This window comes from Primulina eburnea, chromosome 1, assembly GCF_022965805.1.
Source record: "Primulina eburnea isolate SZY01 chromosome 1, ASM2296580v1, whole genome shotgun sequence".
Lineage (NCBI taxonomy): Eukaryota > Viridiplantae > Streptophyta > Magnoliopsida > Lamiales > Gesneriaceae > Primulina > Primulina eburnea.
Genome location: NC_133101.1, coordinates 52,148,477 through 52,275,339, shown reverse-complemented (window position 1 = coordinate 52,275,339; position 126,863 = coordinate 52,148,477). Strand labels below are relative to the sequence as shown.

The 126,863-nt window shown below is 39.4% G+C and overlaps 3 protein-coding genes, 1 long non-coding RNA gene and 1 other non-coding gene across 10 annotated transcripts; 1 reads left to right on the top strand and 4 right to left on the bottom strand.

Moving 5' to 3' along the window:
- Positions 1–21,614: 21,614 nt before the first annotated feature.
- On the bottom strand, positions 21,615–22,665 carry LOC140807932 (zinc finger BED domain-containing protein RICESLEEPER 2-like). Its single transcript, XM_073164894.1, has 2 exons — positions 22,354–22,665; positions 21,615–22,241 (listed from the first exon to the last, which is right to left on the bottom strand). Exons 1-2 carry the CDS (start codon positions 22,663–22,665, stop codon positions 21,615–21,617), a joined length of 939 nt encoding a protein of 312 aa, XP_073020995.1.
- A 146-nt stretch (positions 22,666–22,811) lies between these two features.
- On the top strand, positions 22,812–122,556 carry LOC140830757 (uncharacterized). Its single transcript, XR_012117669.1, has 3 exons — positions 22,812–24,002; positions 24,075–24,124; positions 122,384–122,556. It is a non-coding gene; the product is annotated as an uncharacterized lncRNA (long non-coding RNA).
- On the bottom strand, positions 24,646–44,455 carry LOC140830727 (histone-lysine N-methyltransferase ASHH3-like). 6 transcript variants are annotated; one of them, XM_073194193.1, is made up of 7 exons: positions 44,331–44,405; positions 43,153–43,207; positions 42,651–42,734; positions 42,373–42,499; positions 42,054–42,159; positions 41,445–41,544; positions 24,646–24,797 (listed from the first exon to the last, which is right to left on the bottom strand). In XM_073194193.1, the coding sequence occupies exons 3-7, from the start codon at positions 42,663–42,665 to the stop codon at positions 24,753–24,755; spliced, it is 393 nt and encodes a 130-aa protein (XP_073050294.1). In that variant the 5' UTR covers positions 42,666–42,734; positions 43,153–43,207; positions 44,331–44,405; the 3' UTR covers positions 24,646–24,752. The 6 variants fall into 6 exon arrangements, with proteins under 6 accessions (XP_073050294.1, XP_073050303.1, XP_073050286.1 ...); XM_073194202.1 differs by having other exon boundaries at positions 42,651–42,700; positions 44,331–44,366; XM_073194185.1 differs by lacking the exons at positions 42,651–42,734; positions 44,331–44,405 and adding an exon at positions 44,042–44,289 and having other exon boundaries at positions 24,650–24,797.
- Positions 72,615–72,720, bottom strand: LOC140815099 (small nucleolar RNA R71). The gene has a single exon (XR_012114257.1). It is a non-coding gene; the product is annotated as a small nucleolar RNA R71 (small nucleolar RNA).
- On the bottom strand, positions 93,355–94,252 carry LOC140814335 (uncharacterized). The gene is made up of 4 exons (XM_073173287.1): positions 94,050–94,252; positions 93,743–93,990; positions 93,605–93,654; positions 93,355–93,522 (listed from the first exon to the last, which is right to left on the bottom strand). The coding sequence occupies exons 1-4, from the start codon at positions 94,250–94,252 to the stop codon at positions 93,475–93,477; spliced, it is 549 nt and encodes a 182-aa protein (XP_073029388.1). The 3' UTR covers positions 93,355–93,474.
- Positions 122,557–126,863: the final 4,307 nt, after the last annotated feature.

The following is a 126,863-nucleotide window of genomic DNA, read 5'->3' as shown; positions in this document are numbered from 1 at the left end:
GTGAAAGACTCCATGAAAAAGGGTGGACACGGACCCCGTGCCAGGGTCCGTTCAGACTCTGGAAAAAGGTCACTCCGGAAGAACAAAGGCACGGACCCCGTGCCAGGGTCCGTGTAAGGGTCCGTGCAGGCTCTGTGATCGCGAACTTACGAAAATTCTTGTACATGCTTTGCTTAACTTTCTAGACCCGGTTGCACGAACTATGAACCGACACCCCGAGACCCATCCTAGCATACCATAACATAAAACCAATTTCGTACAACATCTCAAGCAACGACGTTCATCTTACGACGCATACAATTTCAAGAACGTGACAATCGACACTAATTTCTTTCCTACGACTTCTAATGCATTCGAGTGCCTATCGACACTAAACGACGTACCACATATCGACCCAACAACATAATAATCATACCTAGGTGCAACAACGATCGTCCGTCGATCTCCAACGAAGCCTGCAACAAATAAACTTCGAGAACACAATTATCGTAAAAGTCGCAGTTTGAGCAGTCCCACGAAAAACGCCACATCTCACTCAATTTTCATCCAAAAATCTCGAATTTTATATCAAAACGAAGGTATCGAAAGGTTCTACAATTTTTTAGTTGAAAGTTTTCTCAAAATCCCGACAGAAAAATCGCAGTTTTCAACAGAACAGCAAGTTACGAGATTTCAGATCTAAAAAGTATTTCAAACGCATTCAAATCATTTTCCGTTCAAACGACGAACGTCACACATGAATTTTCACGCATAAAAATAACACAACGCATACTATGACAAGATCGATGCAGAAAGAACAGAATATACGTGCCTTTTGATGGTAAATTTTACCGAAACGGCGATATCGAAGCGGAGACGGCGCGAGGCTTGATCCGGGACGACGGTGGCTCGATTTTCTTTGAAAGAAACCAACGAAAATTTGCTGGAATTTGAAAGAGAAGGGGCGGCTGCTCTATGGACTAAGAACCCTAATATTTCTCTCCTCAAAGATATAAAAATCTGAAACGTAAAGTGAGTGTGTGTGTTTAGTGTGTGTAAAAACGTGTAAGTGTGTGTGAGTGTGTGTAACGTGTGTGTGTGTTTTAATTAGGAGAAACTCTAGCTAAATAAACTATTTAAAATACTAATAAAAAGTTAACACACACTAATTTAATCAAACTCTACACTTAAAATATCTACACACTAATTTTAAAAGTTTTAAACTCTTAAATCACTCAATGCATAATTAAGGCTTTAAAAATACTAACAACTTAATAAATTATTTAAAACGCCTCATTCTCAACTTAAAAATAAAATACCCCATTTTAATTTGCCAAAATCGTCACCGGTCTTTTCCTCGATCCCGCATCGAATAATCGCCTGAAACATGAAACTTGGAAAACGTTTTAACGTGCATCGCATAAACATAAATAATTTAAAATAATGCATTTAAATAAATCATGCATCGTTAAAACTCATTTAAAATTAATTTAAATGATTTAATAATTAAATAAATGCATGGGTTTATACGTGTATTAAATTTGGGCACTACAACAAGCCCTTGTGTGAGGATACACTTGAGATACACATCGTAAATGATAAATTCCTCACACACAATCACTCACACATATACAAGAGAGTTGAAGTTCAAAAATTAGTTGAGTGAGTCTTGCACAAAGACGTAAAACTTGTGTATGTAGTCTTTGCATATAAGACATTAAACAATATGCTGATTGTGAGGTGCTGCCTACAATCGTGAGTGCTAGGAGTTCAGTTTAGGCAGTGGGTAAGTCCTAGCTGAATGATTTTGTACAAGATGTTGTATAAATCAAAGTCTTCTAGTGGATCCTTCCCAAGGGGAAGAAGGGGTGACATAGGAGTGTTTGAAATCTCCGAACATCCATAAACAAATTCGTGTCTATTTGTTTATTGCATTTATTTATCATTTCCATAGTTTTAAAGATGCATTGTTGAAGCATTTTTTTGTGTTATTCAAATACCAAAATATTGCATACCAAGTGTTTGATAAAATGCTTCAACCGAAAATCTTTTTACTCATTCAACTTGCATATATCTTAAATTGTTTACAAAAGATTTAATCGGTTTCTACGAAGGATTATTTCGAGTATCTTCCGCTTGGTTTTTAACCAAACTCGATTTAATTCATCGGTGTTCAATATTTCAAGAACCGACCTATTGTAGCTCAACGATTATCCCCCTAATCGATCCTAACATGGTTTAAGTGCTATACATGTGTCTTATGCTAGAACGAGTCGAACCAGGATCTCGACTGATTTCTGAGGGCCGAGTCTAAGGATTGGTTCGAGTTGGAATCGGTAGGAAGTCATACGGAATGTGTAAGTGTCATAATATCACTCTCTGGGGAAGTATGTGTTCTATACAATTTGTCTTGTGGCCAATTATGTTAGGTTTGGAAGCCGGTGAACGTGTCTGGGGACCTCTCCAGCCTTCTCGGGGGAATTATGTTATGTTTAGGAGTGGATATCCAATCTAATGGCTGTGGTGATCCATGTGGGCCTAGTACTGTGGTTAGTTTGATCAAATGATTTATTTTATGAGCCACTTGTATTGAATAGAACTCTACGCAAATGATTTATGATTTCGATTATATATGACGAGTAGGAAAATATGATTTTATGAAAATGTTTATGCAGGAAAGTCGTGTTATACATTTTTATGCTCATATTATGCTATTACGAGCTACGTTTAAATTGCATTAATTTTTATTATGTATTACTTGTTATTCACGGTTTATACATGTTGAATCTTTAGACTCACTATACTGGATCAATGCAGATGATGTTGTTGAGGAGACAAGAGGTGGTTACTAGTGACCAGACTCGGACTAGTGGCATTATGTGGGGACCCGAACCTAATTCATCTTCTTAAATCGTCTTTGTGATTAATTGGATCAATTAATTAATATGGATCTAATTTTTTTTTTTAAAAAAATACATAAGTGCGCAACATATGATAATTAATCTTATTTCATTTACAACTCAAGTGTAATATCTACACATGATCCAAAGTACAAGTTTTATACAAAATAAAATCATAACCAGCTAGTGTCCAACCACTACATCAAGTGTTGAAAATCCAATCTACTTCTAAGTCCGGATCTCCACTCTAATCTTGATCTCTCATCCTTTTCTTGACTCTGATCATGTCCCACATGTTGTCATGCACACATGCAAACACAACAATAGCCGGATAACTACGGTGAGAATATAATTCTCAGTATAAACAACGTATACATGCATTTCATATAAACATATACAAAAGCATGTAACAGTTAACAATAACATGTATCAAATCTGAAAACATGAAACAATATAAAATTGTAAGTCAAACTCTTTGATTCTTAAATCTCTAACTCCCGGACGTTGGTACATTATATTGAATCTCTGCAATAGGAGTCTATCTACTCCTAAGCACATCAATATAATCCAAACATCCAGTGTCTTGGCACCTCTACCAAAGACTCGTTCTCGATATCTATCTTCTATTCTCTGCTTTTCTATAAATCAATAGAAATAACATTCACATTCAAAGAATACAAAGGTATTAAAACAATAACAAGCAAGTATGTGGTTTTGGTAAACTCAAGTCGAATCTAACTCGAGTCGTATTTCCCGGTTTAACATTGATTTATACATTTCTTTTGTCAATCTGACGAAGTCGAAGTCTTGAATTCGAAATTGTCAACACTCAATCTGGCAATGACATTCGAGAAATACAATATCAATATCAAGACATGATTGATCAATCTCAATCTAATTCTGTTTCGACGGTATAACGGCGCAGTCTCAATATACCGGTAATGCCAACAACAAGAAACCAATTTCAACAGCTCATAATCAATCAATAAACATCATTCCAATACCAAATCTGTATAATCTCAATCAAATATAATCTACAAATGATAACAATTCCATACAGTATCCGTTCTTCGATCCGGTTTCGATTATATTCTTATCAGAATCTCAAGAACACCATATATTAATCATATCATGATTTTCCCAACATCAGGTTTTCAAACCATATGAGAAGGTAGTAAAAATTGCGTCCTTTTGAAGCTGTTGAAAAGAGAAACACAGTACTGAACTCGGATCAAAAATCAGACGGACGGATCTTGCACAAAGTTCAAATTTCTAAAATGAAAAGCTTGAAAATTTCTTCAGGCTCTCGGCTCTTTCTTCTCTGAAATCTGAAGGAATAAAGATGAGTTTTCATATATATTTGCATGGCAAGGACATGTGTATCATATTTCCATTCAGCATATCTCACGCATATGCGCGACTTTCTTGGGCGCATATGCGCGAGACCTACTGGTCTCTGCGCATCACAATCTTCTGCTCGCGCAAATGCGCGCTCTGGCCTCGCGCATATGCGCGAGACCTACTGTCTCGTCACTTAGGAATTTTTACATGCTCGTGCATATGCGCGCCCTATCTCGGTCTTCTGCCATGTCTCCTGCCTCAAATACCAACGATCATCGTCGAACATTGGCATATTTGGCATGTCTATCTTGTGCTGTCTTCATTCTTTGCTGAATCAGTTTCACTTTCTCAGTCATATCTCGAATCATATCAGGCCCAATCTCAGGTACCTCAGAGATATCGTCCCAATAAAGAGGGGATCTGCACTTCTTGCCATACAACGCTTCAATGGGAGTCATCTCTATACTCGTCTGATAGTTGTTGTTGTAGGAGAATTCACAAAGTGGTAGAGAATCTTTCCAACTAGTGCCAAAATCTATCACTACAGCTCTAAGCATATCCTGTAATGTCTGGATAGTCCGCTCTGACTGTGCCAAAAGTGCGAAGTAAACCGAGGATCACGGTCTGATACAATAGACTTCGGCACTTCATGAATCTGACCACTTCTCTGACATAAATCTCTACCATCTGGTCATGTCTGTACGTCATCTTGTACGGAATAAAGCATGCTGATTTGGTCAATCTGTCAATAACGACCCAAATCGCATCACAAACTCTAGAGGAACGTGGTAGCTTCGTCACAAAATCCATGGAAATGTTATCTCATTTCCATTCAGGAATAGATAAACTATACAACAGACCCCCTGATTTCTTTCTTTCGGCTTTCACCTGTTGGCAATTCAAACATCTGGAAACAAACTCTGCAATATCTGATTTCATCTGTTTCCACCAAAACAGTTTCTTCAAATCGTTATACATCTTTTTGCCACCAGGATGAATACTAAATCGACTGTTGTGTGCTTCTGACAAAATCTGTTGTTTCAAATCTGAAACATCTGGCACAACAAGACGATTATTCACATATAACACATCATTACGAACCTGATACTCTGATCGATGCCCTGATCTGACCATCGCAATCGAATTCTGAACATTCTGATCCACTTTCTGAGCGTCTTTAATTCTCAAAAGCAGCTCTGGTTCAACTTGAATGGTATAGAGTTTCAGCGGTTTACAATCTGTTTCAGATACTAATCCAGACAGACAGCAATATTTAATCAAATTTGAAACACCAATCTTCGATAAGGATAGAAAACATACATTTCGACTCAGTGCATCAGCTGATGCATTTGATTTTCTCGGATAATATTTTATTTCACAATCAAAATCTGTCAATAAATCAAGCCATCTTCGTTGTCTCATATTCATTTCTGACTATGAAAATAGATATTTTAGACTCTTGTGATCAGAATATATCTCAAATTTCTCACTGTATAGGTAGTGTCGCCAAATCTTCAAAGCAAATACAATGGCCGCCAATTCAAGATCATGAATTGGATAGCGAGTCTCATGTGACTTCAACTGTCTCGAGGCATAAGTAATGACATGTCCTCGCTGCATCAAAACACAACCTAGTCATCTGTGAGAAGCATCGCAATAAACAATAAAATCACCAGTACCTGACGGGATAGTCAACACCGTAGCACTGGTTAATCTTTTCTTCAACTCAAGAAAACTGGATTCAAACTCTTCTGACCAAACAAATGGTGCATTCTTCTGAGTCAGATGAGTAATCGGTTTAGTAATACTGGAAAAATCTTTGATGAATCACCGATAATAGCCCGCTAAACCCATAAAACTGCGTGTCTCTGGCACTGATGTTGGTCTAGGCCAGTTGATCACGGCCTCAAATTTTCTAGGATCGACAGAAATACTGTTTCCAGATATAATGTGCCCCAAAAATACAACATGTCTCAGCCAAAACTCACATTTCGATAATTTGGAATACAGTTTCTCAGCTCTCAGAGTATTCAATACAATTCTCAGTTGTTCAGCATGATCATTCAAATTCTTTGAATAAATCAGAATATCATCAATAAAAATAATCACAAAATCATCGAGATACTTCTAAAATACACGGTTCATCATACCCATAAACACAGCTGGAGCATTCGTTAAACCAAACGTCATCACTATAAACTCATAATGGCCATACCTGGTTCCGAACGTTGTCTTCGATATATCAGAATCTCTGACTCTCAGCTGATGATATCCAGATCTCAGATCGATCTTGGAATAAACAGAAGAACCCTGCAACTGATCAAATAAATTATCGATACGAGACAAAGTGTATTAATTCTTTACCGTAGCCTTGTTCAGTTGCCGGTAATCAATGCAGAGCTCATTGAATCGTCTTTCTTTCTAACAAACAATACTGGAACACCCCAAGGATAAACTCTCAGTCTGATGTAACCCTTGGCTAGTAAATCTTCTAAATGATCTTTCAACTCTTTCAATTTAATCGGTGTCATTTTGTATGGAGTTTTAGAAATAGGAACAGTACCTGTTATCAGTTCAATGCTGAAGTCTATCTCCCGGACTGGAGGCAAACCCTGATTCTCATCTGAGAAGACGTCAGCAAACTCACATACCACTGGCAAATCTGCCAATGATGGGCTCGATTTCAGTACATCTAATGAAAATACACAAGGAATCCCTCTACTCCTTTCTGTAATAATTGAGTCATAGATAATGCAGATATCAAAGGAATTCACGATCTGGAACCCTTACCGTAAAATTTCCACTCTTCATGTAAAGGCCCGTATTTCATATTCATAATTTTCAAGATTTATTAAAAATTTTCTAAATAAATAATTATCTTGTCTCATTTAATTAAAATAAACCTGTAAATAATTTTTAACTTTAAAATAACAGCGGAAGCAAATATTGTTTTCAACCAACAATTTAAAAATAATCAAACGTAAACATCAATTTAAAAAAAAATCCAACGTATTAAAACTGAGTTTGAATAATAAAAGGTGCATAAACTAAATCATGAGGTCCTCGGGTTTACTACTGCTGTCCCAAGATCGCTCACTGGTCTCCGTCCGCGGTCTCGACCTCATCAATACCTACAACAATCAAGTCTAGTGAGTCTAAAGACTCAACATGTATATATCGTGAATAACAAGTATATATATCATAAAATCACATGCAACGTAAAAATACGTATCGTAAAGCGTATGGTGAAAAGCGTATCATGAATAATTATATCTACGTGCATATCTGAAAATCATACGTAAAAGCTTTGCTCAATAGAGCTCTGTCATAACATATCATAATTTTTTGGTAGAGATATGTTTCTAAGCAAGTGGTCCATAACATAGCGTAAGCGCCTGATCAGACAAAACCACAGTATACTGGGCGGTAGAGATCAATCACAGCCCTTGGACTGGATGTCCGTACCCATACATAATCATAACTGGTCGTAAGTCACCAGGCGGAGAGGTCCTCGGTTGTTCCTACCGACTTCCAAACCCATAAGCATAAGGTGGCCACAAAACATATAGCATATATCTCAAAAATAAACATTTTATATTTTTATGCACGTAATATAATTATAACCTTATTTTTACCGGATGAGTTGGATCGCTCCCAGGCTTGCTGCGACTTACTTCTAATATGTGACACATGTAATAAATCTGAACTTGACAAAAACTTAACAATAGAACCAAAAAAACGAGACGATTAGAACTAATAACTTGATTTTTAACCATGGCTTCGTACCAACCCGAACCAACATTAAACCAACGTTTAACCATGATTAAAATACCCCAAACATACTGAAAAATATGCATTATAAATGTAAAACACGAAAATAGGTGAAAGGAATCCAAAAACATAAAACACTCTTTCAAGAGTCATTTTGGCACCTTTCACCGTAAATTTTCGTACGACCTCTAAACTCGACCAAATCATGAACGGCCAAAAACACGACTTTTCTAACTCATTAAGGTATTGTCCAATCCAAGGGCATGGGCTAAAAGCCAACCAAGAACTCAAACAAACCTCAAAACCGAAGATGAAAGTTGCTATAAAAAAAACCAGCAGTGGTAACTTGTGCGTTTGTGGTGTAAACTCTGAAATTTATTGACCAAGGGCTTGAACCACCTCCCAAGAACTCTTACCAACATCCTAAGGCATGGCTTGTACCATGGCTAAGGGCTAAAATCCAACCACAATCCAAACCACACCCCAAAACCGAATACACACTAATACATGAAATGGAAAATTCGAACTATGCACTTGTGTTGTTGTTTTAAAAGTTTTGAAGGAACCTTGAACCAAACCTTGAAAGGACACCTTGGTCACGTCCTAGACATGGTAAGTGAGGGTTCTAACCATGGCTACGGTCCCTTGGACAGCCAAGATTCGAATACTCCCCTTAACCACCCAAGAACCGAAAACGAAGCTCAAATCTGTAGTTTTGAAAAAGTTTGCTGTCATTCCTTTATTTGTGAGTGTATGGATGCAAACCAATGGACCAATGACACCCTAACACATTCTAATTCATGCCTAACAGCAGCCGTGTGAGCCTAGAACCGAGCAACTACCTGTAATCCAGAAAAGCAACCAAACCGTGAAGTTGAACCAAAGAGCATAGAAAAATCTGTGCAGTTTTTTTTTTTTGAAATTGTTGCTGCCACAAATTCTTTTTGCCTCATGAATCTTGAACTTATAAAGTTTAAAAATATTTATAGGACTTGATTGAAGAGAAAAGAAACAACATATACATGCCTGGAATATGTTTTCACACAAAACAAATCAATACGACGAATACGAGCGGCGGCGGCGGAGTTGGATTTCCTTTCTTGTTCTTGTGCTGTTCTTAAACAATTTAAGCTGCTGTTTTCTGATGTTTTTCGAAGGTAATAGTGTGGATTTGCTAGACACTGAATATGAGTGTTATAGGAGATGTTAAAGGTGCCATAATATACATTAAGTTGGGGGTTACAAGTCAAGAAGTTAAATGAGTTTTGAATTGCTTCTTGCTCCCTTAGGTTGGCCGATTCATCTTCTTATTTTTCTGCTGCATGTTCACGATTTTAGCAGCCAATTCTTTCTGATATTTTCGAGCCTATGGTGTAGGATATGTGGGTAATGAAGATGAATGTTATAAGTGGTGTTAAATGGGTCATAACATACATTAAAATGGGAGTTACAAGTGAAGGAGGTGAATAATTTTTGTATGTCTTCTCATTCCTTGTTGCCTTGGTTTCTTTCTTATTCCTACTGCATGTGTACATTAGTTTTGCTTAGAAAATGGTTTGAGGAGAATGATGTGGGTTCTAGTATTTAATTTACTAATATTTAGTGAATTACAAAAATGGGAAATGAATACACCATGAAGTGCAATTAGAGATGGTTTGACTTGAGAGTTACCAACTTTTGAAATATTTTAAATGTTGGACCCAAAATTATTATTACTAATTTGCATAATATTTTATTGTTTAACTCTTCTATTTTTAATTACTTAAAGTTTAGCACTCTCATTATATATTTTAGTGAATTTACACATTAAATTTAGGATAGATTATTGCATGGCATACTTAACCTAAAATTTAAGTATTCAAATGCTATGATTAATTTCTTGAATATATTACACTTAGATTAATTCATCCCCATATGTTTACATATTTTAATTTAAGCTTTAATTAAATATTAAACTAAAGAACTTATTTACCAACTTACCTCTAATTAATTTATTAAATCCCAAGGACATTTTTTTTCTTTAAATTAAATTATTCTTTGACTTAAATTAAATTTAGGAATATTTTTCTTATTATTAATCTTATCTCTAATCTCCAAACTCCGGTCCGGCCTCGCGTATTTATCCTGGAAAGCTAAATCTAAACATCTACTTTTAAAATAAATGATAATGATTTAAAATTATTAAAATAATTCAAACACTTCATATATTTATAAAAATTCATTTTTTTTATTAAATAGTAGCAATTATTCATGGCTTATACGTAATCTGATTTTTCGGGTTCTACACTTCAACCATTTCAGGTCTGAATCTTACAATTTTCTCGAAACAATCTACGCTGGCTCTGTACTTGGTCAGCATATCAATACCAATAATGCAGTCAAAATCAGACAACCCAAGTACAGTACAATTTAACTCAATCTCATGTCCGTCATACAAAAGCATACAATGTTTAACAAAATTCACTGATATAAGACATCTCCCCAAATGTGAAGAGACAGATACTACAGCAGATAAAGACTCAACAGGCAAGGCATGTATCAATGCAAATCGCTCAGAAATAAAAGTATGCGATGCACCCATATCAATCAATACATAAACAGGATAACCACAAAGAGAACAATTACCTGCAACAACATCATCTAGTGCTTCTTGTGCTTGTTCCTCAGTCAATGCAAACACTCTGGCCTGCTGTCTCGGAGGCTGGCTTACAGTCTGACTTCCTCCTGGCCTTGGCTGTGACTGCAGGTGCTGGCTGGAACGAATGAACAGCAGATGATCGTCTATCAGGCTGAGCCACTGATCCAGATGACTTTGCTCCCTGGGACCGTTGAGAAATTCGCTGTGGAGAGATTCTAGCAAAGTGTCCTTGCTGTATGCAGATGTTGCAACTACCAAACACTCCTTGGCATTACTTGGTGAGATGTCTTCCTCCACAATTTCTACAATAAGCCTCGGTATAACTCTGGCTCTGTCGTGAACCATTGGATCTAGTTGAACTGCTTCCAGACTTCTTAAACTGTTTTCCTCTGGTTTTCAAATAATCTTCCTTCCCGCTGCTACTACTGTCACTCTCAAATATAGGAGGGGGTTGGTGAAACTGAGTAGGAGGTGGTTGCTGTTTCGGTGTTGGTGCAACATACGAAGCTCCTTTCTGCCTAATCAGGCCCGCTTCTGCTCCTTTGGCTCTGTTCAAAGCATCAACAAAATTATTCGGTCTCCCTGTGTTTACCAGTGTAAATTTCTCATGATTCAACCCATTGATGAACTGATCAGCTACAGCTTCATCATTCTCGGCAACGTGCGGAGCAAATCGTAACAAGGTAGAAAACTTGGCCACATATTCTTCAATGTTCAATTGACCATGTCTCAAATTAGCAAATTCTGCTCCCTTGTCCTTTCTGTACGATACTGGAAAAAATCTTTGATAGAATTCAGTTTTAAAGATTTTCCAAGTAATAATCGTACCTCGATGCTCCCATGCTTTCTTGGTCGTAAGCCACCAATTCTTCGCAACGTACGTCATGCAATTGGTGTCCAATCAATCCGACTCTTCGCTCATCTGTATAATCCAATAAATCAAACAGGACGTCTCAGTTACTTTCAAAGTCGGTGGTTTAAACGACTGAAATCTCTTTAGTAGTGTTTCCATCAGTGTTGTTGTGACATCCATCGGATTAGCTGAAGTACTACTCTGTTCTGTGATTCTTCGAGGAGGCATATCTGATTATCAAAAGGGTTAGTAATCAAATCTGACAAATCTGTCTCAGTCCTCCTCTGATCATCTTACCCCTGATCAAAAATCGGTTCGGATTCATTCTCAATAATACACGTTACCAATCAAATCAAATAATCAAGTAAACATGTATTAAAGCAGTAAAACATAACATGATGTTAGCATATAACATATGTAACTCAACATCATAATCAATCGCATGCTAGCATCCCAAATGCAAGGAATAAAACTCAATCTACCCAGCTCACTTTCGTCTATTCCAGTCTAAGGAACCTACTGCTCTGATACCACCTGCTGTGGGGACCCGAACCTAATTCATCTTCTTAAATCGTCTTTGTGATTAATTGGATCAATTAATTAATCTGGGTCTAATTTTTTTTTAAAATACATAAGTGCACAACGTATGATAATTAATCTTATTTCATTTACAACTCAAGTGTAATATCTACACATGATTCAAACTACAAGTCTTATACAAAATAAAATCATAACCAGCTAGTGTCCAACCACTACATCAAGTGTTGAAAATCCAATCTACTTCTAAGTCTGGATCTCCACTCTAGTCTTGATCTCTCATCCTCTTCTTGACCCTGATCATGTCCCACCTGTTGTCATGCACACATACAAACACAACAACAGCCGGATAACTCCGATGAGAATATAAATTCCAGTATAAACGACGTATACATGCATTACATAAAAACATATACAAACGCATGTAACAGTTATCAATAACATGTATCAAATCTGAAAACATGAAACAATATAAAACTGTAAGTCAAACTCTTTGATTCTTAAATCTCTAACTCGACTCTTCTCTGGTCTAGGGATCTCGGTTCCCGGATGTTGGCACATTATATCGAATCTCTGCAATAGGAGTCGATCTACTCCTAATCACATCAATATAAACCAAACATCCAGTGTCTTGGCACCTCTGCCAAAGACTTGGCACCTCTGCCAAAGATTCGTTCTCGATATCTATTTTCTATTCTCTACTTTTCTATAAATATATAGAAATAGCATTCACATTCAAAGAATACAAATGTATTAAAACAATAACAAGCAAGTATGTGGTTTTGGGAAACTCAAGTCGAATCTAACTCGAGTCGTATCTCCCGGTTTAACATTGATTTATACCTTTCTTTTGTCAATCTGACGAATTCGAAGTCTTGAATTCGAAGTAACATTGATTTATACCTTTTTTTATCAATCTGACGAATTCGAAGTCTTGAATTCGAAGCTGTCAACACTCAATCTGGCAATGACATTCGAGAAATACAATATCAATATCAAGACATGATTGATCGATCTCAATCTAATTCTGTTTCGACGACATAACGACGCAGTCTCAATATACCGGTAATGTCAACAAAAAGAAAACAATTTCAACAGCTCATAATCAATCAATAAACATCATTCCAATACCAAATCTGTATAATCTCAATCAAATATAATCTAAAACTGATAACAATTCTATACGGTATCCGTTCTTCGATCCGGTTTTAATTATAATCTTATCAAAATCTCAAGAACACCATATATCAATCATATCATGATATTCCCAACATCAGGTTTTCAAACCATATGAGAAAGTAGTAAAACTTACGTCCTTTTGAAGCTGTTGACATGAGAAACACAGTACTGAACTCGGATCGAAAATCAGATGGACGGATCTTGCACAAAGTTCAAATTTTTCTAAAATGAAAAGCTTGAAAATTTCTCCAGGCTCTCGGCTCTTCCTTCTCTGAAATCTGAAGGAATAAAGATGAGTTTGCATATATATTTGCATGGCAAGGACATGTCTCATATTTCTATTCAGCACGTCTCGTGCATATGCGTGATGCATATATATTTGCATGGCAAGGACGTGTCTCATATTTCTATTCAGCACGTCTCGCGCATATGCGCGACCTTCTCAGGCGCATATGCGCGAGACCTACTGGTCTCTGCGCATCACAATCTTCTGCTCGCGCATATGCGCGAGACCTACTGTCTCGACACTTAGGAATTTTACATGCTCGCGCATATGCGCGAGGTTTTCTGCCCTCGCACATATCACATGCTTTCTCAACTATTGTCTCGGCGTTGTCCTTCTAATCGCAACAATTCATAAGTCAATAATCCCGGATTAACAAAATAAAATCTCGGGCATTACACATTGCAAACCCGAGAACCTTGTAGTTCACGATATTTTATTAAACACGTTTTAAAACTATTTACTCTTATTTTTATTCATTACTGTCGGTGGAAAGCTCGGTGAACTTTTTATATTATGATAGATTTTTAATTATGGTGGTCGTTTTGACTTGGGATTTTATGGTTGTGGTATTCAAACATTGAATTTTTAATAGTAACTTTATTTTGAAGACGCGAGGTGATTGTCATTTTATTTTACGAGTTATGTTTATATTAAATTGTTTAGTTAAAAAAATTAATTTTTTTCCGCAAATATTAAAGTAGTACTATTTTAAGTAACGGGTTGTCACAGTTTGTATCAGAGCGCAAAGTTCCTGATATAGATTGTGCATATTTCCGTTGCGAAAAGATTAGGAAGTGACGCCTCAAGTCTGTAAGTTTTTGCGGTCTTATATGTATTAAGTGTTAAGTACAAGTTTCTTTGACTGCACGTTTAAGTTTTGAATCATTTTAGCATGTTATATGAATAGTTCTGTTATGCATGTTAGTTACGTGTTGGGTTAAATTGTGGTCTAGTATACCTGATAGACGTGTGATCGACCGCGAGGCTAGTGAAAAGGGGAGAGCTTCCCCTCCACGTCCACCACTAGACCTTTAGGCTCGGATGCCTGCTGGCATTACCTAGTTCTTTGCGCAGTTTGCTAGGAACAATGCCGAGAGAGATTCCCCTCCCAAAAAGCCAAAGACCCTTCTTGTTAAAAAATCCAAAAAACCAAAGACGGACCCCCAACCTTTAGCCCTTCCCAGCCCGATGTCTCGAGTACTCCTTGGTTCTCTTCCTTAGGGAGTACTCTGCGTCCTAGGGCCGATGAGGAACTTAGGGTTCTAGTATCCATCCCTTCCTCCTTCCAAATCCAAAATCCTGGTCCCTTCGATCAGGCTGACCAGCCCCCGGAGAGTTTCTTTACTTTCTTTAGAGACCAAGTTCGTAGTGGTCTTAGATTTCCCCTCCTCACCTTCTTCATTGAAGTGTCTCATTTATTCAAGGTCTCCATAAACCAACTTCACCTCAATTCTTTCCGAATAATGGCCGCTACCTATGTTCTCTTTAAAATGCTCAACCTCCTCATTATTCCCCTTGTCCTTCATTACTTCTTTGTATGTCGGTTTGGGACAACGCCTTTTATTTATATGCTCGTTTGAAGAGCCGATTTCTTGATGATATTCATTCTTCTCTGAAGTGAAGGAAAGGCAGGTTCTTATATATCACCCTTCCTTCTCCCCCTCAGTGTCTGACTGGCTTTATGCCCAACCTTCCCACTCAACCTGATCTTCCCCAGGCTTATAAATTTGAGGAGCCCTTCATTTGAAGCCAAGAGCTCGTGGAGGGGAAGAAATTTTCCTCTTCTCTCCTCTTGTCTGAAGAAAACTTGGTGGCTTACGAGTTGAGTGCCTGGGTAGAAGACCTTAAAGACAAGGTGATTGATGCGATGACTCGCTCGGGCACTCGACCCAATGAATTCCTTATCTACACTGCTCTTACCTGTCTTACTATCACTTTACATTTATTATAACACTTTTGTTTTCTCTTCCCTTTGTTCTCTTACAGATAACTCGTAAAATGCAAGAAGCCTTTGTGAGAAGAAGGGAAGCTGAGAAGGCAGCTGAGGAGAAGAAGCGTGCTGCCCAGAGAGCTGCCAGCAAGAAGAAAGTCCTGGCCCAACGAGCAGCTGCTGAGGCTCAGGCATCTGCAGCGGCAGAGGCGGACACACTAGGAGGTTCTGTTCGGGCAGACGATCTAAAAGAGGGAGAGATTGCTCACCCCGATCAACAGGTGATTCTGTGGATCACATCCCTCTTATCCAGAGGAAAATAAAATCTGCTTCCAGCTCGGAGCTGATCCTCCTAAGTGATGCTGAGAAAGGGTTCAAGGCATTTCTCGAGTGGTCCAATCTATTCCTTCCTCCTCCACCCAGATTCCTACCGAGCCCTACCAGTCCATCCCTCAAAGAATCCGAGGCAACCTCTTCCTGGATGGGTTTCTTCAGTGGGGGTGAAGCTCGTCAAGAGTTTACTCTCTCCTGCTGAATAGATTCATCTGCGGGGTTTGTCCCCCAACAAAATTTTATTCAAGGAGACTTTTCGGACCCTCTCGGTAAGCTTTTCTGAAAACTTTTTCTACCTTCCTCCCTTTTTTTTATTTTTTTTATTAAATATTGTTTCTTGTAGGGCCTTCAAATGCTAGTTGCCCTTTTCAAGTCTCTTCCCTAGCTAAGAAGGAGGCCAATCGAGCCCGGGCTGCAACCGAGCTTCATCAGAAAGTGCAAAGGGAGTTGGAGCAAGCCCCGCGCTTACATGGATAGTAGTCGGTCTAAGGACCGTCTCGGAGGTGAAATTGTATGTACTCCTAGCCTTCGGGATTTCATTAATGAAATTGATTTGCCCGTCTCTATTTTTGTCAATATATCGACCAATCCAGGCTAATAAAATACCTTGAAAGTTTTGCAAGAATCTAAAAAATTTTCTTATTGTTGAAAGATAACCGGGTTACTTTTAAAGAACACTTACTCCAGGTAAACTTCAAGGCCTTGAGTTTAAATATAGTATCGGGCCCTTATCCCTCTCGTTTTTAAATAAGTTAACGGGGCCTCATGCCTCCCGAGTGTAGATAATTTACCAAGGCCTCATGCCTCCCGGGCTTAATAAAACACTTCGTACACTTTTGTTGAAGAACAAACCTTCATTAATATTTCAGATAATAAGTACACTTTCAAGCATAATATATCTTCAAATGCAAAAGCATTCCAGGGTCTTTACAAAGATCGTCCTTGGTTATCCTCTAAATACAATGCTCCTGAACAGAGTTTTTTTATGACTTTGTAAGATCCTTCCCATCGGCCTTCTAACTTTCCTTTCTCTCCAGCTAGGTTTGCTTTCTTTAGAACCAAATCACCAATTTGAAATTCTCGGGTCTACCTTTTTGATTATAAGCTCGTGTGACCCGTCTGCGATAACCTTCCATTCGAATGGCTGCCCTTTATCTTTTTTCTTATACTAAGTCCAATTTCTGGGCCCGAGCTTCATCATTTCTCTCCAGATAACTTTGAATCATGTCCGAGGTCTGCCCGATCTCTACTGGCAATACTGATTCATATCCATAAATCAGGCTATAAGGAGTTTTTTAGTAGCAGTCTGGGGAGTGGTTCGATAGGCCCAGAGAACATTGGGTATCTCTTCCACCCAATCTTTTCCCGTGTCTTGCAATCTAGCTTGCACTATTACTCGGTTAGTGATTTCTGTCTGCCCATTAGCTTATGGATAGGATACTGAGGTGAATGACTGAATAATCTTCATTTCTTTGCATCAGGACATAATTCTTCACCTTTGGAATTGTAGGCCATTGTCTGATATCAACTTCCTACGTAGCCCAAATTTGCAAACTATGTTTTTCCATAAAAATTTTAATACCTCCTCTTCAGTAATTTTGACCAGGGGCTCAGCTTTCACCCATTTAGAAAAGTAGTCAACGGCTACTAGCAAGAATTTTTTCTGAGCTCGGGGTACTCGGAAAGGCCCCACAATATCCAAGCCCCATTGACTGAAAAGGCAGGATGCTCGAACTTGTTGTAAAGGTGAAGCTGTGATGCAACAAAAATTACCATGATGTTGACATCATTCGTAAGACTGGACCATTTCATGGGCATCTGTAATCATAGTAGGCCACCATAATCCGGCTAATAGCGCTTTCTGAGTAAGTGCTATAGTCCCGAGATGATCCCCGCAGCACCCTTCATTAATTGTTTTGAACACATACTTAACTTCTTCTCCGGCCAAACATTTTGAGCAAAAGGCAATGGAATGATCGCCGGTATAACTCTCCGCTAAGGACACCGAATCGATAACATTGCTTCTTAATTTTCTGGGCTTGTTGAATGTTTCCTAGCAATTGGCCCTTTGATATGAACTCGAGCAGGGGTGTTTTCTACGAACTTTCCTGGAAATTCACTGGACTGGTATCTATGGTCGATACTAGCTTGGTATGATGAATGACTTCCCTATCACCTTATCCTGTTGGGGATGACGCCATTTTTGCTAGCGCATCAGCTTCCACATTTTATTCCCTCGGGATTTGTTCTGCACTACAATTAGTAAAACTTTCCGACAGTTCTTGAATGGATTTCTCATATTCCTTCAGCCTTTTTTCTCGGACTTCATAAGAGCCTTTGAGCTACTGAATAACTAGTTGAGAATCTGAGTATCGTATGATTCGGGTGGCTTCAACTTCCCGGGCGGCTGTAATCGCGATCACTACTGATTCATACTCAGCTTCATTATTCGAAGCCTGGAAATCCAATCTTACTGCCATTTTTCACTTTCTCTCCCGTGGGGGAAACTAGAACGACTCCTACCCCACTACCTTCTTTACTGGCGGCATCGTCAACAAACATTCTCCAGACTTCTTTTTGTCTGGGCTGTATCATTTCAATTAGAAAATCTTACAAGGCCTGAGCTTTTATGGCGTTCTCGGTCGGTAAGTGATATCATATTTCCCGAGCTCTATTGTCCATTTTATCAATCTCCCCAAGATATCCGAGTTGGTCATAATTTTTCTCAGTGAGTTATTGATCGAGCAAAACTTGCACTGTAAAATTCTCGGTAAAAATCAATTAAATTCAAGCTCGATATAATCGCAAGTGCACGATGTCAAGTAATAATATAGTGTACAAGAGTACGTGTATCGTTCCTCCAGAGACTATATTTTACCATTATTATTTCTAATTATCAAACTTTTAGCAACGATAATTTGAATGATTACTTACTATTAAATGATTAAATAACAATTATTAAATGTTTTCAGGATTAAATGATGAATTTAACAAACTCAAATATTTAATCAAAAATTCAATGAAGAATGAATTTGTTGGGAATCTCGGTTCACATACACCCCGTTCATTTACTTAATTCATTTGATAATGATCAATGCTTACGATAGGATTTCCTAAACAATTGAACATGTCCTCTCGAGCAATGCCAAACTAATTCAATTTAGTAAAATAATTAAATTTTTTATTTATTTATCAACGGTTAATTGCATGTTGTTCTATGAAATCCCCTAGTTTTCGACCTACTGGACTATGATAATCGACGTGTATCCAACTTCATATCTCTATGCAAATTGTAAATTCACGAACTGTGCTACTCGTTTTTATCACAAGATATTCTCTCAAACTCACTCGCAATATGATATTGTTATTAAAGTTATCTTAATAATTCAATGAAAATAATATCACAATCAAGAATAAATCAAAAGTCGATAAATAAATTAACTAAACACGGTTTCGGGGGAGGATCCCCTTAAACCAAACAAATATCAAAGGTAGCTATTAGAATTCATGATAAAAATAAATAAAACAATATTCAAATAAGAAGTTTTAAGCTAGAAATACTAGACGTGACGAAAACGAGAAGAACGGTGCTCGGAAATCTTCAATTTCTTCACTCCAAGCTTTCTTTTCTCTCTTCCAAACTTTTTGGCTGTTGTAAAGTGTGTTTTTCGTGCCCTCTCCTTCCATTATGCCAACTTTCCGCCCCACTTGGTAAACTTCACCCAGAAGTAAAGAAATCTTCGCCCATAACTTTTTCCAAAATTGAGTCCCGCTCGGGCGGTAATATCTGTCTTTTTTCTTGCAAAGTGCAGCACTCGCGCTCGGGCGGTAGAGCGAGCGGTAAGATTCTACCGCCCCAGCGCCGACCTTTCTGCTTTCCACTCTTCAAAGTACACCACTCGTGCCCGTAAAATCCTACCGTCCGGGAGCCAAATCTTCTGCCAAATTCACTCCCTTTTCTTGTGGCATCCTTCTCCCCCGATTTCAATTTTCTGGCCATTTCATATTCAAATTCATCAAGTACGAGTGATCCATGATCAAATGCATATGTTAATTATAAAACTAATAAAATGTAGATGAAATGCACACACACAATGCAAACACACACAAAACTAATGCAATAAAACACGTAAAAACGACACATATCAGATGATGGTGAGGACATCGATAGAATGAAACAAGAAATAGGGTCTCAATTTTCTAGCGGTTATGACCAATGTAAAAGCTATTTTTTCCAACTCTTTGTACCTCAACTCGAGGACTCTGAGGGCATGAATTACATTATACACCATGCACTCAGCGGTCGATAGATATACTAGTAATTTTTCAGTCTGAGCTTAATCAAGATAGGCAACCCGGCTAGATGAGTTTTTAGATCTTGAAAGGCTTGTTCTGTTTTATCATCCCATCTGAATCTTTGGGCCTTCCGAAATATCTGAAAGAAAAGACAGCTCTGACGTGCTGACCTTGATATGAAGCGGGACAGAGCTGCAATCCGGCATGTCAGCTTTTTGTATATCCTTGATAGTTCTAGGGGAAACCATTTCTAAAATAGTCTTTACCTTTTCTAGATTAACTTCAATTCCCCTCTCTGTCACTATGAAACCCAAGAACTTGTCAATTCTGACCCCGAAATTGCACTTTATCGTATTTATCTTGGCCTCATACTTTGTGAGGGTGGATAAAGTTTCTGTCAGCTCTGATATGAAACCTGACTTCTCCTTGGATTTGAGCAAATGTCATCCACATAGACCTCGACATTCCTCCCGACTTGTTTTTCAAAAATCTTGTCCATCAATCATTGGTAAGTAGCCTCCGCATTCTTCAGAACAAAAAGCATTACTGGATAACAAAATGTTCCACCAGAGGTTGTGAAACTAACCTTGTCTTGATCTTCTTGGGTCAGGGTATCTAGAGGTGCCCCTGATAAGTATCCATTAAACACAGTAGTTCATACCCAAACGTGGAATACTAGCTGGTCAATCCGAGGTAAGGGATAATAGTCTTTGGGACAAGCTATCTTCAAGTCCCGGAAATCCACACATCCTCCACTTCCCTGTAACTTTCTGGACTAGAACCACATTTGACAACCAAGTTGGGAATTGGACTTCCTTGACTTAGCCAGCTCTCAACAACTCTCCCACTTGTTCTGGTATCACCTTGTCCTTTGAAACGTCTGTTGTTTAAAATACTACTAGAAAATTTTTTTTGTAACCTAAATCTCAAAATACATTTAAATGCATACATGAAATAACAGTTGCCAATAGGGATGGCAATGGGTCAGGGCGGGTTTGCTATCCCCGCCCCAGATTTATATCCCCAGTCCCATCCCAGATTCTACCAAATCGGGGAACCCCCATCCCCGACCCCGCGGGGATCACCGCTTGAATTTTTTTATGAAACTTTAAGTATTTATTGACTTGACTCAATTTTTTTTTAAATTTGGCTTAAAAAGTATTGATACAATAATTCAATGACATACATAACATTAATAATCCATAGTTCAATATTCTCAAAAAAAAAATCCATAGTTCCAATAAATATAAAAGATCAAACTCGTTACATCATCATATTACTTTATTCTCCAGTATATCACATCACATCACTCCATGCTGTAATCAGTGTTATTGTTAGTGCATAACTCCGGCTCCTAAAAAATAAAAAACATAGAGAAAAAACATATAAATTTAAAAAACTTAATACAATAAAAAAAAAATCAACTTATTACTTACCTCGATATCAGAATCGTTGTCAAACATTTGATCCTTCAAAGCTATAGAATCTAAAAAGACAAATATAAATAAAGTATCATAAACAATTTAATATCTGAAACTATTTAATACCTCGAGTTTCACTCCATACCAATCTCAAGCACACATCAAAGTCTCCACAGTTTTAGGATGAAGTCGATTACGGTGAGCACATAAAACTCTCCCACTAGTACTGAATGTTGATTCAGAAGCAACAGTCGTCACAGGAATGGCCAACACATTCTTTGCAATATCATGCAAAATGGGATATTTGATCACATTCATCTTCCACGAACATAAGATATCAAAGTAATTTGTATTTCTTGGCAACAAAGACTTTTCTAAATAATAATTCAACTTCGACTTCTCAAGTTCAGTATTAGTATTGGAATCCATGAACATATCAAATTTATCAGCATAACTACCACACTTAGGAAGTGGAGGCATTAAATATGAAGATCGTGAATCTTTCACTTCCTGATATTGTTTGGATTTCTTCTTGTACACTTCAACAATTTCATACAACTTTTTCCTTATTTTTTCAATATCAAATGAAGACATATCACCATAAACAAGAGGATAATAAAATTGAATTGTCTTCATCTTGTACCTCGGATCTAAAATGCTCCCAATTGCCAATAAATAATTCATCATCTCCCAATACTTTTCAAACATTAATTTAATATTTGTTTCCATTGTATTCACCATATTATCATCCAAAAGAAGCCAAAGATCAATTGCCAACTTAATATCACAAATAGTTGAGAAGCAAAAATATTTATAATGGGATACTTGGTCCCCGAAAGCAATCTGTGGCGTCATAAAAAATCTTTAATTTAGAAGAAATCTCTCTCACTTTTGACCTATCATCTTCTGTGGGAACTCTTTTATACAAACTCTCACGGTGTTTCAAACGAGCAAACACATCTTTGTATTCCAATGCAGTGTTAAGCATTAAATATGTAGAGTTCCAACGTGTTTTGCAATCAAGTTTCAATTTTTTAATGCTTGGAACCTTCAACTGTCGAGCTGTTTCAATAAATTTTTCATCTCTTTTCGATGTTGCTGTCCAAAATCCGACACTATATTGAATTGTTTCAATACTACCACTGATTAATTGTAGTCCATCCCTCACAACCAAATTCAAAATATGGGCACAACACCGCATGTGAAATAATTTACCTTCTAAAATAAGTGAACTAATAAATTCTAACAACGATAGTAATATTATTAATGGTAAATAAAAGTACAAATTTTAAGAGAGAAGAAAAAATTTACCTCAAAAGCCGACTTTATGATTTCCATGAAGCATCGATGAAGTGTGAAGTGATTGCCATGAATCCTCTTTTTGATTATTTGACGTCCATATATCAGTAGTCAATGTAATCCGACTAGCATTTGAATCCAATAATAGAAGGTAAATTATTTCACATGCGGTGTTGTGCCCATATTTTGAATTTGGTTGTGAGGGATGGACTACAATTAGTCAGTGGTAGTATTGAAACAATTCAATATAATGTCGGATTTTGGACAGCAACATCGAAAAGAGATGAAAAATTTATTGAAACAGCTCGACAGTTGAAGGTTCCGAGCACTAAAAATTTGGAACTTGCTTGCAAAACACGTTGGAACTCTACATATTTAATGCTTAACACTGTATTGGAATATAAACGTGTTTGCTCGTTTGAAACACCGTGAGAGTTTGTATAAAAGAGTTCCCACAGAAGATGTTTGGTCAAAAGTGAGAAAGATTTCTTCTAAATTGGAGATTTTTTATGATGCCACAGAGTTGCTTTCGGGGACCAAGTATCCCACTATAAATATTTTTGCTTCTCAACTATTTGTGATATTAAGTTGGCAATTGATAATTGGCTTCTTTTGGATGATAATGTGGTGAATACAATGGCAACACATATGAAATTAAAGTTTGAAAAGTATTGGGAGATGATGAATTGTATATTGGCAATTGGGAGCATTCTAGATCTGATGTACAAGATGAAGACAACTCAATTTTATTATCCTCTTGTTTATGGTGATATATCTTCATTTGAAATTGAAAAAATAAAGAAAAAGTTATATGAAATTGTTGAAGAGTACAAGAAGAAATCCAAATAATCTCAGGAAGTGAAAGATTCACGATCTTGATATTTAATGCCTCCACTTCCTAAGTGTGGTAGTTATGCTGATAAATTTGATATGTTCATGGATTCCAATACTAATACTGAACTTGAGAAGTCGGAGTTGGATTATTATTTAGAAGAGTCTTTGTGCCAAGAAATACAAGTTACTTTGATATCTTATGTTCGTAGAAGACGAATGGAATCAAATATCCCATTTTGCATGATATTGCAAAGAATGTGTTGGCCATTCATGTGACGACTGTTGCTTCTGAATCAACATTCCGTATTAGTGGGAGAGTTTTAAGTGCTCACCGTAATTGACTCCATCCTAAAACTGTGGAGGCTTTGATGTGTGATCGAGATTAGTTATGGAGTGAAACTCGAGGTATTAAATAGTTTCAAATAAAATTGTTTATGATACTTTATTTATATTTTTTAATTTTATTTGTCTTTTTAGATTCTATAGCTTTGAAGGATCAAATGTTTGACAACGATTCTGATATAGAGGTGAGTAATAAGTTGATTTTTTATTGTATTAAAGTTTTTTAAATTTATATGTTTTTTCTCTATGTCTTATTATTTTTTAGGAGCCGAAGTCAGGCACTTACAGTAACATTGATTACAACATGGAGTGATGTGATGTGATATACTGGAGAAGAAAGTAATCTGATGATGCTAACGAGTTTGATTTTTTATATTTATTGGAACTATGGATTTTTTTTTTTGAGAATATTGAACTATGGATTATTAATGTTATGTATGTCATTGAATTATTGTATCAATACTTATTAAGCCAAATTAAAAAAAATTTGTGTCAATTCAATAAATACTTAAAGTTTCATAAAAAAAAAAGAAATTCAAGCAGGGACGAGGATGGGGGCGAGGATCCCCATCCCTGCGGGGTCGGGGATGGGGATTCCCCCATTTGGTAGAATCGGGGATGGGGCCGGGGATGGAGGCGGGGATACAAATTAGCCCCATCCCGCTCCGGTCCATTTCCATCCCTAATCCTTGCAAAACATCGACATGTAAAAACGATAGTGTATGAAAATATTCATGTTCTCTCCTAACTCGTAATCATAAATGCGTGGAAAAAGTATGGTCATCGGGTTAGCGTGCGCACATCCAGCTCCGCCTACTCAGTTTCTGGCACCTCCAGTTTTCTCGTCAATATGCTCACCTGTATCATTCCCGCCTACTGAGTCTAAAGATAACACATCTCAATCGTTATAACAAGTACATATACATGACATGCAATAGAGAAAAGTATTGTACTTAAAATAAACTTCATGATCTTAAAAGTATGAACTTAAACATATCGTGTCAAAGCATAACGTGTCCAAAACATGACTCATCATATCAACGTATACGTGTTCATTTTCTCTATTTGAATTCAGATCATAGTTGTGACTTTCGTATCATCGTATTAGTCGATGGATCTATCTATATAACTAGGGGTGAGCATTCGGTCCGTTCGGTTACCGACCAAACCGAATTAACCGTAACTGAACCGAAATATTTAGCTATAACCGAACCGACCGAATTATTTTTCATAACCGATGAAAATGAACCGAATTAAAATCGGTTAATTTGTTAGTTTTTTTTAAAAAAATTGTGATTTAACTTTAAATATATATGTAATTTTTCTTGAATGCTACAATCTACACAAATGCATAAAAAAAAACATAAAAACATAAAATCACAAATGTATAAGTTTTGTTTAAACACAATTAATACATATTATATCGATTTTAAAATTAATAATTTAAATATATATAAAAATTGATAAATAATAAAAATTATTAAATAATAGTATTGTTTATATCGGTTAATTCGGTTAACCAATTTTAAAATTTTGAAAACCGTAACTGAACCAAATTAACCGATATAACCGAATTTTTTTAATTTGAAAATCGAATTTCCGAAATAACCAAACCTAATTTCCGAATTGGTTCGGTTCGATAGGTTAGTTTGGTTTAACCGAAATCTTGCTCACCCCTATATATAACTGCGGTACCCGACGGCGGGGACATCGGCGAAACTATTACATATCTACTGAGTCTTGGGCTTAAATGTCGTCATATTATTGTATCATCATATTAGTCACAACTAACTCTCTTCCTCCAAAAACATGTCATCGAATTCATCACTTATAAAAAATCATGTAGATACGTAAATTTTCTTAAAATCAAGCATGCAACGTATTTTTCATATTTCCATAAAAAGTCATGTTTGTGATAACATAAACATTTAAAACATGTCAAAATGTGATCAGGACGCTGCCAGGGCTACTAACTCGACCCAGGTGCAAAATGATCATTTTGCCCCTGGAAACCCTAATTGACCATTTTACCACTGGACCTCAAAATTTTGAACCGAAACCAACAAAACACCTGCAAACATATTTATAATCATTTCTTAGACGTAAACTCGACCCTGTTTCATAACTGATACGACTTGTTTTAAAACTTGGATGGTGGTCCCGGTTTTAACCCGAATTAACCCGAAACTCAACCAATTTTTCTCAACTTAAACCATGACTCGAACTTACATGACCAGCACTTAAACCATGCATTTCAGATCGACTAGGACCCTCGGGAAAGACCGACCAACTGCTGGAAATTTTTTCAGCGCACAAGCACGGAAAACCCTAGAGCACTAAACCTTCAAATTATCGATCCTAGACCTAAGCAACCCGAACCAACCCTGAACCAACGTCATCTAGCACCAAGATCAGACCATGGACACCCTACTGGACCAGCCCTAACCATGCGTACAGCACCAAGCTCGAACAAGGCTCGATCTTGCCAAGGAGTGCCACACCTAGCCTTGTTCCCTTCCCGACACCTCTACCCTCACGACCAGTTGTTCATGGCCCCTTCCCAGCCTTGTCACGGACCCATTAGGGTCTGGTCCACTGCTAGAGTCAGGCCACGCACAAACCAACCATATCTCCCAATCTAGCCACGGAAACACTAGGCTCTCGAATCCAACCTGATCGGCTCTCACACAAACCGATCAAGTCTCGACTTCAGCACCTTGTCACCTTCACTCTCGACATAAGCAGTTCCCTAACGCCACGATTCGGCAGCCCCTTACACAAATAGCAACAAAAATCGTGAGTTACATGTAAGAATATTTCATGACAAAACGATGCATTCCTCATGCAAACACACACACATCAGCATACAATAGTGTGAATGACGAGAAAAGGGATTTATGGCGTGACTTTGCGAATATACGCTCGAAATATTTGCATAGAACGTGCACCGGAGAAACAGTGAGGAGTCTATTTGAAAGCTTTGAGAGAATCTCGTAGGAGGAGCTGGTGAATAAATTCGAAAATCTGCTGCTGCTGCTGCTGCCGAGGGGAGGGGCGGCCGTGAGAAGTGAGGGAGTGTAGGTAGGTTTAAGTTTTTAAAATGTAGTGTTTAAGTTGCATAATTATGCACTAATGGGCCCTTAAGCAATAAAATATTTTAGGCCCATTAAGCAATAAAATAATCTCATCAAGCCCAATAACACTCCCGAAAAATATTTCGTTTCGGTAAGTTTTAGAAAATATTGCCCGAACCCTCAAAAAAGCCTCTGACTAGCTAAAATTTGCGTAACGGTTAAAAATATGACCCGACGAGTAAAAATATCAAACCAAAGCCCATTTTTTAAAATCACACTTAATTACACCATATATTAAATAATTAGAAATAATTAATTATTTAATAAAAATATTTTTCCTAAATATCACTAGTCTTCGTTTCTCGTTCGAGCGCGAAATACAACTTCAAGCCCTAATGCATGAAAATTTAAATAAACCATGACCTAAACCACATATTCATGCAATAATCTGCAATAAAATTACTAAAAACACATATTTTAGTAAAACCCTATATTGCTCGAATTTCTTTGACCTCACACCTTTTCTAGTCCAAAGTGTCTTCTTCCACTTCACTGGCCGGGATTTTGGACATGTGTTTAATTTGTGTTCCACTACTCGGGCCGAGATCCCAGTTAACTTGGTGGGGGACCAGGAGAATATATCCACATTTTTCCGCAGACAAATTATTAATTGAGCTCGGGTGGATGACTCTAGATCCTAGGCAATTTTGGTGCGTTCCTGGGGATTTCCGAGATTAAGGTAAATTTTTCTTGCCGTCTTCACTTCTACGAAATGCACTTCTCCTCCACTTCCTACCATGTCTCCATTCTCACCCCTTCTCGCCCTCTTCTTCTCCACTTTAACAGTTTCAGCGAAACATCTTCTTGAAGAGAGCTGATCTCTCCGGACTTCTCCAACTTTTCCTTTTACAGGAAACTTGATTTTTTTTATGGTAAGTGGAGGCAACAGCCTTAAAAGCATTCATGGCCGACCTTCCCAATATGATGATGTATGAGGAGGGTGCGCTGACCACCTTGAAGGAGGTCATTACTAATTTCCTCAAATCTCCTGACCCTATTGTCAAGGGGAGCACAATCTCTCTCGAGGATGGACTGTATGTCCTGCAAATCCAAATAGAGCAGTCTCCACAGGCTCGAGTTGATAATCTTTCAAATCCATTTGGTTCACATTGACGGAACTGTCCGAGTCCACAAACACTAGCTATATCTCATAATTGGAAATCTTGTTTTAGATGACCAAGGCGTCATTGTGAGGTAGGATGACTCATTATAAATCTTGGGGCCCGAAATTGATAGTTGACTCTTCTTCTCCGGACTATTCACATTCAAAACTTTCCGCTGACTCCAAGCTTTCTGGATCCAGTTGGAATCTCCATCAGTAGACCTTCCAGAGATCATTTTAATTATTTCCAAGGTGGGGGATTTTCCTCGGGTTTACCCTTCCCGGGCTCTTTCTGATGTGGTGGATCTGGAGTGACTTTCCCAGCATTAGTTCAACATTTGAAGCTCTTGCAGATGGTGTTGGCCACGATTTCTGGGGATCCATTGGAGTCTTCTTGCTCTCTTCTCTGTTGGATCATCCTCAATAGTATCCATCTGGGGGAGATTTTTCATCAACGGTTTGCACTCGCTTATATCATAATAACACTTTTGATGAAGTTTACAAAACTTCAGAGCTGGCCTCGGGCTTGGAGAAGGACGGTTGGAGCTAGTTGCCCTATTCTCACAAAGGTTCACAGCTTGATCTTTTGATTTCTTCAAGAGGACAAAACTAGAGAAACGCCCCAGAGGATTCTCCACCAGGACCCGTTCCTCTACTCTCCCTAGCTGATTACTTCTTTCTTTCCTAACAACCTCTCTTTTGTTTCTGAGCTTCCTCCATATTGATGTATTTATCTGCCCAAGACAGTAAATCTTCGAAAGCTCTTGGTAGCTTTTTTACTAAGGACCGAAAGATGTCCCCTCCTGAAGCTCCTGGGTGAACGTCGTTGTCTTAGTTTCCAAGGCACATGAAGGTACCTCCGACGTGGTTTATTGAACTTAAGGATGTAAGCTCTCAATGACTCTTCTATGCTTTGCTTGATCTCGAACAGGCTAAAAGATGTCTTCTTGTACCTTTTGCTGCTACTGAAATGATGTAAAAAGACACTTTTGAAGTCTTCGAAAGTTTGTAAACACCGAGGATCTAGCTTCTCGAACCACCGTTGAGCTAAATCGACCAACGTAGTTAAGAAAGTTTTACATTTTATTTCATCGCCATAACAATGTAACATGGCTGATACCCCGGGATGTTCCGGGACATGGATGATGCCCGGATGTCCCGGGCCATGGAGCCGAGCCATTGGTAGTGCCCGGGTCAGGAAGATGGATTGTTCCCGGGTCATTGATGGCCCTGGTCAACAAGACGATCATCTGCGCAGCAAGTCCGGATCTCAGATTGTTTGGCACATTGAGAGTACAGCTTGGTAAGGGAGAATCTGTGAAGATGCCAATCAAAAGGCCGAGCCGTTGAACACCCGAAACGTAACCTTCCAGGGACGTACCTTCCCCAAGTCATTGGATGCCCGGGCTCTCATGTAATTTCCCGAGAGGCATTCTACCCGGGCCAATTCGATATGAGTGCTACATTTAATTACGCCGACAGAATAGGGTGTGTGCGGCCGACCTATCTCTGACACCAACACAAGTGATTGACAAAATCAGGTAGGCTAGATGTGACTAGTATTAGATTTGACATGTCACAATAATAGGGTATAATCAGCCGTCCTACTATAATTAATGATCGGCACAAAGAACGAGGTCATCATTACATCCTCTATTATAAATATCAGGTTCTCTCCTTGCATTTATTTCTCTATTCAGATATTAATACTTGCATTCATTGCTCTTTTATTGCTCACACTCATATCAATATCACAGTCATCATTTGGTTACATTGATTCTTTTTCTTAAATCATCCACTGACTTAAGCATCGGAGTGGCAACGCTGGACACTCCTCCGGCGCCCATTCACGCGGTTATCTCCTTGAGTGCAGGGCATCTTATTCGTCCAGGAAAGCAACTTCTGGTTGGGATACGCCTTGCTCAGTTTCTTTCATTATCTTGATAGCAGATCTGGTAGAGCACCCGACCCGGCTCATCCCTTTCACTCAGATTGCATCATTGGCGCCGTCTGTGAGAAATTTTGAGTTATAAGGCGTTGATATGGCTCCTACTAGGAAGGCAAACCAAGACACTTCTCGGATCCAAGAAGAGAATAACACCCGTCTTTCTGGTGCATGTGGCCTGCCACCTAATGGTCCTCAGCCTGCCATCAATTTAACACCTGAGGAATTGACCCAGATTGTAGCTGATGTTGTTAAGGCAGCCATGGGGAAGAAAACCTCTACTCATCATTCCACCCATCTCGAGCAGGAGCGTGAACAGCCCCGCATGGGGAAGAGAGAAGGGAGGAGGAGAGGGAGTCAAGTGCAGGTTCTAAGTCTGCTGCTGTGGCAGAGGGGTTAGAAGAATTGAGGAAGAAGGTGAGGGTATGAAAAGGGCAATTCGGCTCTAGAAGCAGCACGCAAGTTGTTAAAGGATGCTCATTCTCTGATGCCATTGTCCGGGAACTACTTCCTGGCCATTTCAAATCGGCCAAGGTCAAGGATTATGATAGGAGTTCTGGCCCCAAAGAGCATCTTGCTCAATTTGAAAATATAGCTATGTTACATTGCTACGGAGATCAAATCAAATGCAAAGTATTTCTGACCACCCTGGTCGACTCGGCCCAAAGATGGTTCAAAGGGCTAGCACCTCGAAGCATTCATTCTTTTGAAAATTTTCAAAAAATATTCTTGCATCAGTTCAGTAGCAGTAAGAAATACAAGAAGACTACTTTCAGTCTGTTCGAAGTGAAGCAAGGCCGAGATGAAACTTTAAGGGCATACATCAAGAGATTTAATTGAGTAGCTTTGGATATTCCCGCCTGTGCTCCCGAGACGAAAACCACGGCTTTTATGTATGGATTGTGGGAGGGAGATTTCTTTCGATCTCTGACCAAAAAATTGCCCGGGGTTTTGAAGATCTCCTGTCTCGAGCAGAGAAATACATCAACATAGAGGAGGCGCAGAACAAAAAAAAACGATGCCTTGAAAAGAGCTAGAGGAGACCGGGCTGTCAGACCCGAGGAGAGAATTCAAAGAAAAGTGGTTCAGGGCAGTTTTCTCATGTACCCTTGAGAATTGCCTGGGATCGAGAAATTTGAGAATGCAGTTCAGACAGATCCCCGCCTCCAAGTTCGATGGTGCGGTTACCAAAACCAGAGAAGAAGGGGTTCCTTCACCCTTCACAAAGAATGTTCTCATTATACAAGTGAATACCAAACTCTGAGGAAGAAGTCTGGTATGCGCTCTATGCTGGAATCTCATACCTCCCGAGATAGGTCCAGAAAACCACCTTGGTTATCTCGGCATCCCGGACCTAATGCTCTTAGAAGAACGGCTGATATCCCGAGTGGAAGTAGGAGAGAGGAGGGGAGGCCCCAGGAAAAGAGAAGTAAGCAGACAGAAAGGAAAGATCCTTCCCTGACTCGAGGAGTGATAAAAATGATTTCGGAAGAGTCCACGGACAGTGACTCCAACCGGGCTCGGAAAGCAAGAAGTAGAAGGGAGTGCCTGAAAATTGATGGGAAGGGAATAAATGAACCAATCATAAGTTTTGGCCCAGAAGACTTCAGGGGAGTCAGTCTACCCCATAATGATGCTCTCGTTATTCAAGATCGAGTGGCTAATTACGATGTATTAAGAGTATTTGTTGACAATGGCAGCTATGTCAATGTCATCTTCAAGGAAGCATTGATTCAAATGGATTTGTATGAGTATCAGTTAGAGGCGGTTGAGACTGTCCTATTTGGCTTTGCGGGTCACGCTGTATATCCAGAAGGGGAAATAACGTTGCCATTAACCCTGGGGACCAGAGATTTGCGAAAAAAAGTCATGAAGGTCTTTACAGTGGTGGATGCCCCGTCCTCATACAACATTATCCTTGGGATGCCAGGTATGAATGAAATGAGAGCTGTGGCATCCACTTATCATCAGAAAATTAAATTTCCAATACGAGGACGAGTCGGGGAGGTCAAGGGAGACCAGCCTTCTTCTCGGAAGTGTTATAGGGAGACTATCTGAGTGGATCAGAAGAAGGCGAGGAGGGAGGACAAGGGGAAAAGGGTAACTCAAAGGGAGGAAATGGCAGAGGAGAGGGAGTTGCATTTTGTTGCGGATGAGGAACAAGAAGCGGTAGAAATTGAGCCAGGGAAACACATCCGGGTGACCCGAGACAATGCGCCCACCCGGGTAAATCTCTTAAACTGTTTAAAAACTAACATTAATGTTTTCGTCTGGTCTCAACAGGAACTGAGCATAAATTAAATATTCTCCCGAGATCCCGGCCCGTGAAACAAAATAAAAGGCACTTCGGCCCCGAGAAAGATAAAGTCATTGATGAACATGTGGAAGAGCTGTTGCGGGTCGGCCACATTCGGGAGGTCCAATTCCCTACTTGGCTCTCAAATGTGGTCCTTGTTCCCAAAGCTACCGAAAAATAGAGGATGTGCGTAGACTTCCGGGACCTAAATAAAGCTTGCCCCAAAGATTGTACCCACTTCCTGGGATTGATCAACTGGTGGACTCAACATCCGGGTTTGAATTATTAAGCTTTATGAATACTTATCAGGGGTACCATCAAATCCCCTTAGCCCGGAAAGATCAAGATAAAGCCAGTTTTATCACTTCTGGAGGCACTTTCTGCTACATGGTTATGCCCTTTGGATTGAAATATATCGGAGCCACATACCAACGTCTGATGAATAATGTTTTTCAGAAACAGATAGGCAGGTACATCGAAGTCTATGTGGATGATATCCTGATCAAAACCCGGGAAGTTTCTTGTTTTGTTGATAATCTGACCGAGACCTTCGCTACCCTGAAGCAATATGGAATAAAGCTCAACCATAGCCAAATGTGTGTTCGGGGTCAGAAGTGGAAAATTTCTGGGTTTCTTGGTAACCGATCGGGGAATTGAAGTAAATCCAGAAAAGATCAAAGCAGTGATTGACATGCCTTCCCCCCAATCTGTCCGGGAAGTACAAAAACTGACTGGGAGAATCGCTGCCTTATCTCGATTCATTTCCCGGTCTGTCCATAGAAGCTATCCATTCTTTCAAGTCCTGAGGAAAGCGCAAAAATTTGGATGGGATGAAAAGTGTGAACAGGCTTTTCAAGATCTGAAGAAAAATTTATCTGAGCTACCCGTCCTTGTCAAGCCTGAGCCCGGGGAAAAGCTGTGGGTCTATTTGTCTACCACGGAATATGTTGTTAGCTTTGTACTTATCCGAGAAGAGGAGACCGATCAAAAGCCAGTATATTATGTCAGTCATGCCCTCAAAAGAGCAGAGTTGAATTACAGTGAAGTAGAGAAAATAGCCATGGCCCTGGTAATTACTGCCCGGAAGCTACGGCCCTATTTTCTCTCACATCCTATCGTGGTTCTCACCAATTCCCCGCTGGGAAGAATCATGACACATGCTGAAGTATCGGACATAATGGTTAAATGGACAATAGAGCTCGGGAAATATGACATCGAATATAAACCTCGAGTTGCTATAAAAGCCCAAGCTTGGACAGACTTCCTGATAGAGATGGTCCAACTGGGAGAAGAAGAAATATGGAGATTTTTGTTGATGGTGCATCGAATTTATCAGGATGTGGAGTTGGGGTGGTTTTGATCGCTCCCTCAGGAGAGAAGATTAAATTGACCCTGAGAATCGATTCTCGGTTCACCAATAATGAAGCTGAGAATGAAGTCGTTCTGGCCGGACTACAAGCCGCCCGGAAAGTCGGCGCTTCCCGGATCATTTTTTACTCTGATTCTCAACTGGTCGCCCAACAGATAAAAGGAACGTACGAGGCCAAGAATGAAAAAATGCTCAAATATTTGGAGCTCATCACAGCCCGAGCTGCATCTTTAACTGATTGGAGCATTGAACAAACCATAAAGAAGAAAATAGAGAGGCTGATACCTTAGCCAAATTAGCCACCTCTATGTCAGACATAAGCACCCGAGAAGTCATGTGTTTACCCGGCTGGTGCTCTCTATTGATGAAGAGGTGCCACCTACCCGGAAAAATTCATGGATGACTCCTTTAATCGATCCATGCTAAGCTCCCGGAAGATAGAGCTCAAGCTCTAAAAATCAAAAAGCAAGCACTCAGGTTCGTCTTTTTAAATGATGTTTTGTACAGGAGATCATACCATGGTCCTCTACTCAAATGTTTAATGAAAAATGCAGTAGAATATATTCTTCGAGAAATACATGAAGGGTGCTGCGGTGAACACCTCGATGGAACCGCCCTGGCTCGGAAAGCAATATTAGCCGGATTTTGGTGGCCTCGAATGAATCAAGATGCTGCTCAAATTGTCCAGTCATGTAAGGGTTGCCAATATCATGCTAATTTTCAATACAATCCGACTACTGGTATGCAACCTATCTCAGTGTCATGTCCCTTTGATCAGTGGAGCATGGATATTGAGGGCTCTTTCCCCATAGCCCGGGCACAGAAAAAATTCCTTCTTGTGGATGTAGATTATTTTTCTAAATGGGTGGAGGCTGTGAACCCTCGGCCAAAATTACTGAGGAAGAGGTGATGAAATTCCTCTGGAAGAATATTGTTTGCAGATTTGGTATCCCAAGGAGATTAATTTCAGATAATGGGAGGCAATTACAGGGAAAGAAAATCACATCTTGGTGTCAAGAAATGAAGATCACTCAATCTTTCACCTCAGTGGCCTACCCCCAAACCAATGGCCAAACTGAGGTAACCAACATAATCATTGTACAAGCATTAAAAGCCCGACTTCATGGGAAAGGAAAGGACTGAGTTGAAGAATTACCGAGTATATTGTGGGCATATCGAACTACACCTCGAACAACTACTCGGGAAACTCCTTACAGCTTAGTCTACGGTTCAGAAGCAGTCTTACCTGTGGAGATCGGACAATCTTCTACTCGAATAGAATCTTATCCGAGTGACAATGATCAGACCCGGGTCATTGAGCTTGATTTGGTTGAAGAAAAAAGAGATCGGGCAGCTATGCGAATGGAAGCCTACCGAAGCTGGGTAATGAAATCACATAATGAGCACGAGGTTTCCAGGTCGGAGATCTAGTTATGAAAAAGGTGAAACCAGTGGGTGATGTTGGAAAATTAGAAGCACGGTGGGAGGACCTTTCAAAGTGATTCGGAGAGTTAGCTCGGGAGCAGCTTATTATTTAGAAGACTCTCAGGGACATACCCTTAAAAAACCGTGGAATACTTTTCATTTAAAGAAAATTTTATGTGTAAAGATTCGGTCCTTGTATTTGTTATTTATGCATCAAATAAAGGAAATAATCAAGGAAATGTCTACTAAGTACAGGGACCCGTACCATGGCCCGGGGACCCGCACCTCGGTCATCTACTAAGTCTAGGGACCCGCACCCTGGTCATCTCCTAAGTCCAGGGACTCGTACCCTGGCCCGGGGACCTGCACCCCGGTTATCTCCCAAGTCCAGGGACCTTTACCCTGGCTCGGAGACCCACACTTCGGTCATCTCCCAAGTCCAGGGACCCGCACCCTGGCCCGGGGACCTACACCCCGGTTATCTCCCAAGTCCAGGGACCCGTACCCTGGCCCGGAGACCCGCACCCTAGTCATCTCCTAAGTCCAGGGACCCGTACCCTGGCCCGAGGACCCGCACCCCGATCATCTCCTAAGTCCAGGGATCCGTACCCTGACCCGGGGACCCGCACCCCGGCCAACTTCTAAGTCCAGGGACCCGCACCCGGCTCGGAGACCCGCACCCCGGTTACCTCCCTAGGGACCCGTACCCTGGCTCGAGGGCCCGCACCCCGGTCATCTATTAAGTACAGAGACCCGCACCCCGGTCATATACTGATTCCAGGAACATATACTCCTGTTATTTACCAAGATTGATTACCCAAGGAATTATACCCTGATTATTAAAATGCTAGGTGAAGGTTGGTTAAAATTCACAAGGATATTGGAAGAAAGTTCAAGTCATACAACACTTGGCAATATTTTAAAGAACGATTAAAAGGCAAGAATTGGCAGAGAACACACTTCATTAAAGTAAAAAGATATTTAAAAGGTGCCCAGAAGCCCGGGAATAAAAAAAATCTATTCTACTGGATCTGTTTTCTCATCTTCCTCCTCGTCCTCTAAGAGAGAAGCGGCCGCCTTCATCAAGTCAGGAAAGTCATCCCGATCAGTAGGAACAAGGCCTGCTTCTTGGAATTACTCCCAGCATTTGTTGAAGCCCAAGTCAAAATAAATAAAGGCCCCTGTCGGCCACCATCTTTTTGAACTCCTTGGACTTCAAAAATTGAGCCATCCTCTCCTCGTGGGAAGATTTCTGAAGCTCTAGAGCAGTTGCTGCCTCTTCAGCTCGGGCCCGAGAGGATTCTGCTTCTTCTTTAGCCGCCTGCACCTCTAGCTTAGCAGCAGCTGAGTGGTCAGTCAGGGCTTTCCGGGTCAACTCCAATTCTGACCGGACCTCAGCCAGTTCTGCTTGAACCAGATCTACCTGCTATTTCCAGCCAGCTTTCTCCCGGGCCAAGACATGCTCATGGATTTCTGTCAGCTGGCCCACTTCTTCCTGGAGATTATGATGCATCTCCCGAGCAATGGTAGCTTGGATGTAGGCATTCTTGGCTGCACTGGCCACTTGCTCGTAGGCAGATATCAACATCTGCAAGTCCTGCCAATCAAAGGAAGGGTCAGATTGGCAACAATGATAAAACCAACAAGAGGAAACAAGATAAATTGAATTTACAGAGAAAGACCGGGAAACCCCCTCGTACAGTTTTTGATTGGGGTGGACGCCCCTGAGATGATCCACCTCCTCACGACGGAGTAAGCCCCACACCATCTTGGTCAGGTCTGAGCTTACATCATCGCCAAAAAGGTTTGGCAAACTTAAGGATGCTTCGCCCTGCTGGAAGGGACTAGTAGACGAGCCGGGGATGGGATGGGATCGGGGGGTCATCACAGGTCCCTCCTCCACGGTGATAACGTCTGTGTCCGGCTCCATCACCGCTTTTCTTTTACGATGATTGAGAGGAGTCGGGTCCTCTTCATTGGCCTGAGAAAGGGATTCTTCCTGGGCCTCTGCCTCTGCTCGGACCCGCCGATCTTCATCTTCCTATGCTGCCCGGGCCTCAGCCTCTTCCCGGGCTCGGCGTTCTTCTGCTTCTTGAGCTTCCTGGGTCTCTTCTCTGCCCGGACCTGCTTCTGCTCAGCCTTCTTCTTGGTTGCCGCTTCCAGAGACTTGCTTCAATCATCTCTTCTTCGGCTGTATAAAAAAAAAGAGTCAAAAAAAATGGAACAAGAGGGAAATTCTAAAAGTTAAGAGGGAAATAATTTACCAGCCTGTGGCCGGTCTGGCCGAACTCGTCTATAATCTGGTCCACAGGATCTTGAGGGCGGGGCCCTATCCCATTGTGAACCAGATTGCCCCCCTCCCCCAAATCAAGACTGATGATAAAAAAGATTGGTTTTCCAAAGCATCTCGAGCATGAAAAGGGAAGAAGTTTAAAGTCTCGGGGAAGCTCCGGTTGCTCGGGAATTGAAGATAAGAAGCCTGACGCACATGTCAAGGGAGTCGGGAGTTGCAAAAAGAAAAATTTTGTTTTCTACCCCTTCAGTGACGAAGGGATGTCAGTCAAAAATCGGTAATGCATCCGGACCATGAAAGAGAAGACCCCATCATTAAACTGACAAGAGTAAAAGAAATGAAAAATGGAGGAGTTAATTGGGATATTTTTCATACGAAATAAAATAAAGGTGGTTGCCATAATCCTAAAGGCATTAGGATGAAGATGACTAATCGGGAGCCCGAAGAATCGGGCAATCCCTTCAAATAAGTGATGAACAGGGAACCGAAGCCCACTTCTGAGTTGTTCTAAGAAAAAAGTGTGGAAACCAGAAGGAGGGGTATCCGGGTGGTCAGTAGGCCCGGGTAGTTTAATTTCATAAGAAGAGGGAATTGATCCTAAGGATCTAATTTCCTCAAGAGCCCCGGGACGAAGAGTGGAAATTATAGTAGAGAACAACAAGGGCCCAGTAACTTTCTCTTTTCCCCGGGAAACAGTGGGTTGGGAGGAAGAAGCTTTGGTTTGTTTTTTAGAAAGAAGTCGGGAGGAAGGAATAGGGATTCCTATGGGAATATGCGCAGAAGCTTCAGATGGGGTCGGAGAGTTCTCCTCCGATAAACCTCTAGCATTCCGGCCAGAGGTAGAGAAAGTAGAGTTTGACATGATTGGGAAAAGGGGAAATAGAGTTGGCAGGAAAGAAGACTTACTGGAGAGTGAAATGAAGGTGGTGACTGGTGGCTGGTAAGCGCAGAGATCGCCGGAGTTAGGATTTGTGCGCCGGAGGGCTTGAGGAAAAAATTCACAAGAGCTTGGCTACTAATTTGAATTTGCAAATGATTTTTGAAAAATCAGTTAACAGGAGTAGGGAATTGATCTGCATCGTTGATCGAAATGAATCGGACGGATTGGATTGACCTAGGAAATCACGCGGGATATTTGAAAAGACAGGCACGGGATTCGAGACGCCATGATGATTTATCTTCTCGGAAAACAAAAATTCTCTTACAAGATTTAAGTTTTAGGGCTTACGTCAGCACCGATAGTGTAACATCACTCCTATCATCTCGGGGAAACTAGACAACAAATCATTTCTCCTGACCGGGCACACAAAAATGATCGGGACAGCGAGTACGACTCTAGCCCGACTATTTAAGGAGGGAGTGATGATATCCCAGGATGTTCTGGGTCATGGATGATGCCCGGATGTCCGGGGCCACGGAGCCGGGCCATGGGTAGTGCCCGGGTCAGGAAGATGGATTGTTCTCGGGTCATTGATGACCCTGGTCAACTAGACGATCATCTGCGCAGTAAGTCCGGATCTCAGGCTGTCCGGGACATTGAGAGTACAGCTTGGTAGGGAGAATCTGTGAAGATGCCAATCAAAAGGCCGGGCCGTTGAACACCCGGAACGTAACCTTCCAGGGACGTACCTTCCCCAGGTCATTGGATGCCCGAGCTCTCATGTAATTTTCCGAGAGGCATTCTACCCAGGCCACTTCGATATGAGTGCTGCATTTAATTACGCCGATAGAGTAGGGTGTGTGCGGCCGACCTATCTCTGACACCAACACAAGTGGTTGACAAAATCAGGTAGGCTAGATGTGACTAGTATTAGATTTGATATGTCAGAATAATAGGGTATAATTACCCGTCCTACTATAATTAATGATCGGCTTAAAGAACGAGGTCATCATTATATCTTCTATTATAAATATAATGTTCTCTCCTTGCATTTATTTCTCTATTCAGATATTAATACTTGCATTCATTGCTCTTTTATTGCTCACACTCATACCAATGTCATCATTTGGTTACATTGGTTCTTTTGCTTAAATCATCCACTGACTTAAGCATCGGAATGGCAACTGCGGACAACCCTCACGCAGTTATCTCGAGGTTATCTCCTTGAGTGCAGGTCATCTTATTCGTCCAGGAAAGCAACTTCCGGTTGGGATACACCTTGCTCAGTTTCCTTCATTATCTTGATAGCAGATCCGGTAGAACACGCGACCCGGCTCATCCCTTTCACCTGGATCGCATCAATGGCCATGTTTTCAAAACGAGTTAAGTGCTCTTCAGGGTTCGAATTCTCGTCATACTCTCTGATGTTTGCTGATTTATAGTGGGCTGGCAAGGGCTCATTGACTATACGAGTGGAGAAAGGACACCCTCTTGGTTGAAATTGGGAAGTCCGAGGATACACTGCCTGTCTTTCCAGCTTCTTCACATTTTGGCTTAAGTCTTCTAGTTCTTCAAACACAGTAATAGCCTTGGAGCCTTCCTAAGAACTTTCTTTTTTTTCATCCTTCGCTCCGTCCCGAGAAGCAGATTCTTATCGGGGCATTTCCTCACGAGGTGCCCGACTACTGCTAGGAGGTATCTTTTCTACCATGACCTTCTTAACAGCCACTGCTATCCATTGAGTTAATTGTTATGGATTGATCATAAAATTTTGCTGGGTGGATTTCATTTGGTTCACTTCTAGAAGTGTCTCTCCGGGATCAGTTTCAAGTGGAAACCATATCTTCGTCTTAGATCTAATATCCCACATACGGTGCCAATGATGCGACGGGACGAATTGAGTGTGAGATAGGTGGGTAATTTCATCGGGTCAGATTATTTTCTTTCAGGAAGGGATTCTCCCTAACTTTTGAAATATATGAGCACTTAAAAATAATAGAGATCGTTAGTGGAGTGTCGAAGATTTTTCCGACGTAGCCACTTTGACGCTCAAGTCAGCCAGGTGCCTTTCTGAGAGAGTGAATATTTCTTAGCAAGAGAACATATATCTGAATGCATTAATATCAAGCAAACCTGATATTTATAGGAGGAAAGTCAACGAGAATTTTGTATTCAGTGTCCAACTGCTACTCATGGTGGACGGCTACCCATTCCCTGCTCACTAACATTATTAAATGTGACAATCCATGCTTACTCCGATCGAGTCACATCACTCTTACATGCGCCAAAAGATCTTCTAATGATGACCAAGTCATGGTGCCCCACACCTATGAGCTCAAACATGACACCTGTATCAGAATGCCCGGGCTCTAACCTCTCGGGATCACAGATGAACTCATTTCCTGCTGGTCATGGGGCAAGGCTGCTCCACTCTCCTGGCTTCTCGGGTTTTAATTCCCCGGGATAACAGATGAACTCAGCCCCTGCTGGTCATGGGGTAAGGTTGATCCACTCTCCTGGTTGCCCGGGTTCTAAACCCGGGTTCTAAGATATTTCTCGGGGTATCATGATGCAACTGCAAGTAAATTGGCCTATAAGAATTAGAAAATTAGAGTTGCAGTAAAGAGAGAAGATCAAATGCAAGATCTCTAATTAGACCTTTTTCATTGCAGGCATGGCCTTGACCACTGACTTAATAGCATATGATTATTCACTGCAAAAGTTAGAAATGACGTCCATGTCAAAGGGAAAACAAAAATTATCATAATCACACATCAAGCAAAAGTTAGAAATGACGTCCATTGTTAGGTCCTCCCAAAGTAGTTATTCATGAAAGTATCAAGAATTTTGAGAACGATATTGAGCTCCAAAAGTTATAAACATTTTTAGCTCAATGGTATTAGCACATATTCTTGGTTTTATTAAACTCTACAACTGCAAAGCTAGCGAGTCACTGAAAATTGTGATGAGAAAATGAATAAATAATGAAGTAGGATTCACAATTTCTCTAAAACGTTTCTATGCATCAGGTTCTCTAGTTATAATCAAAGAGAAGCATGACCTGAACACTTTTCATCCTCTTCACAGGCCTTTGATGAAAGGGCTTATTAAGACACGAGCTCCCACAATTACATCCTGAAGAGCAGCTAGACCTTAGCATTCTGTGAAAGAAAATATACTGATCATGACACACATACTCCTTGATACCATGTGAGAACTTGCAAACTCTATGCACCAATCAAAACACAAACAACTTACCAAGAATATTAAATCACGCAGCAAGGAGAATAATTAAAAACTTCCTAAAACAGAGGACTCACATTCACTGGGCATAAACAGGAATTATTAGGGAAATCCCTTGAATGAAAAAATGTTATAAAAACAAAAATATCCGTCAAAATAAATCCAAATTTTTTTTTCAAAGCATGAGACATTCTTGAGTTCGGCAAAAAATGCATGAAAAGAGAGCACATGCAATTAAAGACTGATCCTTCACAAATAATAAACATATAACAATATCAAAAAAAGGAAATGGACGGACAACTACTCGAGGGAAGGTGCGAGTGTAGTATTCTCGGAATCGATTGAGTCATAGATCTCACACCCCTTGCTAAAACACATTTCACCATCTTAAATTGAAAGAGACTACTTCCCATTTCCCAGTACTTACCCGCAGAGGCAATCTCTACCACAAACACCAGAAGATCCAGGAGTTGAGCTGCATGAGCAAAAGATGCCATCATCCCGCCTTTTTATCTTCTTAGTCAGGTAAACATCTAAATGTAGTTAAGAGCAACAAAAATGGCAGCCATGATAGCAGAAGGGGATCATATTAAAAACAATGAAATGCAGGTTTTAGCAAACCACAGAAAATGAAAGGCACCAACTTTATAGGTGAATAAAAATACCAACCTATGCAAGAACTCTTAATATCAAATATTATGGCAAACACGAACTAAGAAAATAAAATAGAAACTTCTCGTGGATACTACGCCTGATAAAGGAGAATGTTGGTTTCCGTTTATTTAACCATTCAGGAAGTTCAAAATCAACTGGACCTCCAATCTCCTCCACCAATTTACTGAATACTTGCTCAAATCCGACGCATTCAGCATTCTGATTACAGAAATTAAAAAGTAAGAAAATAAGAATGAATACAAGCACACACAAACAATCACATAGAGAGAGTGTGTACGAGATAGGAAAAATTTGTACTCTAAATATATAATATCTCTAAATCACAAGTATACAAAAAAATAAATCACACCTGCATGAGTTCCATGGATAAAAATAATGAATATGGGAGGAAAACACAGCCTGGTGCAAATCAAATGTACTGAGTATAACTTCACTGAAAGACAATAGATGAGTTCGAAATGTGACGTGAAAGGGGAATAACAATTCAAGCACATAAAAAAACAGCGCAGATTAAATGGTTGTTCCTTATCACAGTACGTATTATTATTGAAGTAATACAGCCACACCAAATAATGACTAATAGTAATGGTACAGAAAATGTGAGAAAAAATTCTGAGTAAAATCTTAAATAGTCAGAGGCAAAAATAAGTTCTCCTAATAATCAAACTCGTTTCTGCCCCACTATCTTGATTCTACAGTATTAGTTACACCGTCGATGCCCATATAGCAGCCTAAGAAAACTACAAAACTAATACAACATGATGCAACTGCAAGTAAATCGACCTATAAAAATTCGAAAAATTAGAGTTGCAGTAAAGAGAGAAGAACAAATGCAAGATCTCTTGTCAGACCTTTTTCATTGCAGGCATGGCCTTGACCACTGACTTAATAGCAGATGATTATTCTCTGCAAAAGTTAGAAATGGTGTTCATGTCAAAGGGAAAACAAAAGGTGTCATAATGGCACATCAAGCAAAAGAGTGTCCCTCTTAACATAACAACAAACAATTAGCATTTTCATTACAAAAGCGTCGCAATCATAGCATTTGACTTACATAGCTTTTGAATTAAGTTTTATAAGCTGCTTAACAAAAATAACCAGATACATTTTATCTCAAGAAAATATAAATTTACATTAAATTTCACTCAGAATACACAATTATTGTGCATTGGGATTTAAGGTACAGTATAATGTGTGCTTTATGCCCAAGGTGCAGCACCTTTGTCATGTTTCTTGGCCCAAAGGTTAAGCCTTGTTCTGCCTTTAGCCTAGGCACATACCTTGTAGGCTTTTAATAACTATATTTAGGATCAAGTAGATAGAGTGTTTAACAAATATTCTAATAGATCAATAGATTCGCATACCATCTTGACAGTGAACAACACAAGAAGCAATCCCACAAACTGAGGGAAGAATCATCCAGATGAATCCTTTAACCATGTACAAAGAATGACTAGTGTCCTACTAATTATGGCACAAATTACCATAAAACCCCATCGTTGATAAAACAAAAGTTTCTTTCATCTCTATCTACACAGACCAGAGACCCTAAAAGTTACGAGGAACAAGATCAAATATCAAGAACCGAATAGAAGAAAACACTATTTTCCATCACATTTCGAATTAACACACTCTAAAAGGGATAATTACCCGCTAAAAAATATGGGAAAAAATTAATCAAATTCTGAATTTACGCCAAATCATTAAAATATCGAAATAAACTTGAAAGTCTCCACATACAATTTAGGGGCTGGACTCTGGAGGTTTAAATCTTTAGCCAATGCCATTGAAGAAAATGCGGAAAGAGAACCCAGAAAATAAGAATGGACTGAAACAATTTTGACAAAGAAACCTTCTCGATCTCATTCAAAAATAGTCCATTGAGGCTTCGGCAGAAACTCTAGGGTTTAGGGTTTAAACTTGGGTGAAAGTCGCAACAGCAAGTGAATTAAGAAACCCAAATAAGTAGAAAAAAGAGAGAATAAAATCAAATACGATAAGTAGGAAGAAAGTAAAATTTCTGACTCACGGTGGCGAGGCGAGATGACGGCGGCGAGTTTTCGAAACTTACTGGGTGTGGGAGAGAGGTGGGAGGATGCAGAGAGTGAACGGTTATTTGAATTTGGTAATGGGAGATGTAGAATTAACGGTCTCTTGTTATAGCATGGAGAATTTGTTATAAATATCATAAAAATAAAAATTAATAAAATCTATACTTGATGCACGCATAGCGGAAAAAAAAAAGTTGTGTAAAAAAATAAAATATTTATTTAAAATAAAATATTTGTATAGATTACTTTTTATAAGATTTTTGCTTTTTATTATCGTGTGTTGATAAATTTACGATAATCGATTTTTTAACAAAAATTAATATTAAATCAAATAAGAATAAAATTGTCATTCATTAAACAAAGTGATGGACCATGACTAGAAGTCGGAAGAAATACCGAAATATCGAAAAATCGTACCGAAAAAAATATCGAATTTACCGAAAAAATCGGTATACTGAACATTTCGGTACGGTATAATTTTCGGTATCGGTATGGAATATTTTTTTTCGGTATTTAGGTATATACCGAAATACCGAAAATAATTTTTTATTATTATTTTTTTAAAATTTAAGTTCGATATACCGACAAAATTTTCGGTGTCGGTACAGTACCGGTATGAACTTTTTCCATACCGAATGTGCGGTATACCGAATTTCCGGTATCGGTATGAAAAAATTCCATACCGATATTTTCGGTATGGTATACGGTACCGTAGTTCGGTACGATATACCGTACCGTACCCAACCTTAACCATGACACTAAAATTTGTTAATATATGGATTTTAAGTTTAATAATAAAGTACGGACACGTAGTAAGTATACATAAAATTATTGACACAACAAATTTGATGTTGATGAAAAAAATCTAATTACCCAAATTACAAAACTAGTTGTAATGTTGAAAAATCAGTACACGTAACCTAATATGTGATTGAAATATTTTATTTATTTAATTAATAATATAGGTGATGCATGCTATATGTTAATTTATTTAAATGTATATATTTATGTGCATGAAATTTAAAATATTTTCTCCAGTTTTAGTTTTTCAAGTGAATATTCGATTTCGAACCGGGAAAGGAGAACGGAGATGATTGATGTGTTAAAATTTAATGTTATATTTTATTTTAAGCTGAGAAATTAGGTATTTTAAATAATTTTTGATTTTTTTCCCATTTAAGGGTCAAATTTAATTTATCGAGTGAAATAAACATTAAGCATTTTAGTTAATAAATTTCGAATAGTAGTGGGATTTAAATCTTTTAACTCGAGATACAATATTTTTAATAATTATGTTATGTCTTAATTAAGTAAATTGATTAGTATTTAAATTTATGTGTAGAATTTAGGATTTTAAGTATTCTTAAATTGTCAATTTTTAAAAGTTGGGGAACTTAATTATTATTGTTAGTATTTAAAACTTTGGGTAATTAAACTAAAACACTTAATAAATATTTTTAAGTATATGAGAGAGTCCTTACCCTAAATTCATACACATCACACGTCTCACACAACACACACCTAGAACACACACTAAACACACACGCACTCGGCCGAAATCTCCAACCTAGGGCTTGGATTTTTGTCTTCTCTTCTCCTGGCAGCAGCCATAGCCGATTATCACCCTTCATTTCTAGATTATTTTAGTCCTTTTTGAAGCAAGAAAACGCAGCAATCCGTTCTCCTTTCGGCCTTCGTTTCCCCCGCATTGGTATTCGATATTTCATGCGTTTAAAACACAAAGACATGTCTAAACCCTTCTTTAACGCATCGATCATCTTACTTATTATATTTTGATGCAAAATTATGTATGAAAACTCATTAGTTTGATTTTATGAATGCTAAACTATTACCGAAATTGTTTTCGATATATAATAAGTAAGAATTTCTCTGTTTTCTCAATTTTTTAATTTCGGCTTTGCTGGACCGATCCGTAGGCTTGCTGCTACATAAGGTCATGTTAAGGAGTGTAATTAGATGTTATTAGGTGGTCTGAGATAGGTCGATAAGCTTCTGGTACAGCAAGAAGCCGAGGGCTGCGCGAGCATGTGTGTTGGGTTGTCGAGGGTTCGGCCATCATGTTTGGTTGCATGGCTGGATCAGGGCTCATGCTTGGATCTAGGCAAGGTCTTAGGATCCCTGGGTAAGCCTGGTATAGGTTAGGGCCTGGTTTGACGGCAAACCGCCTGGAGTCGCATACGCTGCATGCATTCGTTAGGGCTCATGTAGGGGTTGCTAGCGAGTTGTGTGGTTTAAGTGCTATACATGTGTCTTATGCTAGAACGAGTCGAACCAGGATCTCGACTGATTTCTGAGGGTCGAGTCTAAGGATTGGTTCGAGTTGGAATCGGTAGGAAGTCATACGGAATGTGTAAGTGTCATAATATTACTCTCTGGGGAAGTATGTGTTCTATACAATTTGTATTGTGGCCAATTGTGTTAGGTTTGGAAGTCGGTGAACGTGTCTGGGGACCTCTCCAGCCTTCTCAAGGGAATTATGTTATGTTTAGGAGTGGATATCCAATCCAATGGTTGTGGTGATCCATGTCGGCCTAATACTGTGATTAGTTTGATCAAATGATTTATGTTATGAGCCACTTGCATTGAATAGAACTCTACGCAAATGATTTACGATTTCAATTATATATGACGAGTAGGAAAATATGATTTTATGAAAATATTTATGCAGGAAAGTCGTGTTATACATTTTTATGCTCATATTATGTTTTATACGAGATATGTTTAAATTTCATTATTTTTTATTATGTATTACTTGTTATTCACGGTTTATGCATATTGAATCTTTAGAATCCCTATACTGGATCAATGCAGATGATGTTGTTAAGGAGACTAGAGGTGGTTACTAGTGACCAGACTCGGACTAGTGGCATTGTGTGGGGACCCGAACCTAATTCATCTTCTTAAATCGTCTTTGTGACTAATTGGATCAATTAATTAATATGGATCTAAATTTTTTTTTAAAAAAATACATAAGTGCGCAACATATGATAATTAATCTTATTTCATTTACAACTCAAGTGTAATATCTACACATGATCCAAAGTACAAGTTTTATACAAAATAAAATCATAACCAGCTAGTGTCCAACCACTACATAAAGTGTTGAAAATCCAATCTACTTCTAAGTCCGGATCTCTACTCTAATCTTGATCTCTCATCCTTTTCTTGACTCTGATCATGTCCCACATGTTGTCATGCACACATACAAACACAACAATAGCCGGATAACTCCGGTGAGAATATAATTCTCAGTATAAACAACGTATACATGCATTTCATATAAACATATACAAAAGCATGTAACAGTTATCAATAACATGTATCAAATCTGAAAACATGAAACAATATAAAACTGTAAGTCAAACTCTTTGATTCTTAAATCTCTAACTCGACTCTTCTCTAATCTAGGGATCCCGGTTCCCGGACGTTGGCACATTATATTGAATCTCTGCAATATGAGTCTATCTACTCCTAAGCACATCAATATAAACCAAACATCCAGTGTCTTGGCACTTCTACCAAAGACTTGTTCTCGATATCTATCTTCTATTCTCTGCTTTTCTATAAATCAATAGAAATAGCATTCACATTCAAAGAATACAAAGGTATTAAAACAATAACAAGCAAGTATGTGGTTTTGGTAAACTCAAGTCGAATCTAACTCGAGTCGTATTTCCCGGTTTAACATTGATTTATACATTTCTTTTGTCAATCTGACGAAGTCGAAGTCTTGAATTCGAAATTGTCAACACTCAATCTGGCAATGACATTCGAGAAATACAATATCAATATCAAGACATGATTGATCAATTTCAATCTAATTCTGTTTCGACGGCATAACGGCGCAGTCTCAATATACCGGTAATGCCAACAACAAGAAACCAATTTCAACAGCTCATAATCAATCAATAAACATCATTCCAATACCAAATCTGTATAATCTCAATCAAATATAATCTACAAATGATAAAAATTCCATACAGTATCCGTTCTTCGATCCGGTTTCGATTATATTCTTATCAGAATCTCAAGAACACAATATATTAATCGTATCATGATTTTCCCAACATCATGTTTTCAAACCATATGAGAAGGTAGTAAAACTTGCGTCCTTTTGAAGCTGTTGAAAAGAGAAACACAGTACTGAACTCGGATCAAAAATCAGACGGACGGATCTTGCACAAAGTTCAAATTTCTAAAATGAAAATCCTGAAAATTTCTTCAGGCTCTCGGCTCTTTCTTCTATGAAATCTGAAGGAATAAAGATGAGTTTGCATATATATTTGCATGGCAAGGACATGTGTATCATATTTCCATTCAGCACATCTCACGCATATGCGTGACTTTCTCGGGCGCATATGCGCGAGACCTACTGGTCTCTGCGCATCACAATCTTCTGCTCGCACAAATGCTCGCTCTGGCCTCGCGCACATGCGCGAGACCTACTGTCTCGTCACTTAGGAATTTTTACATGCTCGTGCATATGCGCGCCCTATCTCGGTCTTCTGCCATGTCTCCTGCCTCAAATACCAACGATCATCGTCGAACATTGGCATATTTGGCATGTCTATCTTGTGTTGTCTTCATTCTTTGCTAAATCAGTTTCACTTTCTCAGTCATATCTCGAATCATATCAGGCCCAATCTCAGGTACCTCAGAGATATCGTCCCAATAAAGAGGGGATCTGCATTTCTTGCCGTACAACGCTTCAAATAGAGTCATCTCTATACTCGTCTGATAGTCGTTGTTGTAGCAAAATTCACAAAGTGGTAGAGAATCTTTCCAACTAGTGCCAAAATCTATGACTACAGCTCTAAGCATATCCTGTAATGTCTAGATAGTCTGCTCTGACTGTCCGTCTGTCTGAGGATGATATGCGGTACTCAAATGCAATTTCGTACCTAGAGCTTGCTGCAAATTATGCCAAAAGTGCGAAGTAAACCGAGGATCACGGTCTGATACAATAGACTTCGGCACTCCATGCAATCTGACCACTTCTCTGACATAAATCTCTACCATCTGGTCATGTCTGTACGTCATCTTGTACGGAATAAAGCATGCTGATTTGGTCAATCTCTTAATAATGACCCAAATCGTATCACAACCTCTAGAGGAACGTGGTAGCTTCGTCACAAAAACCATGGAAATGTTATCTCATTTCCATTCAGGAATAGATAAACTATGCAACAGACCCCCTGATTTCTTTCTTTCGGCTTTCACCTGTTGGCAATTCAAACATCTAAAAACAAACTCTGCAATATCTGATTTCATCTGTTTCCACCAAAACTGTTTCTTCAAATCGTTATACATCTTTTTTCCACCAGGATGAATACTAAATCGACTGCTGTGTGCTTCTGACAAAATCTGTTGTTTCAAATCTGAAACATCTGGCACAACAAGACGATTATTCACATATAACACATCATTACGAACCTGATACTCTGATCGATGCCCTGATCTGACCATCGCAATCTAATTCTGAACATTCTGATCCACTTTCTGAGCGTCTTTAATTCTCAAAAGCAGCTCTGGTTCAACTTGAAGGTATAGAGTTTCAGCGGTTTACCATCTGTTTCAGATACTAATCCAGACAGACCACAATCTTTAATCAAATTTGAAACACCAATCTTCGATAAGGATAGAAAACATACATTTCGACTCAGTGCATCAGCTGCTGCATTTGATTTTCTCGGATAATATTTTATTTCACAATCAAAATCTGTCAATAAATCAAGCCATCTTCGTTGTCTCATATTCAGTTCTGACTGTAAAAATAGATATTTCAGACTCTTGTGATCAGAATATATCTCAAATTTCTCACTGTATATGTAGTGTCGCCAAATCTTCAAAACAAATACAATGGCCGCCAATTCAAGATCATGAATTGGATAGCGAGTCTCATGTGACTTCAACTGTTTCGAGACATAAGTAATGACATGTCCTCGTTGCATCAAAACACAACATAGTCATCTGTGAGAAGCATCACAATAAACAATAAAATATATACTTGATGCACGCATAGGGGAAAAAAAGTTGTGTAAAAAATTAAAATATTTATTTAAAAAAATATTTGTATAGATTTCTTTTTATTAGATTTTTCGTTTTTTTATTATCGTGTGTTGATAAATTTACGATAATCGATTTTTTAATAAATAAATAATATTAAATCAAATAAGAATTAAATTGTTAATATATGGATTTTAAGTTTAATAATAAAGTATAGATATGTAGTAAGTATATATAATATAGATTAACACAACAAATTTGATATTGATGAAAAAAATCTAATTACCCAAATTACAGAAATAGTTGTAATGTTTAAAAATCAGTACATGTAACACAATGTGTGATTAAAATATTTTATTTATTTAATTAATAATATAGGTGATGCATGCTATATGTTAATTTATTTATATATATATATATATATATATATATATATATATATATATATATATATATATATTTATTTGCATGAAATTTAAAATGTTTCCTCGGGTTTTAGTTTTTCAATTGAATATTCGATGTCGAACTGGGAAAGGAGATCGGAGACGATTGATGTGTTAAAATTTAATGTTGTATTTTTATTTTAAGCCGAGAAATTAGGTATTTTAAAGGATTTATGAATTTTTTTCATTTAAGGGTCAAATATAATTTATCGAGTGAAATAAAGACATTAAGCATTTTAGTTAACAAATTTCGAATAGTAGTGGGATTTAAATCCTTTAACTCGAGATATAATATTTTTAATAATTATGTTATGTCTTAATTAAGTAAATTTATTAGTATTTAAATTTATGTGTAGAATTTAGGATTTTAAGTATTCTTCAATTGTCAAATTTTAAAAGTTGGAGAACGGGTAATTAAACTAAAACACTTAATAAATATTTTTAAGTATATGGGATAGTCCTTACCCTAAATTCATACACAACACACGTCTCACACAACACACACCTAGAACACACACTCGGCCAAAATCTCCAACTTAGGGCTTGGATTTTTGGCTTCTATTCTCCTGGCAGCAGCCATAGCCGATTATCACCCTTCATTTCTAATTATTTTAGTCCTTTTTGAAGCAAGAAAACGCAGCAATCCGTTCTCTTTTCGACCTTCGTTTCCCTTGCATCAGTATTCGATATTTCGTGCGTTTAAAATGCAAAGACATGTCTAAACCCTTCTTTGATGCATCGATCATCTTACTTATTATATTTTGATACAAAATATGTATGAAAACTCCTTGGTTTGATTTTATGAATGCTAAAACGTTACCGAAATTGTTTTCGATATATAATAAGTAAGAACTTCTCTGTTTTCTCAATTTTTTTATCGTCGGCTTCGCTGGACCGATCGAAGGCTTGCTGCTGCATAAGGTCATGTTAGGGAGTGTAATGAGATGTTAATAGGTGGTCTGAGATAGGTCGATAAGCTTCTGTTATAGCAAGAAGCCGAGGGCTGCGCGAGCATGTGTGTTGGGCTGTCGAGGGTTCGGAAATCATGTTTGGTTGCATGGCTGGATCAGGGCTCATGGTTGGGTCTAGGCAAGGTCTTAGGATCCCGGGGTAAGCCTGGTTGGATGGCAAACCGGCTGGAGTCGCATACGCTACATGCGTTCGTTAGGGCTCATGTAGGGGTTGCTCGCGAGTTGTGTGGTTAAGTGATATACATGTGTCTTATGCTAGAACAATTCGAACCAGGGTCACGACTGACTTCTAAGGGTCGAGACTAAGGCTTGGTTCGAGTTGGAATCGGTATGAAGTCATACGGAATGCGTAAGTGTCATAGTATCACTCTCTAGGGAAGGTTGTGTTCTATGCAATTTGTCTTGTGGCCAATTATGTTAGGTTTGGAAGTCGAAGAACGTGTCTAAGGACCTTTCCAACCTCCTCAAGGGAATTATGTTATGTTTAGGAGTGGATATCCAATCCAATGGCTGTGGTGATCCATGTCGGCCTAATACTGTGATTAGTTTGATCAAATGATTTATGTTATAAGCCACTTGCATTGAATAGAACTCTACGCAAATGATTTACGATTTCGATTATATATGACGAGTAGGAAAATATGATTTTATGAAAATATTTATGCAGGAAAGTCATGTTATACATTTTTATGCTCATATTATGTTATATACGAGATATATTTAAATTTCATTATTTTTTATTATGTATTACTTGTTATTCACGGTTTATGCATATTGAATCTTTAGACTCCCTATACTGGATCAATGCAGATAATGTTGTTGAGGAGACAGGTAGGGATGGCAATGGGCCGGAGCGGGGGCATGTTTGCCATCCCCATCCCCGAATTCCATCCTCATCCCCATCCCCGTCCCCATCCCCGCTTTTTCGGGTTTGAGGAATCCCCAAACCCGAAACTTCGGGGATCAACTTCCCATCCCCGTTTCAAAAATATTAATATGACAAGACGATGATGAATTCGGAGATTTTCTCAAACCAAAATTTATTATTATCTATTATTTTTAGAGATGATATTAATATTAATAACAATATCAATATTAATAATAATAATAATACTACTAATATTTTAAAAAATATTATTATTATTATTATTATATTATTAATACTAATAATATTATTATTTTATTATTGATATTATTTTCGAGGCGGTTTCGGGGATTTCGGGGATGGGGATAATAATCCCATACCCGCCCCGAACTACATCGGGGATTTTAAAAAATCCCCGAACCCGAACCCAAACCCGAAAAAATCGGGGAACTCCATCCCCGTTTCGGGTTTTCCCCGCGGGGCCCCAAACCCGTGGGGAAAATTGCCATCCCTAGAGACGGGAGGTGGTGACTAGTGAGCAGGCTCAGACTAGTGGCAGTGCAAACCCGAGAACCTTGTAGTTCACGATATTTTATTAAACACGTTTTAAAACTATTTACTCTTATTTTTATTCATTAGTGTCGGTGGCAAGATCGGTGAAACTTTTTATATTATGATAGATTTTTAATTACAGTGGTCGTTTTGACTTGGGAAATTGTGGTTGTGGTATTCAAACATTGAATTTTTTATATTAACTTTATTTTAAAGACGTGAGGTGATCGTCATTTTATTTTACGAGTTATGTTTATATTAAATTATTTAGTTAAAAAAAATTAATTTTTTTCCGCAAATAATAAAGTATTACTATTTTAAGTAACGGGCTGTCACAGTTTGTATCAGAGCACAAGGTTCCTGATATAGGATTGTGCCTATTGCCGTTGCGAGAAGCTTAGGAAGTGACGCCTCAAGTCTGTTGCAGTCTTAAATGTATTAAGTGTTAAGTACAATTTTCTTTGACTGCACGTTTAAGTTTTGAATCATTTTAGCATGTTATATAAATAGTTTTGTTATGCATGTTAGTTACGTGTTGGGTTAAATTGTGGTATAGTATACCTGATATACGTGTGATCGAACGCGAGGCTAGTGAGAAAGATAGAGCTTCCCCTCCACGTCCACCACCAGACCTTCAGGCTCAGATGTTTGCTGGCATGACCTAGTTCTTTGCGCAATTTGCTAGGAACAAAGCCGAGAGTGCTTCCCTTCCCAAAAACCCAAAGACCCTTCCTGTTAAAAATCCAAAAAACCAAAGAGGAACCCCCAACCTTTAGCCCTTCCCAGCCCGATGTTTCGAGTACTCCTTGGTTCTCTTCTTTACGGAGCTTTCTTCGTCCTGGGGCCAATGAGGAACTTAGGGTTCTAGGATCCATCCCTTCCTCCTTCCAAATCCAAAATCCCAGTCCCTTCGATCAAGCTGACCAGCCCCCGAAGGGTTTCTTTACTTTCTTTAGAGACCAAGTCCGTAGTGGTCTTATATTTTCCCTCCTCACCTTCTTCATTGAAGTGTCTCATTTCTTCAAGGTCCCCATAAACCAACTTCACCTCAATTCCTTCCGAATAATGGCAGCTACCTATGTTCTCTTTAAAATGCTCAACCTCCTCATTAATCCCCTTGTCCTTCATTACTTCTTTGTATGTCGGTTTTGGGACAACACCTTTTCTTTATCTGCTTGTTTGAAGAGCCGATTTCTTGATGATATTCCTTCTTCTCTGAAGGGAAGGAAAGGCAGGTTCTTCTATATCATCCTTTCTTCTCCCCTCAGTGTCTAACTGGCTTTATGCCCAACCTTCCCACTCAACCTGATCTTCCCCGGGCTTATAAATTTGAGGACCCCTTCATTCGAAGCCAAGAGCTCGTGGAGGGGAAGAAATTTTCCTCTTCTCTCCTCTTGTCTGAAGAAAACTTGGTGGCTTACGAGTTGAGTGCCCGGATTGAAGACCCTATAAACAGGGTGATTGATGCGATGACTCGCTTGAGCACTAAACCCAGTGACTTCCTTATCTGCACTGCTCTTACATGTCTTACTTTCACTTTACATTTATTATAACACTTTTGTTTTCTCTTCCTTTTGTTCTCTTACAGATAACTCGTAAAATGCAAGAAGCTTTTGTGAGAAGAAGGGCAGCTGAGAAGGCAGCTGAGGAGAAGAAGCGTGCTGTCCAGAGAGCTGCCAGCAAGAAGAAAGTCCTGGCCCAACGAGCAGCTACTGAGGCTCAGGCATCTGCAGCGGCAGAGGCGGCCACACTAGGAGGTTCTGTTCGGGCAGACGGCCAAAAAGAGGGAGAGATTGCTCACCCCGATCCCCAGGTGATTATGTGGATCACATCCCTATTATCCAGAGGAAAAGAAAAGATGCTTCCAGCCCAGAGCTGATCCTCCTAAGTGATGCTGAGGAAGGGTTCAAGGCAGTTCCCAGGTGGTCCAATCTATTCCTTCCTCCTCCACCTAGATTCGTAGCGAGCCCTACCACTCCAGCCCACAAAGAATCCGGGGCAACCTTTTCCTGGATGAGTTTCTTCAGTGGGGTGAAGCTCGTTAAGAGTTTACTCTCTCCTACTGAATAGATTCATCTGCAGGGTTTGTCCCCCAACAAATTTTATTCGAGGGGACTTTTCGGACCCTCTGGGTAAGATTTTCTGAAAAAAAATTCTACTATCCTCCCCCTTTTCTATTTTTTTATTAAATATTGTTTCTTGTAGGGCCTTCAAATGCTAGTTGCCGCTTTCAAGTGTCTTCCCTAGCCAAGAAGGAGGCCAATCGAGCCTGGGCTGCTACCGAGCTTCATCAAAAAGTGCAAAGGGAGTTGGAGCAAGCCCCGCGCTTACATGGATAGTAGTCGGTATGAGGACCGTCTCGGAGGTGAAATTGTATGTACTCCTAGCCTTCGGGCTTTCATTAATGAAATTGATTTTGCCCATCTCTATTTTTGTCAATGTATCGACCAATCCAGGCTAATAAATACCTTGAAAGTTTTGCAAGAATCTAAAAAATTTTCTTGGTGTTGAAAGATAACCTGGTTACTTTTAAAGAACACTTACTCCAGGTAAACTTCAAGGCCCTGAGTTTAAATATAGTATCGGGGCCTTATCCCTCCCGTTTTTAAATAAGTTATCGGGGCCTCATGCCTCCCGGATTTAGATAAATTGCCGAGACCTCATGCTTTCCGGGTTTAATAAAACACTTCGTACACTTTTGAGAAGAACAAACCTTCATTAATATTTCAGATAATAAGTACACTTTCAAGCATAATATTTCTTCAAATGCAAAAGCATTCCAGGGTCTTTTCAAAGATCGTCTTTGGTTATCCTCTAAATACAATTGATACGAATCCACGTACGAATAAAAAGCAAACACGATTAAATATGAATCGCGCCCTCAATTTAATATCGAACAAGGATCGATGTGTTGTCTCGATCTTTTGAATCAAGTGTGTGTTGTGATTTTCACCTCTAAACGATGAAAAGTTTAGCAACAAATAATCATGAAATAAACAATCGAAACTATAACGAACCTTAAAAGAACGAGTCTAAGACAATCCGCACAAGCACGATCGACAAACGCCACAAAGTTAAAAACTTTGATAAGTTTGATTTTTGGTTACAAAGCGAAGCTTTGAAAAAGTTTGAGAGAAAACTCTAAACTTGATAAAAAAATATCAATAATAGGTCAATTGTGTCTCAAATTTCGTCCAAACACTTTTTAATAATGAAAAGATATCACAAATCTAGTTACCCAAAAAGTTAAAACTCTAAAGAAGGAAAATATTCTCGCTCAGCCGCCTCAGACACGGACCCCGTGTAGGCCTCCGTGTACGGGTCCGTGTACTCTCGGGAAATCACCTTCAGCTGGAAACAAGGGGCACGGACACCGTGTCCACCTCCGTGTACGGATCCGTGTACACTCGGTCTTCGCAAATATCATAGGACACGGACCTCGTGTACTGGTCCGTGCTCGGGTCCGTGTAGACACTGTAATTCTTCATCCTTGACTGTAAAGGGCACGGACCCCCCGTGCAGGTCCGTGTGCACATCCGTGTAGGCTCGGCCGTCTTCAACAATGCTTGAATAATATTCCTTTGGCCTACGAACGTACTCCCATGCGTCACGACCCCTTCATGCTTGCTCATGACTCCTTGTAGTGCCTCCTTGAATTTCTTTAGTCATCCTCTCGTGACTGGTCCCTTCGGCAACTGTAAAGGATCTCATGCCTTCCTTGGAGCTTGACCACCCGTGGTCGTATCATCCTCCCCTTCTTGAAAAGGATTTGTCCTCAAATTTTGTTCGTCACCTACATCAAAAAACGACAAGTCGCTAAAATTAAAAGTAGAACTCACGTTACACTCACCTGGTAAATCGAGTCTGTAGGCGTTGTCATTAATCCTTTCAAGGACTTGCAATGGTCCATCGCCTCTTGGTAATAGCTTGGAACGTCTCTTCTCAGGGAACCTTTCCTTCCTCAGGTGTAGCCACACTCAATCTCCATTCTCAAATATCACCTTCTTCTTCCCTTTGTTGGCTTGCTTGGCATATTGCTCATTTCTCTTCTCAATGTGTCCCTTGACCTTTGCATGCAAGTTCCTAACAAATTCAGCCTTCTTTTTCCCATCCATGTTTAACCTTTCACTCACAGGTAAAGACATCAAATCCAACGGAGTCAAAGGATTAAAACCATAAACAATCTCAAATGGCGAAAAATTTGTAGTAGAATGCACACTACGATTATAAGCAAACTCAACAAATGGCAAACAATTTTCTCAATTCTTTAAGTTCTTCTTAAGTACAGCACACAAAAGTGTTCCTAATGTTCTATTAACAACTTCAGTTTTTCCGTCCGTTTGAGGATGACAAGTAGTAGAGAACAACAATTTTGTGACAAGTTTAGCCCATAACGTTTTCCAAAAGTAACTCAAGAATTTAACATCGCGATCAGAAATAATAGTCCTAGGCATTCCATGCAACCTAACGACTTCTCTAAAGAATAGATCAGCAATGTGAGACGCATCATCAGTTTTGTGACAAGCAATAAAATGTGCCATCTTAGAAAATCTATCCACAATAACAAATATAGAATCCCTCCCCTTCTTTGTCCTAGGCAACCCCAAAACAAAGTCCATAGAAATATCAACCCAAGGTTCACTAGGGGCAGGAAGTGGTGTATACAAGCCATGTGGTTGTGTTTTAGATTTAGCTTGCCTACAAGTAATGCACTTATCACAAATACGCTCAACGTCACGTTTCATGTGTGGCGAATAGAAATGTTCATGCAATGCACTTAAAGTTTTAGCCACACCAAAATGCCCCATTAAACCACCCCCATGTGCCTCCCTAACAAGCAATTCACGAATGGATGATCTAGGGATGCACAACCTATCTTCTTCAAACAAGAAACCATTATGCAAATAGAATTTTTCATGTGGACCATGCATACAAGTTTCAAACTCATTCTTAAAATCATCATCTAGCACGTACAACTCTTTCACATGCTCAAACCCCAAAATTTTAGATTCCAAGGCAAAGATCAGTACGTATCTCCGGGATAGTGCGTCGGCCACTACATTTTCCTTACCTTGTTTGTACTTGATGATGTAGGGGAATGTCTCAATGAATGCCACCCACTTGGCGTGCCGCTTATTCAACTTCTGCTGCCCCTTAAGGTGCTTAAGAGACTCATGATCCGTGTGAATCACAAACTCCTTAGGCCTCAAGTAGTGCTGCCACGTCTCTAGAGTCCTCACAAGTGCATAGAACTCCTTATCATACGTGGGATAGTTCAAGGACGCTCCATTGAGCTTCTCGCTAAAGTACGCCATTGGCCGTCCTCCTTGCATCAAAACTCCGCCAATACCTACACCTGACACATCACATTCAATTTCAAAAGTGTTAGAAAAATCAGGCAAAACAAGTAAAGGCGCATTAATTAATTTTTGCTTGATAATATTAAAGGACTTCTCTTGCTCCTCGCCCCAATGGAAGGGAACGTTCTTCTTTATCACCGTCGTCATCGGTGCTGCCAATGTGCTAAAATCTTTTACAAAGCTCATATAGAAGCTTACAAGTCCATGAAAACTTCGAACTTGACCAACAGTAGTAGGCGTTGGTCAATCTCGAATAGCACTTACCTTGCCTTCATCAACTTGTATCTCCTGTGAGCTTACCACAAAACCAAGAAAGACAAGTTTGCTTGTACAAAAATCACATTTCTTTAGGTTAGCATACAAATTTTCAGCCCTTAATGTGATTAGTACAAATCTCAAGTGATTAACGTGCTCGGCCAAGTTCTTGCTATACACTAGAATATCATCAAAGCAAACCACAACAAATTTTCCAATGTGCGCACGCAAGACATGGTTCATTAACCTCATAAAGGTGCTAGGAGCGTTAGTTAAGCCAAAAGACATGACCATCCACTCATACAACCCATATTTGGTTTTAAATACAGTTTTCCACTCATCACCTTCCCTCATCCTAATTTGGTGATACCCACTCTTCAAGTCAATTTTGCTAAAGATACAAGCACCATGCAATTCATCTAACATATCATCTAGTCTAGGTATGGGATGCATATACTTAATGGTAATGTTATTAATTGCCCTACAATCTACACACATACGCCATGAGCCATCTTTCTTAGGAACTGGTAAAACAGGCACAACACAAGGAGACATGGATTCACGCACAAAATCCCTATCTAACAACTCACTTACCTGCCGTTAAAGCTCCTTAGTCTCCTCCGGATTGCTCCTATAGGCTGGACGATTTGGCAATGCACTCCCAGGCACGAAATCGATTTGGTGCTCGATTCCCCTCAATGGTGGCAATCCTTGAGGCAACTCCTCTAAAAATACATCCTCAAATTCCTGAAAAAGTGAAACCACAATGCTCGGAAGGGCCCCGGCTATATCACTTGTGTTAAGGAGGATCTCCTTGTAAAGAATCAACACAAGTGGTTCATGTGTGTGCATCAACTGCTTCAACTCACTTTTTTGGGACATATATGATTTCTTTTTGGCCTCGTTCCTCTCATTTTCTTTCCTCTCAATTTTTTTCTCTCATTTTGATTTTGTATGGCTATCTCACTCTTTTGATCACTCTTTTTTTCATCCATTTCATTCTTCTTAAATATAAATGAATACCTATTCTTGTATCCATCATGTGTCACCCTCCTATCATATTGCCAAGGTCTACCCAACAAGATATGACATGCATGGATGGGTACTACATCACACAAAACCTCATCCACATACTTCCCAATAGAAAAAGACACCAACACTTGTTTGTTCACCTTCACCTTCGCACAATCATTCAACCATTGAAGCCTATATGGTTGAGGATGCTTTAGTGTAGGTAAACCCAACTTTTCTACCATCTCACTACTAGCCACATTGGTGCAACTTTCCCCATCTATGATAAGATTGCAAACTTTTTGATTCACAAAACATCTAGTATGAAACAAGTTTTCCCTTTGGTTAGTCTCCTCCCCCTTGACTTGGACACTCATGATACGCCTAGTCACTAGTGCTTCACATACCACCGCCTCATATCCCTAGTCAGGATCCTCTAACACATGCATCTCATCATCATCATCACCCTCACTATGAGTCTCATACTCACCATAGTCATTTAAGATCATTATCCTCTTATTAGGAAACTCACTCGAAATATGACCCAACCCTTGACACCTAAAACATTTAACATCTCTAGATCGATTAAGAGGAGTTTCAGATTTACCTTGCACTCCTTGCTTAGACGCCTCTTGTTTGGTCTCAATTTTGGGCTTGCTCACCACCTTGTTCTCCTCACGTTTCACCACATTTGACCGCCATGAAGTTGATGAACCCCCAATTTGATTGGTGCGGCCAACTCCACGCCTTTTGAGTTGTTGCTCCACTTTTATAGCCATCTGCAACATCTCATCTAGATCCAAGTAGGGTCGAAGCTCCACTTGATCTTGAATTTCCCTGTTCAAACCACAAAAAAAACGAGCCATGGTCGCCTCACTATCTTCCTCCACATTGGCCCTAACCATGACTACTTCCATCTCCTTATAGTAGTCATCAACACTCTTTACCTCTTGCCTCAAAGTTTGTAGCCTCTTAAACATCTCCCTATAATAATGATTGGGCACAAACCTCTTCCTCATGACCCTCTTCATCTCATCCCAAGATTCAATGGGCCTCTCATTATACCTCCTCCTAGTGGTCACTAGTTGATCCCACCAAATGAGAGCATAGTCTAATAATTCAACCACCGCCAACCTAACCTTCTTTTGTTCGGAATAGTGGTGACACTCAAACACAAACTCTACCCTCTTTTCCCACTCTAAGTACACCTCCGGGTCAGATTTCCTATGGAATGAAGGAATTTTCATCTTAATACTACCCATGTTACCATCTTCCCTATCCCCATCATATCTAACCCGTACAGCCTCTCCTTTTCCTCTCCCAAATCCTCTACCTCTTCCATTCCTTCCCCAATTCTCATTTTGACTCTCATCGTCTCCTCCCAAATCATATTCCTCATCATCTCTACCCAAATCATTAGGCTTAGATTTACTCCCACTAGCACTACCTTCAAGCTTGTCCAACCTCTCATGCAAGGGCTCTAATTCATTCCTCATCAACCTACTAAAATGCCCAAATAAGGCCTCCATTTGGAACTTAGACACCCCTGGTTTGAATCATCTCCTACCTCCCTCTCCATTTAATTTTTGGAATTGTACCTGCAAGAAAACGTTAGTAGAAAAAAATATTCCTCACCCAAAAGCTCACGATCACTCCAAAGAAAGTCGCTCGCCACTCCTCTCTAAATTTTTTTTCGCTCACAACAAGTACTCACTAGTCACTCCAAAGAAAATAACACTCACACTCAAATGTTTCCACTCAAATTTTGATTTTTTTTCTCGAAGTGTGCTCAAGCTTTGTATTTGGGTTTATCAAACAACCAAGTTTCGACTTGTGAACAAATGTGATCGACTCACTTAGACTGCGTAGACAAGCAATTTGAAGATCAATATTTTTTTTTTTGACTGTGTGAGGCAAGTGTATATGACTCACAAAAAGGAATAGAACAAAATATCAAAAAGAAATAATGGTGAATTTTCGGATTTTTGGTATTTTTTTTTTTACTCTAAGGCTGAGTAAAAACTCGAAAATCCCAACAAGAAAAATATCAAAAAATTTCAGAAACTGATGAAGAACGGTAGAACAAGAACAGGTCTGACAAGGACGAAGAAATATCACAGATATGAAAGTTTAAGAACAAGATAAACTTACTTGAATTCAATGAACCTAAGCTATGATACCAAATGATACGAATCCACGTACGAAGAAAAAGCAAATACGATTAAATATGAATCGCGCCCTCAATTTAATATCGAACAAGGATCGATGTGTTGTCCCGATCTTTTGAATCAAGTGTGTGTTGTGATTTTCACCTCTAAACTATGAAAAGTTTAGCAACAAATAATCACTAAATAAACAATCGAAACTATAACGAACCTTCAAAGAACGAGTCTAAGACAATCCGCACAAGCACGATCGACAAACGCCACAAAGTTAAAAACTTTGATAAGTTTGATTTTGGTTACAAAGCGAAGCTTTGAAAAAGTTTGAGAGAAAACTCTAAACTTGATTAAAAAAAATATCAATAATAGGTCAATTGTGTCTCAAATTTCGTCCAAACACTTTTTAATAATGAAAAGATATCACAAATCTAGTTACCCAAAAAGTTAAAACTCTAAAGAAGGAAAATATTCTCGCTCAGCCGCCTCAGACACGGACCCCGTGTAGGCCTCCGTGTACGGGTCCGTGTACTCTCGGGAAATCACCTTCAGCTGGAAACAAGGGGCACGAACACCGTGTCCACCTCCGTGTACGGGTCCGTGTACACTCGGTCTTCGCAAATATCATAGGACACGGACCCCGTGTACTGATCCGTTTTCGGGTCCGTGTAGACACTGGAATTCTTCATCCTTGACTGTAAAGGGCACGAACCCCGTGTGCAGGTCCGTGTGCACATCCATGTAGGCTCGGCCGTCTTCAACAATGCTTGAATAATATTCCTTTGGACTCCGAACGTACTCTCATGCGTCACGACCCCTTCATGCTTGCTCATGACTCCTTTTAGTGCCTCCTTGAATTTCTTTAGTCGTCCTCTCGTGACTGGTCCCTCCGGCAACTGTAAAAGATCCCATGCCTTCCTTGGAGCTGACCACCCGGGGTCGTATCAACAATGCTCTTGAACTGAGTTTTTTTTATGACTTTGTAAGGTCCTTCCCACCGGCCTTCTAACTTTCCTTTCTCTCCGGCTGGGTTTGCTTTCTTTAGAACCAGATCACCAATTTGAAATTCTAGGGTCTAACATTTTGATTATAATCTCGTATGACCCGTCTGCGATAACCTTCCATTCGAATGGCTGCCCTTTATCTTTTTTCTTATACTAAGTCCAATTTATGGGCCCGAGCTTCATCATTTCTCTCCGGATAACTATGAATCATGTCCGAGGTCTTCTCGATCTCTACTGGCAATACTGCTACAAGGAGTTTTTTAGTAGCAGTTTGGGGAGTGATTCGATAGGCCCAGAGAACATTGGGTATCTCTTCCACCCAATCTTTTCCTGCGCCTTGCAATCTAGCTTTCAGAGCTTGCACTACTACTCGTGATTTCTGTCTGCCCATTAGCTTGTGGATAGGCTAGTGAGGTGAATGACTGAATAATTTTCATTTCTTTGCATCAGGCCATAATTATTCGCCCTTGGAATTGTAGGTCATTGTCTGATATCAACTTCCTGGGTAGCCCAAATTTGCAAACTATGTTTTTCAATAAAAATTTTAATACCTCATCTTCAGTAATTTTTGACGAGGGGCTCATCTTTCACCCATTAGAAAAGTAGTCAACGGCTACTATCAAGAATTTTTTATGAGCTCGGGCTACTGGGAAAGGCCCCACAATATCCAAGCCCCATTGACTGAAAAGGTAGGATGCTCGAACTGGTTGTAAAGGTGAAGCTGTGATGCAACAAAAATTACCATGACGTTGACATTCTTCGTAAGACTGGACCATTTCATGGGCATCTGTAATCATAGTAGGCCACCATAATCCGGCTAATAGCGCTTTCTGAGTAAGTGCTATAGTCCTGAGATTATCCCTGCAGCACCATTTATGAATTTCTTTGAACACACTTAACTTCTTCCCCGGCCAAACATTTTGAGCAAAAGGCAATGGAATGATCGCTAGTATAACTCTCCGCTAAGGACACCGAATCGATAACATTGCTTCTTAATTTCTGGGCTTGTTGAATGTTTCCTAGTAATTTGCCCTTTGATATGAACTCGAGCAGGGGAGTTTTCCACGAACTTTCCTGAAAAGTCACTGGACTGGTATATATGGTCGATACTAGCTTGGTATGATGAATGACTTCCCTGTCACCTTATCCTGTTAGGGATGACGCCATTTTGGCTAGCGCATCAGCTTCAACATTTTCTTCTCTCGGGATTTGTTCTCCACTAAAATCAGTAAAACTTTCCGACAGTTCTTGAATAGCTTTCAAATATTCCTTCAGCCTTCCTTCTCGGACTTCATAAGAGCCTTTGAGCTGCTGAATAACTAGTTGATAATCTGAGTATCGTATGATTCAGGTGGCTTCAGCTTCTCGGGCGGCTGTCATCGCGTTCACTACTAATTCATACTCAGCTTCATTATTCGAAGCCTGGAAATCCAATCTTACTGCCATTTTTTACTTTCTCTCCCATGGGGAAACTAGAACGACTCCTACCCCACTACCTTCTTTTTTGGCGGCACCGTCAACAAACACTCTCCAGACATCTTTTTGTCCGAGCTGTATCATTTCAATTAGAAAATATGACAAGGCCTGAGCTTTTATTACGTTCTCGGTCGGTAAGTGATATCATATTTCCCGAGCTCTATTGTCCATTTTATCACTCTCCCCAAGATATCCAAGTTGGTCATAATTTTTCTCAGTGAGCTATTGATCGAACAAAACTTGCACTGTAAAATCCTCGGTAAAAAATCAATTAAATTCAAGCTCCATATAATCGCAAGTGCACGATGTCAAGTAATAATATAGTGTACAAGAGTACGTGTATCGTTCTTCCAGAGACTATATTTCACCACTATTATTTCTAATTATTAAACTTTTAGCAACGATAATTTGAATGATTACTTACTACTAAATGATTAAATAAACAATTATTAAATGTTTTCAGGATTAAATGATGACTTTAAAAAACTCAAATATTTAATCAAAAATTCAATGAAGAATGAATTTGTTGGGAATCTCGGTTCACATGCACCTCGTTCATTTACTTAATTCATTCGACAATGATCAATGCTTTCGACAGGATTTCCTAAACAATTGAACATGTCCTCTCGAGCAATGCCAAACTAATTTAACTTAGTAAAAAAAATAAATTTTTTTATTTATTTATCAACAGTTAATTGCATGTCGTTCTATGAAATCCCCTAGTTTTCGACCTACTGGACTATGATAATCGACGAGTATCCAACTTCATATCTCTATGCAAATTGTAAATTCACGAACTATGCTACTCGTTTTTATCACAAGTTATTCTCTCGAACTCACTCGCAATATGAAATTGTTATTAATGTTATCTTAATAATTCAATGAAATAATAGCACGATCAAGAATAAATCAAAAGTCGTTAAATAAATTAACTAAACACGGTTTTGGGGTAGGATCCCCTTAAACCCAACAAATATTAAAAGTAGCTACTAGAATTCATGATAAAAATAAGTAAAACAATATTCAAACAAGAAGTTTTAAGCTAGAAATACTAGACGTGACGAAAACGAGAGGAACGGTGCTCGGAAATCTTCAATTTCTTCCCTCCAAGCTTTCTTTTCTCTCTTCCAAACTTTTTGGTTGTTGTAAAGTTAGTTTTTCGTGCCCTATCCCTTCCATTATGTAAAGAAATCTTCGCGCGTAACTTTTTCCAAAATTGAGTCCCACTCAGGCGGTAATATCTATCTTTTTTTCTTGCAAAGTGCAGCACTCGTGCTCGGGCGGTAGAGCGAGCGGTAAGATTCTACCTGTAGAACCCGGTAAATTAGATTACGTCAAGCCATACATAATTACTATTATTTAAATTAAAAATGAGTTCTTTTATATTTATGGAGTGTTTAAGGCATTTTAAAATTTTTTAAGTCATGATCATTTATTTTAAATCGTAGAAGTTTAGTGTTATCTTTTCAGTTAAATACGCGAAGCCGGACTGCAGTTGGAGTATTGAGATAAAATTTAATAATAAGAAAATATTCCTAAATTTAATTTAAGTCAAAGAATAATTTATTTTAAGGTAAAAGAATGTTTAAAGATTTTTTTAATTAATTGGAGTTAAGTAGTAAATAAGTTCTTTTATGTCCAATAATTAATTAAAAGCCTAAATTAAAATGTGTAATCAATTGGGATAAATTAATCTAGGCCTATTTTATTTAAGAAATTGTAACTTAATATGTTAGTAATTTATTTTAGGACTTAGCTATGCATGCAAGACAAATTACTATCCTAAATTAAATTATTAATTCACTAAAATACATAATAAGCGTATAAAACTTTAAGAAATTAAAATTTATGATTTAAGCAATATTCTTCCTTGCTTTTGATCATCAAATCTCGGCCATCACCTCCCTCAAATCTCCCTCAATCCCATAATATCATATCATTCCATATCTCTCAAACAACTAGGATGGAAAGATTTTTATTTGCCATTCAAAATCCCCATTTAATTAGTAAACTTCCCCTTCATTACCTAGCCTTCCTTCCCCTCCTCTCATTCGAAAATTCAGAGAATATCAGCAAAAAAATTCGTGAGTTGCATCAAGAAAAATAAGAGAGAAAAGTAAGAAAAGAAAACTCCGTCTCCGCCGTGCCGTGTTCGTCGTAGCGTTTTTTTTCTCCTCAAACAATTTCCAGGCATGTATATCTTGTTCCTTTCTCTTCAATCAAGTCATATAAATACTTTAAGACATTACATGTAACCGAAATATGACAGCAACCTTACACGAAACCTGCACAGATTTTTCTCGGCCACTTCCTTGTGCTTCACGGGTTGTGTTGTGTTTGTGATTTCAGGGATTGACTCGGTTCCAGCGCTCAAGGCTGCATCTAGGCATGTACTAGGGCGTGTTGGAGTCATGATGGTCCATCGGTTCAAGGCCATGCACTCAAGAATCAAGACTTGACAACAACTTTCCCATAGTTGCAAGTTGAGGCTCGATTTTTGTTTTTGGGTTGTCTAAGGTGTGTGTTCGAACCATGGTTGTCCTAGGGACTGTAGCCATGGTTAGAACCCTTCCTTAGCATGTGTAGGACGTGACCAAAATGGCCTTTCAAGGCTTGGTTCATGGTCCCATCGAAATTTTAAACAAACAACACAAGTGCCCCTTCGGTTTTCATTTCTGATTTTTGTGTGAGTGGTTTCGGCTTTTGAGGTTTGGGTGGATCTTGTTTGGCTCTTAGCCCTTAGCCATGGTTTACACAATACCTCATGATGTCTAGATTATGCCATGGTCGATAATATGGCCACTGGAATGAAAACGACAGCAAAACAAAACAACACACCCCACGCGCACAGCATGGTTCTCGGGTGGGAGTTTTGCAATGTCTTAGGTGTTTGCTAGGATTGTGGTTGGCCTAGGGCCCTTAGCCATGGTTCAAGCCACAACTTAGGATGTTGGGAGAGGCTCTGGTTGGTGGTTCAAGCCCCAATCGCCATTAGCCTTGTAAACGTAGCGAAGCAAGCACAGCTGCTGCCACTGAAATTGGATAGCAGTAGTGTTGTGGTTCAGGAAGCTTGTGCGAGTTCTTGGTTGGCTTTTAGCCTATGACCTTGGACTGGACAATACCACAATGAGATAGGCAGATCATTTTTTTGGCCGTTCGTGATTTGGATAAGTTTAGAAGTCGTACGAGAATTTACGGTGCAATATGTCAAAATGACTCTCGAAAGAGCGTTTCACGATTTTGGCCTCCATTCACAATTTTCGTCTATTACAGCCCTAAGGATGTATTTTCCATCATTTTAGGTGTATTTTAATCATGGCTAAATGATGGTTCAATGTTGGTTCGGTTTGGTACGAAGCCATGGTTGGATACTAAGTTTGTGGGCGTAATTGTCTCGTTTTTGGTCCGGTTATGAAGTGTTGGTCAAGTTGAGTTTATTTGCATGTTCCTCATGTTAGAATTAGGTCGGAGTGAGCCTGGGAATGATCTAACTCATTCGGTAAAAAAAATGGTTATAATTATATAACGTGCATAAAATATAAAATGTTTATTTTTGAGATATATGCGATATGTCTTGTGGCCACATTACGCTTATGTGATTGCTTCACCCGGTGAGTTACAACCGGTTTACGATTATGTATGGGAACGGATATGCAGTCCAAGGGCTGTGATGATCTTTACCGCCCATTATACTGTGGTTTAGCCTGATCAGACGTGCATGTTATGTTATGGACCACTTGCGTAGAAACATTATCTCTACCAGAAAAATTACGATATGATATTTTATGACAGGGCTCTATTGAGCAAAGCTTTTACGTATGATTTTCAGATATGCACGTATTTATAATTACTCATGAAATGATTTTTACTTTACGCCTTACGATACGATATTTCTACGTTACACGAAATTTTATGCTATATTTACTTGCTATTCAAGATATATGTATGTTGAGTTTTTAGACTCACTAGACTTGACTGTTGTAGGTACTGATGAAGTCGAGACCGAGGGCGGGGACCAGTGAGCTAGCTTGGGTCAGCAGTAGTAGGAACCCGAGGACCTCATGTTTCAGTTTATTCACTATTTTATGTTCAAACTCAGTTTTAATATGTAGAATCATTTTTAAGTTGTTGTTTTGAAACATAATATTTACTTCCGCTGTTATTTTAAGTTAAATACATTTATCAATTTATTTTATGTATGATCGATGTTATTTATTTAAAGAGAAAATTTTTAAATAATTCCGTAAATTTACAAATACGAAATACGGGCCTCTACAGTTGGTGTCAGAGCATGTGTTCTTGTAAAGGGTTATACTACTACTGACCTCGAGAAGCTCATGAAGTCACATCTTCGGTCTGTAAGCTTTACGTTTACGCATTTTGTTTAAAGCATGAAATATTTTAACAGCATGTTTTCATGAAATGTTTTATGTCAAGATTATGATTATGGAGCATTTATTTAAATTTAAGGAAATAATAGAATTATGCATGTTGGTTACGTGGGTTATATGTATGGAAGAGTATGCCTCCTAGACACATTTCTGAGCGCACGAGAGATTATGAGCATCGTCATGAGGACGGTGAGGATCATAGGCAAGAGAGGATTTACCACCACCCCCTCCACTGGACATGAACGCCCAGATGTTAGCCGGAATGACTCAGTTCTTCGCACAGTTTGCGGGGAACAATGCTGGGGTAGCCAGGCAGACGGGGCCTGAGGCTACCTATGAGCGGTTCATGAAGATGAGACCGAAGGATTTCTCAGGGATGACCGATACTATGATTGTCGAGGACTGGATTAAGTCCCTTGAGGTTATCTTCGAATTCATGGGGCTTGGAGATGAGGATAGGGTTCGTTATGCGACCTATCTGTTTGGAGGAGACGCTCGCTTGTGGTGGGAAGGAGATCTGTAGCCTTGAATTTGGCCAATCTGAGCCGGACGCGCTTTACAGAGGTATTCTACTCTAAATATTTTATGGACGAGGTGCGTTCCAGGTTGACCAGGGAGTTTATGGCCCTGAGGCAGGGAGAAATGACTGTTACGGAGTTTATCCGTAAGTTTGATAGGGATTGCCATTTTGTGCCCTGATTGCCAATGATGTTGGTGCCAGGTTGAGACATCTTCTGGATAGTCTACGGCTGATCTTGCGCCGTGATGTTAGGGTGGCTGGCCCTACTACCTATGACGTCGCTGTCTCCATAGCTCTAGCTGCAGAGCAGGATCAGAATGAAATCGAGAGAGACCGCCAGGACAAGCGACCAGTTCAAGTGCCGCACCGCCCTCCTCATCAGCAACATCAGAGTAAGAAGCCTTTCCACGGCCCACCCAGGAACAGAGGACAGCAGCAGCAGGGACGTGTAGTCCCGAGAGCCCCAGAGTATTCAGTATGTTCCAAGTGCTCACGCCGTCATACTGGGGTTTGTAGATATGGTTCGGAGAAGTGTTACAAGTGTGGTAGTCCTGACCACTTACTGAAAGAGTGCCCTCATATGAGTCTGCCTACCCAAGGCAGAGTTTTTGCCCTCCATGCAGCGGAGACGAACCCGGAGATGATGCTCTTGACAGGTATCTTAAAGCTTTAAGTTTATATTTGGTTTGGGTTGAGATTCTGAACTTAGAATTGGTAATAGGATTGCATGTTCTAATCAGTGTGGCTTTCAGAGCTTAGATTAGAAGAACTTTGACCTTCGCATGTCTATAAGTTTAGTTCCTGTAATTATTGGGTTCAGCTTGATGTTCCAACCTTTCAAGGAGAATTTTTATAGCTGGTTAAGCTACGAATGCCTTGATAGATTCAGGGGCTACTCATTCGATCATTTCGGAGATCTTTGTGAATTTCCTCAAGGTCAAGACCATCGGGCTAGACATAGCATATTCAGTAGTATAGCTTTCTGGAGAGGAGCTGGCAGCTACTAATGTGGTCTGAGACATAGACCTCGAACTTCATGGTATCTTGTCTATGAGGATCTGATCGTACTGTCGATGCCTGATATGTGTGATTTTTACGTGTTTTATTGCATTAATTTGTGTGTGTTTGCATTGTGCATGCGTACATTTCGTTTACATTTTGTTCATTTTAGAGTAAACATTTCGTGTCTCACTTGGATGTGACGAAATTGCAGGAAAAATGACCGGAAAAACAAAAATCAGAGCCAAGTGCTAAGTCATGGAAATAAGGTGCAGAAGAGTTGGCGCTCGGGCGGTGAAATTGTACCGCTCGAGCGCGAGAGGTTAAAGGCCAAAGAGAATTCCAGAGAGGTCGGCGCTCGAGCGGTTGTTTTCTACCGCTCGAGCGCGAACCAGGGGCCGAGAAGAGAAAAGTTACAGAAGAATTGGCGCTCGAGCGGTAATTCCCTACCGCCCGAGCGCGAGAAGCCGCATACCCCAAGTGTTTTACAGAGAGTGTGGCGCTCGAGCAAAAATTCTTTACCGCCCGAGCGCCACCTAATTTTGGCAAGATTTCTTGTCCGATATTTTACCTTATTTTGGAGAGGGGAAGATATGGAAAGGAAGGAGGCACGAATTGGGAGAGGATTGAGACTTCATTGAAAAGACGGCTCGGAGCTTGGGAGAGACTTTTGCACTTGGATTCAAGATTCGAGGATTTCCGGACACCGTTCTTCGCGTTTTTCGACAAATCTCATATTTCTAATTTAGTTTTCATCTTTTAATCATTGTTTTGCTTAGTTTAATTATGAATTCTAGCAGTTAACTCTTTAATATTTGTTGGGATTTAAGGGGATCCTACCCCAAACTTTGATATAATTAATTTGCATCTCGATTTCTGATTCGTTCTTGATTATACTATTGTTTTCTTCGGGTTTTTAGATCGTAGCTAACTTTAACCACGTTTTTATATTGCGAGTGAGTTCGAGAGAATAACTTGTGATAGGAATGAGTAGTATAATCCGTGGATCTACAATTTACATAGACATATGAAATTGGATACGCGCCGATAATCATAGTCCTTAGGGTCGAAAACTAGGGGATTTCATATATCGAAATGCGATTCACTCTTGATAAATAATTAAAGACATTTAATTACTTCATTGAGTAGAATTAGTTTGACATAACTCGAGAGTGTGTGTTCAATTGAATAGGAAATCATGTCGGAAGCATATGTTCATTATCGAATAAATTAATTAATTAACGAGGGGTAGGTGAACCGATATTCCCAACAAATCCATTTCTTATTGAATTTTATTCAACCATTTTGGATACTATCTCTTATTATTAATTTAGTTTTGAATCCTTTATTATCTGTTTAATTATTAAAGAATAGTAGTGTTAAAACAATCAAATCAATTTTCGTTGCTAAATGTTCAATAACTGAAAATAATAATTGTTAAATACAGTCTCCAGTAGAACGATACTCGTACTCACGTACATTATACTATTACTTGACATCGTGCACTTGCGATTAATTTTGAGCATAAAATCATATTTTTTATTGAGGATTCAATAGTGCAAGTTTTGCACGATCAAGTTTTTGGCGCCGTTGCTGGGGATTGTTAATCTACAATTTTATTTTTAGTTATTTTATTTAGCATTATTTTATTTTTCTTGAGCTAAAACTCCATATTTTATTCCAGATATCTTGTCTAGTGCATGCCAAAGTCACTTGACGTGGAGCTTGAATTCGATCCTGAAATTGAAAGAACTTTCCGCAGGAGAAAACAACAACAGAGACTTAAAGAACTGATGGAGAGACACGAGCAAGAACGTGAGGAGGAACATCGTGAAAATAGACAAATTGAGATGCCACGTCGCATACCGATGCTAGAGTATGCCCAGCCTTCTTTGGAGGGTGCACGCCCTAGCGTTGTGAGGCCTATCGTGCGGGCAAATCACTTTGAAATCAAGCCAGCTATAATCCAGATGATTCAGAACACAGTCCAATTTGGAGGAACTGCAGTGGATGACCCAAACACGCACATCGCGGATTTTCTTGAAATTTGCGATACTTTTAAATTCAATGGAGTTTCTGATGATGCTGTTAGATTGCGGTTGTTTCCTTTCTCTTTGCGTGATAAAGCTAAAGCATGGTTAAATTGTTTGCTTGTAGGTTCGATCACTACATGGGAAGACATCGCGAAAGCATTTCTCATTAAATACTTTCCTCCATCAAAGACCATGAAGCTGCGGGCAGACATTACCACATTTGCTCAATTCGATCAGGAGTCTTTATATGAGGCATGGGAACGCTTTAAAGATCTACTACGAAGATGCCCACATCACGAATTACCACTTGGGTTAGTCGTTCAAACATTTTATTATGGTTTGCTTACTCCTAACCGCACTATGATAGATGCTGCTGCGTGTGAGAACTTATTGAGAAAAACTGCGGAAGAAGGATATGAGTTGTTGGAGGAAATGGCTGCGAGCAGTTATCATCCTCAATTTGAAAGGAACAACCCGTGGAAAAGAGCAAGAGTTCACCAGGTAACTGACCTTTCTGCTATTACTGCACAACTTGATGTTTTGAACAGGAAACTAGACAGCTTGAATGTGGGTGGCACGGCTATGCATCTTCAAGAGATATTTTGTGAAAAGTGTGGAGGAGAACACTATGTGAAGGACTGTCAAGATGAAAATCCATTTTATGTGCAAGAAAGGGCACCAATAAATCAAGTAGGGGTCCAAAACCGCCCAAGGAATGACCCTTATTCGAACACATACAATCCGGGGTGGAGGCAACACCCAAACTTATCATGGGGTGGTCAAAACAGCCAGAATAGACCACAAGGAGGACAATCATATGGGAAACAAACCGATGTACAGATCTGATCCTCCTAGAGAAAAGAAGTCCAATTTGGAGCAGATGAAGTCTAAGTATATTTCATCCACTGAAACTAGACTTCAAAATCAGGATGCATCGATAAAGGGGCTTGAAAATCAGATTGGTCAGTTAGCGAAGATGATAGCAAGTAGAGAGCCAGGCACCTTGCCAAGTAACACCGAGACTAATCCAAAAGAGCAAGTGAAGGCCATTGAGTTGAAGAGTGGGAAAGTTTTGGAGTCAAGAGAGAAAGAGAAAACTCAAACATTGGATGAGCCGACTGTGACATCTAAAGGTAAGTCTTCTAACTCTACACTAGCACCCACTGCACAACCTAAAATTGTTATTCCTCCACCTTTCCCTGCAGCATTGAAAAAAGCAAAACTAGATGCACAATTCGGTAAGTTTCTTGAGGTATTTAAAAAATTGCATATCAATATTCCCTTCGCCGATGCTTTAATGCAAATGCCTAGTTATGCAAAATTTTTTAAGGATATATTGGCCAATAAGAGGAAGTCCCACCGAAACTAAAAGACCCAGGGAGTTTCTTTATTCCTTGCATGATTGGTGATGTAGTTTTTCACAAAGCTTTGTGTGATCTTGGTGCAAATATTAATCTTATACATTTGTCTGTGTTCAGGAAACTTGGGTTGGGGGAACCTAAGCCAACGAGGATGTCTTTACAGCTGGCAGACAGATCTGTCAAGTATCCGCGGGGAGTTATTGAGGATGTGCTAGTGAAAGTAGATAAGTTTATTTTTCCTGCTGATTTCGTGGTGCTAGACATGGAGGAGGATATGGAGATGCCTTTGATTTTGGGGAGACCATTCCTTGCGACTGGCAATGCCCTGATTGATGTTCAAGAGGGGAAGTTGAGATTGAGAGTGGGGGAGGAAGAGATTACTTTTGATGTTTTTAAGGCACTTAAGCACACTTTGCATTCTGATAGTTGTTTTAGAATTGATGCTTTTGATCCCCTTGTGTCTAACTATGTGCAGGATGCTCTTAGGGATCTTTTGGAGGCCACTATCACTACTGAATTGGGAGAAGAGGAATTGGACGAAGAAAAAGCTGAAATAGTGGCATACTTTAATGCCAACCATCCATGGAGAAAGCCAATGAGGATGAGGTTAGAGGATTTGGGAAAAAGACTTGATCCCACAGAAGTCAAGTCTGGAGGAGCCCCCGACACTCGAGCTCAAACCACTGCCTCCACACCTAAAGTACGTATACCTAGGTGAGCACAACACTTTACCGGTCATTATTTTTGTTGCTTTGACAGATGTGATGGAGGACAAACTGTTGAAAGTCTTGAAAGCGCACAAGAGTGCTTTTGCGTGGAAGGTGGCGGATATCAAAGGAATCAATCCATCAGTCTGCATGCACAAGATCTTGATGGAAGATGAGTACTCACCTCTTGTGCAACCTCAAAGAAGATTAAATCCAAAGATGCAAGAGGTAGTAAAAGCAAGGACTATCAAACTCCTTGATGCAGGTATTATCTATCATATATATGATAGTTCATGGGTAAGTCCTGTTCAGTGTGTGCCGAAAAAAGGTGGGATTACTATGATCACAAATGAACAAGATGAGTTAATACCCACTAGGACAATTACGGGATGGCGTGTGTGCATTGATTATAGAAAATTAAATGATGCTACCCGTAAAGATCACTTTCCACTGTCCTTCATTGATCAAATGCTTGAGAGGTTAGCGGGGTCATGAGTTTTATTGTTTTTTGGATGGGTATTCAGGGTATAAACAAATTATGATTGCGCCTGAGGACCAAGAGAAAACCACTTTCACTTGTCCTTATGGCACCTTTGCTTATAGACGGATGCCTTTTGGTTTGTGTAATGCCCCTGCCACGTTTCAACTATGCATGACCGCTATATTTCATGATATAAACCTTTCTTGAGATTTTTATGGATGACTTCTCGCTTTTTGGCTTTTCTTTTGATGACTGTTTGAAAAATTTGAAGGTGGTTTTGATGAGATGTGAGGAGAAGAATTTGGTGCTGAATTGGGAAAAATGCCATTTCATGGTACAAGAAGGAATAGTATTGGGGCATAAGATATCAGGGAATAGAATGGAGGTGGATAAGGCGAAAGTTGAAGTTATCAAGAACTTACCACCTCCGGCATCCATAAAAAGAGTTAGAAGTTTTCTAGGCCACGCCGGTTTTTATCGGCGTTTTATCAAAGATTTTTCTAAAATTGACAAACCTCTATCTTCCTTACTTATGAAAGATGTACCCTTTGATTTTAATTCCGACTGTTTACAAGCATACGAAAACTTGAAGGAGCGCTTGGTGACGGCTCCTGTCTTGGTGGCACCAGATTGGGATCTACCCTTCGAGGTCATGTGCGATGCCAGTGATACTGCGGTGGGAGCTGTACTTGGACAGCGGAAAAACAAGGTATTTCACACAATCTATTACGCAAGTAAGACCTTAGATTAGGCTCAACTAAATTATGCGACGACTGAAAAGGAACTACTTGCAGTAGTATTTGCTCTCGATAAATTTCACTCACATCTTGTTTTATCGAAAGTCATTGTTTACACCGATCACTCGGCACTGAAATATTTAATTGCTAAAAAAGATGCAAAGCCACGCTTACTTCGATGGATTTTATTGTTGCAAGAGTTCGATTTGGAAATAAAAGATAAGAAAGGTGTTGAGAATGTGGTGGCGGATCATTTGTCTAGACTAGAGCTTATTATAATGACTGTGTAGACCAGGCTATTAATGATTGGTTTCCTGACGAGCAACTGTTTGAGATGAAACTTTGTCTTTCGTATGCAAATTTCGCTAACTTTCTCGTCACAGGCACACCACCACCAAATCTATCATTTCACCAACGAAAGAAATTCTTCTCTGACGTGAAATATTATTTTTGGGAGGAACCGTTTTTGTTTAAGATTTGTGCAGATTCTATGATAAGAAGGTGTGTTGCAGAGGAGGAGTTCGATCAAATTCTCAATCACTGTCATGACCGTGAGGTAGGTGGTCATTTTGGACCAACGAGGACGGCATCTAAGGTACTTGAATGTGTCTTTTTTTATTGGCCAACCCTTTTTAAAGATGCTCGCTCTTATGTGCTAGCATGTGATAAATGCCAACGGACAGGTAACATCTCTAACCGTCATGAAATGCCCTTGAATAATATCATTGAGTGTGAGGTTTTTGATATGCGGGAGATAGACTTCATGGGACCGTTTCCCAGTTCATTCACGAAAAGTATATTTTGGTGGCGGTTGATTACGTGTCTAAGTGGGTAAAGGCAGAAGCATATGCCACTAATGATGCTCAGGTGGTTTTAAAATTTTTGAAGAAAAATATTTTTAACAGATTTGGAACACCGCGAGCAATCATTAGTGATGGTGGCACCCATTTTGCAATAAATTATTTAAAAAATCTTGAGCAAATATGGTGTCACACACAAAATCTCTACCCCATATCACCCCCAAACGAGTGGTCAAGTGGAAGTGTCGAACCGAGAGATAAAGCGAATTTTGGAGAAAGTTGTAGGTGTCAGTAGGAAAGATTGGTCGGTGAGGTTAGATGATGCTCTTTGGGCATATAGGACTACTTTCAAAACACCTATAGGCACAACACCGTACAGGTTATTGTTTGGTAAAGCATGTCACTTACCTGTAGAGTTAGAGCATCGGGCATATTGGGCAACAAAAGCACTAAACTTTAAATTTACTGATGCAGGTGAACGACGTTTGCTTCAACTAGATCGGTTGGAAGAATTCCGAAATCTAGCATATGATCTCGCGCTGTCCTACAAAGAAAAGACAAAGAGGGCTCATGACAGGCGAATCATCGAAATGGAATTCCAAGAAGGCGAAAATGTCCTGCTCTATAACTCCCGGTTGAGATTGTTTCCAGGAAAACTGAAGTCGCGATGGTCCGGTCCATTCGTGATTTCGAAAGTATACCCATCAGGAGCTGTAGAATTGAAAGATGGAAAGGATGGGACATTTACGGTCAATGTCCAGCGACTGAAGCGCTACATGGGTGGCACAATGGAGCCGCAACTTGGAATCATCCGGTTCCAAGACAATCCGAACTGAGACTGACCGACATTCATGCTCTCGACTATAAATTGAGAACTACCTCTCTTTCCCTCATTTTGCATTTAAGTCGAAATTTTTATGTCAGTTATTTTTATTTATTTATTATTAATTATTGTTCACCAAAAAAAAAATTATTAAACGATTTTGGGCAGAGAGCTCGACGCTCGAGCGGTAATTATTTATCGCCCTAGCGCGAACACTTACCTCGGGATGAAAATTCCAGATAGGCTGGCGCTCGAGCGGTAGTTTTCTACCGCTCGAGCGCGAATGCAATTAAAACCCGAGTTCCCCTTTCCCCTTTTCATTCTGCGCGAAACCCCCCCCCCCCCCTCAAATCCCTAACTCTCTCTCACTCTCTTCTTCGATTTTCTTGTGCAGGTTGTCAATTCCTCCTCCAATCCTCGGCAAGGTGGAACAATCTTCCTAGTCAACCAAGAATCTTCATCAATCCGATCACCATCTCCATCTTCAACCACCATGGCTCCCAAGAAACAAAGAGGTAACCCCGGTTCATCTTCTTCCACTTCCTCCTCAGTTGATAGAACACGCTTCGTGAGTGCGGAGGCTCGGGCTAGATACGACCATGCTAAAATTCACATAAACCCCATTCCCGAAAGGGGATTTCGTCGCCCATTTGAGGATAGGTATTTAGAACCCATTGTGAACTTGGATCGAATTGGATGGGGAAAATTTAGTGAGCAACCTCAAGCGGCAGTGGTGTCGGTAGTCAGGGAATTCTATGTGAATTCTTGTGAGCGAACTGATGGTAGGGCGTTTGTTAGAGGCAAGCTTGTGCCGTTTGATTCAGCTACGATTAACGCCCTCTTAGAAACAGCGGAGGTTGACGACTCCAACTTCCAGGCGTTGGTGGCTGATCCCAACTACACTTTGATTATCGAGACTCTATGCTATCCGGGTGCGATGTGGAAACCGTTGGGCGGACCGCCAAGCTGTTTTGACGAGAAATACTTGAAAACTGAAGCGGCCATGTGGTATTTGTTTGTGGCCCGAAGGATGATGTCGGTCTCGCATAAGAGCGAGGTGCAAAAGGAACGAGCGGTGCTACTTTTTGCTTTGACCCAAGGCTACGACATAAATGTGGGAAGACTTATAGCGTCTCAGATCATGTTGAGTGTTCATAACAGCCACATCGGGCTTTCTTTCCGACGATCATATCCGAACTGTGTGCACGGGCTGGGGTACAATTCCGGGACGACGAGGAATGGCTTCAACCGATGAAGCCAATTTGTCAGGAGGATGAACAACGAAAAATGTCAAAACGATGGGTGGACTTCCCCGCTCAGGAGGAGGAAGCCGGTGGATCCAGCGCTGCTGTCTCTCGTTGCCCACAGCCCCGCAGACGCACTCAGACCGACAAAATGGACGAGATTCTTGCCTACATGGCTCATCAACAGCAGGTCAACATCAATTTTCAGTCACAATTCACTCATTTAGACTCCATGATGCGAACCTTGCTCATCCACGGGGGCATGGACCCGGGAGCAATACCACCACAACCGCCGTTCATTCCTCCCTACCAATTTCAGTACGACTAACTTCATCAGGGGGATGCGGCAGGAGTGCCACCGCCGGAGCACAACGACGAGGAGCCTTGATCAGGGGAGTTCACTGTTTCCCCTTCCTTGCACTTTTCTTTCTTTACCGCTTTCTGTTTTCTTTCTTATCGTTGTTTCAGTCTAGCATGTTTTTAGCTTTCATGTTTAGGAGTCTGCATTTGTGTTTGCATTTCTGTGTCTTGAGTCTTTTGTGCAATTGGGACATTGCACACTTTTAGTATGAGGGGGGTCGTTGTACGTATTCTTATTTGTTTGCATTCGTATTTGTCTTGCATGAGTGTCAGTGATGGTGAAACTAGTAAATTGGTAGCCAATGATGATTGTGAGATAAATGAACTGCATGTTGTTTAGCCTTATCCCTCGTTATGAATACCTCGGTTTTGTAAGTTTTCATATGCACATAAAAGTGGGTTTTGGTGGTGGTGTGAATGACAGTCGAGTTTAAAATATCTGTGGGAGAAACTGAGAGAAACATGATATACGAGTTGCACTTGAATGAATTTTGGTTGATAGGAGTGACCAACCGGTAGCATTAACTCGAGTAGATAATCAAAGAGTACCTCAAATCCTCTTGTTCCCAATCGTGCATAGAACCTAAAAATCCATCCCTAGGCCATCTGAAAGCAAACACCTTATATTCAGAACCTAGGAAGTACACATGAGAAAATTATGCACTAAAAAAGGAGAAAGAAAAAAAATTATAAATAAATAAATAAAAAGGGGATGTAAGGTGTGGGGGAGCCAAAAAAGGGATGAAATCCTATCCCGAGGCTAAAAAGATGGAGATGTAAGGCGTTGAGGAATATCAGAAAAAATTCTGACAAGTGCATAATGAAAATGATCAGTGTACTCCCCATCTTTTTGAGCCATTTAAAAACTCATGGATATTGACTCCCAAATTCCTGTTGTACACCCAGATTACTTTGCCGTTTTTTGTTTACTTGTTGGTCACAAATAGAAACAGAACTCAGGATAAAGTAACTTGCATAGAACTGTCGATTTGGTGACTCGCATGATTCGCGAACAAAACTGTCTGAAGCACAAGCTAGTGAAACCCACAGCACACACACACGACCACACTTTCTGGTCAAATCAAAATGATATAAGGTGCTCGAAAAGGGGTATTTATGAATGTTGGGATGTGACTAATTGGATGTGGTTCAAACACCCGCTGAGGCAGGAGATACCGGTTCGCTACTTCACCATCATTTTAGCTGTTTAAACACCCTCCCTTTTGTGTTTGTTTCGTGTTTTGATTGTGGTCTATAACCTATTTTGCTTGAGGGCAAGCAAAAGGTTAGTATGAGGGGGTTGATATGTGTGATTTTTACGTGTTTTATTGCATTAATTTGTGTGTGTTTGCATTGTGCATGCGTACATTTCGTTTACATTTTGTTCATTTTAGAGTAAACATTTGCATGTGATCGTGTCTCACTTGGATGTGACGAAATTGCAGGAAAAATGACCGGAAAAACAAAAATCAGAGCCAAGTGCTAAGTCAAGGAAATAAGGTGCAGAAGAGTTGGCGCTCGAGCGGTGAAATTGTACCGCTCCAGCGCGAGAGGTTAAAGGCCAAGGAGAATTCCAGAGAGGTCGGCGCTCGAGCGGTTGCTTTCTACCGCTCGAGCGCGACCCAGGAGCCGAGAAGAGAAAAGTTACAGAAGAATTGGCGCTCGAGCGGTAATTCCCTACCGCCCGAGCGCGAGAAGCCGCATACCCCAAGTGTTTTACAGAGAGCGTGGTGCTCGAGCGGAAATTCTTTGCCGCCCGAGCGCCACCTAATTTTGGCAAGATTTCTTGTCCGATCTTTTACCTTATTTTGGAGAGGGGAAGATATGGAAAGGAAGGAGGCACGAATTGGGAGAGGATTGAGACTTCATTGAAAAGACGGCTCGGAGCTTGGGAGAGACTTTTGCGCTTGGATTGAAGATTCGAAGATTTCCGGGCACCGTTCTTCGCGTTTTTCGACAAATCTCGTATTTCTAATTTAGCTTTCATCTTTTAAACATTGTTTTGCTTAGTTTAATTATGAATTCTAGCAGCTAACTCTTTAATATTTTTTGGGATTTAAGGGGATCCTACCCCAAACTTTGATATAATTAATTTGCATCGCGATTTTGATTTGTTCTTGATTATACTATTGTTTTCTTCGTGTTGTTAGAGCGTAGCTAACTTTAACCACGTTTTTATATAGCGAGTGAGTTCGAGAGAATAACTTGTGATAGGAACGAGTAGTATAATCCGTGGATCTACAATTTACAAAGACATATGAAATTGGATACGCGCCAATAGTCATAGTCCTTAGGGTCGAAAACTAGGGGATTTCATAGATCGAAATGTGATTCACTCTTGATAAATAATTAAAGACATTTAATTACTTCATTGAGTAGAATTAGTTTGGCATAACTCGAGAGTGTGTGTTCAATTGAATAGGAAATCATGTCGGAAGCATATGATCATTATCGAATAAATTAATTAATTAACGAGGGGTAGGTGAACCGATATTCCCAACAAATCTATTTCTTATTGAATTTTATTCAACCATTTTGGATACTATCTCTGATTATTAATTTAGTTTTGAATCCTTTATTATCTATTTAATTATTTAAGAACAGTAGTGTTAAAACATTCAGATCAATTTTCGTTGCTAAATGTTCAATAACTGAAAATAATAATTGTTAAATACAGTCTCCAGTGGAACGATACTCGTACTCACGTACACTATACTATTACTTGACATCGTGCACTTGCAATTAATTTTGAGCATACAAAATCATATTTTTATTGAGCATTCCATAGTGCAAGTTTTGCTCGATGAATGCCAGAATTTGATATCATTCTAGGTATGAACTGGCTATTAAGGAACAGAGTTTTGATTGACTTCTAGAGGAGATCTGTTCTAGTCCGACCGCTTGGGAGAGAGCAGTTCTTATTCGAACCAGACAGGTACTTTCATTTACCGTGTATAATACCTTGTGTCCAAGCTAGGAAGCTTATGCATAGAGGGTTTCGAGCGTTTTTAGCGACTTTTGTGTCTGTTCCCAAAGCACCCAGTCAGTCAGCCTCAGATGTATCGATTGTTAGGGATTTTCTAGACGTGTTTCCTGATGACGTCTCTGGTATGCCCCCTGTGCGGGAAGTGGAGTTTTCTATTGAGCTTATGCCAGGTACCACACCGATCTCAAAAGCACAGTACCGATTAGCACCGACAGAGATGGCAGAACTCAAGAAGCAGATTCAGGAACTTCTTGACAAGGAGTTCATTCGCCCGAGTTTTTCACCATGGGGCGCACCAGTCTTATTTGTGAAGAAGAAGGCTGGTTCGATGAGGCTCTGCATTGATTACCGGGAATTGAACAGGGTTACAGTGAAGAAAAATACCCACTCCCGAGGATTGAAGATTTATTTGACCAGTTGCAGGGAGCTTCAGTATTCTCAAAGATTGATCTGCATTCTGGTTATCACCAGTTGAGGGTGAAAGATGCCGATGTTCTCAAGACTGCTTTTAGGACTGGTTATGGCCACTTCGAGTACCTTGTGATGCATTTCGGTTTGACCAAAGCGCCAGCGATCTTCATGGATATCATGAATCGCGTATTTCAGCCGTATCTTGATTAGTTCGTGATAGTATTCATTGACTACATTCTCGTCTACTCAAAGAATCATGAGGAGCACAACAGACATCTGACCGCAGTTTTGCAGACCTTACAGAAGCACAAGCTATTCGCAAATTTCAGTAAATAAGAGTTCTGGTTAGAGAAGGTGGCATTCTTAGGCCACATCGTTTCTAGCAGCGGTATCGAGGTAGACCCAGCGAAATTTGCAGCAGTCGGAGATTGGGTTGTGCCGCAGAATGCATCAAAGATCCGTAGTTTCCTTGGGCTAGCAGGATATTATCGGAAGTTTATTCAGAGATTCTCTTCTATTGCAGTTCCACTCACGTCGTTGGCAAAGAAGAATGCGAAATTTGTGTGGGGCGATGAGTGTCAGAAGAGCTTAGATACTTTGAAGCAAGCTCTTATCTCAGCACCAGTACTGACCATGCCGTTAGGGCCCGGATACTTTGTGTTGTATATCGATGCTTCGAAGCTCGGTTTAGGCGCAGTGTTGATGCAGCATGGGAAGGTGATAGCGTATGCTTCTCGCCAGTTAAAAATCCATGAGAAGAATTACCCTACCCACGATCTAGAGTTGGCAGCTGTAGTTTTTGCCTTGAAGATTTGGAGGCATTATTTTTACGGAGAAAAGTGCCAGATCTTTACCAACCATAAGAGCCTCAAGTACTTCTTTACGCAGAACGAGCTGAATATGCGTCAGAGACGTTGGTTGGAGCTAGTGAAGGACTATGACTGTGACATTAGCTACCACCCGGGCAAAGCTAATGTAGTTGCGGATGCACTGAGCAGGAAAGTTGCAATGATGGCTCATTTGGTGATTTCGAGACCTCTTCAGTTTGAGATGCAGATGTTTGATTTAGAGACATATCCTCGAGGTAGAGTTCCCCGTCTATCTACTTTGACGATTCAGTCTTCTCTTCTAGACTGTATTTCCAGTGGACAGTCTGCAGATGAGCAGTGGGCGAAGTGGAGGCAGAGAGATGAGGACAAGGGCAGTATTTTGTATACAGCTAGCGACGGCATTTGAGATATCGAGACAGAATGTGGGTTCCTAGCAGTGGTTCTATTCGAGCAGATATTTTATCCGAGGCCCACATGTCGACGTACTCTATTCATCCTGGGAGTACGAAGATGTACAAAGATCTGCAGTTGTTGTATTGGTGGCCCAGGATGAAGAAAGATATCAGACGTTTCATATCCGAGTGTTCGACGTGTCAGCTAGTGAAAGCGGAGCATCAGAGACCAGCAGGCTTGCTCAAGCCTCTTCCTATTCCCAAGTGAAAGTGGGAGAATATTACCATGGACTTCGTGGTAGGCTTGCCGAAGTCAGCCCGAGGTACAAATGCTATCTGGGTGACTGTTGATCGTCTTACCAAATCCCCGCACTTTTTGCCATTAAGACGACTTTCACCATGATTCAGTATGCCGAGTTGTATATCCGAGAGATAGTCAGACTTCATGGTATTCATGTTTCTATAGTGTCTGACCGAGATCCTAGATTCACTTCCTCCTTTTGAAAGAGTTTGCATTCAGTCGTGGGTACAAACTTGCTGTTTAGCACAGCCTTCCATCCTCAGACGGACGGTCAGTCAGAGAGTTATCCAGAGTTTGGAGGATCTTCTCCGTGCATGTGTCATCGATTTCTCAGGGAGTTGGGAGTCGAAGTTGCCATTGGTAGAGTTCACCTATAACAATAGTTTTCAGTCGTCTATAGGTATGGCTCCATATAAAACACTGTACGGTCGTAAGTGCAGATCGCCTATTCATTGGGATGAAGTATGGGAGAGATCAGAATTGGATCAGGAGATTATTCAGCAGACTACCGATGTAGTAGTCAGGATCCGTGATAGGTTGAGGACTGCTCGGAGTTGACAGAATAGTTATGCGGATCAGAGGAGGAGATATATAGAGTTTGCCGTTGGCGACCATTTTTTCGTGAAGATAGCACCTATGAAAGGTGTCATGCGGTTTGGGAAGAGAGGAAAGCTCAGTCCGAGATTCATCGTACCATTTGAGATCCTCGACAGGGTTGGGACGTTAGCTTATCGTGTTGCTCTTCCGTCGAATCTGGTCGGAGTACACAATGTGTTCCACGTCTCTATGCTGAGGAAGTATATGGTGAATCCTTCACATGTCTTGAACTTTGAACCGTTGCAGCTCACTCCGAACCTGTCTTATGAAGAAAGACTAGTGCAAATCTTAGACAGGCAGGAGAAGAAACTTCGGAACAAACTGATGATTCTAGTGAAAGTTAAATGGCTTAATCATTCGGAGGAAGAAGCTACGTGAGAATCAGAGCCAAGAATGAGGAGTCGGTATCCCGAGTTATTCAGTAAGTTTTAATTTCGAGGACGCAATTTTTTTTAAGGGGGGTGGAGAGTTGTAGAACCCGGTAAATCAGATTACGTATAAGCCATGCATAATTACTATTATTTAAATTAAAAATGAGTTCTTTTATATTTATGGAGTGTTTAAGGCATTTTAAAATTTTTTAAGTCATGATCATTTATTTTAAATCGTAGAAGTTTAGTATTATCTTTTCGGTTAAATACGCGAAGCCGGACTGCAGTTGGAGTATTGAGATAAAATTTAATAATAAGAAAATATTCCTAAATTTAATTTAAGTCAAAGAATAATTTATTTTAAGGTAAAAGAATGTTTAAGGATTTATTTAATTAATTGGAGTTAAGTAGTAAATAAGTTCTTTTATGTCCAATAATTAATTAAAAGCCTAAATTAAAATGTGTAATTAATTGAGATAAATTAATCTAAGCCTATTTTATTTAAGAAATTGTAACTTAACATGTTAGTAATTTATTTTAAGACTTAGCCATGCATGCAAGAAAAATTAATATCCTAAATTAAATTATTAATTCACTAAAATACATAATAAGTGTATAAAACTTTAAGAAATTAAAATTCATGATTCAAGCAATATTCTTCCTTGCTTTTGATCATCAAATCTCGGCCATCACCTCCCTCAAATCTCCCTCAATCCCATAATATCATATCATTTCATATCTCCCAAACAACTAGGATGGAAAGATTTTTATTTGCCATTCAAAATCCCCATTTAATTAGTAAACTTCCCCTTCATTACCTAGCCTTCCTCCCCCTTCTCTCATTCGAAAATTCAGAGAATATCAGCAACAAAAATCATGAGTTGCATCAAGAAAAATAAGAGAGAAAAGTAAGAAAAAAAACTCCGTCTCCGCCACGCTGTGTTCGTCGTAGCGTTTTTTTTTTCTCCTTAAACAATTTCTAGGCATGTATATCTTGTTCCTTTATCTTCAATCAAGTCATATAAATACTTTAAAACATTACATGTAACCGAAATATGACAACAAACTTACACAAAACCTGCACAAATTTTTCTCGGCCACTTCCTTGTGCTTCACGAGTTGTGTTGTGTTCGTGATTTCAGGGATTGGCTCGGTTCCAGCGCTCAATGATGCATCTAGGCATGTACTAGGGCGTGTTGGAGTCATGGTGGTCCATCCGTTCAAGGCCATGCACTCAGGAATCAAGACTTGACAACAACTTTCCCATAGTTACAAGTTGAGGCTCGATTTTTATGTTTGGGTTGTCTAAGGTGTGTGTTCGAACCATGGCTGTCCTAGGGACTGTAGCCATGGTTAGAACCCTTCCTTAGCATTTCTAGGACGTGAACAAAATGTCCTTTCAAGGCTTGGTTCATGGTCCCATCGAAATTTTAAACAAACAACACAAGTGCCCCTTCGGTTTTCATTTCTGATTTTTGTGTGAGTGGTTTCGGCTTTTAAGATTTGGGTGGATCTTGTTTGGCTTTTAGCCCTTAGCCATGGTTCACACAATATCTCATGATGTCTAGATCATGCTATGGTCGATCATATGGCCACTGGAATGAAAACAACGGCAAAATAAAACACACACCCCACGCGCGCAGCATGGTTCTCGGGTGGGAGTTTTGCAATTTCTTAGGTGTTTGCTTGGATTGTGGTTGGCCTAGGGCCCTTAGCCATGGTTCATGTAACGTCCCGTAATTTGGACTGCGTATAAACCATGCATAATTCCTAGTAATTTAATTGCTTGAGTATTTAAAATTTTTTCTTTGAATTTATTTATTTTACGCAGTAGTTTAATCGTCATCTTTTCAGTATATAAGTGAGGCCGGTCTGGAGATGGAGTATTGAGATAAATTAATAAAGTCATGTTTAATTATTTTATGCATTTTATGCATAATTCATGCATGATAGGATTTGCTTCACGAAATTTTAAAAGTTCGTGCATTAAGATTTTTAAGTTGCATTTCACGTTCGAACGAGGATCGGAGACCGGGGAATTTTCAGAAAATTATTTTAATTACATGATTAATTTTTATAAATTAATTTAGAGCATTTTAAGTGTATTTTTCAAAAATGATAATTTTTGGGTATTTTTACCCGCATGATTTTTATTTTTATCGGTACGCTAATTTTATCGAATCGGAGACTTTTTAAGGGTTCGGCTAATATTTTCAAAAATCTTTTCGACGCGAAATATTTTTCGAGAGTGTGTTTGGAATTATTGGACCTATTTTTGAGCTATTTGGGCCTAAAACTCTTTTAAAACCTTTAAAATAAATTTGTGGCTCATTAACCTAGCATTATCTATTTAATTAGCTCTTAAACTCCAATTAACCCTAAACCTAAATCACACTCCACTCACCGCCGCCCACCTCCAATCAGTATTCTCCTCGTGGGTGCATTAGCAAGACAATTCGGTTGTTCCTTCTTCCTCAAACTCAAGATCTCTTCCACGTCGGGTTTGCATTCCTTCGATTTTGTGCACCAAAGCAATCATCATGCACGCTGTCACTCCCTTTTTGCCATCATACACGTTAATATTAATGCTTTGTGAATGTCCATACACGCATGTTTCGATCTATCCATAAGCATGCACGATGTTCGGTTCTTTTGTCACTCTTGCATCCTTTTGTTGCTGTCATGACTCTTTCTGAAATTTAGGTGCAAAGGGGGCTACGGTTATTGATTGTCCAGAGGTTACTAGTGTGTCTAAGAGCTGTCAGGTGGCGTAGAAAGATTGTTGGATCTGTCCCAAAGCGCTGTAGATCGAGAAGAAAGGAGACGAGCTCGGTTAGACGTTTTGGGGGTGATTAGCGAGTGGATGAGAGCAGCGGCTTGCATGGGGGCGGTGGGTCGGTTCTGATATATTGCTTGGGGTCTGGTCTAAGCCTTTGTTAGGCTGCCACATGGCTGGATCGACGGGGGAGCTTGAGGTGAGAGTGTTAGAGGGATATGTGCACATTAGGTGGTTGTATGGGATAGGACCGATGGATGAATTTAGGTCCTAGAAATTTGCAGCCGTGGACTAGCAGCCTTGTTGACATTTGTTTAGGGCCTATTTAGTGTTTTAAGATATGATAAAAATATTGGGAAAAATTCGGGTAAGTTTTGATTCGATTCGGGTTAAAATCGGGACCCCGGTCCAAGTTTTAAAACAAATAGACTAAGTTGGTTTTTGGGCTCGAGTTTACGACTAGGAATACTTATAAAAATGTTTTGGGAGATTTTAAGGAGTTTGGTAAGCTTCGGGTCAATTTTAGAGGTCCAGGGGTAAAATGGTAATTTTTGGGTTTCCAGGGGCAAAATGGTCATTTTGCACCCGGGGTGAGATTTTGGTCCTAGCAGCGCCCTGAGCACAAATCATGATATTTTTAAATATTCATGCATCACGTTTACGATTTTTACGCTATTATAATAATTATGGTGCATGCTTAATTTAAAGGAATTAAGAGAAAAAGTGAGAAAGTGAAGAGCACTCCGTCTCCGCCGCGCCACGTCGTTATTTTGTTTGTTTTCTGTCAAAACAAACCAAGGCATGTTTATATCTTCTTTCACTCTTCAATCAAGCCATATAGATATTTTTAAATATCGCAAGTACATAATTTTAATACAAGATATTTCAGTATGCGATTTAATTATATTACGTGCATTAAATAGAAAATGATTATTTTTGAGATTTATGCGATATGGCTTGTGGTTCCTTCACTATGTGGGAGCATTATTTATACGGTCGCCAGTGACCGCTCAGTTCAGGTTGGTACCACCCGGTCGCCAGTGACCGATCAGTTCAGGATGGTACCATCGGGTCTTCAGTGACCGCCAACTCAGTTCCAGGCTCTCCGGTAGTCAGTTACCGATCAGTTCAGCTTAGTGCAGTGGCCACAGGCGTAAAACATAATCTCAACAGAAAATTTTACCAGTTATTTCAGTACAGACTCCAAGGAGCAAATATTTTTACTATGATTATCAGTTCAGTTATGCACGTATTATAATTGCTCAGATCAGTTTAATTTCAGCATGATTACAGATCATTTTTAGTATGCCTCATGACATGATATTTTACCCCATGTATATTTTACTTCAGATTTTATTCGTTACCTGCGATATATGCATGCTGAGTCTTTAGACTCACTAGACTTGATTGTTGTAGGTGTTGATGAGGCTAAGGCCGAGGGCGGGGACCGGTGAGCCAGCTTGGGTCGGCAGTAGTGGCACCCGAGGACCTCAGTGCAGCAGTTGCTATTTTATTTCTCAAACAATATTTTTATCAGTCGTTGGATATTTTTAAATTGTGATTTTTGGCAACTTTATTTTCTTCCGCTGCGATATTTTAAACTTTGACTTTGTTTATCAGTTGACTTTATGAAAGTGGCCATTTAAGTTCTTTTAAAAAAAGAAAATTTTTAATTTTCCGCAAATTTTAAAGCAAGCAGTTTTAGGGCCTTTACAGTTCAAGCCACATCTTAGGATGTGGGAAGAGGCTCTGGTCGGTAGTTCAAGCCCCAATGGCCATTAGCCTTGTAAACGAAGCGAAGCAAGCACAGCTGCTGCCACTGAAATTGGACAGCAGAAGTGTTGTGGTTCAGGAGGCTTGTGCGAGTTCTTGGTTGGCTTTTAGCCTATGGCCTTGGACTGGACAATACCTCAATGAGTTAGGAAGGTCATGTTTTTGGCCGTTCGTGATTTGGTTAGGTTTAGAAGTCGTACGAGAATTTACGGTGAAATATGCCAAAATGACTCTCGAAAGAGCGTTTCACGATTTTGGCCTCCATTCACATTTTTTGTGTATTACAGCCCTAAGGATGTATTTTCCATCATTTTAGATGTATTTTAATCATGTCTAAACGATGGTTTAATGTTGGTTCGGGTTGGTACGAAGCCATGGTTGGATACTAAGTTTGTGGGCGTAATTGTCTCGTTTTTGGTTCGGTTATGAAGTGTTGGTCAAGTTGAGTTTATTTGCATATTCCTCATGTTAGAATTAGGTCGCAGTGAGCCTGGGAACGATCCAACTCATTCGGTAAAAAAATGGTTATAATAATATTACGTGCATAAAATATAAAATGTTTATTTTTGAGATATATGCGATATGTCTTGTGGCCACCTTACGCTTATGGGATTGCTTCACCCGGTGACTTACGACCGGTTTACGATTATGTATGGGTACGGATATGCAGTCCAAGGGCTGTGATGTTCTCTACCGCCCAGTATACTGTGGTTTAGCATGATCAGACGTGCATGTTATGCTATGGACCACTTGCGTAGAAACATTATCTCTACCAGAAAAATTACGATATGATATTTTATGACAGAGCTCTATCGAGCAAAGCTTTTACGTATGATTTCAGATATGTACGTCTTTATAATTACTCATTACATGATTTTTACCTTACGTCTTACGATACGATATTTTTACATTACACGAAATTTTATGATATATTTACTTGTTATTCGCGATATATGCATGTTGAGTCTTTAGACTCACTAGACTTGATTGTTGTAGGTACTGATGAGGTCGAGACCGAGGGCGGGGACCAGTGAGCTAGCTTGGGTCAGCAGTAGTAGGAACCCGAGGACCTCATGTTTCAGTTTATTCACTATTTTATGTTCAAACGCAGTTTTAATATGTTAAATGATTTTTAAGTGGTTGTTTTGAAACACAATATTTACTTCCGCTGTTATTTTAAATTTAAATCCATTTATCAGTTTATTTTATGTAGGGATGTAATCGAGTCGAGCCGAGCCGAACTCTTGAATGTTTGAGCTTTGTTCCTTTATAATCGAGCCGAGCTCGAGCTTTATTTAACGAATATATGCATGGCTCACAAGCTTATTTAAACATTTATCGAGCCTAAACAAGCTTAATAAATATGAATTATACATTTAAATTTTTATTAAATTAATTAAGAAGTAAATTATATATTTAAAGAAAAATATATTATTCTTATTAAAATTTGTAAATTTATTATAAATAATAAATTTAATAGATTTTTCTATATATGCATTAATAATATTCAAAATCAATAAATCAAATATCAAAACTATTATTTTTTCATCTAAAAGATTACTCATGAACATACCAACGAACATGTTCACGAGCCGAATACTGTAAAGCTTGAGTTTGATTTGTTTATCTTAACGAGCCTCATTAAACGAGCTCAAAAGAGCTTTTATTGAATCGATCTTCGAATAGCTCACAAACAGTTTGGTTCGTTTACATCCCTAATTTTATGTATGATGCATGTTATTTATTTAAAGAGAAAATTTTTAAATAATTCCGCAAATTTACAAATACGAAATACGGGCCTCTACACTACCGCCCAAACGCCGACCATTCTGTTTTCCATTCTTCAAAGTACACCACTCGCGCCCGTAAGATCCTACCGTCTTGGCGCCAACTCTTCAGCCAAATTCACTCCCTTTTCTTGTGGCTTGTATCCTTCTCCCCCGATTACAATTTTCTGGCCATTTCATCTGCAAATTCATCAAGTACGAGTGAGCCATGATCAAATGCATATGTTAATTATAAAACGAACAAAATATAGATGAAATGCACACACAATGCAAACACACACAAAACTAATGCAATAAAACACGGAAAAACAACACATATTAGATGTTGGTGAGGACATCGATAGAATGAAACAGGAAATAGGGTCTCAATTATCTAGCGGTTATGACCAATGTCAAAGCTAATTTTTACAACTCTGTGTACCTCAACTCGAGGACTCTAAGGCATGAATTAAATTATACACCACGCACTCAGCGGTAGACAGATATACTAGTAATTTTTCTCTCAGTCTGAGCTTAATCAAGATAGGCAACCCGGCTAGATGAGTTTTTAGATCTTGAAAGGCTTGTTCTGTTTTATCATCCCATCCGAATCTTTGTGCCTTTCCAAATATCTGAAAGAAAGGACAGCTCTGACGTACTGACCTTGATATGAAGCGGGACAGAGCTGCAATCCGGCCTGTCAGCTTTTTGCACATCCTTGATAGTTCTAGGGGAAACCATTTCTAAAATAGTCTTTACCTTTTCTAGATTAACTTCAATTTCTCTTTCAGTGACTATGAAACCCAGGAACTTGTCAATTCTGACCCCGAAATTGCACTTTAGCGGATTTATCTTGACCTCATACTTTCTGAGGGTGGAGAAAGTTTTTTTCAGATCTGATATGAAACCTGACTTCTCCTTGGATTTGACCAAATGTCTTCCACATAGACCTCGACATTCCTCCCGACTTGTTTTTTAAAAATCTTGTCCATCAATCATTGGTATGTAGCCTCTGCATTCTTTAAAACAAAAGGCATTACTGGATAACAAAATGTTCCACCAGAGGTTATGAAACTAACCTTGTCTTGATTTTCTTGGGTGGTCAGGGGTATCTAGAGGTGCCCCTGATAAGTATCCATTAAACACAGTAATTCATACCCGAACGTGGAATCAACTAGCTGGTTAATCCGAGGTCAGGGATAATATTCTTTGGGACAAGCTTTCTTCAAGTCCCGGAAATCCACACATCCTCCACTTCCTTGTAGCTTTCTGGACTAGAACCGCATTTGACAACCAAGTTGGGATTTAATCCGATAACTCTTTCCTTGACTCATCACTGATTTAATTTTAAATTTTAAAATAGATCAAAGATAAAGAAGAAATCATCCAATTTGTTTTCACAAGTGGATCAAAAAATGTCAAAAAATAATATAAGTCAAGATTTGAATCTTTATTCTTTTCATCCGATTACGAAAATAAAAATATAAAAATTATTTGCATTGAAATAGAACGATACATACCATATAAGTTAAATATTTCCTCATTTTATATGTTTATATGTATTTTGTTTAACATATGGATAGGGTTGAGTAATATTTTAATAATAAAATCTTGTTATAAAGTGAATAAAAAGAATAGGATAAATCATCCCTGCCTCAATCGTTCCATAGAATTAAGAGAAAGTAAAGATATAAACAGGCGAGATTGTTTACCCCAAGATTAGTTGATTAGTCATCATGACTTGAAGCGGGTTCAAAAGATCAACTTATGGGGTTTTTACCATCTATTAACATAGCGATTGCCCTAATAGGAGATTCAAACAAAATGAGTGAATGGTTAGGAAGACCAAGATACACAAAGGATTAATAATAGAGATTCAGGAAATTATCCAATAGGATATTTCTTTATAGAAAAGTAATTTGAGTTCCCTTGTCCTTTTGAAACGTCTGTTGTTTAAAATACTACTAGAAATTTTTTTTTGTAACCTAAATCTCAAAATAAATTAATATGCAGACATGCAATAACAGTTGTCAATAGGGATGGCAATGGGTCAGGGCGTGGGCGGGTTTGCCATCCCCATTCCCGCCCCCGATTTATATCCCCGCCCCCATCCCCATCACCGCTTGAAATTTTGTTTTTTTTTTATGAAACTTTAAGTATTTATTGAATTGACACAAATTTGGCTTAAAAAAGTATTGATACAAAAATTCAATGACATACATAACATTAATAATCCATAGTTCAATATTCTCAAAAAAAAAATTCATAGTTCCAATAAATATAAAAGATCGAACTCGTTAAATCATCAGATTACTTTCTTCTCCAGTATATCACATCACATCACTCCATACTGTAATCAGTGTTATTGTTAGTGCATGACTCCGCCTCCTGAAAAAATAATAAAACATAGAGAACAAACATATAAATTTAAAAAACTTTAATACAATAAAAAAATCAACTTATTACTTACCTCAATATCAGAATCGTTGTCAAACTTTTGATCCTTCGAAGCTATAGAATCTAAAATGACAAATAAAAAATAAAAATATTATAAATTAAAAATATAAATAAAGTATCATAAACAATTTAATTTGAAACTATTTAATACCTCGAGTTTCACTCCATAACCAATCTCGAGCATACATCAAAACCTCCACAGTTTTCGGTTGAATTCGGTTATGGTGAGCACTTAAAACTCTCCCACTAGTACTGAATGTTGATTCAGAAGCAATAGTCGTCACAGGAATGGCCAACACGTTCTTTGCAATATCATGCAAAATGGAATATTTGATCCCATTCGTCTTCCACGAACATAAGATATCAAAGTAACTTGTATTTTTGGCAACAAAGACTCTTCTAAATAATAATCAAACTCTGACTTCTAAAGTTCAGTATTATTATTGGAATCCATGAACATATCAAATTTATCGGCATAACTACCACGCTTAGGAAGTAGAGGCCCTAAATATGAAGATCGTGAACCTTTCACTTCCTGAGATTGTTTGAATTTCTTCTTGTACTCTTCAACAATTTCATACAATTTTTTCTTTATTTTTTCAATCTCAAATGAAGACGTATCACAATATACAAGAGGATAATAAACTTGAATTGTCTTCATCTTGTACCTCGGAACATTAATTTCATATTTGTTGCCATTGTATTCACCATATTATCATCCAAAAGAAACCAATCATCAATTGCCAACTTAATATCACAAATAGTTGAGAAGCAAAAATATTTATAGTGGGATACTTAGTCCCTGAAAGCAACTCTGCAGCAGCCTCCACTCCTTTCCTTGGCTCCCAATACCCTAGATAGTAATTAAATAATGCCTTTTTATAGTCTAGACAAGTTTCTAATCGCAGCACACCATTTTCATAGACTTTCATGCGCAGCCGGACTTTGTTTTTCAAAGACCGTGGGTGCGGTAGAACAAGGACCGCGGGTGCGCTGCTGTTTCGGGGAAAACTTTAATTTTCAAACTTCAGTGACCGCGGGTGCGGTAGAACAAGGACCGCGGGTGCGGTATAGCTTTGGCAGATTTTCTGAAATTCGATTTTCATTGACCGCGGGTGCGGTTTCTTTGTTAACACTGGTGCGCTGGAGCTTCGGCAATTTTTATCCTTTGCACTTTCCAATTCAACACTTTACTACTCCAAACTCTCATTCTAAACTTCCAAACTACAACAACAAATCACATAAAACCTGCTCAAAAATCACAAAATTCCAAGTTAAAAACAAGTAATAAAAGTACAATAAATTGCACTTATCAAACTCCCCCAAACTTAATATTTTGCTAGTCCCGAGCAGAACAAAACAACACAAACAAACAAGTCATGAAATATTTTAAAGAACTTGGCCTCAAGATAAATTAACTAACTCTTCATTCATTCACAAATCAAATCAATCCAACCAATTTTTTTATCCGGATATAATCATGCACTCGGTTTATTTTCTTAACTTCTAATCTCTTCAACTCATGTTTCAAAACATTCTCAATCGATTTCAATTTTTACAAATACAAATCAAGATGTCTTTTCCGGTAAAGATTGGGTTCAAAGCCATATTCATTCGAGAAAGGAATACCCAATAAATATTTGATGCAATGAGGTGTGTGTAAAATTGTTCAGATTCATACTCAATGGAAGTGTTTATCGATTGTCCATAGGCTAAATCCTCCCAAACACTCTCCACTAGTATATTGGACAACTATGACTTGGTCAATAGGATTTGCAATGCTTGTAATGTTAGGCCTTGGCTCATGGCTACAAATGAAGATTAGGAATTCAAATAAGGGAGTAAGTTGAATTTTATCTCTTTTGCAAACTCCATTTCTTTCTTTCATCTCCATTTTTTTATTCATTTCATCTCTTTTTTCTCCAATTTTTCTCCAACTTCTTCAATGTAACATCATTCATTTTTCTTTTCTTTTGTAGGAGAATTTTCATTTCTTTGATCCTTTGAATTCTTACTTCCTTGAGAAAGTAGGAAATTAATGTTTAAGATATTCAACGGGGTAGTAAATATAGGATATTTGAAAGGATATCGAATGGGGGTCTTTTACACATATTAACGTGTGTCATTCGAATTCATATAAGCTCAAAGAGGTGACAAATGATAAATTATTTTTATTTGGTAGCTTGAAAGGGTCAATCGATAAAAAAAAATCACCTAAATCATTCTTAAATCATAGTTTGTCCGTATTTCGCCTCGAGTGTTGTTTGGATAGTTCTAGACAAAATCTCAATTCACCAACACAAAGTAGAATCTAATCATCGTGAAAAATGGTGTCTCAATGCATTAACCAAATACATATATATTCAAATAAAAGTTCTTGGCTTCAAAGAAATTTCAAGAACACAATTCTTTTATCATATAGGCTCAAGAGGGCATCAATTGAATATTTATAAACAATATAAATATGCCCAAATAAAATCAAAGATTGCCTCAATAATATATGTGTTTGCAAAAATTTATTTCAATATCAAATGAAAATCGCAGAGTTGTTTAGAATTTATAAGTCTCAAATTTACCAAATCTCATGATTGTTCTCTAAATTTTTCAAATTGATTGATGAACATTAATGAAATGCATGACATTTCTTCTCAATACAAAAATTTTTTCATCTTTGGCCATTTCAAATAAAAAAATTTCATGACTATGACACTACAAACACACAAGCAACAAACTCATAAGAAAAAGTAAAATACTTAAATAAAACTAAATAACATGAACAACACACAAAATAAAAACACACAAAATAAAACAATACACAAAATAAAATAATATCTCTCCCTCAAACTTAAATATGTGCATCGTCCTCGATGTAAATGATCATGAAAGTTAGACGAATACACATACCTCGGGCAACGACCGTCAGTGGTCATCGCCATCCTCATCATCTGCGTCATCTTGTGGTGGTTGGAACTCCGGCGGGTGGTGTAGTGACCCGTTCCAGAATCACCTACTAATGAAGAACTAAGCATGCAATTAACTTAATTAATAATAATCAGAGATAACAGCGGAAAACTGACACCAAACGATAGATATACAACCCAATCGAAAATCCAGAACAACTCAACTAAACTGAAATATACGGTACAACCATATCGAAACAAAAAGATACCGAAGAACTAAACCAACCAGCTACTCAACGTCCTCCTCCTCCTCCTCCTGAGCTGTCCAACCTGAGGCCTGCCCCGTGGGAATGGGGTGTCCAAGATAAACAAAACCGAGGACATGAGCGATAAGAACGCCCAGTACAAAAGCATGAGTATACAAACCTATATGAAATGCACATGCTATGATATGATACCAGGGTAGTCAAGAAACAGGAGTAACAAAGGATCTCAATATGCTCAGTCTAGAGGCGCCAAGTGGATAGTGCCGCGCGGTACTCCTCTGGGTCACTGCATCCACTACAAGATCAGACGTGGACCTAAAATGTCCCGGATCACCGAAGCCCTCCCGACCCGTCGGCCACTGTGTACTCTCGGTGTCCATGCGTCCACAAGATAGGGCTGAGCGGCCCCACAAGATATAGCTTATCTCGAAAGAGATACAGCTCAACAGTAAAGGCTATCTCGAAGGAGATATGGCTCAACATGAAATGCAACATGCAGTAATAAATGTGACATAATAGCATGCATCATATGACATATATCAATGCACCACATAATCATGCAACACATATAAGAATGTATACTCGACCAGGATATCTCGGATAGTACTTTCGTACCTCTATCACAGCAAGCCTAGCCTTACGCAACACCGCTAATCAGGTCTAGAACAAGCCTACGCATCAAAAGCATACCCAATGAACAATACTACCATGCTAGACTAGCAAAACCAGTACTACCAAAGGTTTAGGGTTTACCTTCGTCCGTCGACAGCCCTTTGATGTGGATTGCCTCGTAACTCAGGCGTCGCTACGCTACCAATCCTGGCAGCTCTTGGCTATCGCTCGACCAACAACTAACCCTAGAAACCTTCCAAACCTCTCAACTAGGAGACACAACTTCAAGAATTTGCAATCCAAAATGAGGAATTCCGAGCACTATTTATAGGCTATGTTCGGATCCACCGAACACACTTCGGAACGTCCGAACTCCTACGTGTCCATCGGCTCTTGACACCTCATGATCGGATCCACCGAACCTACACTTCGGATCATCCGAACTTGCATGCAAACTGACGTGTCGATCAACTCTTGACACCTCATGATCGGATCCACCGAACCCACTTCGGATCGTCCGAACTCTTCGGTGCTACCGAACCATCTTCGGTCCGTCCGATCATGACCATGGTCAAAATTACACATTAAACCTTCTTAATCACCATTAATCCGTTAATTACCCAATTTGGAATTCAGGCTACTACATTCTCCCCCCCTTAAAAAGATTTCGTCCTCGAAATCAAGTTTAGAGGATGAACAAAAAGGAGTAACAACCTTGTTATTATATCTCAATTGTTGCTAAACACAACTGATATTTAGATTACAACGGAAAACACACACACATCCATATTACAACCATAGTACAACTCAAAAGAGCTCTGGATGCTCCGCACGCATACGACTTTCTAACTCCCAAGTGGCTTCTTCAGTGCCTCTGCGCTGCCACTGAACTAAGACAAGAGGAATGATCTTATTCCGCAACACCTTGTCTTTGCGATCGAGAATCCGCACTGGTCGTTCCACGTAGGACAAATCTGAATTTAGTTGAACTTCAGAGGGATGCAAAATGTGAGACTCATCTGCTACATATCGTCTCAACAAAGATACGTGGAACACATCATGAATCCCAGACAGATACGGAGGTAATGCTAACCTGTAAGCCAAATCTCCCACACATTCCAGAATCTCAAAAGGACCAATAAATCTCGGAGATAGCTTACCCTTGAGACCAAATCTCAAAATCCTGCGAAAAGGCGAAACTCGGAGAAACACTTTCTCACCTGGCTGAAAATAAAGAGGCCGCCGCTTGGTGTTCGCATAACTAGCCTGTCGATCCTGAGCGATCTTAATCCGCTTCTTGATTACTGCAACCTTATCAATAGCCTGCTGGACTAACTCCGGTCCCTCAACATTTCGTTCCCCAACTTCATCCCAAAATAATGGAGTACGACAACGTCGCCCATACAACGCCTCAAATGGTGCCATACCAATACTACGATGATAGCTGTTGTTGTACGCGAACTCAATCAAAGGCAAATGATCCTGCCAAGCGGTTCCGAAATCCATCACACAAGCTCGCATCATATCCTCAAGTGTACGGATAGTCCTCTCTGTCTGACCGTCGGTCTCTGGATGATAAGCTGTACTCAAACTTAGTGAAGTGCCCAATGCTGACTGGAAACTACCCCAAAATCGTGAGGTAAAACGAGGATCTCTGTCACTGACAATACTAACTGGCACCCCATGCAAACGTACAATCTCTTGAATGTACAATCGAGCCATACGATCGAAAGTGAAATCACGGTTATATGGCAGAAAATGAGCAGACTTGGTGAGTCGATCCACCACTATCCAAATAGCATCAGTATTCCTCGAAGACAATGGTAAGTGAGTAATGAAATCCATCGCGATATGCTCCCACTTCCATTCAGGAATAGGTAAGTTCAGCAATAATCCTCCCGGTCGACGGTGCTCTGCCTTAACCTGCTGACAAACAAGACACTTGGAAACAAACTGATAAACGCTGCGCTTCATCCCTTTCCACCAAAATCGTGTCCTCAAATCTTTATACATTTTGTTGCTTCCTGGATGGACACTCAACTTGCTTCGATGGGCCTGAGATAAAATCTCTTCTCTCAAAGTATCATCCTCTGGTACCACAACCCGATTAGACAAACACAGAAGACCATTAGACTGATAATGGAAATTACTATCTCCACCAGCCAACCGAGCTAATCTCTGAGTCTTGAGATCAGACATCTGAGCATCTCGAATCCGAGCGAACAAAATTGGCTCAGATAAAATGGTAGCAACACGAATGCTCTCCATACCTTTCCGATGTTTGAAATTAAATCCCAATGAACAACAATCCTGGATAGTACTAATCATAGCACTGGTCTGAAGTGCAGAGGCTCTCACCTTGCGACTAAGAGCATCGGCTGTGAGATTCGCAGAACCTGGATGGTATTTGATCTCGCAGTCATAATCTTTAAGTAGATCCATCCAACGACGTTGTCTCATGTTCAACTCAGCCTGAGTGAACAGATACTTCAGACTCTTATGATCAGTAAAAATTTCAAACTTAACCCCGTACAAGTAATGACGCCAGATCTTCAGCGCGAACACAATAGCAGCTAATTCTAGATCATGAATAGGGTACTTCTCCTCGTGAGGTTTCAGCTGCCTAGAAGCGTAAGCGATCACATGACCATTCTGCGTCAACACACACACCCTAAGCCTTGAAAAGAGGCATCGGTGTAAACACTGAAACCATCAGATCCTGACGGTAACGCCAAAACAGGTGCAGAAGTCAGAAGTCGACGAAGCTCTCTGAAACTATCTTCGCACTCAGATGACCACTCAAATGGAACATCCTTCCGAGTAAGTTGCGTCAATGGTCTAGCTACCTGAGAGAAATTCACGATGAAGCGACGATAATACCCTGCCAGACCTAGAAAACTACGGATCTCAGCCACCGTCGTAGGACGTGACCAATTCAGCACTGCTTCGATCTTGCTGGGATCCACAGAAATTCCTTCCTTGGAAATCATATGACCAAGGAATACTACACGATCAATCCAGAACTCGCACTTACTCAGCTTAGCATACAATTGCTTCTCGCGAAGAATCTGCAACACAATCCTCAAGTGCTGGATATGCTCTTCCACACTGTGAGAATAAATCAAGATATCGTCGATGAAAACCACAACAAACTGATCTAGATAATCCCGAAAGACTCGATTCATCAGATCCATGAACACCGCTGGCGCATTCGTCAATCCAAATGGCATAACTAGAAACTCGTAATGCCCATATCGAGTACGAAATGCAGTCTTGGAAATATCATCATCTCTGACTCTCATCTGATGATAACCCGATCGCAAGTCAATCTTGGAGTAAACAGAGGTACCCTGAAGCTGATCAAACAAGTCATCGATACGGGGTAATGGATACTTGTTTTTAATCGTCACACGATTCAGCTGGCGATAATCAATGCACAATCGCATAGATCCATCTTTCTTCTTGACAAACAAGACTGGAGCTCCCCAAGGTGAAACACTCGGGCGAATATAACCTTTATCAAGAAGATCCTGCAATTGCTGCTTCAATTCTCTCATCTCTGACGGAGCAAGACGATAGGGGGCACGAGAAATCGGTGCAGTCCCTGGCATTAACTCAATGCCAAATTCCACCTCTCTAACCGGAGGAAAACCAGGAATCTCATCTGGAAAAACATCAGGAAATTCACAAACCACTGGAATATCCTCTATACCAACACTACCTGTGGACGAATCAATCGCATAGATGAGGTAGCCTTCCCCGCCCGACTCTAAAGCACGACAGGCTTTCAGAGCAGATACCACTGGCATCGGAGGTCGCGCTCCCTCACCATAGAAAAACCAACTAGAGCTCTCAGTCGTACGAAACTGAACAAGCTTCTGGTAACAATCCACGGTAGCTCGGTAGGTAGTCAATAGGTCTATACCTAGAATACAATCAAAATCTTCCATCTCCAGGATCATAAGATTCGCAATCAATTCGTTACCCTCAAAATCTAAGGGACAACCCATCACTAGACGCTTTGCTAACACCGAATGACCCATCGGGGTAGAAACGGAAAGAATGACGTCTAGAGAAACATACGGTAACTTATGACGCTTAACAAATCGTGCAGAAATGAATGAATGAGATGCTCCGGTATCAATAAGAACAAAAGCAGGAATACCGCATAAACGAAAAGTACCTGCTATGACTCTCTCCGTTTCATCTGCAGCCTGATCCTGGTTCAGCGCAAAAACCTGACCTTGGGCACGAGGTCGAAGATTTGAACTACCCACTGCCTGACCCTGCCTCCTCTGCTGAACAGTCGTCTGAGATCCGGAACCAGATCCTGCTCCACCTCGCAACTGAGGACAATTCTTCTTGAGATGACCCATCTCTCCGCACTGAAAACAAGCTCCCGCGGCTGATCGGCATTGCTCCGATGGATGGTTCTTCCCACAATGTACACAAGAAACCTTCTTCTTACCAAAGCGGAAAACACCGCTAGACCGTGATCCAGATCCAGAAGAAGAAGAACCAGATTTCTTGAAAGACTGAGATCGAGGGCTCAAAGTACTCGGAGGTCTAGAAGAAAGAATAGCCCTACCACGCTGGAGACAGATCTCTGCCTGGCGACACCGGTTCACTAACCCATCATACGAAGTAGGATTATCACAGACAGTGACTCGATCAAAAATCTCCTGGTTAAGACCCTGGAGGAAATGGTCATACTTGGCCTCAGAACTGCCACTGATATGAGGAGCAAAAGGTAACAACTCAAAGAACTTCTGCTGATATTCGTCAACAAACATACTACCCTGCTTAAGATTCAGGAGCTCAATCGTCTTTGCCTGACGAAGGGCTGGAGGAAAATACAGCTGCATGAAAGCTGCACGGAAATCGGCCCAAGTCACCCTACCCTGGGACTGGACTATCGGCGCAGAAGTCGATCGCCACCACTTGCGCGCACGGCCCTCGAGAAGAAAACCAATGGTCTCCATCTGCTGCTCCTCGGTGCACTGGAATGCACGGAAACAACTCTCCATGCGCTCTAACCAATCCTCAGCATCATCGGGAGTCTCACCGCCGACTAAAGGCTTAGGCCCCATCTGAATGAAACGGTGCAAATCAAAACGCCTAGGACCATCCCGACGATGACGATGTTCACGATGACGCCTACGATCGTCCTGGTCACCCCAACGACCCACACTTCCCTGACTACTCTCATCACCAAAGTGGTCAGCCATCGCTACAAGATAGAATGGGGAAAATGGTAAAATGGTCAACGAAAATCCCAAAACAGAATCTATAACCCAAAATCGTAAGCATGCTCTGATACCATAAATGTAGTGACCCGTTCCAGAATCACCTACTAATGAAGAACTAAGCATGCAATTAACTTAATTAATAATAATCAGAGATAACAGCGGAAAACTGACACCAAACGATAGATATACAACCCAATCGAAAATCCAGAACAACTCAACTAAACTGAAATATACGGTACAACCATATCGAAACAAAAAGATACCGAAGAACTAAACCAACCAGCTACTCAACGTCCTCCTCCTCCTCCTCCTGAGCTGTCCAACCTGAGGCCTGCCCCGTGGGAATGGGGTGTCCAAGATAAACAAAACCGAGGACATGAGCGATAAGAACGCCCAGTACAAAAGCATGAGTATACAAACCTATATGAAATGCACATGCTATGATATGATACCAGGGTAGTCAAGAAACAAGGAGTAACAAAGGATCTCAATATGCTCAGTCTAGAGGCGCCAAGTGGATAGTGCCGCGCGGTACTCCTCTGGGTCACTGCATCCACTACAAGATCAGACGTGGACCTAAAATGTCCCGGATCACCGAAGCCCTCCCGACCCGTCGGCCACTGTGTACTCTCGGTGTCCATGCGTCCACAAGATAGGGCTGAGCGGCCCCACAAGATATAGCTTATCTCGAAAGAGATACAGCTCAACAGTAAAGGCTATCTCGAAGGAGATACGGCTCAACATGAAATGCAACATGCAGTAATAAACGTGACATAATAGCATGCATCATATGACATATATCAATGCACCACATAATCATGCAACACATATAAGAATGTATACTCGACCAGGATATCTCGGATAGTACTTTCGTACCTCTATCACAGCAAGCCTAGCCTTACGCAACACTGCTAATCAGGTCTAGAACAAGCCTACGCATCAAAAGCATACCCAATGAACAATACTACCATGCTAGACTAGCAAAACCAGTACTACCAAAGGTTTAGGGTTTACCTTCGTCCGTCGACAGCCCTTTGATGTCGATTGCCTCGTAACTCAGGCGTCGCTACGCTACCAATCCTGGCAGCTCTTGGCTATCGCTCGACCAACAACTAACCCTAGAAACCTTCCAAACCTCTCAACTAGGAGACACAACTTCAAGAATTTGCAATCCAAAATGAGGAATTCCGAGCACTATTTATAGGCTATGTTCGGATCCACCGAACACACTTCGGAACGTCCGAACTCCTACGTGTCCATCGGCTCTTGACACCTCATGATCGGATCCACCGAACCTACACTTCGGATCATCCGAACTTGCATGCAAACTGACGTGTCGATCAACTCTTGACACCTCATGATCGGATCCACCGAACCCACTTCGGATCGTCCGAACTCTTCGGTGCTACCGAACCATCTTCGGTCCGTCCGATCATGACCATGGTCAAAATTACACATTAAACCTTCTTAATCACCATTAATCCGTTAATTACCCAATTTGGAATTCAGGCTACTACAGGTGGTATATGGGTGGCCACTGTGGAGGAGGTGGAAATGGATTACCAGAGGTTGAAGCTGATGGAAATTGTTGAGCCTAGACAGACGTAAAATCCATCATATATCCCATAAATGTATCGGTCCTAAACCAAAACTCATCTATGTCTTGGCGTTGATTTCTCATTTCTTCTTCCAAATGGGTCAACCTATCTCTCATATTTCCTTGTTGCGGTTGTGGTTGTGGTTCTTGAGCTTGAGCCTGGGCACGTCTTTCTGCAGCTCTTCTGTTGAATTCCCTTTCAGCTCGACGTGCCGCAGCGTGTTCACCTCTCACTGCCCTATGTGGTTGAATTACCACAATGGCATTTTTCGGCTTTAACAATTCTTCATTCACTGCCCAAGTCACTCCCGCATTCTGGCATAATGCAGTGATAAGAGAAGGGTGGAGGAGTCCGCTAGGAGAATTACCTTTTGCATAATCAAGCATCGAACTCTGAAGAAATTGACCTAAATCAATTGTCCTTCTCGTCATGATGCAAAAATTAAGGATAGCCCTCTCGTTGATGACGGTGGTGGTGTGTTCGGTAGGCTTAATCCTAGCAGAAATAAAGGAAAAATACCAATCTTTGGCACACTTTTCAGATCAGACTTGGCTAGGCTAATATGCACATCATCTCTCATTCTCCACTCCGCTCCCTCTATGCATATTGTTTGAAGAATATTATTATAATCAACTTGCTCAACCCGTTATTCTTCATATTCATCATGCATACATTGAGGTATACCATACATCGTATTGATAGTATGTGCATCAAAAGCTACCATTTTACCTCGCACCAAAACCTTCAATTGTTCATGCTTAACCTTAAGGTTAGCATAAAATTCTCTTACCAATAAAATGACAGCATCTTGTGGCTGCTTGCCAAACTCCTCCCAATGCCGAGCAGTAAGCATTAATCCAATTTCGGATCGGGGAAAACTCATATCAAATCCCCTCTCTTTTACAATGCTTTTGTTCAAATTTTTTCCATAGTTTTCCTCCGCTTTCTCGTCCCAAAACCTGTTTGCATCATAATTTGCAGATGATGATGTACCCTTAGATTGTTTTTTTCTTGGAGGCATTTTATCAAACACCTTCAAACCACCAACTTCCCCTTCAATCCAATTCACAAAACTAGATGATTCTTCACACCCCCAAACTTGTTAACAACAATAACAACACCTCAACAATTATACACACCAATCCAAATAACAATGTCACAAATATACTCCACAAAAATTCAATTATCTTCCATAGCCAATAACACCAATTATTTGGAATTTCAAAGCAAATGTACTATGGATTTGCTCACCTTTAGTATGGGAATGCTTCTTGAAGAACAAAATCAAAGCTCCAATCAATCCTTGGTTGAAAATTTTCGAGCTCCCTTTTCACACCCTAGGTTTTGTGTTGAATTTTTGTGGAATAAGATGGATATTGGATGGAATTTTTGAAGTTATGTGGTTGTGTAGTGGAAAATTTGTGTTTGGAAGAACAAGATTTGAATTTAGAGTGTGTTTTGAGAAGAGAATTTTCGAAGTGGAGAGGAATTTTTTAGAAGGGTTCTTCGTTTATGTCCTTTGATTGTACAGGAACTAGGGATCCCTTGGAGAGCTGTTTGATAGGTGCTGCTGGAACTGTTGATGAAGAAAATTGGGAAGTGAAAGAGCAACGGGTGGCTCTTGAAGCACTGCAGAAAGAAAGGAGAAAAGATGCACCGCCTGAAGAGTTTAATGTAAATGAGAAAATTGAGGTAAAAGCACCTTCTCCTGAATTAAAGGAACTGCCAAGCCACCTTTGTTATGCATTTTTAGGTGAAAATTCGACATATCCAGTAATCATCTCTTCCTTTCTTACTTGTACTGAAAAAGAGAAATTGTTGAGAGTGTTGAAGAAATTTAAAACTGCATTTGGGTGGTCAATTTTTGATATCAAGGGGATTAGTCCTACTATATGCATGCATAAAATTTTGATGGAGGAGTCGTATACTCCTTATGTGGATCACCAGAGGAGGCTAAATCCAGCCATGAATCCCAATTGTTTTCTTTTCAGGACTAAAAATTGGAGAAGAAAAAAAATTTCCCGAAGGAATACCGCACCAGCGGTATAACTTGAAATGCACCTGCAGCGTTTAAGACAAAAAAATGTGAAAATTTCCCGAAGGAGAAGCGCACCCGCGCTCTATATTGGAGCGCACCCGCGGTAACTGTTGCATAAAAAACGAAAATTTCCCAAGAGCACAACCCACCCGCGGTATATATTGGATCGCACCCGCGGTGTCTGAGAAATCAAATACTGAAAATTTCCCGAGAGCTAAGCGCACCCGCACTAGAAAAGAGACCGCACCCGCGGTCAATGAAGAAAAATTTTTAAGAAATTCCCGAGAGCATACCGCACTCGCGGTCCTCGTTATACCGCACCCACGGTCGAAGTTTTAAAAATCAGAATAGGGCAAACATTTGACATAAACGAAGAACCCTTCTAAAAAATTCCTCTCCACTTCGAAAATTCTCTTCTCAAACCACACTCTAAATTCAAATCTTGTTCTTCCAAACACAAATTTTCTATTACACAACCACATAACTTCAAACAATCCATCCAATATCCATCTTATTCCACAAAAATTGAACACAAAACCTAGGGTGTGAAAAGGGGGCTCGAAAATTTTCAACCAAGGATTGATTGGAGCTTTGATTTTGTTTTTCAAGAAGCATTCCCAAAGGTGAGCAAATTCATAGTACATTTGCTTTGAAATTCCAAATAATTGGTGTTATTGGCTATGGAAGATAATTGAATTTTTGTGGAGTATATTTGTGACATTGTTATTTGGATTGGTGTGTATAATTGTTGAGGTGTTTGAAAGGGATCGATATATGGTGTTCAAAATCGCAACGGAAGCACAAAATATTTTATTAATCATGAAAACCGAAATTTTTCAAGAATATTTATCAAAAATGAACACCATGTACTAGCTGTGCAAACATATACAAAAATCTCAACTTTCAAGCATAGGGTGTTGAGAAAATTTTACCTATCAACTTTAAAAGTTGATTGTGGCTCCAACTTTGTTGACTAGCAACAAAGCTCTTGAATGGAAGATGAATCTTCAAGCCTCCTCCTTACTCCAAAATTAAGCCCACCACCAACTAGGTAAATCCCTTCTTGTTTTGCACTAGAAAAACAAGAAGATTTTTCAATGAATAGTGTAGTGTTCCTCAACAAATTGAAGAACACACAATGGAAGAAAATTGGAGAGAAATTGTATGGAGAGTTTCGGCCATATGGAGTGTAGAATGAGGGAGGAGAATCAAGTCTTGGGGTTGCAAAAAATTGATACAAAAAGTTGCATGCCAACCAATATTTTATTCAAAAGTATTCCCCAACTCTTCACCTCCCATGCATTCATATAATATAGTTTTCTATCAAATAAAAAACCATAGACTAAATTTAATTATCTCAAACATATTTGAGACAAATTAAATATTACTTGAATTTACTCAAGTCCCACTAGTTAAATAATTATTTTAATTGAGCTCTACTAGACTCAATATTATTTAATTAATCCAACACTTGAATTAATTTAATTATTTGGGCTCTACTAGGCTCACTAGTGTTTAATTAATTCAACACTTGAATTAATTTAATTTAGTCCATAATAATGTTTATGAAAATCACAATTTTCAAAAACATTAGTCACTTGGCCAAATTTTAATTTAGGAACACTTCCATAAATCAAAATTTACATTTCTCTCATAGAAGTCATACTTCTATTTTTCTTTACACTTATAAACACATTTATAAGCCGTTCAACACTTTGAACTATTTTCTCCTTTATAGAAGTCATACTTCTAATTTTCCTTACGCTTATAAACTCCTTTATAAGTCGTTCAACACATTGAACTATTTTTACTTCTCATCGGGATTTACAAAGCTAGTACTTGTGTGGCCCTCAATGGTTCATTGATACAACTAGCCGTGGGTTCACATCTCCATGTGATTCGGACTAAACATGTCCTTATTCGAGCATACCCCAATTGCTCCATTCTTACTTATCAACTCCTTGATAGTAAGAACGTCAGAACTCAAGTCTGATAGTACCCAACCAATCACGTTAAACGCCTAGCAGCATCGCTTACGTGATTCCCTAGGTATCACATGATAGTGCCTGCAAGAACCATTCAATTATGGTTAGCGTACAGTACGGTCCCTTCAACTCATATATCCCGATCGATTCGACAACCATTGGTTTATCGAGAGTTGTCAATGAATCGATACTATGTGTCATGTCGTAGTTGCATCGATGGTGTAATCTATGAAACACCTTTCATAATTACAACCATAATCTGGCCAGAGATTTCGATCTACATACACATGATAACACATAGGATATCCATACCCGAAGGTAAGCGGTGAATCCCCGACTACAATGCATCGACTCCTATGTGTTTCGACAGAACACCCAACCTTGCCACCTGATGACCCCATGAGAGTCGGTAAACAAGTCAAAGTGTAATTCTAGCACATAGAGTCTCAATGTTGTCCCGGGTCATAAGGACTAATTCTGTACAACCATAAACCAGGACTTTTCCACTCGATAAGTGAGAACCACTTGGAAAGTCCTTTTATGGAGGGTTGTTCAGTGCACTCTACAAGGAGCACCTATCTGCATGTTCGGACATCACAATGTCCCCTACCAATGAAACATGGTACTCACATCGCAGATACTAGTCTCTAACTCGAGCGGCCTATATCCTTCTTAGTGGCGGCTGAATCGACTAGGAACCGTTTAGAATATACAGTATTACAAATATGAGTTTCATGATACTCATCATATGAGCATCTCATATTCTTTCTACTATTTGTATATTCAAGGGCTTTATCTATGCAGCTAGCATGGGTATACAGATAAAGATTTGCCAAAGTAATAATTTCAAATATTATTAAAATAAAGACTGCTTATTCATAGAGTTTCATTGTGAACACTCGGCCAACACTTGGCTCGACGGGCACCTACTCTAACAATCTCCCACTTGCACTAGAGCCAACTACCCTTATGCTTAAAACCCATTGATTCGCGATGCTTGTCGAATAATGGTCCAGGTAAAGGCTTAGCTAGTGGATCAACAACATTATCTGCGGAGCCGACTGTGTCAAAAGACACTTCTCTACTTTCCACAATCTCTCCGAGGATGTGGTACTTTATCAATACTAGTTTGGATTTCTGATGAGACCTAGGCTCCTTTGCTTGAGCTATAGCTCCCGTGTTGTCACACAACACCGGGATAGGAGCAACTCCATTAGGAATGACGCCCAACTCTTGGACGAAATTCCTTATCCAAACAGCCTCCCTTGCTGCATCTGATGCAGCAATGTATTCGGTCTCTGTGCTGGAATCCGTAATATTGTCTTGCTTGGAACTTTTCCAAGAGACTGCAGCACCATTGAGCATGAATACAAAACCAGAGGTTGACTTCGAGTCATCGATATCGCTTTGGAAGCTAGAGTCGGTATAGCCTTCCAATTTTAGTTCTCCACCCCATAGACCAAGAACACTTTATTGGTCCTTCTCAACTACTTGAGGATGTCTTTCACAGCTTTCAGGTGTGGAAGACCAGGGTTCGAATGATATCATTTCACTACATATAGTGCAAACGCCACGTCAGGACGTGTAGATATCATCCCATACATGATATTACCAATTTCCGAAGCATACGGAATGCGTGTCATCGCCATTATCTCTGCATCTGTCTTGGGAGACAGACTTGGATAGGGACACGCCATGACACACTGGTAGATGTCCTCTCATGGACTCATCCATCGAGAACTGCTTCACGATGGTATCAATGTATGTGGACTGGGTGAGACCAAGCCATCTTTTCGATCTATCTCAATAGATCTGTATCCCAATACAAAAGATGCTTCACCCAAGTCCTTCATCGAGAACTTACTCGCTAACCATATCTTTGTTGATTGCAACATTCCTACATCATTCCCAATGAGTAGAATGTTATCAACATATAACACCAGGAATGTCACAACACTCCCACTGACCTTCTTATACACATAGGGTCCCTCATGATTCTTAGTAAATCAAACTATTTGATTGTACTGTCGAATCTGAGGTTCCAACTCCTAGATGCCTGCTTTAGATCATAAATAGATCTCTGAAGTTTGCATACCATATGCTCACTTCCAATAGATGTAAACCCTTCAGGTTAAGACATGTAAATAACTTTCTTAAAATCCCCATTTAAGAAAGTTTGTCTTGACATCCATCTGCCATATCTCATAGTCATACTATGCAGCTATGGCTAATAAAATCCTTATGGACTTGAACATTGCGATTGGGAAAAGGTTTCCTCAAAGTTAACTCCTTGTCTTTGAGTACATCCTTTTGCCACCAATCGCGCCTTGAAGGTCAACACCTTCCCATCCTCCCCAAGTCCCTGTGGGAACAGTTCCCACAGGTGGATCAACAAGATCCTACACTTGGTTCGAATGTATGGAATTCAACTCAGATTCCATTTCTTCAAGTCACTTGGATGAATTGGCATCAGATAACGCTTCCTTGAAGGTCCATGGATCACATCCATGGTTAGGCTCATCATGGCCTTCTTCAAGAAGCTGACCATACCTCATAGGTGGTCTCGAGACTTTCTCTTATCTGCTAGGAGCTTGTATCTCCTCTCTTGGCTCATCGGGTGTGGGTTCTATAATTGTGGGTTTCTCTCGAACTCCTTCGAGTTCTATCATCTCCCTTTTTCTATCCAATAGAAAATCCTTTTCCAAAAAGGTTGCATTCCTAGAAACAAACACTTTTGTTTCTTGGGGATGATAGAAATGATATCCAACTTAATTCCTTGGATATCCCACAAAGTAACATAAAATGGATCAACAATCCAATTTATCTCCCACTTACCTGCTTCACATAAGCAGGGCTCCCCATATTCTAAGATAAGAATATTTGGGAGGCTTACCCATCCATATCTCATATGGTATCTGCCTTTGAATGGACATTTAATGGAATATCTTTTAATTTTAAGTTATAGAGATCGTTTTCAAGTTCTCAAGTACCAATTAAACATTCATTCTTGTAAATGTTGCAAACACCTTTGCTAAATAAACAAGAATATCCATCTTTATCACAATAGAAATGGAAATAATGTTTTTTCATCAAAAAGGTACAAACAAACATCTCTTAATTAACTTAAAACTATTGTTCAACAATAAGTAAACATCTCTTAAGGTCTTGGCAGCAACTCTTGCTCCATTGCCCATCCTCAAGAAGGTCACACCTTCCTTAAGCTTCCTACTTCTTCCCATCACCTGTAACTCATTACAGAGATGTGAGTCACAACCGGTATCTAATACCCAAGAAGTAGAGTTAATTAAAATGTTTACTTAAATTTAGAACATACCGTTTCCAGAACACTTCTGGGCAAGATATTCTTTGCAATTTCGCCTCCAATGTCCAGGCTTCTTGCAGTGATGGCAAACATCACCAGTCTTGTCAGCCTTAACTGGTCTGGCTGCCACAACGGGATTCGGAGATTGCCTCAACAAGGGCTCGTTCTTCTCGGGACGTTGGAAAGAACGCTTCTTTCCATTCCCATGTGGATCAATCTTCGTACCAGATGAAGAACCCACATAAAGAACCGACTTCTCTTTCTTGATAGTGGACTCAAAGGTAACAAGCATGTTTACCAACTCCTCAAGGGTCGGTTCCATCTTGTTCATGTTGTAGTTCACCACAAAAGGATCAAATGAGCTAGGCAGCGATAACAGCAACATGTCGGTGGTCAACTCCGAAGGCAGGATCAGATCCATGCCAACGAGCTTGTCCACGAGCCCGATCACCTTTAGGCCATGCTCATGGACCGAGGTCCCCTCTCGCATGCGCAAAGTGATCAGCTCCTTGACGGTAGCATGCCTAAGAGGACGCGTTTGCTCTCCAAAGAGCTCTTTGAGATGCAAATGAATGTCAGCAGCACTCTTTGCACCCTCAAAACGCCTCTGTAGCTCATCGTTCATAGAAGTCAGCATATAACACCTGGCTATCAAGTCATGGTCACACCATTCCTTGTAAGCCTGCAATTCCTCAGGATTGCAGTCAGTCGGAGCCTCAACAGGGGGCGACTGAGTTAGTGTATATGTTGCCCTTTCCGAATTTAAGACTATTTTCAAATTTCTTAGCCAAGTGAGGTAATTAGGTCCAGTTAATATGTGTTTGTCGAGTATTATAGATATCGAATTGCGCATCGAAGACATTGTCGATTTGTACTGAAAAGTAAAAACAGATAAATGTTGATGACTATTTTAAATATTTGGTAAGATATAAAGTATGGACTTTAACTTTATAAATATTTACTCCCACTGTTTTGACATCTTTCACTACCCTCTAGTGAAAACGGGAAACTCCTTTCCTCAGTAGGTACGTAAGGTCCAATTAGCGAATTATGATCCCGAATAATATCAGCCAATCACAATTCCTAAAAGGTAGTTTCCAATTGCATCACAATGCAACCCTTAACGTAAACTTTTGTCTCACGTTTGATTAGGACCCAATAATATGACGTCGTTCATCTTCACGTGTCAAGCCTTACCCATCGATGTTGAACCTTAATGGACGGTCGCCATGAGTTCCCTCAATAATATGAGCCGAAATCATGGGAGTTCCACGTAGTTCACATCACCATGTCAATGGATGTCACAGCTTTCCGGCACCCAGGGCCCCCCCAATAATATGAGCCGAGCCCCGAGTACGGGTAGCGTTCATCATGCACCCATTGTCGATGGAAGACAAGGAAATTATAAACAAATTTATAATTCCCCTTTTCGGGCTTGATATTAATTTTGAATCTTATTCAAAATGAGGGTTTTTAATTTTGAAAGGTCTCATCATTAATTTTATTTTAAAAGGTCGCCATGTTTGATCGTATGTTTGCCGGATTCATGCAACTTTGTTATTATAATAATAATAACGCACATACTCATTATTTATAACATATCATTCATATATTATAAATAGAAAACAATACAAGGATGATCAATCGCCCCAAGTACTAATGGCCCGTGTGAGCCAAACACGGGCCTAGGTCCAATCCTAGGGTAAATGCACGGGATGCAATGCAACTATACTATTACATTAGCATCCAATATTACATGTCTTCGATCTTCATAATCACCAAGGCCACCATCTTCCAATCTTGATCTTCCCCTATTCTAATATTTACAAATAAATATCCATGGCACATAGGGATACATCTCATGGGGTGGGAACGGGCCATAAACCAAGCCCACTTTAAATTGATAATTATTACAATCATACAACACAAATATCCTAGCATACACCTAGCAAATTGGGCTTGGGCTTTTGATCATCCTTCATGCATAATATCACATATCATACACCATCAATTAATTATCACAATAATTAATTGATCCAATATTATATATCTTGAACCAATCACTAACCGCCACGATTATAAACTAAATTAACAAAGTATACAAACACCTTTGTCTACTTTCCAATTAATTTATTTATAACCGAATTTCTTATAAATCACAATTTACTATAAATAATTAAAGTCCAACTTCAATTATTTATTTTATGAGAAAAATTTGCAACTTTTGTAATTTTAAACTTAAGGGCCCAAAAACTTATTTTTCACCAAAAACATTTTGGCCCATTTAAAATTCACAAATATGTTGACCATCTAATGGCCCAACAACTCAATGCCCATGACACTTTGATATTCCAAAACACTTTTGGAAACCCTAGTCGTCATCGCCGTCGCCGGAGTTCCGTCGCCGGATTCCGGCCAACATTCCGGCCAACATGCAAAAAAATTTTTTTTTTTGTTAAACTTTAGGGGCTGTTCGGGCAGCCCCTCAGGCTGCCCTTGCTGCCCGAAATGGGCAGCCCTCGGGCAGCCCGAGCTGCCCGAAACGGGCAGCAACATGCTGCCCGAAATTCCCCACAAGAAGGCCTCGGTTTTGTTGCAAATTTTCATCTCAAACGGTTAGAAATCGCCCTCAATATAATATCTTGTATATGTTGCACAAAAACTAGTAACCTTAGCTCTTGATACCACTTGAAAGGGATCGATATACGGTGTTCAAAATCGCAACGGAAGCACAAAATATTTTATTAATCATGAAAACCGAAATTTTTCAAGAATATTTATCAAAAATGAACACCATGTACTAGTTGTGCAAACATATACAAAAATCTCAACTTTCAAGCATAGGGTGTTGAGAAAATTTTACCTATCAACTTTAAAAGTTGATTGTGGCTCCAACTTTGTTGACTAGCAACAAAGCTCTTGAATGGAAGATGAATCTTCAAGCCTCCTCCTTACTCCAAAATTAAGCCCACCACCAACTAGGTAAATCCCTTCTTGTTTTGCACTAGAAAAACAAGAAGATTTTTCAATGAATAGTGTAGTGTTCCTCAACAAATTGAAGAACACACAATGGAAGAAAATTGGAGAGAAATTGTATGGAGAGTTTCGGCCATATGGAGTGTAGAATGAGGGAGGAGAATCAAGTCTTGGGGTTGCAAAAAGTTGATACAAAAAGTTGCATGCCAACCAATATTTTATTCAAAAGTATTCTCCAACTCTTCACCTCCCATGCATTCATATAATATAGTTTTCTATCAAATAAAAAACCATAGACTAAATTTAATTATCTCAAACATATTTGAGACAAATTAAATATTACTTGAATTTACTCAAGTCCCACTAGTTAAATAATTATTTTAATTGAGCTCTACTAGACTCAATATTATTTAATTAATCCAACACTTGAATTAATTTAATTATTTGGGCTCTACTAGGCCCACTAGTGTTTAATTAATTCAACACTTGAATTAATTTAATTTAGTCCATAATAATGTTTATGAAAATCACAATTTTCAAAAACATTAGTCACTTGGCCAAATTTTAATTTAGGAACACTTCCATAAATCAAAATTTACATTTCTCTCATAGAAGTCATACTTCTATTTTTCTTTACACTTATAAACACATTTATAAGCCGTTCAACACTTTGAACTATTTTCTCCTTTATAGAAGTCATACTTCTAATTTTCCTTACGCTTATAAACTCCTTTATAAGCCGTTCAACACATTGAACTATTTTTACTTCTCATCGGGATTTACAAAGCTAGTACTTGTGTGGCCCTCAATGGTTCATTGATACAACTAGCCGTGGGTTCACATCTCCATGTGATTCGGACTAAACATGTCCTTATTCGAGCATACCCCAATTGCTCCATTCTTACTTATCAACTCCTTGATAGTAAGAACGTCAGAACTCAAGTCTGATAGTACCCAACCAATCACGTTAAACGCCTAGCAGCATCGCTTACGTGATTCCCTAGGTATCACATGATAGTGCCTGCAAGAACCATTCAATTATGGTTAGCGTACAGTACGGTCCCTTCAACTCATATATCCCGATCGATTCGACAACCATTGGTTTATCGAGAGTTGTCAATGAATCGATACTATGTGTCATGTCGTAGTTGCATCGATGGTGTAATCTATGAAACACCTTTCATAATTACAACCATACTCTGGCCAGAGATTTCGATCTACATACACATGATAACACATAGGATATCCATACCCGAAGGTAAGCGGTGAATCCCCGACTACAATGCATCGACTCCTATGTGTTTCGACAGAACACCCAACCTTGCCACCTGATGACCCCATGAGAGTCGGTAAACAAGTCAAAGTGTAATTCTAGCACATAGAGTCTCAATGTTGTCCCGGGTCATAAGGACTAATTCTGTACAACCATAAACCAGGACTTTTCCACTCGATAAGTGAGAACCACTTGGAAAGTCCTTTTATGGAGGGTTGTTCAGTGCACTCTACAAGGAGCACCTATCTGCATGTTCGGACATCACAATGTCCCCTACCAATGAAACATGGTACTCACATCGCAGATACTAGTCTCTAACTCGAGCGGCCTATATCCTTCTTAGTGGCGGCTGAATCGACTAGGAACCGTTTAGAATATACAGTATTACAAATATGAGTTTCATGATACTCATCATATGAGCATCTCATATTCTTTCTACTATTTGTATATTCAAGGGCTTTATCTATGCAGCTAGCATGGGTATACAGATAAAGATTTGCCAAAGTAATAATTTCAAATATTATTAAAATAAAGACTGCTTATTCATAGAGTTTCATTGTGAACACTCGGCCAACACTTGGCTCGACGGGCACCTACTCTAACAGTGTTGTTATTGTGGTTAACAAGTTTGGGCGTGTGAAGAATCATCTAGTTTTGTGAATTGGATTGAAGCGAAAGTTGGTGGTTTGAAGGTGTTTGATAAAATGTCTCCAAGAAAAAAACAATCCAAGGGTACATCATCATCTGCAAATTATGATGCAAACAGGTTTTGGGACGAGAAAGCGGAGGAAAACTATGGAAAAATTTGAACAAAAGCATTGTAAAAGAGAGGGGATTTGATCTGAGTTTTCCCCGATCCGAAATTGGATTAATGCTTACTGCTCGGGATTGGGAGGAGTTTGACAAGCAGCCACAAGATGCTGTCATTTCATTGGTAAGAGAATTTTATGCTAACCTTAAGGTTAAGCATGAACAATTGAAGGTTTTGGTACGAGGTAAAATGGTAGCTTTTGATGCACATACTATCAATACGATGTATGGTATACCTAATGTATGCATGATGAATATGAAGAATACCAGGCTGAGAAAGTTGATTATAATAATATTCTTCAAACAATATGCATAGAGGGAGCGGAGTGGAGAATGAGAGATGATGTACATATTAGCCTAGCCAAGTCTGATCTGAAAAGTGTGCCAAAGATTGGTATTCCTTTATTTCTGCTAGGATTAAGCCTACCGAACACACCACCACCGTCATCAACGAGAGGGCTATCCTTACTTTTTGCATCATGACGGGAAGGACAATTGATTTAGGTCAATTGCTTCAGAGTTCTATGCTTGATTATGCAAAAGGTAATTCTCCTAGCGGACTCCTCCACCCTTCTCTTATCACTGCATTATGCCAGAATGCGGGAGTGACTTGGGCAGTGAATGAAGAATTGTTAAAGCCGAAAAATGCCATTGTGGTAATTCAACCACATAGGGCAGTGAGAGGTGAACACGCTGCGGCACGTCGAGCTGAAAGGGAATTCAACAGAAGAGCTGCAGAAAGACGTGCCCAGGCTCAAGCTCAAGAACCACAACCACAACCGCAACAAGGAAATATGAGAGATAGGTTGACCCATTTGGAAGAAGAAATGAGAAATCAACGCCAAGACATGGATGAGTTTCGGTTTAGGACCGATACATTTATGGGATATATGATGGATTTTACGTCTGTCTAGGCTCAGCAATTTCCATCAGCTTCAACCTCTGGTAATCCATTTCCACCTCCTCCACAGTGGCCACCCATATACCACCCGCCGGAGTTCCAACCACCACAAGACGACACAGATGATGAAGACGGCGATGACCACTGACGGTCGTTTCCCAAGGTATGTGTATTCTAACTTTCATGATCATTTATATCGAGGACGATGCACATATTTAAGTTTGGGGGAGAGATATTATTTTATTTTGTGTGTTGTTTTATTTTGTGTGTTTTTATTTTGTGTGTTGTTCATGTTATTTAGTTTTATTTGAGTGTTTTACTTTTTCTTGTGAGTTTGTTGCTTGTGTGTTTGTAGTGTCATAGTCATGAAACTTTTTTATTTGAAATGGCCAATGATGAAAAAAAATTTGTATGGAGAAGAAAGTTCATGCATTTCATTAATGTTCATCAATCAATTTGAAAAATTTAGAGAACAATCTTGAGATTTGGTAAATTTGAGACTTATAAATTCTAAACAACTCTGCGATTTTCATTTGATATTGAAATAAATTTTTGCAAACACATATATTATTGAGGCAATCTTTGATTTTATTTGGGCCTATTTATATTGTTTATAAATATTCAATTGATACCCTCTTGAGCCTATATGAGAAAAGAATTGTGTTCTTGAAATTTCTTTGAAGCCAAGCACTTTTCTTTTGAATATATATGTATTTGGTTGATGCATTGAGACACCATTTTTCACGATGATTAGATTCTACTTTGTGTTGGTGAATTGAGATTTTGTCTAGATCTATCCAAAAAACACTCGAGGCGAAATACAGACAAACTATGATTTATGAATGATTTAGGTGATTTTTTTTTGATCGATTGAGCCTTTCAAGCTACCAAATAAAAATAATTTATCATTTGTCACCTCTTTGAGCTTATATGAATTCGAATGGCACACGTTAATATGTGTAAAAGACCCCCATTCGATATCCTTTCAAATATCCCACATTTACTACCCCGTTGAATATCTTAAATATTAATTTCCTACCTTCTGAAGGGAGTAAGAATTCAAATGATCAAAGAAATGAAAATTCTCCTACAAAAGAAAAGAAAAATGAATGATGTTACATTGAAGAAGTTGGAGAAAAATGGGAGAAAAAAGATATGAAATGAATAAAAAAATGGAGATGAAAGAAAGAAATGGAGTCTGCAAAAGAGATAAAATTCAACTTACTCCCTTATTTGACTTCCTAATCTTCATTTGTAGCCATGATCCAAGGCCTAACATTACAAGCATTGCAAATCCTATTGACCAAGTCATAGTTGTCCAATATACTAGTGGAGAGTGTTTGGGAGGATTTAGCCTATGGACAATCGATAAACACTTCCATTGAGTATGAATCTGAACAATTTTACACACACCTCATTGCATCAAATATTTATTGGGTATTCCTTTCTCGAATGAATATGGCTTTGAACCCAATCTTTATCGGAAAAGAGCTCTTGATTTGTGTTTGTAAAATTGAAATCGATTGAGAATGTTTTGAAACATGAGTTGAAGAGATTAGAAGTTACGAAAATTAACCGACTACATGATTATATCCGGATAAAAAAAAATTGGTTGGATTGATTTGACTTGTGAATGCATGAAGAGTTAGTTAATTTATCTTGAGGCCAAGTTTTTTAAAATATTTCATGACTTGCTTGTTTGTGTTGTTTTGTTTTGCTCGGGACTAGCAAAATATTAAGTTTGGGGGAGTTTGATAAGTGCAATTTATTGTACTTTTATTACTTGTTTTTAACTTGGAATTTTGTGATTCTTGAGCAGGTTTTATGTGATTTGTTGTTGTTTTTGTTGTTGTAGTTTGGAAACTTAGAATGAGAGTCTGGAGTAGTAAAGTGTTGAATTGGAAAGTGCAAAGGATAAAAATATCTGAAGCTCCAGCGCACCCGCGCTAACAAAGAGACCGCACCTGCGGTCCATGAAAATCGAATTTTAGAAAATCTGCCGAAGCTATACAGCACCCGCGGTCACTGAAGTTCGAAAATGAAAGTTTTCCCTGAAACAGCAGCGCACCCGCGGTCCTTGTTCTACCGCACCCGCGGTCTTCGAAAAACAGAGTCCTAAAAATCTGTAACTTTGTGGGCTGCGCATGAAAGTCTATCAAAATGGTGTGCTGCGATTTGAGACTTGTCTGGACTATAAAAGGCATCATTTACTTACCATCTAGGGTATTAGGAGCCAAGGAAAGGAGTGGAGGCTGCTGCTACAATATAGAAGATCAAGTTCATCAAGTTCTTGAGAAATCTTTTGCACAAATCCGGGGAAGGAATCAGCACTTCAACTTCTTGTTCTAAGTCTTCTTTCTTTTATTTTTCATGCGCAGCCCACAAAGTTACAGATTTTTCGGGCTCTTTTTTTCGAAGACCGCGGGTGCGGTAGAACAAGGACCGCGGGTGCGCTGCTGTTTCGGGAAAAACTTTCATTTTCGAACTTCAGTGACCGCGGGTGGGGTAGAACAAGGACAGCGGGTGCGGTATAGCTTCGGAAGATTTTCTGAAATTCGATTTTCATTGACCGCTGGTGCGATCTCTTTGTTATCGCGGGTGCGCTGGAACTTCGGCATTTTTTATCCTTTGCACTTTCCAATTCAACACTTTACTACTCCAAACTCTCATTCTAAGCTTCCAAACTACAACAACAAAAACAACAACAAATCACATAAAACCTGCTCAAAAATCACAAAATTCCAAGTTAAAAACAAGTAATAAAAGGTCAATAAATTGCACTTATCAGGCATCATAAAAAAGCTCCAATTAAGAAGAAATCTTTCTCACTTTTGACCAAACATCTTCTGTGGGAACTCTTTTATACAAACTCCCACGATGTTTCAAACAAGAAAACACGTCTTTATATTCCAATGTAGTGTTAAACATTAAATATGTAGAGTTCCAACGTGTTTTGCAATCAAGTTCCAATTTTTTAGTGCTTGAAACCTTCAAGCTGTTTCAATAAATTTTTCATCTCTTTTCGGTGTTGCTGTCCAAAATCCGACACTATAACGAATTGTTTAAATACTACCACTGATTAATTGTAGTTCATCCCTCACAACCAAATTCAAAATATGGGCACAACACCGCAAGTGAAATAATTTGCCTTCTATTATTGGATTCAAATGCTAGTCGGATTGCATTGACTACTGATATGTGGACGTCAAATAATCAAAAAGAGGATTCATGGCAATCACTTCACACTTCATCGATGCTTCATGGAAACTATAAAGTCGGCTTCTGAGGTAATTTTTTTCTTCTCTCTTAAAATTTGTACTTTTATTTACCATTAATAATATTACTATCGTTGTTAAAATTTATTATATTTCTTTTTTTACTAGGTTTATATATGTGTCGTGTCTACATAATGCTGAGGTCCTTGCAAATTCCCTTGTTGATGGCATCTTGGATTGGAATTTGGATCGTAATTTATCTGCTTTAACTATTGATAATTGCACAACTCATGATGATATGATTGAGCTTATGCTAGATAAGCTTCCTTCAAGTTCACTTATTTTAGAGGGTAAATTATTTTACATGCGGTGGTTGTGCCTATATTTTGAATTTGGTTGTGAGGGATGTACTACAATTAATCAGTGATAGTATTGAAACAATTCAATATAGTGTCGGATTTTCGACAGAAACACCAAAAAGAGATGAAAAATTTATTGAAATAGCTCGACAGTTGAAGGTTCCAAGCACTAAAAAATTGGAACTTGATTGCAAAACACGTTAGAACTCTACATATTTAATGCTTAACACTGCATTGGAATATAAAGATGTGTTTGCTCGTTTGAAACACTGTGAGAGTTTGTATAAAAGAGTTTCCACAGAAGATGATTGGTCAAAAGTGAGATAGATTTATTCTAAATTAGAGATTTTTTATGATGTCATAGAGTTGCTTTCGGGGACTAAGTATCCCAATATAAATATTTTCTTCTCAACTATTTGTGATATTAAGTTGGCAATTGATGATTGGCTTCTTTTGGATGATAATATGGTGAATACAATGGCAACAAATATGAAATTAAAGTTTGAAAAGTATTGGGAGATGATGAATTGTTATTGGAAATTGGGAGCCTTCTAGATCCGAGGTACAAGATGAAGAAAATTCAATTTTATTATCCTCTTGTTTATGGTGATATGTCTTCATTTGAGATTGAAAAAATAAAGAAAAATTTGTATGAAATTGTTGAAGAGTACAAGAAGAAATCCAAACAATATCAAGAAGTGAAAAATTCACGATCTTCATATTTAAGGCCTCCACTTCCTAAGCGTGTTATTTATGCTGATAAATTTGAGATGTTCATGGATTCCAATACTAATACTGAACTTGAGAAGTCGGAGTTGGATTATTATTTAGAACATTCTTTGTTGCCAATAAATACAAGTTACTTTGATATCTCATGTTGGTGGAAGATATCCTATTTTGCATGATATTGCAACAGATGTGTTGGCCATTCCTGTGACGACTGTTGCTTCTAAATCCACATTCAGTACTAGTGGGGAGTTTTAAGTGCTCACCGTAATCGACTTCATCCTAAAACTGTGGAGGCTTTTGATGTGTGCTCGAGATTGGTTATGGAGTAAAAACTCGAGGTATTAAATAGTTTCAAATTAAATGTTTTATGATACTTTATTTATATTTTTAATTTATTATATTTTTTTATTTTTCATTTGTCTTTTTAGATACTATAGCTTCGAAGGATCAAAAGTTTGACAACGATTCTGATATAGGGCAAGTAATAAGTTGATTATTTTTATTGTATTAAAGTGTTTTAAATTTATATGTTTTTTCTCTATGTCTTATTATTTTTTAGGAGCCGGAGTCATGCACTAACAGTAACACTGATTACAGCATGGAGTGATTTGATGCGATATACTAGAGAAGAAAGTAATCTGATGATTCTAACGAGTTTGATCTTTTATCTTTATTGGAACTATGGATTTTTTTTTTTTTTTGAGAATATTGAACTATGGATTATTAATGTTATGTATGTCATTGAATTATTGTATCAATACTTATTAAGCCAAATTTAAAAAAAAAAATTGTGTCAATTCAATAAATATGATAAGTGCAAGATTTGAACTTAATTTACATTAAAATCTATTTTGAATTATGCTTGTTTCGAACAGAATTATGCGTTTTTGATTTATAGTGGAAACAAAACCAAATGGACTAGGAAAACAGAATAGTGCGCAGCCGAGAGCACACCCACGGATAGAGATGCGCGTGCGGCCGCGCCACTTCACGCGCAGCCGCGCGCGCCTAAAAACAGCATGAGGCAGAGGTGCGCGAGCGGCCGCGCCACATCACGCGCAGGCACGCGTGCACCAATACATGCGAGAACCAGTAGCTCGCGCGCCATCGCTCGACATCATGCGCGTCCGCGTGCGCACACATGCAAGAAGATCGACAGAAGCTAGCGTGCGACCGCGCCACTTCTCACGCGACCGCGCGCACAGATATAACATGGAGGCCTGAGAGGTGCGCGCGACCGCGCCACTTCTCGCGCAGCCGCGCGCGCGCCGTAGCAACCACACGGCAGAATGGTGCACACCACCACGCGCGCCGTGCGTCCAGATTATTATAAAATGCGCGAGTTAGGTCAGAAATGAGAGTGAGCCGTCATTGGAGAAACACACGAGAGAGCCGCCGCCTTGGGAAAGAGATATACGAGAAATTCATCCGTGCTAGGCGAAGAAACATACGACGCAGCCGTTCTCGAGAGGAAAGACGCGATGGAACAAGATCAAAGACGAAGAATGACGGATCTGGGGACAGAGACGACACTTCCGATTTGTTATCTGATTCTTTCATCTTTATTTTCTATTGTGTCGATGTCTCGTATATTCAAACATGTTTTGCTTTTATTTAGAATTCTTCATGAACTAATTTTCTAGTCTAGAGAATGACGTAACTTTGTGGATACGATGATCTGACGCAGTTGTTTATTTAATTTAATTCCACTTTTGTTTAATTGTGTTCTCTGTATTCATTTCATTGCAATTTACTGGCCATAAATTGTTTGTTGTTTGACTAATTCTATAACTCGAGAGAGGGACTAGGATTATAGATCATTAGAGATGCATCGTTGAATGTTTATAGTGTTCGGAAGGCGTATAACTTTAGCGAGGCTTAGGTAAGAACATCGTTTGTATTTATCAATTAAACTTAGCTTTTATTAGGAAAATTGAATCGAAGTTTGATGGATACAATTTATTCGTCACTTGGGAAAGGGGGAAAAAAATAATTATGTGTTCTTGGCCATTAAATAACTAGAATTCATAAATGTAAATTTAAATGGGAATAATTATCGTGAAAACTTGGTGAAATCATTTCTCTAAATATTTTCTCTCATTGTTATTTCTCAACTCGGTAATTAGATTAATTCTTTGTTTTCAATTAGATCGATTAAACAAACAAAATCTCTTTTTATTTTTCTAAATAAAGTCTTGACTATTTTAATTACAAGAACTGATATATATTTTTATACACACTCTTCGTGGGATCGACACTTGCTCTCAAAATTACATTTTACTATAACTTGATGTCGTGCGCTTGCAAACATTTAAGAAAACACGCAACAAGTTTTTGGCGCCGTTGCCGAGGAGTGTCAAATTTGAATTTATATCAGTATTGTTACCAATTAGTCTATATTTTAATTTAGAGATTTTATTTTTTATTTTATTTTATATTGATTGAGTTTTTCATTTTTTCCTGCTTGACCGTGTATGCTAAGATCGCAAAACTCAGACTTGCTGATTTTTGACCCGGAGATCGAAAGAACTGCGAGAAAATTAAGAAAAGCAAGGAGGGAAGAGATCCAAGCGATGGCTGAACACAGAGAAAATGACAGACACATCCCGCCGAGGCCATTCCTATCAGAGATCACTTCTGACCAGTGATCAACAATTATTAATCTGGTATTGGAAGAGGAACCATCAACGCAAATAATTTTGAACTGAAGCCTGCTCTAATCAATATGGTTCAGCAAAACCAGTTTGCTGGAACTGCTACTTCTGATCCTCACGTTCACTTGAGGACCTTCTTGGAGATAACGGATACGGTAAAGATTAATAATGTTCCTGATGAAATTATTAGACTGCGTTTGTTTCTATTTTCTCTCAGGGATCAAGCTAGAGGATGGCTCCAATCGCTTCCCTTGGGAAGTATCACGACATGGCAGGAGCTGACGACGAAATTTCTGGCAAAATACTTTCCCCCTGCAAAGTCTGCACATTTGAAGATTGAGATTAGCACGTTCAGGCAGACTGATTTTGAGAAATTGTATGAGGCATGAGAAATGTACAAGGAGCTGTTGAGAAAGTGCCCGAACCATGGCTTCGAAGACTGGGTGCAGATTGAATTATTCTACAACGGCCTAAATGGGCAAACAAGAGGAACATTGGATGCTGCAGCTGGTGGCACGATCTTTGCTAAATCTCCCGAGCAAGCTTATGACTTGCTTGAACAGATGACGATAAATAGCTACCAGTGGCCGTCTGAGAGGTCAGGAGTAAAGAGGACTACTGGAGTTTATGCCGTGGATCCTATCACATCACTCACTGCGCAAGTTTCAGCGTTGACCACTCAAATAGCAGCGATGAATAAAGTAAGCATATCAGAAACTGAGAGTCCATCGACTGTCGCTGAAGAAAAAGCTCTTCCTGAAGAAGCTTAGTTCGTCAACAACAGAAATTTTGGAGGATTCGGAGTATATCGAGGTAACCCTCCCCCTAATACTTATCATCCAGGATTAAGAAATCATGAAAATTTTTCTTATGCAAATAATAAAAATGTGTTGAATCCTCCACCGGGGTTCAATACATCAAATGGGGAAGGGAAGCCATCATTTGAAGATTTAGTTGGAACATTTGTTGTTGAATCTGGTAAAAGGATGTCTAGAACTGAGTCTAGACTGGACAACCTTGAGACACACATGGCAAGTATTGGTGCAACCTTGAAAATCCTGGAGTCGCAAGTTGGGCAAATAACGAAGCAACTCACATCTCAACCATCAGGTGCAGTTCAAAAGATTGCAGACCCAAATATGAGAGAAGTGAATGCCATTTTTATACAGCATGAAGAGATTGGTGTGGTAGGCAGAGAAGAGAAGGAGGTTGAACTCATACATGTTCAGGATGAAAAGCCAACTCCAACCAAAAGAACCCGAGATAAGAAATCTGAGAGGTATGATTTAAATCAATGCATTGATATTTCCTTACTTCTCTACCCTCCTCCTTACTTCTCTACCCTCAGAGATTTTTACAATTACAAGCTGAATTTAAAAAGAAAAAAGGTCTTGAAGATATCAAGAACCTACACACTAATAATGAGTTTGCAAATCAGGTGGAAGGTGAATTTACCGAAGGAACAGGAAGAAAACTTCCTCAGAAGTTGCTAGATCCCGGTGAATTTATTATGCCATGTGAAATAGGGGGTCAGTTAGTGGAGAAAGCTATCTGTGACTCAGGAGCAAGCATAAGTATAATGCCAAGTTCTCTTTACGAGAAACTTGGATTGAGCAAGATAAAACCCACAGGACTAAGCTTGCAAATGACAGATAAATCAGTCAGGACACCGCTGGGTATTGTGGAAGATGTTGAACTTAAGATTGATAAAATAAGGCTTCTAGAAGATTTTGTGGTGCTTGACATGGGGAACAGTCAGAATGTTCGTACTATTTTAGGACGACCATTCTTGGCTACTGCTGGAGCCGTCATTGATTTGAGACAAGGAAAACTGACCATGGAGGTTGATGGTCAAAGCGTAGAACTCAAGGCTTCCAAGAAATCATACGACCCACCATGAACATGATTAGTGAGAGTCAGGCTGATGACGTTAAACTAAGCGTTGTGTGGGAGGCAACCCACAATTATTTTTTAGCATTCGTTTTGTTTTTATTATTTTATTATATTTTTCTCCCTTAGTTGTTAATTTTATCCACCACCAGATCTACCGCCGCAGCCCATGGACGATGATGCTGAAGATGCTGCGAACAATGACTCGAGCCCCGAGTTCTGACACTCGGGAGCGAGGTATGTGTTGTCATGTTCTTTATTTCTATACATTGAGGACAATGCATATTTTAAGTTTGGGGGAGGTAAAATTGCTTGTTAGAATTTTTTTCTGCATTTTTTTTATTGCTCAATAGTTATTTTGATTTTTTTATTGCATGCTAGATTTGTTTGGTAGAGTTGTGGATAAGTAAAATGTGTGACCGATGATGAAAACTGAATTGCGATCCTAAAATATATATATGTGTTCATGATAACTTAGGAGTCACAATTATTCTG

Excerpts from the sequence above, each read along its gene's own strand:
- LOC140814335 (XM_073173287.1), bottom strand. The coding sequence starts at position 94,252 with ATGAAGACAATTCAAGTTTATTATCCTCTTGTATATTGTGATACGTCT. Across the intron at positions 93,991-94,049 it reads TATGCCGATAAATTTGATAT|AAGAGTCTTTGTTGCCAAAA; the intron begins GTTCATGGATTC and ends ATTATTATTTAG. Across the intron at positions 93,655-93,742 it reads GTTATGGAGTGAAACTCGAG|ATTCTATAGCTTCGAAGGAT; the intron begins GTATTAAATAGT and ends TTGTCATTTTAG.
- LOC140807932 (XM_073164894.1), bottom strand. The coding sequence starts at position 22,665 with ATGCGGTGTTGTGCCCATATTTTGAATTTGGTTGTGAGGGATGGACTA. Across the intron at positions 22,242-22,353 it reads CAGAAGATGATAGGTCAAAA|TTGGCAATTGATCTTTGGCT; the intron begins GTGAGAGAGATT and ends TGTGATATTAAG.
- LOC140830727 (XM_073194174.1), bottom strand. Across the intron at positions 42,160-42,372 it reads ATTCTCCTTTATCAGGCGTA|ATGTTTACCTGACTAAGAAG; the intron begins GTATCCACGAGA and ends AACTACATTTAG. Across the intron at positions 24,798-41,444 it reads AGAGGATGAAAAGTGTTCAG|GTGAGCATATTGACGAGAAA; the intron begins GTCATGCTTCTC and ends GGAATGATACAG.